This window comes from Pinus tabuliformis, chromosome 7 (genome assembly GCF_031772625.1).
Source record: "Pinus tabuliformis cultivar Carrire ecotype Pingquan chromosome 7, CPIR1, whole genome shotgun sequence".
NCBI classification, from domain to species: domain Eukaryota; kingdom Viridiplantae; phylum Streptophyta; class Pinopsida; order Pinales; family Pinaceae; genus Pinus; species Pinus tabuliformis.
The window spans coordinates 296160316-296304494 of record NC_142293.1 but is presented as its reverse complement, the minus strand read 5'-3'; positions in this window follow the sequence as shown (position 1 = coordinate 296304494).

Here is a 144179-nt window from a genome sequence, read left to right as displayed (position 1 = left end):
ATTTTATGCAGAAGTATCCAGAATTACTCAAGCGTTGAGGACAACAATTTTTTGAAGGAGACGGGCATGTTGGGTCCCTATAATACTAGTGATTACCCCATTACTATTATAGTTATACCCCTTATTTATATTGTTGTGCCCCTATTACCCCCATATTGTTATTTCTGTGCCCCATAGAATCCCTCTATTGTTATTTTTGTGGCTTTATATTATTATTGTTAGGTCGGCTGGATTATATTGTGACTCCTTAGACTCCTATATATAGAAAGGAGGTTTTTTCATTTGAATCATCCAAGAATTGTTCATTTATGTAATGTAAAGGAGGTTTCCCCCTCGAAGAGGCTAAATTCTAAGGCGTTGATCTATCTTTTCTATCTTTTCTTGAGCTGGTTTCATAACAAAGAATCTATAAGATTCTAAGTTGTAACTCTAGATAATATTTGAAAGAGTCAAACTTAACCACTAGTAAGCTATCAGTTGTGTTATAACCAAGCCATTATGACAAAGAGGGGTATTATTCTACTTGAGTGTGTTTTATTACATAGAGGAGAAGAGTAGTCATTGGTGGATAGGGAGAGAGAAAATAAAGAGGATTTTTGTGTTGTATTAGCCCATGGGCCACAATCATCACTTCTTTGTACTTGCATCCATTTTCCATTCAGAGAAGGAGAACAAAGCAATCTCACCTTCTAGTTGGTTTTTATCTCAAAATAGTTTCCTAGGTTTTATCTTCTGTCAATTTTGTTGTTTGATTTTTTTTTCATCATTCTATATTTTATAAATTATTATAATTTTCATGCATATGCAATAAATAGTAATTAACAAATCTAGAAATCTAAGTAGAAATAAACCCTAAGACTGTAGATTCAAATTTTATGAAAAAAATGATCAGAGCTATTATGACAACCTATTTGGTGGAATATCCACAATCAATTATGGATCATATACTAAGGATACCTAGTATTAGGATCATTATATCTTGTATTATACATTGTATTCATTGTCAAAAGGAAGTTTCCCCCTCAAAGTGGATTGTAGTTATTGGTTTCTTATAATTTTATAGGGGAAAGTTTCATAATAGGAAATATCACCCTAAGAAAAATGAATGGGGAATGAACAGAGAGTTAAAAATCATATCAATAATATCTTTATTTAGGCATGGATTGGTAATAACATAATCAATGAACCATCCTAGTGATCATTCTATGAATATAGGAAAAGCACAAAGCAAGAAAGTATCTTACACTTTATGTCCATTTCCATGGGATTTCACATCAAATTAGGTCCTACTCCCTATTATCACACAATAGAATATGCTTGTTAAATAATCTAGGTGAGGACATGAAAGGTTATACAAAGGAAAAATTTCACATTCATCTCAAGGCATTTAAAATTTCATTAGATAAATTTATGATGTTACATCCAGTGACACTACATAAAACACCTTGGAAAAAGTGAAAGTTTTCTCTAACATCTAATGTCCCTAGAGGAGGGTTGTCCATCATCACAAGATTAGGGTAATTCATTTCATTATAAAATAAAATTGACATGTATTGGGTAATGTTTAATTTTGAAAACAAATACGTTGGACTTGATTTCATTGTTAGGGTATGGGATTATATGCAATGATGAGAAAGCAACTAGGACATCACCAATAATTATTCCCAATGGATAGCCATGTCAAATGATGGCATGCTCTGAGCCTATTAATAAATTATACTTATGTTCAAAGATACCCTTTAGGCATTTTTCATGGAATACATTCACTCACTAAAAAATCTTCTTGCTCTTTATGGTTGAATTGTTTCATGTAAACTCTTTTCTAGCAATATAATAAATTTTTTAGTTTGTGGAAGTCATTATATATATTTTGTAATATATTTACTTGAAAATCTCTCAATATCATAATTTTCAAAGGATCAATGTTTTTTGGGGTGTAGCAACACCCAATCTCAAACCACATCCTAATTACAGTTGTTATCTATCCATCAACTATCATAGATCTACTAAAATTGCAATTTAACGTAATCATGGATTGGGTACCTCAATATTCTCATTATAACTATTTTTCTAGGATCATGTAGGAATATTGAATCAATTTTATTACTTTATATTTTTATTCTAATTATTTCTCATACTTAACTTGAATGATTAGGATCCAAACCAAGAGAATAGGTGGTTGGAGTTTAGTGAGGGAAAATTGGTGGGATATTGACCTGGATTTCTATTTATACAATCATTGGATCATGCAAGAAAGTTTGAATAGAATATGGGAGATAGTTAATATGAGGCCCAAGGGCATGCACGCTAACACACAAATGAGCAATTGCCACTTAATAGAGCAAATATTTTCTAGATTTGGTTATTTTTTAGCCATTAAGGTTAGAGACATGCACAATAATTTACTTCCTATCACCAATATATATGTTTCATCAAGCCATCTAGTGTGCAATGCATTCAAGGAGGATTCAATAACAAGTGGGAAACTATTTCTACTATGAAAGACCTAGTGGAAATCGTGTAGAAATCCCATATTCCCATAAGGCCAATTACCTAATTAATTTTGATGTGAACTAATTTGACATGTTTTAAATCCATTATGTGGTAGAGGGAAATCAAATAAAACACCTTCTTATAGAATCTACACTCTTCAAATTTTGATTATTTACAAAGAATTCCATTCCACCCACTGAGTTACCTACAAATGGATCACAATGAATTAGAGATCTATTTTTCTCTTTTTGATTTAAGGATTAATGTTTACTGAATTACATTTCTTGACTCTATTTTAGAATGATGATAAATATATTTGTTGGGAGCATGGTGTTGGCATTGATGTCAACCACTACTGAAGTACTTACATGATGGGATTGTGATCAATGGTTTGTTGACGTTAAGAGGTATTACAGAGGTTGAATAGGTTCTAGAGGTGCTTGAGGATGAGATGATGAAGAATAGAAGCAAGTGGCAGAGTTTTGGTAAGAGGAAGTGAGAATTTTCTTGGTTTAGTGCAATGTTGTTGTATCTTGAAGTTCTCAAAGAGACACTGAGGCAATGCCACTCTCTGCTAATGGTAAGCGACACAATTTTTTTGCGTTGGTAGTTCAATGCTTGTGACACACTCATATAGGAGTAAATACAAAACAATTCAAGGTTAATCATTGTTTTATCCCACTATAATTTACAATGAGTATAAGTCATCTTGTATACTAACAACTTTACGATGGTTTTTGTCCATGGTAAATAAAATGTTGATGAGATTTGGACAAAATTTGTTATGTTTGGGGCTTGATGTGCTACTGATTATAGAGACTCATTGTCTTGCTTGATGTTAGTATCTTATCTCGGAGAATTGTGGCAGATTGGTCATTGATTATGTTCATAAGGGTTTGTTATTTATGAGAGTAGAGATTGGTTTTTTTGTTTACTAAATATAGTGAATTTGGTTTAGAACTAGTTATATATATTATTGATTGTTGATGTATGAGGCTATGGTTTTCCATCGGATGTATAAATTGAAGTTAGAGAGAGTTTTGTTTTTATATGTACATAGAGAGTTACTATGCCAAGAGGCGCTCTACAACCCAATGTTCAAGTGATGTTATAAAAAATTATGTAATGTAATGTAGTGTTATGTTATGTTGTCATAGTCAAATTAAAATAATATGCATAAGAATTGACTATTATGTAACGTAATATTATGTTGATTCAGTCAAATTAACATTAAAATTAAAATTGTTATTTTAATTTGATAATTATGATTATATTGGTCCACATAATTATACTTTATATGTGTCCAAGATGTTAGAGTGGTTTAGTTAAAATTGGCTTGGTTAAGTTACTGATGGTTTTTTAGATCCAAGTTTATGAGAACCCATGGTATTCATGTGGAATATAACCTATTTAAAGGACGAAATATTTAAATTAGGACAAGATTCCATGGTTTTGGTAAGTATATAATATGAGAGGACCAAAAATCATGACATAATTTGAATAAAAAAGAAGAGAATGGATTTAAAGTAGCTACCTATTTTGGTATTAAATTTAGATTATTGGACTATTTTAAATCTGTACAAATTACTAATTGATATATTTCTGAGTTGATATTTAAATTTTCAAGTTGCGATAAAATTGTGTACATTTCTCACAAAAGAGTGTCAATTGCTTTTAATTGTCTGATCAATCAAAGCTCTTTATAATTGTATGATTGAGAGGACAAACAACATCGCTAATGTAAAAACCCCACATCATTTTGCATAGAATTTGAGTCGTATAATTAAGTTGTTGGTGAAGTGATTCCTAGTTTTACCTTTGGATATAGAAGCTTTTTTAGGGTTGGATAACTTTCTTTAGTAAAGTCCTATTGCATTATAGCATGTTGATAGATTTAGAAATAACCCAACAAGTAGCAAGAATATTTTCACTTTTAGTTTATATTGTATTCACACTTGTATTGTAAGATGGAATATAGATAGAATTTCAATAATTCAAATTTTAATAATAATAAAATATTAAAATGAAACATTTGTAATGATAAATTTCACTATAGAATGTGTGGTAAGTTTTTTTTTCATAAATTTACCTTCCAACCACAATGGTGTGAGCTGAGTTTTAACATGAGCATCCATACCATAGAATTTGATCAAAATTATTGAATTTGTATGGCTTTGGTGCAGTGGATTAGACGGGAAAATAATTTACATTTAAATTTTTATTAATGATTGTGACTTAGAATTTGAATAATTCAAATTTTAATAAAAAATGTTAAAATGAAACATTCATAATAATAGATTTGGTTAATAGAATAAGTGGTAAGCTTTTTTAACCAACCTAGAGGAATAATCGGAGTTTTAATTAAAAAATATTAAAATAAAACATTTATAATAATAAATTTGGTTGCTAAAATGCATTGTAAGTTTTTCTAACCTTTCCCTTGAATCGCAATGATGTTGGCCTAGTTTCAACATTCACATCCCTAGCACAATTGTTTATCAAAATTATTGAATTCGTATGGCTTTGGTGCAGTGGTTTGGACGTGAAAATAATTCACTTTTAAACTTTCATTAATGATTATGACATAGAATTTAAATAATTCAAATTTTAACTAAAAATATTAAAATGAAATATTTGTAATAATAAATTCGGGTAACAAAATGCGTAGTAAGTATTTTTAACTTTTCCCTCCAATAACAACAATGTCAACCGAGTTTCAACATGAGCATTATTATCGCCAAAAAATGATCACCTAGCCATTTCTAACTAGGTGGATCGAAATACACCATGTGAATTTAATTTTACCATAGTAAAATCACTTTCACTGTGGAAAATAATTTAGTAAACCACTTTTATTATAAAAAATTTGATTTAAATCAGAAAATCCCATGAGAATAATTAGATAAATCATTATTTATTTAATTTTATCGAGGAATTATTATTAAATCATTATTGAATAATTATTCCTTGTCACATTTGACTAAATCCCTTAGGAATATTTAAATAAATCGTTATTTATTTGAATTTCGTTATTTCTGTTATTAGAATAATTATTAAATCACCATTTAATAATTATTTTGATTTCACACCTTTCTTGTTTCTCGTGAAATAATTAATAAATCATTTTATTTGTTAATTATTTCTAAATAAATAAATTTAACCATTTTAAATTCCTTTTCCCTCTCCAATAAATATGGTAAAGTATTCCAAGTAGTTAGATCTGAATTTGGTCAATAATATTTTATTATTCTTCATTTTCGAGATTAACTCCATACTCTGTTATATAAAGGAGGGTTTTTCATCCATTCTTCACCATGATCATTATCATCGTCAACATTATCGTCATTTTCTTAAGCTCCCAATTGAGTTCTTCACTTTGTTTGGGTTTTTCACACGATTGAGAGGGGAAATTCTATTTTTGAAGCATTAGGTATATCAAATGACTCATCATATGGAGGGGAACTTACAGACCAACCTATAGATCTCCTTCACCAGGTGACTTAAGTGAGGATTTTTGGTACACCTTCAAGCAATTTTCACACTAACAAATGGCGACTCCACTGGTTTAATAACCACATTCTTGGGTGATTGAAGTTTCAGAAATTTTAGGCTTTCTTCAGCCATTTCTCAGGCCTATCAATTTTTATTTCCATTTTTAAACCCTATTTTTTCAAAATTTCAAATTTTAACGGGTTTATGGTCTTTTTCGCAAGTCACATGTACTAGCCGAGCAGGAGACAACAAAATTTGTCTAAGATATACTAACCGAGACTCTCGGGGATAAAGATCACTTCTTTTCCCCTTTAGTGTGCTCTAGAGCGCACTTTTTGGCCCAGGAACTGTGTTGTCACTGAAAACATGTCAGTACCTGTGTTCTGTAACTTTTCTAAAAAAATTTCAATTTTTTTTACAGTTTTGCCGAGAGTGTTGTTTGTAGACTAGTTTATGTTTTTCAAATTTGTTAATCAGTCCCCCTTAGGCCTAGATCCACTTGTTTTATCTCTTTGAAGAAGGAAATAACCCCCTAGGGTTTACAATACTCCTCCACATTATTAGGAAGACATTTGCTGAGTGAGGAGTCTAGGGTTTTCAACATTTGTTTTCCTCAGATCTGATCCATTACTTTTCAGATCCATTGGATAGGTTTATTTTACCTTTTATAAATTTACGATTTGGGTTTTCCTTCCCCCTTAGGATCCCCTTAAGCATCCTAGGTCTTAGAGCTTCATAATTGTCCTTTACAATAGTTTTCACTTTTGAGTTTTGTTGTTTGTCTGCACCATTTTCAGCAACTTAGGACCTTCAGATCCTAGTCCAATGACATCAGATATCTTTGGCCTCTTTATTTGCCTTTGAGTAGTTGTTTTCCTTCTCTTGCTTAGTTGTTTAGTATCCCTTGTGGGTGGGGTTGTGTATTCTTGATTTACTATTTAATTTTCTGTCATTTTAGATTGATTTACAGTATTTCAGTATTTTACTTTCAGCAGCATATGGCATCATGAAACATCCTTAATTAACTCATCCACTTGACACATATGTTTCACACACTCACACCTTAAGCGAACAAGAGCTTGGTTAACACTACCAAGCCAAGAGTGTAAACACTACACCTTAATAAATCAACACACATAGATTAAACCCACTTGGGCATCAGGGCCAAACAATCTTTATAGTGTAGGTGTAGGGTCGGTGGGATAGGCTTCCAATAAAACCCGTCAACCAATTTTCATTGAGACATAGAAGTTGTCATATTAGGGAGCTTAAAATCCTTCACCATCCCACGGTCAAATCCAAAGTGCATTAGAAACCTGATTTACAGGGGGTTAGGTTCAGTCATCATGCGAGAAGTTCTCCTCGGGGTTGCCCAACCTATGGCAGGGAATTCCGTATAGTGCACGACTACCAAGAAGCTCAAGACTCGACCACCCTCATGGGACAAAGGTAGCCGTAGTGACCAATCTTAGGAAAACACCTTATAGGACTCGTCATGGGAAGCAATTGGTCCTCTACCCCACCTTTCTCTGGATAACTCTGCTTGCGAGGATGGGATTCAATCAAGTAAGAAGTTCTTTGGAAGGCCATTTGAAACAATAGATCTAGGATTCTTTGAGGGATTTATATCACCTATAGGCTAGAGGTTTTTATTTTTATTTTTTTTATTTAATAGGACATGTTTTCTTGCATTAGAGTAACATCATTAAAATAGTTAGTTTACACTTGGCACCATTGCACTAGGTGTTTTCTTACTATTTTTCGCTCTTTTCTTCCTATCATTATCACTTAGTCTAGACATCATAGCACCTCCAAGGCATTTGTTGTGCTTAATTCGAGGGCTTCACTCTCAGTTCCCATTAGGCCATTTCACTCCTCCCCATAGGGTGCGAGTTCATCCTCCTAGTCGTCCATCGAGTCATCATTCTGATTCTAATTCTGATTCTAATAATTCACCCCATTCATCCTTTAATTCCATGTCCCCTCATCCTCATATCACCATCATGTCAAGCACCAATGCAGGTGTAGGAACCTAGGGCGGTAATCTAGGAGCCAACTAGGGTACCCCCACTAGTGAAACTTCAACCACTGTGGTCACACCAACTCCCTTAATTCATTTTTTCGTTGGTCTAATTCTACCATATTTTAACCATCTTATCAATGATCGCCTTCTCCATGATTCCACATGGCCAACAATGCCTACAAAAATCCCTTCAGACATCCCAAATTTTGAGGGTAATCTTGGAGAATACCCAACCAATCATGTTCACTCCTTTCATATGTGGTGTTCATCCAATTCTATTACTGATGATTCCATTCATCTTTGGTTGTCCTAGTGCATCCTCACTGGAGCTTTTGTGAAGTGGTATGTAGACCAACATAGGGAAACCCATTCCACTTTAGTGACTCTTGCCACAATATTTCTTTCATACTTCTAGTTACCTCTCCGTTATGATACTGGTCCTGAGCTTTTGACTTCATTCCGTCAAACTTATGCCAATTGCCTTTCTAGCCATGTTCAAGAATGGCGTAGAAGGAGGAGCGTTTGTCTAGCTCTTCATTTTGAAGACCGAGTCTATATGGATTAGTTTCTTAAATAATTTTTGGCTGCCATTGTGAAAGATTTCACTTCTCACTTTCTTCACTCTGAGGAAGAATCTCTCTAGATAGCTCTCAAATTTGATCTGATTTACACCCAATCAGGTTACGTTTACACTTTCATCCCCGATTTGCCTCTCCCTGGTGCTACTAATGCGCAGGGGGAATCTCATGCCACGGATGGAATTGTTGGAAACCTTTCACACCCCTAACCATATGCTCCTCCTCAGATGAGTTATGGTGAGCCTCAGGTAAGGATCACTCCCATGTACAATTATTCCTCCCCCAATCCTTATCAGGGCACTCCTTATCTAGGTTCCAACACACCATATGCATATCCCCGTTTGCATCAATTAATACCAGGGCCAGCCATTGCACCACTTGATTATACCAATGTTTCCCTATCTCCATATTATTTGTACACACAGTCTAGCACTCCATCTCCTTCAGTACCAGCACCCCAGGCCCCCATGCCTTCTCCCCCTCTTCTGCAGGAAGCACCTCCTCCACAAGGATAAGTGTATGCTCAGCAGAGTGGTCCCAATCCCCCGAATCCCAAGAAAAGGAACAAGGGGAAGGGTAATAGGAACCAGCAGCAGTAAGGTAATTAAGGCAACCAGGTTCCTCCACCTAATGACCCTTAGGGTACTCGACCTAATCCTGCAACCCAGAAATAGGGCAGCCAGTGCAAGCAAAACAAAGGTCTTCGTACGAACAAACCTTTGCTTGTTGTGGATTCTATGGTCATTATAATCATGAGTGTTCCATTTTACCTCAGATGCGCCAAACATGGGAAGCTCAAGCAGATTCTCGAGGATCGCAACCCTTTTCTCCTCCCTCCCCTCCTAATTCATCTCAACCCGTTGTGCTCACCAACCCATTTCCCCACCAAGGGTATATAGTTGCCCAAACTTCAAAAGGTCAGACCACTCAACCAACTCCTCCATCTTGTCACCACAATTGTTAGATTATCATGATGAATTCCGATGAGGTAAACACCAAACAAGTCAACCTCCAAACTCGATCACATCAGTATGACAAGCCCTCTACTAATTATGTGACTAAGTCCCCAACCAAAGTGTCCCTCGAGCCTCTATCGTCACTAAACAGTACCTTACAGATCCCTCAACCTAAGGTTGAGGTCACTCCCAAGATCCCCAAATGTCTGTTATATCAAAACGATGCTTCTACCAAATTCGTCCATCCATATAGCATAGTAGATGACTTGGCACAATTTCCTGCTTCCATGTCAATGCTGGAAGTTCTCCAAACATGCCCATCACAACAAAAAACTATACCATCTACTCTTGGTACCGTGGATCCTCAAGATGATCAGATGATTTTCTTTCATGTTGAAAAGTTAGAAAATATTCCCTTACCTTCGTTTGTTTCCTTCTGAATTCCAGTCTCCATTTGAAATGTCACTGACGAGTGGTGTATCATTGACGAAGGTGCATCCATTTGTGTAATGGTCACTAGTGTTTGGAAACAACTTGGTTCCCCTAACCTAACCCCATCCACCATCACTTTGTGTGCATGGGATGGTCACCCCTCACAACCCCTTGGCTTATATCATAATTTCCCAGTCACAATTGCTAGAAAGATTATCTATATTAACATCGGAGTCATTTATTCTCCCCTTGACTATAAAATCCTTTTGGGTTGTAGTTATACTTATTCCATGTCAGTTGTCGCATTTATGGTTCACCGTAAGATGTGCTTTACCCACAATGGAAAGATCACCACCGCCGATGAGTTGGCGTATTACGATCAAAAAGCTCAGACTTTGCCTCAGACCAAAATTTCTTCCATGGCTGACAATAAGATTGTCTCTTCTTATTCTCCAGGAGTCTATAAATATTCCTTTTTACTTTATGCTTACTATGGCCCCCACCCTACTCCTTTTGAGCCTAACACATCGAGTGTTTGCATTCTCCAAGCATTGTGGGCCTCCCACAAATGGAACGCTATGTCATCACAACAGTCTGCACCTTCCCAACCTGTTATGCCTGACTGAACCATGCCTAAGAGTAAAACTAGTCAAGGACCACCTTATTTTTCTGGTGCCTCTCCTAATCTTTTTCTACCCAGATTGGTTCCCCCAGCCCTTAACCATGCGGGAGCTATTCCTCTAGGTCACTAGCCTTTTGGTTAGATACCTATCTTGTTCGCACCTCCCAAAGTTTATTATACACTTGTCACATGTGGCTACATTGATTCTACCTAATATCACCTTAGAGATCCCAATCTGGTACATTGATCCCCCCTTGCAAACACTCCACCTCATCAGTTGAAATCTTACACTTCTTTGACCCCGGTCCAATCGGTTGTTCCTACCGCTGCCTTTGCTTCAGTTCCACAACAACCTCAATAGGAGCCTACTCCTATTGTGAAAGCATTTGGTGAGGAGGGAAAATCTCAAAAGAAGGGATCCCAAGACAAGGCTCCCCCAACAACTCCAACTTCCCCTAAGCCCCCAAAGACTCTTCCTCCTTGCACTTTATGGGATGTCATTGTTCATGCCACCAATAACTGTCCTGAAGTCCCTCACATTAAAGAGGTCTTCACTGATACCTTCCTTGTTCCTAACATCCCTGAGGTCCAAGTAAACTTGATTGAATCAGCTAAGAGAATTTGATCACTAAGCACAAACCACCCTTGTGCTTTATGCGATAACTACGGCCATTATTCCCGTCACTGTCCCCGTCTTGAAGATTTTCGTGATACACTTCAAGTACTTCGCGAAAGAGAGGTTTCTTGTAATGAGTCCACTTCTCCTTTACCTACAAAGTCTCGTCCCACCCCTAATCCAGAATAGGAGTTCTCCCAACCACCCATCATGATCCCTCACCCTGATGTCGAGATGACAGACAGTTCTACTCCCATCCTCTACCTATCATCATTCATGAGATCTCTCCTTGAGAATGTTGTAGCATTTTTTGGTTTTGATGAGATAGAATAAAAAGGTAAAAAAAATAAAAAATATTTTGAAAAAATGTTAAGTTAGGATATGGAAATAACAATATTAAAAAAATGTTTTCGAAATTATCTTGATGATGATGTCCATATCAAAGAAAATTTAGGTTATATGTCCTAAAAAATCAAGACAAAAAGAAAATGTTAGGTTAGAAAGAAAAGAAAACAAATAAACTCTGAAAGTGAGAAAGTCTAAATGCCACTACTATTGTTTCTGCAAAATAATGGTTGTGTGCAGCTTGTCATAAATGCCACAACCCATGACAGTCAAATAGTTTAATCTTGACTGATTCATGCTTTAAATTTGATGTTATAACTAGAGAATAAAGATCTGGTCAAACTATTTAATCTTGGCAGATCAGTAGTTAGGTAGAGAATAATAAGGTGCTCATCAGTTTAATCTGAGCCCTTGGATGTTATAAGGTTAGAATTAGATAGTTTATTTTTTTGAAAAATAAACAGAAAGGAAAATGGTTTGCTAGCTAAATGTACCCATTAAGTGAAGAAAAAAATGATAGGATAAGAAAAGGGTAAGTAGAAGAAAGGTTGCAGAAGTATGATAATTCATTAGACAAAATGTACATTTATCATGTTTTACCATATGTTTCTATGTCCATGAGGCAATTACACAAAGCAAATGAAGGTCTACAAGATCAATTAATTAACTTCTGTCATCCTCATTCATTCCTATATTTACTAATTTCCCCTTCCCACCTTCATACAATGCATATTCATTCATTTTCCATAAAAAACCCCTTTTCCTAAGGTTAAAATCCTTTTTGCCTAGGAAAAGTGAAAACCCCATGTCAAATCCCCTTTTACCCAAAAAAACCCACAAAAAGATGTTTAGCCTAAGTATTGATGTATTTATAAAAAGAAAATAACTCATGAGAAATCATTATACTTAATGTATTTCCCCTTTCTGATCATATTTCATATTAATGCTATCTTAATGTATTAAACACCTAAAAGTCCTTTCCCATATATATTAACTCCCTTTATTAAAATATCCCGAAACCATTAGTTTTATTATAAAACTATGTATTCAATAAAATATTGCATATTGGCAGATCGCAAGCCTTTCAACATGAATGCACTCTCCTCCACATTGCAATATGTGATGTGCGATGGACCTGGACCTTACGCAAATTATTTCATAATTCATTTCCATTTCGCATCTGCCCCTCATCGCAGGTCCCGACTAAAACAATAACCCTCTGTCATTGCGATCTCCGATATGCGATAGGAACCCAGACCTGATCGCATTATTATCCATGACTTATTTCCACGTTGCATCTGGCCCCTATCGCATTCCTTTGCGATGGGCCTTCCTTCGCTAAACTATGATTGCGATAGGTGATGAACCCAGACTCGATGTCATTTATCTACCCAAATTCATATTATTTCAAGTCCACCATACCGTGTTTTGAAAAGGACTTCTTTTTTAAAAGGTTTTTATGATTTAAACGAAAAGTCAACCTAAACTTTGTTTAACCATAAAACCTCGCTAATCTCAGTCTTTAACCCATAATAAAGCCCACACCGCCATAATTGATCGCTGGGCCCCTCCACGCTGCTCTTTCACTCCACCACCATCTGATCACGTGCATTCAAATCCAGCAAGCCTCAACAATTTTAGTTGGCTCTCTATCTGAGCATTACCCGCCTGAAAAGCGGTATTCCACTGACCTCCCCTTGCTACGTGTCAGGCTCAGATTGTATTGGGTGACCCCTCCCAAAAGCACCCACGCCTCATAAGTGGCATGATGAAAACCAAAACCACCTCCCACATAATGATAAAATGACCACTGTTCACTTTGCGCCATATTTCAAGAAGAAAGTTGTTTTTCTGTTTAAACGCAAAAATCACCATTTTGGCTTTTTTTTGCCCATTTACACAGTGAAGCCTCCATAAGCCTCTGCGACCAATAAAAGCATTATTTTACCTTTCGATACACTCTGGACACCTTCCAACATCCTTTTGAGCTCAATAAAGCCATTAAGTCCTTCTCTATCACCTATGTTTTCTTAACAATTTTTGCGTTTTGCAGGTAAAAACTCTTGTTCTAGGCTTACAAAGAAAAAGCCTGCATACAGTTTGAAGAAAAATACAAAGATCTTACTGTTGAAAAACAAAGTAAAAACTTGAAATGCACAATAGAGTTAAAAAGGAACACAATAAAGGTTACTCAGCAGGTTTAAAGGATATTCACAGAGTTTAAAGAGTATCAGATGAAAGATCAAATGGAGGAATCAACCAGCGTAAAGGATATAAACAATCAAGCAGCTTAAAGGGAAAAATATCAAACAAAAAATCCAGCACAACCTGAATAAAAGGGATAGCAAGAAGTTCAATAGCTCCCCCTATCTTCTTGCATGAAGATATTTCCTTTCCTAGAATAAATCTTAATTAGTTTTAGGATATTTTCTTAATTTCATTATTGTATAAATAGCTCTCTTCTCGAGTTGTTAAGGGTTCAATGTTCAAGGTTCATTATTCATTGCTTGTTAAGTTGTGACTGTTCATTCTAGTTTGAACCTGGTTGCATCTTTGAAGGAAGCTTTTTTAGACACTTGGTGTACTCAGTATTTCTGGAAACTTAATACAAAGTAGAGGATTATGAATTTGGTTTTACACAGTTTGTGCTATCCTATAAGTTTTTCCAGTTACCAATCATTATGTTTTTCTTCATATGCTTATGACTTATAGAAATATCTAGGTAGGAATAATTGTGTCTTAGTTTATTCCTATAAGCTCCTGAAGTGATCATCTATTAAGATAATGGATTAATGAACTGACTACTTAGATAATCCCCTCTAATCAATAAATCATCAGCATATTATGTAAGCTTAAGTATATTGCCTTGAATCTTTGGAACATAGTTTAGAAGGCTTTCATACTTATGATTGTTCTGTTTTACAGTCTGGAAACTGTGATAATCATATTATTTTTTGTCTTCTTCTCACCACTATTTGATCTATATCACTGTGTAAAGTTTTATAGCAGCCGTTTGCTGAGATATTAATATTATCCAAAGGATTAAGTATTTCAATTCTAAATCTGTCTTCATTCATTTGTCTTCCAAAACTAAAACCAAAAACCCAAAAACAATTATTTTAGATGCTCTGGCATTAGTAGCTGACCTACTACTATCTTAGAGGTACAACATCAGACTAGCATTGTTGCCGGGGATTTCAATTTCTTTCAAGTTTACGTTTGGACAACGATATTCATTCATTATTTTCCTTTAAGGTGATTAAAGGGTTTAGAAAGGTTAAAATCATTCACCTAGGCGACTCCACACTCCCAAGCTAGCACCTTTTAAACATACCAGATCTTGTTCAGAAGCTGACATAGTTAGTCCTCTGTTAGATCCTAAAAGGCTTCTGAGAAAAGCCAGTTCTAAAAGGGGACAACAACCATCTTCTTCTTCCTCTTCAATCCTACAATCTGAAGAATTAGAATCATTTGACCCCTATAGTAATATCCCATCTGATCCTAATTACTCCCATTTATCACCCAGGGTTGCTAAACTTCTAGATAAAGGAGTTGATTTTAAGTCAACCTACCTTATTCATTCATTAAAATCTCATCCAATACCCACACTACCACCAGGATCACCTAAAACTGAATCTGATTTAGGTGTTAATCTACCAGAGTATAAACCCACAGAGTTCATATCCCCTACCACCTATCATTTTTCTTCCATTTTTGATCAACCTGAAACTTCTTCTTCTGAACAACCTGAGGAGACCTTATCTATATATTCCAATCCTCTCTTTGAAACAAAAGAAGGCATTCCTTTACAAGTCCCAAAGTTAGTTCTTAAGACTCCTTTGAAGTATTTCAGGAGATATACTTCTCCTTCACCTCCAACTAGTTCATCAACCCCTGAATCACCATCTTCTTCCTCTACTTCTTCTTCATCATCTACATCCACACAAACACCTCATACTCCACCTAGACAACCGCATACACCTCAAGCACCTCATACACCACCAGCTGTCATGGCTTTCCGACCTATTGTACAAGTTAGATATGCTGCCTTAGTCTTACCTAATAACCTTGATGCATTCCCAACTGGATACTTAAAATACCTTCCTAAGTAAAATGGAGAAATTGGCCCCTCAACTAAGGACCATCTTCAAGCTTTCCTAGACTTTTTCAAACAACATGAATATTGAACAAGAAAACATTTATATGAGATTGTTTGTACAGTCACTGAAGGAAATGTGAGGATTTGGTTTATACAGTTACCAGTAGCTTCCATTAGAAATTGGGAAGAGATTACAACCATATTTAAAAATCAATGGGGTGTTAAAAAGGATCCTTTTTACTTCCTCACAAAATTTGAAGATCTTAAAAGGAACTTCGGTGAACCAATATCAGATTTTATCAAAAGATTCAATAAACTCTATCACAAAATGCTTGCTGATTGTAAGTCCCCTGTAGCAGCAGTTAAGTCTATATTTTCTAAAGCTTTTGATGATGACTTTGTTGTTACGCTACGAGAGATAACTTCAAGAACTCTTGAAGATATGCAAACAAACACTATAGAAGTAGAAGCAAATAGAGCAGTCTCAACTTCTTTAAAACGTAAGGAATAAAAGGCCCAAAGAAAACTCAAATCTGTTCAAGAACCCTCTAGTTCCTCTAAGACTAAATCAAAAGAATAAAAAATATATGAAATAAAATCTCTTCTTAGAAACCTATCAAATAGGATTTCAAAGATTGAGACCCAACCTAGGACAATACAACAAATAGTTACTAGACCCCAAAACCAAAATCAAGGTCGGTATAAAAGAAATCCACCACAACAAATTCTTTAGAGACCTAGCAATGATCAACAAGATCCTACTCCTCTATTGATAGATGACCAACAACCTAATGATAATACTATGACAATTACTGAAGATATTAATAGTATGGATTCTTGTTCCCATCAAATAATCATCATTCCCCTCTCACAACAAAATCAGGTTCAACAAGATCAGGAAACTTCACAGCTCTCTAAATATCACGCTTTCTCTGAATTATGGGTCAGGTAAATAAATTTGTGGTTATTTATCTTGATGACATAACTGTTTTTTCTAAATTTGATCAGAAACATCTAAAGCACTTGATGAAGGTTTTTGATAGGTGTAGAAAATTTGGAATATCATTGGACCCTAAGAAGTCCTTATTTGCTGTCAAAGAAGGAAAACTGTTGGGCCATCTAATCTCAAAGGAGGGAGTAGTAATTGACCCCAAACGAGTATCTGCCATTGAAACATTGACCTTACCTAGAAACAAGAAGAAGATTCAAGCTTTTCTAGGAAATATTAACTTTCTAAGAAGATTTATTCCAAATTATGCAGAGATTGTAAAAGATATAATTGACATGTTCCAAAAGGACCATGAATTCAAATGAATTGCCTCTTCTAGGCATGCATTTGAACAAATAAAAAGGGTTATCTCTAAAGCTCCCACCTTAGCCAGCCCTGATTATACTAAGCCATTTAGTATTTTCTCTTTTGCCTCTGAAACAACCCTTGTTGTTGTTCTATTACAGAAAAATGAAGATTACCATGACCAACCCATAGCCTTTTTCAGCAAGGTTATGTGAGATGCTAAGCTTAAGTATGACATCATTGAGAAGCAAGCCTATGCCCTTATTCAAGCCCTGAAATCATTCAGAATGCATGTCTTACATTCACGTATTACTGCTTATGTCCCTAATACTGTTGTGAAAATTGTCCTAACCCAACCAAACACTAATGGGAAAAGAGGTACATGGATTACTCAAATTCTAGAGTTTGATCTAACTATCAAGACTACCAAGCTAGTACAAGGTTAAGGATTAGCCAAGCTTCTAGCTGAATTCAATTATAAAGTACTTGGAATCAATTCTGTTTTAGAAATACAAGGGAAGAATACACAAGAACCTTCTGTCCTTGCAGAAGGAGAGAATCCACAAGAACCTTCCCTTCATCTAAAGGGGAGAATCCACAAGAACCTCTACCTTCTGAGCAGATCAGTCCTACACACATTGATGAAAAATTCTTGTTGTCAAACTAGTATCAAGATATTGTAAATTTCTTGATCCATTTTGAGTGTCTAGCATCATTCTCCAAAACCCAGTGCAAAACCATTAAGTTAAAATCAGTCAAGTACTGCATTATAAATCAAAATTTATATTGGAAAGATCCACTGAATATTTTGTTATTATGTTTAACAGAATCAGAAACTGAAGGAATCATTGATCAGTTTCATACAGGATTTTGTGGGGGACATTATGCTTGGAGAGCAACATCGTACAAGATTCTAAAGGGAGTATTTTATTGGCCCACATTTTTCTTACAAGTAGGGGCAAAGGTCAGAGGTTGTGTTCCTTGTTAAATGTTTGTTGGTAAACAAAAATTAGCTGCTCTTCCACTCGTTCCATCAATAGTTTTAGCACCTTTTTCTCAATTTGGAGAGATTCACCCCACTTCAAGTAATCAGCATAGATGGATCCTCACTGCAACAAACTACTTTACTAAATGGGTGGAAGCAATTCCAGTCAGAAATGCTACTGATTCAGTAGTAATTAAGTTTATTGAGGAGAATATCTTATCTATATTTGGTTGCCCAACTCAAATTGTCACTGATAATGCAACAACTTTTTCTAGTGTTAAAATGATTGACTTTTTCCATAAATATTAGATTTTGTTACATCATTCAACTCCATACTACCCTCAAGGCAATGGCCTTGCAGAGTCATCAAACAAAAGTTTGGTAAAGCTAATAAAAAAGACTCTAGCTAATCATAAGAAGAGTTGGGACTCAAATTTGATTTATGCAGTATGGGAAAACATAATTACTCGAAAGAGATCAACTGGAAAATCTCCATTTCAATTAGTCTATGGGAAAGATGCAATTTTCCCTACCAATTTGCCCTTCCCTATTTTAAAATTCCGGTAGGATTCAATAGATCAACCTGATGATTTTTCTAGAATAATAAATCAGATTATTGAACTTCATGAAAACAAAGATGAAGTTCAACACAAATTGAAGAAATATTAGAATAAGATGAAGGCCCTGTTTGACAGAAGAGCCAGGGAAAGGGACTTTTAGGAAGGTGATCTAGTTCTAAGATGGGATGCTAGGAGAGAAGAGAAAGGAAAGCATGGAAAATTTGACAACCTATGGTTTGGACCTTTCATAATTGTTGAAGTGAAGGGTAACAACACTTTTGTGCTGCAGAACCTTGAGGGGTTATAGTCCACTTATCATGTAAATGGAAGGTTTCTCAAACATTACATTCAGTACTAAGAAGTTGAAATAGTTTTCATTGTAAATACTCCGGTTTTCTTTTACTTTTCAAGATGTCAGTGTGATCTTTTTTAGCAAGGAATCCATAGCCCGAGGAGAAGGCACATGGATCTGTAGGTTCTCTACATTCTACAGGAGAAAGCAGTCCCCAGATGGAGCCAATGTTGTAGAATTTTTTGTTTTGATAAGATAGAATAAAAAAGTCAAAAAAAAAAAAATTATTTTGAAAAATGGTTAAGTTAGGATATGGGCATAACAATATTAATTTTTTTTTTTTGAAAATATCTTGATGATGATGTCCATATCAAAGAAAATGTTAGGTTAGATTTCCTAAAAAATCAAGACAAAAAAGAAAATGTCAGGTTATAAAGAAAAGAAAACAAATAAACTCTGAAAGTGAGCAAGTCTAAATGCCACTACTATTGTTTATGCAAAATAATGGTTGTGTGCAGCTTGTCATAAATGCCACAACCCATGACAGTCAAATAGTTTAATATTGACTGCTTCATGCTTTAAATTTGATGCTATAATTAGAGAATAAAGATCTGGCCAAACTCTTTAATCTTGGTAGATCAGTAGTTAGGTAGAGATTAATAAGGTGCTCATCTATTTAATCTAAGCCCTTGGATATTATAAGGTTAGAATTAGATAGTTTGATTTTTTTAAAAATAAATAGAAAGGAAAAGGGTTTGCTAGCTTTAATGCACCCATTAAGTGAAGAAAAAAATGATAGGATAAGCAAAGGGTAAGTAGAAAAATAGTTGCAGAAGTATTATAATTCATTGGACAAAATGTACATTTATCATGTTTTACCATATGTTTCTATGTCCATGAGGCAATTACACAAAGCAAATGAAGGTCTACAAGATCAATTAATTAACTTCCCTCATCCTCATTCATTCCTATATTTACTAATTTCCCCTTCCCACCTTCATACAGTTCATATTCATTCATTTCCATAAAACCCCTTTTCCTAAGGTTAAAATACTTTTTTCCTAGGAAAAGTGAAAACCCCATGTTAAATCCCCTTTCACGCAAAAAACCCACAAAAATATGTTTAACCTAAGTATTGATGTATTTATAAAAAGCAAATAACTCATGAAAAAGCATTATACTTAGTGCATTTCCCCTTTCTGCTCATATTTCATATTAACACTAACTTAACATATTAAACCCCTAAAAGTCCTTTCCTATATATATTAACTCCCTTTATTAAAATATCCCAAAACCATTAGTTTTATTATAAAACTATGTATTTTCCTATATATATTAACTCCCTTTATTAAAATATCACAAAACCATTAGTTTTATTATAAAACTATGTATTCAATAAAATATCGCATATCGGCGAATCGTAAGCCTTTCAACATGAATGCACTCTCCTCCGCATTGCGATATGCAATGCGCGATGGACCCGGACCCAACACAAATTATTTCATAATTCATTGGCATTTCGCATCTGCCCCTCATCGCAAGTCCCGACTGAAACAATAACCCTCTGTCGTTGCGATCTCTGATATGCGATAGGGACCTAGACCCGATTGCATTATTATCCATGATTTATTTCCACATCGCATTCGGCCCCTATTGCATTCCTTTACGATGGGCCTTCTTTGCTAAACTGCGATTGCGATATGTGATGAACCCAGACCAGACATCATTTATCTACCAAAATTCATATTATTTCAAGTCCACCATACCATGTTTTGCAAAGGATTTCTTTGTTAAAAGGTTTTTATGATTTAAAAGAAAATTCAACCTAAACTTTTGTTTAACCTTAAAACCCCAGTAATCTTAGTATTTAACCCATAATAAAGCCCATACCACCATAATTAATTGTTGGGCCCCTCCACATTGCTCCTTCACTCCAACACCGTCTAATCACGTGCATTAAAATCCAACGACCCTCAGCAATTTCAGGTTGGCTCTCTGTCTGAGCATTACCTTCCCAAAAAGTGGTATTCCACTGACCTCCCCTTGCTACGTGTTAAGCTCAGCTTGTATCAAGTGACCCTTCCCAAAACCTCCCGAGCCTCATAGGTGGTGTGATGAAAACCAAAACCACCTCTCGCATAATGAAAAAATGACCACTGTTCACTTTGTGCCATATTTAAAAAAGAAAGTTGTTTTTTTGTTTAAACACAAAAATCACCATTTTGGCTTTATTTTACCCATTTACACAGTGAAGCCTCCATAAGCCTCTATGACTAATAAACCCATTGTTTTTCCTTCCAATACACTCTGGACTCCTTCCAATATCTTTTCGAGCTCAATAAAGCCATTGATGTCCTTCTCTATCACCTATGTTTTCTTAACAATTTGGGTGTGTTGCGGGTAAAAACTCTTGTTCCAGGCTTACAAAGAAAAAGCTTGTATACAGTTTGAACACAAATACGAAGATCTTACTATTGAAAAACATAGTAAAAACCTGAAATGCATAGTAAAAGTAAAAAGGAACACAGTAAAGGTTACTTAGCAGGGTCAAAGTATATTCACAGAGTTTAAAGAGTATCAGATGAAAGATCAAATGGAGGAATCAACCAGTGTAAAGGATACAAATAATCAAGTAGCTTAAAGGGAAAAATATCAAAGAACAAAGCCAGCACAACCTGAATAAAAGGGATAGCAAGAAGAAGTTCAATAGTTTCCCCTATCTTCTTGCATGAAGATCTTTCCCTTCCTAGAATAAATCTTAATAAGTTTTAGGATATTTTCTTAGTTTCATTATTGTATAAATAACTCTCTTCTTGAGTTGTTAAGGGTTCAATGTTCAAGGTTCATTATTCATTGCTTGTTAAGTTTTGACTGTTCATTCTACTTTGAACCTGGTTGCACCTTTGAAGGAAGCTTTTCTAGACACTTGATGTACTCAGTATTTCTGGAACCTTAATACAAAGCAGAGGATTCTGAATTTGGTTTTACACAATTTGTGTTATCTTGTAAGTTTTCCAGTTATCAATCATTATGTTTTTATTCATATGATTATGACTTATAGAGATATCTAGGTAGGAATAATTGTGTCTCAATTTATTCCTATAAGCTCCTGAAGTAATCATCTATTAAGAGAATGGATTAATGAACTGTCTATTTAGCTAATCCCCTCTAATCAATAAATCATCAACATCTTTTGTAAGCTTAAGTATATTTCCTTGAATCTTTGGAATTTAGTTTAGAAGGATTTCATGCTTATGATTGTTTTGTTTTATAGCCTGGAAACTGTGATAATCATATTAATTTTTGTCTTCTTCTCACCATTATTTGATCTATATCACTATGTAAAGTTTTATATCAGCCCTTTGTTGAGATATTAATATGATCCAAAGGATTAAGTATTTCAATTCTAAATCTGTCTTCATTCATTGGTCTTCCAAAACTAAACCCAAAAACTATTATTTTAGTTGCTCTAGCATTGGTATGACCTACTACTATCTCAGAGGTACAACAAAGAACTCCCTAGATATCTCCTCTTGTGATTCTGTTGAACCTCCTTCAACGGACACATCGGTCTAAACATTGGTAGATGTCCCCTATACTGGTCATATGTCTCCCAGTCATGGCGATGTGTATGTGAACCTCATTTCTCATGAAGATACTTTAGGTAGCTCTTCCTCATCATGTGGTTTTTCTTCCTCCAGTCGAACCATCTTCCAATCTAATGAAGACATCATGGAAGCTATTGGCTTAATGGGGTCTAACCCAGGTTCAACGTCATCTACGCCAACCAACAAAACCCTAAGTACTGGCCCTTTTGGCAACAACTTGCATAGCACAAGCTGTAGTCTCACTTGAAGCAGTGTTGGGGGATGACAGAACTAGGTTTCTGCATCCAAAGGTCAATGTGGTAGGTTCGTGTGGTTCCTAGGGCTTAGATCTATCTTCGCGAACACTTAACCGTTCTGAACAGATAATTACCATAAATGTACTTAAATAGCTTCTAGATCTTCGCGAATGATTTTAATCATTCATGACATGCATAAATAGTATTGATCTACTATTTTTGCACACCAGATAAGCATTAATTCATATAACTTATAATTCAGAGTGGAAATACAAAAACTTGCAAAAGTAAGAAAGAAGACACAGATGCATTAGAATTGGCTCAAAACTGTCATTATTAAGTATAATCAATTCAATACAAACTTCTTTTTCCCTGTGCACTCAGCTTGCGAACTTACCAAGGTCTCTGCACACTTAGCTTTAGGAGCCTTCCCCTTTGCCTAAGTATATAAAATAGACCTTTCCTGCCTTAGCTTACTTTCCCTTACACAAATTCTTCTGAATTCATTACTACTCTAGACTCACGATGACTCATCTATATATAGAATTTCGCTTACAATACCATGGTCCGTGGACCATGGGTGGGTCTCAAAACATTCCTATCGCTTACCCACCTAAGGGACTAGAGTACCTTTGACTTTTCCTATATTCATGCTCCGCTTCCATATTTTTTGGAGAATTTACATTTTATACAAAATTTATCCCAAAATTTGACCAAAAATTAACCCCAGGGACCCCATCCCAACATAAGCCATGACCACTCTTGGTTACCCTTGGGATGATATGCACCATTCTGCATATTTCCTTCCATAGTAGACCCATGACCAACATGTTGTTGGCATACCTCTTAGAGGATCTAGAATGAGAAATCCTTCCCAATCCTCGGAATGTGCTCTACCTTAAGAAATTTTATCTATAGCATTTCCCATCGAAGTGTTTGTTGGTTTGTTGGGGCCTGACCCAGGTTCGGAGTTAATTAGCCAAATAAATCCCTTTACTATTGGCCCTTTCTATAATAGTATGTGGAGCACGGACTGAGGTCTCACACAAAGTAGTATGGGATAGTGCTAGAACCAGGTTTCCGCACCCTTGAGATGTATGAGAAGTACGGTGGGTTCTCTGTCTATTCCTCTGTGCAGGTCGCTTTGTGCACTTCCCGTTCCTCGCGACTTGATACACTGCCTTCACGCTTCCCGAACCAGGGCTGTGCTGCGCTCTGCGCTATTTACCGAGATCTTACTTATCTTCCAGTGTTAATTAATTACCTTCGCCTACTTGAATGTCTTAAGTTATAATTAGCAATACAAATCTTTCATACTCGATCATGCAGTAAATAAATAGTATACTTGCAAATTATATCCAATCATGCATTAAACCAAGAAAATATACAAAGAATTATAGCAAAAATTCTCTTTATTGATTCTCCCAATGGTTATAAACTTGACTTGCCCTGCACGCTTAGTTGCAGGGGTCCACGCACTCAATTGCGGAATACTAGGCCTCTGTGCACTCAGCTGCAGAGCCTTCTCCTACTCTACGACCCACATACACACTTTACACTCTAACTCAATCACTTAGACTTCTCATGCTTCTCTTCTATTCCTCTATTTGTTCTCTTTTACACTTAGAGCCTCACTCTATTTATACAATCCCATGGTCCGCGGACCATGGGTAGGTCTATCCAGCTGACATTACATTACAAAAACCAAGGTGGACAACCCTGTGACTCTATTATACTTTCACGCCCCGCGCCCGCAATTCACAGAGCTTTTACAAAAAGATTTGGTAAAAACTTTGGCTTTAAGCCCCAAAACATGCCTTGGGGGGATTCCATGCCCAACAAGCCCCCAACACAAACATTGTGACTCACCCTCGAGTCACTCTGTCAGTGTGGAGATCTATGCATGGAGTCCCTCCAACTGTTCTCGAACTGCGGCAAGGTCAACAACGTACTAAGTTGCTGCTTGCTGGATCTGCTACATATGTTGTTTTGAGACATCTGTGTCAGAAGTGCTTCTCTACATCAGTGCGTGCATCCCCTACATGTGTGCGAGCTTGCCTTCAATTTCTGCTATGATGGTGAAGGCCTCATAAATCCAAGGCTGAACGTGCGCTTTCAGGATTGCTTCCTTGTGTTGTGTCACGTCCACTTACTCTTTCAGCACTTTAGCCTATTGCATCCACGTGAACCTTTGAGTGAGGGCCACCATCTATGCAGTTCCTTTGATGTTGTCATACTGCTGTTGGAGTTCTCATGCCTCTGTCTCTAAGCACTGGATGTGGGAGTCCTTGTGCAGATTTGTGAGGACCTCAAATGATGCTTCCAACATGCTGGTGTAGTCTCGCATTGCACTGCCAATTTTGTCTAATCCCACTATGATAGTGCTAGCGCATTGTTCTTTGACTTCTATAGGGGTGGACGGCTGCACCTTTAACTGCAGCTTGGTGATTTGAAGGTTCAGCTCCAGCTGAACCTTTGTCATTTCCTCCTGCGCCTCGCGCACCCCTACTACTAACCTATGGATGCGCACCTCTGCTAGTATGTCTGCTAGGATGGCCAACTTTGGGATGCTTTGGAAAGCTTCATCTATTACCTATACTAGTTGTTTATTTTGTGACACCACTTCATCGCGCTGCAAGCTCAATTGTTCCATATTGATTTTCTGCTCACTCAAGACTTGTAGTGCACGGTTCTCCCTAGCTTGCAACTCTGTAGTTATCCCATCCTGCAAAACATATAAGGTATCTCACATGAGTGCAGCAATATTGATACTAAGTGTTAACACCCAGGTTGTTCCCTTTGACTCCCAAGGGAATACGGTCGGGGTAACCACTAACCAAGCTTTGGATTACAGATCCTAGCCAAACTGTAATCAGAGAGGGCTCTCTCTTTAAGGTTTGTCTCTGTTTTGTAAAGATTTTAGGCTAGTTATGAGTTCAGGGTTTTGGTTTTATGTTTTGGTTGAGGGATGTCTCTCTGTACCTATGGTGGAAGTCTTCTGGCAGTATTAGTTCATTGGGCAATGGAGTCTGTGGCTACAGGTTGTCTGGAATATTGAGTTGAGTTGCTAAAACTGCAGGGCCATTTAAATACATCATGAAACAAAATTGAGATTGTGAATATGAAGTGTGTTTAACCCGTGAAAAGCAATTAAGAATTTTCCACTAAGCTGGGGTGTAAGAAAGAGATATATTGCACATGAGCAAACTTGAATTCCTGAAACAACAATCACTGTGAAAGATATATTTTGGAGATGCAACAGTTAAGAATTACACCTTATGACTATAACTGAAGAAAAACATTTATAACAACATAGATTGAGTTCAGGGTATTCTGTGAATAAATCCTGGAACTATTCTTTTTCTTTGCCATTAACTATGAAGCACAGAAACATGAATGAGCTATGAAAAGATAACAAAAACACATTACGAAGAGTTTTTTAGGATAACTTATTGTGCCATGAAGTACGCAGGAATCCTGTTATATTCAGCAAAACACCACAATGCCTCAGATAACTCAGAGCTTTGGAAATTCCATCATCTTTTGTATTAATACTCTGGAAATTTACAGCATAAGAAACTGTAGAAGAGAAATGAACAACCCCCTGCAAGCTTAAGCGAGGGGGAATATATAAAATTGGTCATACAAAATATCTGAACTGTTGAGTCATCTCAGAAATAAATACGTTCACCAACTACTACAGAACAACAGATAAGAAAGTTATTACAGCTTTGAATACAAAATAAATGCTCTTTAATTCTGTCAGAAGACTTTTTGACCTTTGGAGGCCACTGAGTCGGTTGAACGTTCTGTTATAAATGCTGAATGATGTGTCTTTATGTCCCTGTCATCCTGTAGACTTCTCGGCCCTGTCACCTGTGACTGTCCATGCTGCTTTAGTGGCCGAGTAGATTTGCTGAGTTGGCTCAGCCCATTCTTCTCCATACATGCTGAATTCATCAAATTTTTCCTGTGCATGATAACTTATGTATTTTAATGAAAAAACTTGATTACAGGCTCTTGTTTACAGTATTAACTGTATCATTTTAGTCCAAAATTCCTGTGTGGGCAATTGATGTCTCAGAATTGCCTCTAAAGTCTCATCTGCCTCTGTGTATTTGTAGAAGTTTGGAGGCACTTCAAACAAATGTTTAATTTCATTCATAATGAAAAATAAGTTCTCTACCCTGTTATAGAGACTTTGTCCAGATGCTGGCCCTGTTTCTTCTGAAGTACTGGGTCTTTCAGAGATCTGATTAGTAGCAAATGTATTGACCCTTTTGGCATAATTCTCATGTGAAAGTAGTCTCCCTGCGCTGTTTAGTAAGCTAGGAAGACCTTTGCCCTGTAGTACTGTAAACTTGTCCATGAACTTATTTACCTCTGTCTGCATGTCCTGGCTTCTTCTTTCCAGTGTTTGTACCAGGTTTCTTAGTGTAAGGACCCTCTTTATAAGCTGGATGGTTTCAGTTCTGTTTGGAATTCCCATTGCTGCCAGCTGAGCACTTGTTCTGTTATTAAGCACATTAATCATTCTATTGGCAACCTCAGGCATATTGCCTAGAGATGCCCTTGCTCTCTGGATTTCCCTATGTGCTTTCCCTATGAGCTCCATCTACTCATGAATGGTCTCAATGTATTTCCATTTATCAGTGATTGATTGGCCAATGTTGGCCCATAAAACTGTCTTAAGCTCAGCTATCACTTTGTCAAGTGTGAGCTCCTGCTCCAGCTCCTTTATCTTCTCCTTAAGGGCCTTTATTTCCCTTCCTTTTTCTGCTACAGTCTGCTTGGATTTGTCATATCTTTCATTGAGCTTAGCTAGACTCTCCCTGGCCTCATTTAGCTCTGCCATTTGGGCCTCTAAGGCCTGAATTTCATTCTTGAGCTTCTGCATATCCAGGCTTGGAGCCTGCTCTGTTGTTGGTGTTGGTGCTGATGTAGATGGTGCTGCCTGTTCTGTCTATTCAGTGGGAGGAGCAGTAGCTTGAGGAGGTTCCTCAAGGTTAATTATCTCTGGAGGAGGCTGAGATGTTTGGCCCCCTTCCTTCTGTTGTAGGGTTGCTTGCAATGCTGCCTCTAATTCTCCCAATTTTTCTTGTGTCTGGATCAGCTGTTTGTATAATGCTACCAGCATAGCTGCTGCATCTTGGTCATGTCTCAGCTGGGCAACTTCTTCAGTTTGTGGGTGAATGGCTGCTGGGATCTTAATCATTTTCTTCAATGCTGCCATATCTGCATCCCTCAATTTCAACAGTGCTTTTATAGCCTTGATGTCCTTGGGATCATGCCCAAGTTCTATGATTATATCCTCTAAAGCTTTGATTCGGTTGTCCTTTGCTTGAGAGGATGCTCTCTCCAACTCAAGTTGGGTAGTTGTGTTGTTTAGGATATTTTCCAGCCTTTAGTTCACTAATGTTTTGTCTGCCAAGGAGGCATACACCATCTCACCCGTTTGCTTATGCAAGTCAATCTGATCCATCGGGTGGATGTCCTTGGCAAGGACCTCAAGATTGGTCCTTAGGTAGTCTGCAGGTGACTGTGGCTGCAACGCGGTTGGCATAAAGTGGCTCATGATCATTTTGCCCTCCTGGACATCATATGCAGACATTAATCTCTGCTAGTTAGTGGGAGCCATCTTTAACAAATGATTGTACAGCTGTATTCTTATTGGCTCATTCCTCTTCTTTATATCAATGAACTGTTGTTTGATGCCTAGTTCACCTCCCCTTTGCTGGCTTGAGGAGCTGACTTCTCCTCCCACTGTCCTTTCTGGTTCCTGCTGGAAGGAACTTGCCGAGGCTTCCATGCTTGGTGGGCCCATGCCCAAAGATTGCCCTATAGGCATTTCTTCTTCTGAGAGGGGATTCATTCTGTGCCTCTTCTCTCCTTGATTTGTGGATGTTGTGAGGGGAGTCTCTCTATCCCTCTTCCTATTTCTGTCCTCATTTTGTGGAGTTTGGAGGACCGAGGCTTCCACTTTAGTCTCCTGCCTAGGAGGCAGAGTGTCCTGAGCTTGCTGCCCTGTGGATATTGGGGCTTCTAATGTTTGTTCATGCTGCTTTGATTGCTCTTTTTCTTGCTGCCCCTCTTGTTGTTGTTTCTTTTGCTGCACTTCCTGCTGCTGTACTGTTTCTTGCTGTTGTACCTCCTCATGAGGTGGCTGTTCTGGCTCCATCTCTTTCTCTTTGCCTTTGCCAGAAGCTTGATCAGTAGTTTTGGCTGCTTGCTGATGCGCTGTAGACGATGAGGCAACTGCTCCCACTAGAGTGCCTGGAAGAGAAAATACCTGTGAACAAAGATCTAAGTCAGCCAACTTTTGGAGATGTTTTACTGCTCTTTGACTTAGTTCTTCTTGTGTGGCAGCCTCCTCTAAGGTGCCTTTCCTCCACTTTATTTGATTTGCATATTTTTCTATGTGATTCAACCTTAAGTGGTCATAACTGGCCAGCCTATATCTGACCCTTCTTAAACTTATGAAATGATTGGGGTCGTATGGTTTCCAAAGGAAGCTGGTCTGTAAGCCAAGGGCTTCTAGCATGCTATCTGCCTCTTGCCAACCTTCCTCCCTTTTATTGTAAATGAAGTGGCCTAATTGGTTTCTGACTTTGAGCTGTGCTTTCTTGCCTTTGCCTGAAAAATGGAGTACATCAGCATTCCCAAATTGCCTGAAGTATTCAAGGGAAAACAATCTCATAGGCACATATTTGGGTAATCTGTATGGGGGCAACTGACACCCATATATTCTGATAACTGTGTGGTTTTGGTAATAATACCAATCCCCAATGCTGTATACCTTAGACAGCTGAAGAATCCTTTGCATCTCACCAGTTAGTCTAGGAGGATGTGAGCTCAGAAGCAGAGACATGGCTGGGTGGATGAAAAGGTCTATAAACTCACAATAAGTGTATGGAGAACAAGATCTGCAGTGGAAAGCAGAGGACCAATAGACTACTGACCTTGGATTGCCTTGTGCATCCACTCTTTTCACAGCAAAAGGAAATTTCTCATGTTGATAATATAAGATTAAGTGGTAGATATAGGAGGTGTATCTGAACACCCTTTCTCTTGACAAGTTCATCAATTGCTCATGTATTTTATCGGATATGTAAGTGGCATAGTCATAACAGATTGGGGACTTGCCAGGGGAAAACATGAGCATCATCACCAGCACAGTTTCATCAACAAACTCAATTGAATTATAGCCCAATATGGGACTAATCATGTCTACAAGGTCTCTGCCCAATCGGTTGACGTATACATGAGAAATGGGAGGATACTTCACGATGTCAGAGTCAATGTACAATTGATTCAACTTGGTGACCTAAGCATCTGTCAGTTTAGCTCCTTGCTTTATCAGATCTACCAGTGATAAAGGAACTAGTTTCTTATCAGTATTGAAGTGCAGCATTTCTCTGATGGCTTCAGGGGTGATATAAAAGACAACTGAACCTGAAGGGTCCAGCACAGCCCTCTGAGTGGGGTCATAGCAGTCAGCACATCGGTGGATTAGGTCAGGAAACTGGTTGAACTGAGGGAGCTTGAAGATAGGGAGGAAAGAGTCCCAAATTCCCAATACATCCATTCCACTCTCATGCTTAATCTTCAATTCATTTAGCAAGTGGATGTGGTACTTGCTATGCATTAGCATTTCCTTTGATATTTGATAATCTAGGTCTGCTAATGCTTTCCACTCCAACTCTCTTTGAGGGGCATTTAATGGAGCAATATTCAAGGCCACAGGTGCTACCGGTGCATCCATGATTACTTTAGGACTCTGTTTGTATGTGAACTGGTGTTACTGAACAGAGCGACACAGAGGAGTATTTCTTGGACCAGAGAAGTGACTTACTGAGGAACAGAGGGTAGAATGGCAGTGGCAGCAATTGAAACAGTGCCCAAAGCATTGCTAAAGTAAATGCTTGGCCTTAAAAACTCTCTTCACAGTGAATTATAGCAGCTTGGGTTTTAAGTCCACGAATGCGCGGACAGATTGCAGGTTTGGTAAAAACTTGGATAAACAAGGCTCTGCAGGTGAATTTCGATTCAACAGTTGAAAATGGAGGCTAAACACCGGGATTTGCTGGTAAATGCTGTGTTTTTTCACTCTTTTAAACTATCTTTGGAGATTTATGGACAAAACCAGGCGCAGGAGGAATAATTCGGATAAATACCTCGTGAATTGCTGGCAATGGTGACAAATGCAGGTGGATTTGGCACGCCAACGGTCTTCAGGTCGATTCTTGCAGGTTGGCGACAGATTGGTTGTAAAATACATGCAGAGGTGAGCAACAGTCGTTTTTTGCAAAAGTGATAAAAACGACATTTTTGGGCAAAAATATGGACTTTTGGGTTATTTGGCGCTTTTTTTGGATGACGTCAGCATGACGTCATCAGGTGGGGTCAAGGTCGGATGACGTCAGCATGATGTCATTGGCTGGCGTGGCAGCCTGTGAGTGGTCCACGGGGGTGGTGAGGTGGCGGGCAGGTTGGAGCAGTGGCGGACAGGGGCGCTGCCGCGGAGGTGATGTAGCAATGACGTGGGCCTGACGTGGTAGTGACGTTGGCATGGCGAGTTCACACAAAACCAGAAACGGTAAGCGGTATGATATCGCACCGCTCTTTATATGGAAGCGGGATTGTCAGAGGGCGGCTCGATACAATTTGGGGGTGACGCGTGGCAGAGGCCTGACGTCACCCTCTGACAAATTTCGGAAGCTAACTTACGGACGTCGGGCCCGACCCGATATGCATGTGGACCATCCGCTGAAAAGAGCCAGATCTGACGGTCGACGCATCGCCAAGGTGCCAGGACAATACGGAAGGGGGCAGGGAATAAAATAATATTTTCTTTGGAAGACGTGCCCGGCGGGGACTTTTGAATTTTGGCGAATTTGTATGGTTTTCAATGTATTTTAATGCAAATATGTATTGCGCCAATACTTTGGGTAGAACGGGAAAGTGGGTTTTTTTATGTAGTTTTGCAAATAAAGCGGGTTAGGGGTGAAAATGGGTTTTTTACAAGGTTCTTTTGCAAATGAAGGGTTAAATGGTTTAAATGACTTCTGAAGGGGAAAGAGGGGCAGGGTTTGGGTTCTTAAACTGACTAGATGTCACTTTAATCCCTGACTGTGCACATATGGCTATAATGCCAAAGGGGAAGGGATATTTATAGAATGCTTGGGGTTTATACACCATAGTGTTTATAATAGTAGGGAAAAGGGGAACATAGGGGATTTTAGATAATAAGAAGTTAGGGGTTAATATGAGTGGAAAAAGGTGAATGAGGTGTGATATCACTAAGTTTATATGAAAACAACTTAGCTTAGTGAGTAGATCAAAATGAAAAGAATTTTAGACAAGAAATGTGGCTTTTAAAGGAATAAGAACCAACATAATACCTTGAATTCTTTCATGAACACAACTGGTGAAGGGATGTTAGTAATGAATGTGAAGGGGGGGAAACAGGAAGTTAGACATGCTCCTTTGCTTTGCTGCAACATGATGGAGAAGAGAAGCTTCTCTATGCCTTGATGTTTCTTTCATGTTAGACCAGCAAAACTCAGTTTGAAAGGAATGATATTTCTGCAACCCCAACTGCCTACCCATCTACTTGCCTAGCATTTTTTTTTTTTTGTTTCTTCATGGAGGGTGCACTTAGACTTGCAGACCCTTATGTGCCCTTTCTTTCTTTTGGCTTTTTCTTTTGATTTTCTATCTAGAACTACCCTTATTGCTTCCAAGGTCCCAGATTAAGCAGTTGGGAACCTTACTTCTCTACCTAGCTACTGGTCTGCCAAGATTAAACAGTTTGGACAGACTTCTTTCTCTATTCTACAACAGAAAATTGAAACATGGCATGATCCAGATTAGGCTGTTGGACCATCCATCCAAAATTGAGTCAACATCAAGCTTATGTATACACCTTGTCTTCTCATGGAAATATGGGATCTTTGAATCACCAAAGCAGAGCATATTTGGAACTTTTATTTGCCAATCATGAAATATGAAACCTATTGGTATAGGTAGCTAACAGTGGCTCCACATGGGGATGGTTTTTCCATTTGAAAGACAAAGAACAGCAGGTCAGAATGCCTTGGTCCATGAGTTCTCTTACCAAACTTGGAGTACTTCTCTTTGAAATCTCAAAATTGTGCTCTTCCCCTCTTGGTGCATCTCTAAACTTATTTGCCTTTTGCTGATAATTCACAAAACTCGAAAAACTGCATTCTTTTACATGTTAACAGAAAGTAATATATACACCTGAAAGAAAGTAATATATACACCTGAGTATGTACAAGGGAGAATTAGGCTACACTCATGGATTGTAGTCAAAATAGTGCTTCAACATCCTGCCATTCACAGGACCTTCATCCAAATCAGTTTCATCAAGATTCCTAAGGAAGTAAGTATTATTTCCTTGCACTGCTTGAACAACAAATGGTCCTCTCCAAAGGGAATCAAATTTTCCATGTTTTCCTTTATCTTCCCTTCTTGAATCCCACTTGAGGACTTTATCACCAATGTTGAAATCTTCAGCCTTAGTCCTTCTATCAAAAGCTTTCTTTAACTTTTCTTGTAAAACTTGAACTCTGTGATAAACTTGATCTCTAGTTTGCTGCAAACATATAATTTGATTTACCCTTCTTTGCACATCATTTGGTTCAGCCTGGATTTCTTGAAGAAGTTTCATGACAGGGATCCCTAGTGATGAAGGAAATTTGGCTTCTAATCCATAAACTAACTCATATGGGCTAACCCCAATTGATCTCTTGGTTGTTAGTCTATCTGCCCATAGGGCATTGACAAGCTTCTTATGCCAATTCTTCTTATTTTCTTCCAACACCTTCTTTATGATGTTCACAAGGCTTTTATTTGATGATTCAGCTAGGCCATTTCCTTGGGGATAGTATGCAGTAGAATGGCCCAAGGTAATGCGAAATTTGTGGCAGAAATTCACCATCTTCTTAGATCTGAAAGCAGCAGCATTGTCTGTTATTATCTTATCAGGACAACCAAATCTAGAAAGGATATTGGTCTCAAGGAACTGAATGATAGTGGAATCATTTGCTTGTCTACATGGGATGGCCTGAATCCATTTGGTGAAGTAGTCTGTGGCTGTGAGGATCCATCTATGTTGGCCTGAAGATGAGGGATGAATTTCCCCAATGAAATCCAAGCCCCATTGTTGAAAAGGTCTCTCTGTAGCAATAGGCCTCAGGGGAAGTGGCAGTAACTTTCTCTTTCCCTCAAACACTTGGCATTTATGACATGAGGTAGTAAATTTCTTGAAATCAGAGAAAACAGTGGGCCAATAGTAACCAGCCCTCAGTATCTTATCCACAGTGGACTTCCAATACAAGTGTCCACCACAATCACCTGCATGAAATTCCTTCATAACATTGTTAGTCTCATTCTCAATCAAGCAGTTTAACAATATTCCCTCATGGTTTTTCCAAAGTAAATTGCAATCCATGACACAAAATCTTGAAGCTTTCATTTTTAAGAACCTACCTTTATTTCTGGAAAATCCTGGGGGAGCACACAGGTTTTGCAATATATAACAGATGTCGGAATACCAGGGAGATTGTTCAAAGGCTACATTGATCTTTGGAGTCGCCAGCTCCGGTTCACTGTCTAGTTGGTTGATGTCTAAAGCTTGAAAGTTTGCCTCTGTCATTAATTTGGCCAAACCTTGCCCTTTTATCAGTTTTGTAGGTTTTATTTCAATATCAAATTCCAAGATGTTGGCAATCCATTTGCCTCTTCTGCCCTCTAGGTTTTCTTGGGTGAGTATGTCTTTCAAAATGGGACTTGGCACATAAGCTATAACATGGGAGTACAGGATGTAAATCCTAAAGTCTTTAATGGCCTTGACCAAAGCATAAGCTTGTTTCTCCATGATTTGATATTTCAGAGGTGCATCTCTAAGAGCTCTACTAAAGAAAGCAATGGGTTTTTCATTTCCTTGGTCATCTTTCTGTAATAAGACAGCAGCAATGGTATGCTGGGAGGCAAAGGAGAAAATGATAAATTCTCTGTCAAATTGAGGATTTGTTAAGACTGGTGTTTGGGTAAGGGCCAACTTTATGCCTTCAAAAGCTTGATTTGCTTCTACTGTCCATTTCACTTTTGAATCCTTATTTAGCATGTTATTTAGTAATCTGATCAATTCTGCTAAGTTTGGGATAAACCTCCTTAAAAAGTTAATCTTACCTAAGAAGGCTTGCAATTCTTTGATGTTTCTAGGGTGGGGCATTTGTAAGATAGCTTGTATCCTGTCTGGGTCAATTCTAATGCCATCCTTTGAAATGATGTGACCTAACAGCTTACCTTCTTCCAAGCCAAATAGAGACTTTTTGGGATTTAAGGAAATGCCATATTTCCTACAGGTTATGAATATTTGTCTCAATTGCCTCAAGTGTTCTTGGTCAGATTTTGAGAATGGTGTGAGGTCATCTAAATAAATGACAAGGAAGTCATGAATCTCTTTGGCAAAAGCAATATCCATTGCTCTTTGAAATGTAGCCCCTGCATTTTTTAACCCAAAAGGCATTTTGACATATTTGAAGGTTCCCCATGGGGTTGTAAATGCTGTTTTGTCCTGATCATCAGGGTGAACTAGGATCTGGTTGAAACCTGAGAATCCATCAAGTAAAGAAATTCTTGAGGCCCCCACTACTCTTTGCAAGATGTGATCCATCTTGGGTAAGGGGTAATTATCTTTCAAGGACACTTGATTCAAGTTCCTTAGATCAACACAAAGTCTTATCTCACCAGTTTTCTTTCTTGTGGGCACCAAATTTGAAATCCAACCTGAAAACCTGATAGGTGCTATGATACCCGCTTTAAACATTTTTTGCAGCTCTTTTTCGATTGAAGGGAGAAGCATGGGATTGATCCTTCTCAATTTCTGCTTAAATGGCTTTTGATTAGGCTTGAGAGGGATAGTATGTTGGATAACAGAGGTGTCATAGGATTTTAAATCCTCATAACCCCATGCAAAGACATCTTGAAACTCTTTGAAGAGGTCAATGTATTTAGGTTTTTGATCAGGAGGTAAGGATGCAGATAATTTTATTATCTTGGGCTTTTCAACAGTTCCAATGTTGCATTCTGCAATGGCAGCATTAAGGGGCTGCATTTTTGGTTTTCTAGGGATATCATTTGAATCAAAATTGTCCTCTAATGGAGTTAGGCCTGTTGGAAGAAAACTGTCTTTCAGCTCTATGATTTCAGCCTCTGTATCAGCTATTTCTTCACAACTGAGTTGTTGAATTTCTTGTATGTTGTCTTTGTTAAAAATTGTTGGATGTAGCATTTGGTTAGCTGTTTTGGGTGATATTGCCCTGTGGTTCTGTTCACTAAGTATTTGTGATTGACTTGCTCCCTCAGTGTCAATGTTTAGTCCCGCAAATTCTTGTTGCAAGGTTAAGAAATTATTTATTTGTGTATCATCTTCAAACACTTGCCAGTCTTTAACATTGTTTGGGACAGAAGGTCTGTGTTTAATCTCCACTGTAAAGTAGTGCTTGGGTTCAAAAGGTAGTTTGCAGGTGCTTGCAAATGTGGCCAAACTATGAGCATGCAGGTTATGGGTTCTAGGAATTTTGGTAATTTGAAATTCAGTGAAGGACTGTAGTAGTTCAGCAGCAACAGATCTATAAGATCTCAGTCTTTTGTCATTAGTGACAAAATTACCCTTTACTTGTTGGACAACTAGGTCTGAGTCTCCTAGTATTGAAACTTTTATGGCTTGTAAGGATTTTACTAGTTTGAGGCCTAGTAAGAGAGCTTCGTATTCTGCCATATTGTTGGTGCACCTGAAGTTTAACCTATAGGCTCGGCCTTCTGCATGACTGTTTTGTTTATTATGTATCCAAACCCCTGCTCTTGCCCCTAATTTGTTGACTGACCCATCGAATTCAAGAAACCAGAGGACTTCTTGGTTAAGGGAAGAATTGTCAACTGTTGTGGGAGTTAGCATCAACAACTTGGGATCTTGGGTTACATTTGGTTTTCCTTCTTGAACAGTTTTGTTTATTGATTTCTCAATCATTATTTCTTGAACAGCAGCTTCTTCATTCATATGCTGATCTTGTTTGAGTGTCTGGTTTTCTTCATCATTTGTGGGACCTGCATTATCATTGAAGAGAATATAGGAGTCTATGTCAGAATGGACAGCATATATGGGAAAGTTTTGAGGTTTTTCTTCACTGCTGACCATGTATTTCATAAGTGACTCTCTATATAACCTCTTGAGTTGACCAAAGACTGAGATGGTGGCATATGACATGTCTAATTGTAGGGAACCTTGGAGTTTAGCCCCCCATGATCTTGATAACAGCATCCCATATTTGGGTGGGATATCAGCAACTACAACGTCCATTAGAATTGTTTTGTTTGGGTACTGAACAAGGGACACACATAAGTCTTTTATTAAGCCTAAACACTTAACTTGGCTGGATTCAAATGAGAATAGGTCCTTATATGGTCTTGTAATATCTAGATTCAATCTTTCCATGACTGATTTAGGCATCAAGTTGTGAGAGGCACTTGAGTCAAACATTGCATTGTGTAGTATCTTATCATGAACATGCAGGCTGACATAGAAAGGTAAGATCCCTGTAACTGCTGTCTTTCCATCAACCTCTGGACCGAAAAGCAATTCTGGGGTGTCATCCAACACATTGACATTATCTTTATTACGAGTAAGTTGAAGGGACTTCTTGATTTGTTGTCTATAAATGTCATGCTTGGCTAGTTCTGAAAGAGGAATAGCTACCTTCAATTTGCCAATTTCAGCTTCTAAGTCAAAGGGTCTTTCAGATGGGGTCTTGGTGTTGTGGGTGACAACCTTTTCCTTGTTCACTAGGTTTTCTTCTTGATTCTTATCTTGATCTTGAGGCTTGTCCTTCTTACTCATATCTTGAGGAGTGTTACTTGGATTAGGGTGCAAGGGTGATGTAGCCATAGGCTGTTGTTTTGAGGGTAATGGTTCAGTGATTTCTTGAACGGTTACTTCATTTGTAACTGAATCAGTTGTGTCATTTGGCTCTGTGACTATGGCTCTTTTGGGCTGCTGGCTATCCTTTGTTTTTTCAGGCTGTGTTACATTTATAGTTCTGCTTCTTAGCTTGTATTGCTTATGAACTTCATAAACAGTTGTGTCATATCCTTGTTTAAAGTCAAATGACTCACCTGACCTGCTTTGGAATTGCTGAATGTCATCATCCTTATGATCTTCTTGACTCAGAAAAACTTGCTGCTCATCATTCAGGCCCATCAGGTTAATGTGGGTGTCATCTGTTTGCTCATTCGAAGTGGATGCCTCAGTATAGTTTTCCTGGAAAGGAGGTCTTATGTCTGGATCAGAACTGGCCTTGCCAACGTTTGGGTTTTGATTTCTCCTAAAATTGGGATTCCTGATAGGGTTATTTTGTGGTGCTTCCCATGATGACTTTCTCTCAACTGATTCTACTCTATCACCCAATCTCTTCATACCAGTGAGTATTGCATCCAGTTTTTGATCAAAGGCTGAGGGTTCTTCTTTGAAGGTGGTTCTCTTTTCCAATCTTGCCCTGTTTCTTTTGGCAATCAGGTTAGCCTCTACTGTGACAGCAACCTTTTGGGCATCTTCAAGGGTTTTAGGGGCTCTTACCTTCAACTGATATGCCATATCAGGGTCAAAACCATTAGGAAATTTGTACAAGGCTAAATCAGGAGGAGGTCTTAAATTCTGTGGTATTGCGTTATATACGTTGTTGAATCTTGCACAATAACCCAAAATGGTCTCTTGAGGACCTCGTTTGATTGTATCATATTCACCAAGTATGTGCAGGGGATCTTTCTTTTTCTCCCATCTGTTAGTAAAGGCTTGATAAAGCTCATCAGGAGTTGTGATGGTATTTACAGCTAGTGATCTAAACCAAGTTCTTACATCCCCTGTCAGGCTCTAAACAAAGATTCTCATTCTCACACTGTCATCATCTATTTCATAATTCTCAAAATGCTCTTGCATCCTTCTGGCATGCTGAATTGCCGTGAAAAGGCCAGTGGAGTCAAAATATGAAATTTTGGATTGGTAATCCTGAGGTAGAGCTGCAGCATTAGCAGGCAACTGCAGGGGTGCATATCTATTAGCCATATTTGCAGGATTTATAGGATTGACAAGGACAACTGGGATAACATGAACGACTGGTACAACAGGGGTAATGGGAACAGTAGAAACTAGAGTGTTGGTCAAGGGAATATGTGTAGTGGATGGAGGTGTGAAAGGAGGGCTTTGAGATGTGGATGGTGAACTGGGGGAATCAAGGGTAGACCGAAATAGAACCTTGATTGGAGTTGGAACAGGGTTTGGATAAGCTGTCTCAGGACTTAAATCAGCAAGAGTTTCCTGTCCTTGCTGCTTCCTAATGATTTTAGGGATTGTATTAGGATTTTCAAAAACAGTTGGAGGATTGGGGTCAGGATTTGACCTTGTATATCGCGGATTCTTCTTGGGAGCCAGCTTCTGAACTTGTTTTTTGAGTATGTTTTTGGAATATTTTTGTGTCTACAAGGGCCAGACAAGATTTTGGAGTGACTGTGTATATCTTAAAGCTAGCATGAAAATTGACTGAAGCAGCTTTAAGAAATATACAGAAATTAGAAAATCCTGAGGAACTCCCCAGTGGAGTCGCCAATTATGTTAACACCCAGGTTGTTCCCTTTGACTCCCAAGGGAATACGGCCAGGGTAACCACTAACCAAGCTTTGGATTACAAATCCTAGCCAAACTGTAATCAGAGAGGGCTCTCTCTTTAAGGTTTGTCTCTGTTTTGTGAAGATTTTAGGCTAGTTATGAGTTTAGGGATTTGGTTTTATGTTTTGGTTGAGGGATGTCTCTCTGTACCTATGGTGGAAGTCTTCTGGCAGTATTAGTTCATTGGGCAATGGAGTCTGTGGCTATAGGTTGTCTGGAATATTGAGTTGAGTTGCTGAAACTGCAGGGCCATTTAAATACATCATGAAACAAAATTGAGATTGTGAATATGAAGTGTGTTTAACCCGTGAAAAGCAATTAAGAATTTTCCACTAAGATGGGGTGTAAGAAAGAGATATATTGCACAGGAGCAAACTTGAATTCCTGAAACAACAATCACTGTGAAAGATATAGTTTGGAGATGCAACAGTTAAGAATTACACCTTATGACTATAACTGAAGAAAAACATTTATAACAGCATAGATTGAGTTCAGGGTATTCTGTGAATAAATCCTGGAACTATTCTTTTTCTTTGCCATTAACTATGAAGCACAGAAACATGAATGAGCTATGAAAAGATAACAAAAACACATTACGAAGAGTTTTTTAGGATAACTTATTGTGCCATGAAGTACGCAGGAATCCTGTAATATTCAGCAAAACACCACAATGCCTCAGATAACTCAGAGCTTTGGAAATTCCATCATCTTTTGTATTAATACTCTGGAAATTTACAGCATAAGAAACTCTAGAAGAGAAATGAACAACCCCCTGCAAGCTTATGCGAGGGGGAATATATACAATTGGTCATACAAAATATCTGAACTGTTGAGTCATCTCAGAAATAAATACGTTCACCAACTACTACAGAACAACAGATAAGAAAGTTATTACAGCTTTGAATACAAAATAAATGCTCTTTAATTCTGTCAGAAGACTTTTTGACCTTTGGAGGCCACTGAGTCGGTTGAACGTTCTGTTATAAATGCTGAATGATGTGTCTTTATGTCCCTGTCATCCTGTAGACTTCTCGGCCCTGTCACCTGTGACTGTCCATGCTGCTTTAGTGGCCGAGTAGATTTGCTGAGTTGGCTCAGCCCATTCTTCTCCATAGATGCTGAATTCATCAAATTTTTCCTGTGTATGATAACTTATGTATTTTAATGAAAAAACTTGATTACAGGCTCTTGTTTACAGTGTTAACTGTATCATTTTAGTCCAAAATTCCTGTGTGGGCAATTGATGTCTCAGAGTTGCCTCTAAGGTCTCATCTTCCTCTGTGTATTTGTAGAAGTTTGGAGGCACTTCAAACAAATGTTTAATTTCATTCATAATGAAAAATAAGTTCTCTACCCTGTTATAGAGACTTTGTCCAGATGCTGGCCCTGTTTCTTCTGAAGTACTGGGTCTTTCAGAGATCTGATTAGTAGCAAATGTATTGACCCTTTTGGCATAATTCTCATGTGAAAGTAGTCTCCCTGCGTTGTTCAGTAAGCTAGGAAGACCTTTGCCCTGTAGTACTGTAAACTTGTCCATGAACTTATTTACCTCTGTCTGCATGTCCTGGCTTCTTCTTTCCAGTGTTTGTACCAGGTTTCTTAGTGTAAGGACCCTCTTTATAAGCTGGATGGTTTCAGTTCTGTTTGGAACTCCCATTGCTGCCAGCTGAGCACTTGTTCTGTTATTAAGCACATTAATCATTCTATTGGCAACCTCAGGCATATTGCCTAGAGATGCCCTTGCTCTCTGGATTTCCCTATGTGCTTTCCCTATGAGCTCCATCTGCTCATGAATGGTCTCAATGTATTGCCATTGATCAGTGATTGATTGGCCAATGTTGGCCCATAAAACTGTCTTAAGCTCAGCTATCACTTTGTCAAGTGTGAGCTCCTACTCCAGCTCCTTTATCTTCTCCTTAAGGGCCTTTATTTCCCTTCCTTTTTCTGCTACAGTCTGCTTGGATTTGTCATATCTTTCATTGAGTTTAGCTAGAATCTCCCTGGCCTCATTTAGCTCTGCCATTTGGGCCTCTAAGGCCTGAATTTCATTCTTGAGCTTCTGCATATCCAGGCTTGGAGCCTGCTCTGTTGTTGGTGCTGGTGCTGATGTAGATGGTGTTGCCTGTTCTGTCTGTTCAATGTGAGGAGCAGTAGTTTGAGGAGGTTCCTCAAGGTTAATTATCTCTGGAGGAGGCTGAGATGTTTGGCCCCCTTCCTTCTGTTGTAGGGCTGCTTGCAATGCTGCCTCTGATTCTCCCAATTTTTCTTGTGTCTGGATCAGCTGTTTGTATAATGCTACCATCATAGCTGCTGCATCTTGGTCATGTCTCAGCTGGGAAACTTCTTCAGTTTGTGGGTGAATGGTTGCTGGGATCTTAATCATTTTCTTGAATGCTGCCATATCTGCATCCCTCAATTTCAACAGTGCTTGTACAGCCTTGATGTCCTTGGGATCATGCCCAAGTTCTATGATTATATCCTCTAAAGCTTTGATTCGGCTGTCCTTTGCTTGAGAGGATGCTCTCTCCAACTCAAGTTGGGCAGTTGTGTTGTTTAGGCTATTTTCCAGCATGTAGTTCACTAATGTTTTGTCTGCCAAGGAGGCATACACCATCTCACCCATTTGCTTATGCAATTCAATCTGATCCATCGGGTGGATGTCCTTGGCAAGGACCTCAAGATTGGTCCTTAGGTAGTCTGCAGGTGACTGTGGCTGCAACGCGGTTGGCATAAAGTGGCTCATGATCATTTTGCCCTCCTGGACATCATATGCAGACATTAATCTCTACTAGTTAGTGGGAGCCATCTTTAACAAATGATTGTACAGCTGTATTCTTATTGGCTCATTCCTCTTCTTTATATCAATGAACTGTTGTTTGACACCTAGTTCACCTCCCCTTTGCTCACTTGAGGAGCTAACTTCTTCTCCCACTGTCCTTTCTGGTTCCTGCTGGAAGGAACTTGCCGAGGCTTCCATGCTTGGTGGGCCCATGCCCAAAGATTTCCCTATAGGCATTTCTTCTTCTGAGAGGGGATTCATTCTGTGCCTCTTCTCTCCTTGATTTGTGGATGTTGTGAGGGGAGTCTCTCTATCCCTCTTCCTATTTCTGTCCTCATTTTGTGGAGTTTGGAGGACCGAGGCTTCCACTGTAGTCTCCTGCCTAGGAGGCAGAGTGTCCTGAGCTTGCTGCCCTGTGGATATTGGGGCTTCTAATGTTTGTTCCTGCTGCTCTGATTGCTCTTTTTCTTGCTGCCCCTCTTGTTGCTGTTCCTTTTGCTGCACTTCCTGCTGCTGTACTGTTTCTTGCTGTTGTACCTCCTCATGAGGTGGCTGTTCTGGCTCCATCTCTTTCTCTTTGCCTTTGCCGGAAGCTTGATCAGTAGTTTTGGCTGCTTGCTGATGCGCTGTAGACGATGAGGCAGCTGCTCCCACTTGAGTGCCTGGAAGAGCAAATACCTGTGAACAAAGCTCTAAGTCAGCCAACTTTTGGAGATTTTTTACTGCTCTTTGACTTAGTTCTTCTTGTGTGGCAGCCTCCTCTAAGGTGCCTTTCCTCCACTTTATTTGATTTGCATATTTTTCTATGTGAGGCAACCTTAAGTGGTCATGATTGGCCAGCCTATATCTGACCCTTCTTAAACTTATGAAATGATTGGGGTCGTATGGTTTCCAAAGGAAGCTGGTCTGTAAGCCAAGGGCTTCTAGCATGCTATCTGCCTCTTGCCAACCTTCCTCCCTTTTATTGTAAATGAAGTGGCCTAATTGGTTTCTGACTTTGAGCTGTGCTTTCTTGCCTTTGCCTGAAAAATGGAGTACATCAGCATTCCCAAATTGCCTGAAGTATTCAAGGGAAAACAATCTCATAGGCACATATTTGGGTAATCTGTATGGGGGAAACTCACACCCATATATTCTGATAACTGTGTGGTTTTGGTAATAATACCAATCCCTAATGCTGTATACCTTAGACAACTGAAGAATCCTCTGCATCTCATCAGTTAGTCTAGGAGGAGGTGAGCTCAGAAGCAGAGACATGGCTGGGTGGATGAAAAGGTCTATAAACTCACAATAAGTGTATGGAGAACAAGATCTGCAGTGGAAAGCAGAGGACCAATAGACTACTGACCTTGGATTGCCTTGTGCATCCACTCTTTTCACAGCAAAAGGAAATTTCTCATGTTGATAATATAAGATTAAGTGGTAGATATAGGAGGTGTATCTGAACACCCTTTCTCTTGACAAGTTCATCAATTGCTCATGTATTTTATCGGATATGTAAGTGGCATAGTCATAACAGATTGGGGACTTGCAAGGGGAAAACATGAGCATCATCACCAGCACAGTTTCATCAACAAACTCAATTGAATTATAGCCCAATATGGGACTAATCATGTCTACAAGGTCTCTGCCCAATTGGTTGAGGTATACATGAGAAATGGGAGGATACTTCACGGTGTCAGAGTCAATGCACAATTGATTCAACTTGGTGACCTGAGCATCTGTCAGTTTAGCTCCTTGCTTTATCAGATCTACCAGTGATAAAGGAACTAGTTTCTTATCAGTATTGAAGTGCAGCATTTCTCTTATGGCTTCAGGGGTGATATAAAAGACAACTGAACCTGAAGGGTCCAGCACAGCCCTCTAAGTGGGGTCATAGCAGTCAGCACATCGGTGGATTAGGTCAGGAAACTGGTTGACCTGAGGGAGCTTGAAGATAGGGAGGAAAGAGTCCCAAATGCCCAATACATCCATTCCACTCTCATGCTTAATCTTCAATTCATTTAGCAAGTGGATGTGGTACTTGCTATGCATTAGCATTTCCTCTGATATTTGATAATCTAGGTCTGCTAATGCTTTCCACTCCAACTCTCTCTGAGGGGCATTTAATGGAGCAATATTCAAGGCCACAGGTGCTACCGGTGCATCCATGATTACTTTAGGACTCTGTTTGTATGTGAACTGGTGTTACTGAACAGAGCGACACAGAGGAGTATTTCTTGGACCAGAGAAGTGACTTACTGAGGAACAGAGGGTAGAATGGCAGTGGCAGCAATTGAAACAGTGCCCAAAGCACTGCTAAAGTAAATGCTTTGCCTTAAAAACTCTCTTCACGGTGAATTATAGCGGCTTGGGTTTTAAGTCCACGAATGCGCGGACAGATTGCAGGTTTGGTAAAAACTTGGATAAACAAGGCTCTGCAGGTGAATTTCGATTCAACAGTTGAAAATGGAGGCTAAACACCGGGATTTGCTGGTAAATGCTGTGTTTCTTCACTCTTTTAAACTATCTTTGGAGATTTATGGACAAAACTAGGCGCAGGAGGAATAATTCGGATAAATACCTCGTGAATTGCCGGCAATGGTGACAAATGCAGGTGGATTTGGCGCGCCAATGGTCTTCAGGTCGATTCTTACAGGTTGGCGACAGATTGGTCGTAAAATACATGCAGAGGTGAGCAACAATCGTTTTTTGCAAAAGTGATAAAAACGACATTTTTGGGCAAAAATATGGACTTTTGGGTTATTTGGCGCTTTTTTTGGATGACGTCAGCATGACGTCATCAGGTGGGGTCAAGGTCGGATGACATCAGCATGACATCATTGGCTGGCGTGGTGGCCTGTGAGTGGTCCACGGGGGTGGTGAGGTGGCGGGCAGGTTGGAACAGTGGCGGACAGGGGCACTGCCGCGGAGGTGATGTAGCAATGACGTGGGCCTGACGTGGTAGTGACGTTGGCATGGCAGGTTCACACAAAACCAGAAACGGTAAGCGGTATGATATCGCACCGCTCTTTATACAGAAGCGGGATTGTCAGAGGGCAGCCCGATATAATTTGGGGGTGACGCGTGGCAGAGGCCTGACGTCACCCTCTGACAAATTTCGAAAGCTAACTTACGGACGTCGGGCCCGACCCGATATGCATGTGGACCGTCCGATGAAAAGAGCCAGATCTGACGGTCGACGGATCGCCAAGGTGCCAGGACAATACGGAAGGGGGCGGGGAATAAAATAATATTTTCTTTGGAAGACGCGCCCGGCGGGGACTTTTGAATTTTGGCGAATTTGTATGGTTTTCAATGTATTTTTAATGCAAATATGTATTGCGCCAATACTTTGGGTAGAACGGGAAAGTGGGTTTTTTATGTATTTTTGCAAATAAAGCGGGTTAGGGGTGAAAATGGGTTTTTTACAAGGTTCTTTTGCAAATGAAGGGTTAAATGGTTTAAATGACTTCTGAAGGGGAAAGAGGGGTAGGGTTTGGGTTCTTAAACTGACCAGATGTCACTTTAATCCCTGACTGTGCACATATGGCTATAATGCCAAAGGGGAAGGGATATTTATAGAATGCTTGGGGTTTATACACCATAGTGTTTATAATAGTAGGGAAAAGGGGAACATAGGGGATTTAGATAATAAGAAGTTAGGGGTTAATATGAGTGGAAAAAGGTGAATGAGGTGTGATACCACTAAGTTTATATGAAAACAACTTAGCTTAGGGAGTAGATCAAAATGAAAAGAATTTTAGACAAGAAATGTGGCTTTTAAAGGAATAAGAACCAACATAATACCTTGAATTCTTTCATGAACACAACTGGTGAAGGGATGTTAGTAATGAATGTGAAGGGGGGGAAACAGAAAATTAGACATGCTCCTTTGCTTTGCTGCAGCATGATGGAGAAGAGAAGCTTCTCTATGCCTTGATGTTTCTTTCATGTTAGACCAGCAAAACTCAGTTTGAAAGGAATGATATTTCTGCAACCCCAACTGCCTACCCATCTACTTGCCTAGCATTTTTTTTTTTTTTTGTTTCTTTATGGAGGGTGCACTTAGAATTGCAGACCCTTATGTGCCCTTTCTTTCTTTTGGCTTTTTCTTTTGATTTTCTATCTAGAACTACCCTTATTGCTTCCAAGGTCCCAGATTAAGCAGTTGGGAACCTTACTTCTCTACCTAGCTACTGGTCTGCCAAGATTAAACAGTTTGGACAAACTTCTTTCTCTATTCTACAACAGAAAATTGAAACATGGCATGATCCAAATTAGGCTGTTGGACCATCCATCCAAAATTGAGTCAACATCAAGCTTATGTATACACCTTGTCTTCTCATGGAAATATGGGATCTTTGAATCATCAAAGCAGAGCATATTTGGAACTTTTATTTACTAATCATGAAATATGAAACCTATTGGTATAGGTAGCTAACACTAAGAACCTTCAACATGCTAACCGTATTCCTGTCAGCCTCATTTGTTATCACTAGTGCCCCTTCCGACAACACTATGGTATTCATCATCCGCGTGCGCAACATCTATTCTACTGTTATTGTTCTGACTGTGAGGTTGGTTGAAAGGGTACCAGCCTGAGGAGGGCACACATGTAACTTTAGCTGTGCTTTGAGGGCCCCTAACACAATCTGGTTCTCGTACATGAAATTTTGGAGGGCCTTAGCAGTGACATCATGCACTATCTCGCCAATGTCGTGCAGATCACCCTCGGTTACGGTGATCGGGTCAATAGACAACTTCGATGCCTTAACCTTCTTGCGTGGCCATCTCTGCTTGGCTGGGTGCTGGCACTTCAATTGTGTGGACACGGTTTGTGGGTCTACACCTCCCTCTTCTTCCTCTGCCGCCTGTCTATACGAAGGTGACGTTTGGCCCTCGCTCACCTTCGTGGCTGCCTCTTGTGCTACTACTGCGCCTTTTCCTGCTTAGTCGTTGTCTGCGTAGCATCCCGCATTGCCCACACTTTTGTTGTCGCTGCCTCCTTCCTTCTCCTTTCTACCAACTATGTGATGTGCAGCTTGGCCTTGTCTTTCTTCATTTGTGCCGCTGAGTTCTCTATCTTCGCGATGTCTGGAATGTGCCACTCCGATGGTCTCCAGGATGTTGAAGGTGGTATCGTCTGGGGCTACAAAGGGTAGTTGCCTCCATTGTTTTGCCGGGTCCTTGCACGCTCTAATGTAAATGCTATGGATGTCTGCTTTAAATTCCAAAAAACTTTGAAGACTATTGTAGACAGTGGGCGACAACCACAACTTGCAGTTGATCCCCATTCTGAGGTTCATCTCCATGAACACCCCGAATATTTTATTGTTGCGGATCCTAGTGGCATCCTTTGTGGCCCAAAGTGAAGTGTACTTTGCAGCCTTTGGCAGATACCTGTCAATTGTGGGGAATTGACTATCCTCCGGTAATTCCCCTGCCATGAGCACTATGGATAACAGAAGCCATGCACAGTGGAATGTTTTTCCCTATTCCTCAGCTTCATGAAAATTATCTAAAAACTCCTTGCATAGGAACTCAGACCAGTTAAATTGGACCCCCTCTGCACACAGCTCAGCCAGTGATACCATAGGCACGGGTACCTCGTCTACATGGAACTTGCGCATAACCTTACCAGCTAGTATTTGGGTTTCCACTTTCACTGCTTTATCACTGATGTTGGATATGGTGTAGCCCCTTTTCTTCTTTGCTAGCTTGTATTTTTTCTTCATGGCCTCTGTGATGGCAAAGTCACTGCTCTTCCCATCTAAGATGTCCGTGGGGTCCTCTCCCTTGCATGGAAGACAAGAATGTGGTGAATCAAGTGTACCGTGATGGGGATGGGCTCCTCCAGCCACAAAAAACCATCATGCACCAGGCAGAGCAGCTGCTTGATGACGAAAATGGGTATTGGGGCACGGTGGAAATGCGACACCCAGAGCAGGTTTAGTAGCTCAGCCTTTTCCACTCTGCAGAACCACTTTCATGGCTCTAATTCTATTACCCCTGCCACAGTGTTCTTCTTGGGCTTCATGAGGTGTGAGGTCTCGACGTGAGGGAAGTTCTCGTGGTCAGTGAGGTCCCAATATTCGAATTTTAGGCTCAGCACCCATCCCAGGTGCTCGCCTTCAAAAATAATGTTGTCTGGGAGGAGCGGGGTCTCGAGCGAGCTCTTGGTCTCGTCAAGGTCCCTGGGCACTCTAGCCTTTCCTTTCCGCTGGGGGACATAGGCGAGTAGCTCCGTCAAGGGGTGTGCAGGCTCAGTTTCCTCCTCCATGTCTTCATCCTCGTCTTTTGCAATGATTAGGTCCTCGAGGTCTTCTTCTTCTTGATCAGTCTCTATGGTGACGGTTTTCCCCTTCTCCTCCATTGACATCTTGGTGCGCAGCGGGTTCCACGGGGACACACATATGGGAACCATCGCTTGTTTGTCCTTCTTGGGTCTTGGCATGCGCGGTGATTTCGAGATTTCTGCCACAATCCCAGCACCTTCTAGAGCATCCCCCTCAGTCAGGGTCTGTGCAGGTTCTTCAGTGGTCAGTTCTGTTATCTCCAGAACGTCCTCAGTTGTAGCCATCGTGTCCGTCCAGAAATCTAGCACTCACAAACTTAGGGGCTCAATCAACTCTCGACACACAACAATTAAGGCTCTGCTCAATAGCTCAATTCATGAATGACCAAATGTTGTTTGCTGGGAAACCCTTTTAATTTATAGTTCTTTTTGAATTTGAATTTGACTGTTCCCCCAAAATCCGATTCATTAATGCTCCCTTGGCGGTAGATTTTCCCAAATCTTTCCCAAAAATCGCGTCTTAAATGCCTGTCGCCTGCTTCATTTGGTCTTAAGTCGAGCATCCCATCATGAATAATGACTTTAATGGTCACTTTCTGGCCAACCCTCATGGCAGCGCATCCCCCTATGCACAGTTGCGGACCTTGTGACTCTTTGCTTCTACACACAGCTCCTAGGAAGAATAGTTTATAGTCCCAATCTCCCTTTCAACTGCCTGGGGTGCTAAGACTTTTCTTCCTTTGGCTAGTTAGGTGGTCACACCACCCATGTAAAGTTTCATCCTGTCATTCATCCTGTTTTCTAGAGAATACCCACCTTTTATTGTTACTATCAGCATCGCGCACTTTACCATCTGCAACGCACTACCATGGTCAATACACTTAGAAATGTGCGGTCCATGTCAAGGCATCAGACTAATCAATTCATGGCGATAGGCCTTAAAATTATCATCACGATTGTACATATCCTGCCTTATCACCTTAATCTTTTTTCCGAGAAAATATTCCTTTATCTCATCTTCCAGCTTCTTAACTTCCTCATCCACAAGAGCACTTTTCTTCCTTAATCATACCCTTTCTTCTTCAAGTTCTTGGAGTCTAAAATTTCCTTGTTGGATTTCTGCTTCCAAGGTTCTGCAAACCGTCATATCTACTGTTGCTGTCACACACAGTCTAAGCTCTCCAACTACTATAGGGCTACTACGGTTGCTTCATACTCCAGCCTTGACAGTGCCTATGTGGTCAGGTTTTTACACATGATCCTATAATTCTAGAGAACCGCTGGTACACACAGGTCCCAGTCAGTCTGTTTCACATTGTGGACCTTGTTCAGCACTTTGCGTACTTTGTTAAAAGCTTCTGCATGGATATTCTTCTACGTACTTCGTGGTTCCAGCCGAAGGGGTCATTCGCGCCATTGCCTTCCCTGCACCTACTTACTGATCATGTCTCCTACCGCGAGGATGGTGGGTAGTCATACAGGTTTCGCACCATATGCCTGTATCCACCTAAATAGGTGGGTGCACAAGCCGGTTTGTTCGACAACTTTGTCTGTTAATCGCATCAGAGGCTTCCCAAACTACATGCGCATCATCCTTCTGCATTCGTGGTAGTACTCAATACTTCGTTGGTGCGTACCCCACCATATTGCGGGCATAGCTCGCAGTACCCATTTTAGAGGGTCAAAACACTGCTATTTTGGTACTTCTCTTTCAAATTTGTTTAGGAAGTCATCCACCTCGCTTAACCCATCATACTTAGGAAAATATCTTACCTCTGTTTCTACACAGCGCAGCGACCTTTTCATCATGTTACAGTTGAGCGTGGTTACCTCATGTAACCGGTTCTGCCATCGTTCTATCTCCTCGGCAGAATCTGAGGTGTAGGAGCTTTCGCGCTCCCATGAGATTCAACCATCCGCGGTTGGATTTACCTAGTCTTGCTCCCGTGAAGTTATCTTGTAGACGCAGTCCAGATCATCGTCGTTGTTGTAGTCGCGCACTAGCTCCATGTAGCACGGTCCTTCTGCAGGGTATAAAGGTACCAATATGCGCAAAGACTTCTTCTCAAAGATCATCTTGCACTTCTTTAGATTTATCACTCCATTCATGTTAGTGGCCCAATCTATCCCCAATAGTGCGGGGTAGTGATTGTTGTCATCAACAATATCTATCAATTAGAAATCTACTAGCGTGCTTGCTCCTTCGATATCTACTGTGATTCCCTGCAATGTCCCCATAGGTAGGATCTTTTGTTGGTTCACCATCTGCAGTTGGATAGGAGACCATTGCAATGCAGGCCTACCCATGTGCTCCCATGTCTGCTTTGGCAAGACATTCACGTCCAATCCTAGATCCAAAATCACTTGGTCCATCTCATATTCCCCGATCTGCGTGGTCAATCTCATCTCCCTTCCCATTTGCGTCATGTGTTTCCTGGGCTTCCAGACCATGCACGGTTCTCCTGATGTGGTCCCAATGCATCTAGTTATGAGTTCTTGTAGCCCCTTTACAGCCTTGCTGTCGTGCAGCAGCTTCATGCATGTCTCCAAGAATGTAGTGAGCATCGATGGGTCCATTTCCAGCTCCAGTCTGTCTTTACTTCCTAAAGTGGAGGCATCAGCGAAGCTCCTCTTCACTTCCATGAAGGTTTCCTTAGCGCACTCCAAATCAAATTTTGGTTCCTTCGTTGGAGCCTTGTGAAGCCAGGTGCTTTCTTCAGATTGCTTGCCTTTGTAATCCCCTGTTGTAATACCACTTCGGAGCACAATATTTACATTAGGGTCTTCCTCACATGGCTCAGACCTCATCATTTTTAGGTTTTGAGTTGGAGGAGGCTGGAGTGCTCCTTTATCACACAACCTCACTATCAGTGTGGGACAGTCCTCCGTCTCATGGTCAAACAACATAAAAAACAAGCATGATGGTCGCATTAGATTCGTACAATCACGGGTATAATGCCTTGGCCTTCCGCAATTGTAACATATCTATTGTCCACGACCTCTTCCTAGTCCCCCTACACCTTGGCCTTGTCCGCACCCCTAAAATCCGGTCCACGGAATCCTTGTGTTCTGGTCAAGGGGCCGCATTTGGGCCTGAACTCTGTAGGTAGGAGTTTTATCCGTTATCAGTTCATAACTTCGGTAGGTGCACTCATCATAGCATACTTATCTACATAAATTATATAACAACTGCTCTGAATTCTTCATACTTTTGCAATAAATGGCATTTATCTGTAGCATGCTTTCCTCCTATCTGACAAATCACGCACCATAGTGTAGGTGTCGCGCTTGGTCCTGCTTGTGCCTTCGGTCTTAGTGGAATTGGCCCTCCTCCTGCAAGGTAATTCATGAACACCAGGTAGTGATCTTTATCATGCCCTTGGCCCTTGCATTTTATGCACCATACCTCATCACGCATCTTTGGTTAGGCTATCCTGTCTTGTTTCAAACTTTGCATCTCCAAGCAAAATTTTTTCAACTGCATGTGAATTTGATAAACTCCTAGGTTAGGAACTTGTATCAGTGTTGGCTTGTTGGGGCCTGACCTAGGTTCAGAGTTAATTAGCCAAAAAAATCTCGGTACTACTGGCCCTTTCGGAAACAGTCTGTGGAGCATGGACTGAGGTCTCACCCAAAGTAGTATGGGAGGGTGCTAGAACCAGGTTTCTGCACCCTGGAGGTGTCTAATGAGTTCGACTAGTCTGCGGTTTGTCCCTGGGTGCAGGTTGCTTCACGTACTTTCCCATTCCTCGCGGCCTGAAAGACTGCCTTCACGCAGCCCTACCCAAGGGTTGAGCACCACGCTTTGCGTTATTACCCAAGACCTTTCTTATATTCCAATGTTAGTTAATTATCTTTTCCTACTAGAGTGCTTTAAGTTATACTTAACAACATAAACCATTCATACAAGTGTGCACAGTAAATAAAAAATATATTTGCAAATGATATCAATCATGCACTAGCCCAAGAACAGATACACATAATTATAACCAAACTTCTCTTTATTGATTCTTTCCATGGTTATAGACTCGACTCACCCTGCGCACTCAGCTGCAGGGGTCTGCGCACTCAGCTGCGGACTACTAGGCCTATGTGCACTCAGCTGTAGAGCCTTCTCCTACTCTATGACCCAAAGACACACTTCACATTGTGACTCAATCACCCAAACTTCTCATGCTTCTATTCTATTTCTATTGTCTCTCTCCTTTTTTACACTTAGAGCCTCGCTCTATTTATACAATCCCATGGTCCTCAGACCATGGGTCGGTCTATCCAGTTGACATTTCATTACAAAACTAGGGTGGACAACCCTATGACTCTATCATACTTTCATTCCCCACGCTCGCAATTCGCAGAGCTTTACAACAAGATTTGGTCAAAACTTGGGCTTTGAGCCCCAAAAAATGCCTTAGGGGGATTCCATGCCCAACAGGCCCCCAACACAAACAACGTGACTCGCCCTCGAGTCACTCTGTTAGCGCAACGATCTTTTCGCAGAGTCCCTCCAACTGTTCTTGAATTGCGTAGAGGTCAACAGCGCACTGAGCCACTGCTTGCTAGATCTACTGCATACGCTATTCCGAGACCTCTGTGTCGGGAGTGCTTCTCTACATCAATGTGTGCATCCCTTGCATGCGTGTGAGCTTGCCTTAGATTTCTGTGTGATGGTGATGGGCTCCTCCAGCCACAAACACCCACCATGTACCAGGCAGAGCAGCTACTTAATGACGAAAATGGTTATTGGTGCAAAATGGAAGTGCAACACCCAAAGCAGATTTAGTAGCCCAAATTTTTCCACTTCGTACAACCACTTACGTGGCTCTAGTTCTGTAACCCCCATCACGGTGTTCTGTTTGGGGTTCATAAGGTTCCCGGTCTCAAGCTGAGGGAACTTCTGGTGGTTAGCAAGGTCCCAATCTTCGAATTTTAGGCTCGACACGTGTGCCAGGTGCATGCCTTCAAACATAATGTTGTCCAGGAGGAGCGGGGTCTGGAGCGAGCTCTTGGTGTCGTCCAGGTCCTTGGGCACTTGCACCTTCCCTTTTCGTGGGGGGACATAGGTGGGCAATTTTGTCGTGTGGTGCATAGGCTAAGTGTCCTCCTCCATGCCTTCATCCCCGTCCTCCGTGATGATAAGATCCTCCATATCTTCTTCTTCTTCATCCATCTCTATGGTGAAGGATCTCCCCTTCTCCTCCACTGATAGTTTTCTGCGCAATGGGTTCCACGGCAACACATGTATGAGAACCACTGCTTGTTTGTCCTTCTTAGTTCTTCGCGTGCACGGTGATTTTGGGATTTCTGCCACAATCCCAGTTCCTTCCAAAGCATCTCCCACAGCCAGGGCCTACACGGCCTCTCTAGTGGTTATTTCGGCTATTTCTATAATGTCTTGAGTAGTTTCCATCGTATTCGTTCGGAAATCAAGCACTCGCGAACTCAGGGGCTCAATCAACGCTTGGCACTCAGCAATAAGGGCTCTTCTCAATAGCTCAATTTGCAAATGACCAAGTGTTATTTGTTGGGCATCCCTTTGTAATTTATAGCGCTTTTTGAATTTAAATTCAACCACTCCCACCAAATCTAGTACATTAATGCTCCCTTGGTGGCAGATTTTCCCAAATCTTGCCCATATATCGCATCTTAAATGCCTATCACCTGCTCCATTTGGCCTCAAGTCGAGCATCCCATCGTGAATAGTGACTTCAATAGTCACTTTCTAGTCAACCTCCGTGGCAGCGCAGGCCCTCGTGCGCGGTCATGAACCTTGTGATTCTCTGCTTTTGCACGCATCTCCAATATCGCGCAACTCTTAGGCAAAATAGTTTATAGTCCCACGCTCCCTTTCAACTACCTTGAGCACTAAGACTGTTCCTTCCTTGGCTATTTAGGTGGTTGCGCCACATGTGCAGTTTCCTCCGATCATCCAGCATTCTTTCTGGGAAATACCTACCTTTTTCCATTATTGGTTGCATCGCATACTTTATCCTCTGCAGCACATCACCCTGGTTAATTCTCTGAGTAATATGCGATCCAAGCCAAGGCATCAAACTGATCAATTCGTGACGATAGTCCTCAAGCTCGTCAGCATGATCGTGCACACCCTGTTTTATCACCGTGGTCTTCTTATAGAGAAAATCATTCATTATCTCGTCTTCCAGCTTCTTGACTTCCGCTTCTACCAAAGTGCTTTTCCTCCTTAATCACACCCTTTCTTTTTCAAGTTCTTGGAGCCTAAAATTTTCCTGTTGGATTTCTACTTCCAAGGTTTTGCGAACCGTCACATCTATTGGTGTGATCATGCATGACCTAAGTTTTCCAAGTATTATAGGGCTTACTTTAGTTTCTTCATACTCTAGCCTGGGCGATGGCAATGCAGTTAGGGTTTTTCACACAGTCCTATATGCCCAGAGAACCGCTGGTACGCGCAGGTCCCGGTCAACCTGCTTCCTATGGTGGACTGTGTTCAGTGCTTCACGTACTTTGTCAAAAGATTCTATGTGAATATGATTCTACATGCTTGGCCTTACCATACTTCCTAGTCCCAAATGGAGGGGTTGTTCATGCCATTGTCTTACCTGCCCCTACTTACTGATCGTGTTTCCTACCACGAGGACGGTGTACCTTCATGCAGGTTGCACACCATATCACTGTATCCATCTAGAAAGGTGGGCACTCGAACCGTTTCACCCGTCAAACTTGGCTTTTATCTTCATTTGAGGCTTCCCAAATCATAAGCACATCATCCTTCTAAATTCGCGCCAGTCCTCAAAACCCTTCTGGTGCGTACACCACCACCTTGCAGGCATAGCATGCAGTACCCATTTCAGAGCATCCAAACGCTATTGTTCTGGAACTTCTTTTTCAAATTTGTTCAGGAACTCCTCCACTTCACCTAACCCATCATGCGTAGGTAGATCACTTACCTCTATTGCTACGTAGCGCATTGACCTTGTCATCATGTTACAGTTGAGTGTGGTTACCTTGTGTAACCAGTTCTACCATCGTTCTATCTCTTTGTCAAAATCTGATGTGTAGGAGCTTTCATGCTCCCAAGATATTCGATGATACGCGGTTTCATTTACCCAATCTTTCTCCCGTGCGGTTATCTTGTAGATGTAGTCTAGATCATCGTCGTTGTCATAGTCACGCACTGGATCTATGTAGCACGATCCATCCGTAGGGTCAAAAGGTACCACTGCAAGTAGTGACTTTTTCTCAAAAATCATCTTACACTTCTTTAGATTTATCACTCTATTCATGTTAGTGACCCAATCTATTCCTAGTAACATGGGCTAGGGATTGTTGTCATCAACAATCTCTATTACTTCAAAATCTGCTATCACGTTGGCACCTTCGATATCTACTGTGATTCCCTACAATCTTCCCATAGGTAGGATCTTTTGCTGGTTCGCCATTCGTAGTTGGCTAGGAGACCATTGTAGTGCAGTCCTACCCATGCACTCCCATGTTTGCTTTGGTAGGATGTTCGCATCTGATCCTAGATCCAAAATCACTTGATCCATTTCATATTCCCCAAGCTGCGCGGTCAATCTCATCTCCCTTCCTGTTCACGTCGTGTGCTTACCGAGCTTCTGGACTATGCACATTTCTCTTGGCACAGTCCCAGCTCATTTAGTGATGAGTTCTTGCAGCCCCTTCATAGATTTTCTATCATGTAGCAGCTTCATGCATGTCTCCAAGAATTTAGTGAGCATCGATGGGTCCATTTCCGGCTCGAGTTTGTATTTACTTCCTAAAGTGGAGGCGTTCATGAAACTCCTCTTAGCTTCCATGAATGTACTCTCTTTGGGCTACTTGCCTTTGTCATCCCATGTCGTGATACCAGTCCGGAGCACGATATTTACATTCATTTCTTCCTCGCGTAGCTCAAACCTCATCATTTGCAAGTTCTAAGTCAGGGGAGGTTGGAGTGCTCCTTTATCACGCAACCTTGCTATCAGTGTGGGACAGTCCTCCATCTCATGATCAAACTGCATACAATATAAGCATGATGGTCTTGTTGGATTTGTACAATCGCAGGCATAATGCCCCAATCCTCCACAATTGTAACATATCAACTGTCCTCGACCTCTTCCTGGTCCCATTCCACCTCGACTTCATCCGCGCCCCTAAAATCCAGTTCGCGCCATCCCTGCGTTTTGGTCAAGGGGTCGTGTTTCGGCCTGAACACTGTAGGTAGCAGTCTGATCCATCATCAGTTCATAACTTCTACAGGTGTGCTCATCATGGCCTACTAACCTATAGAAATTATAGAACAATTGCTAGGAATTCTACATATACTTCTATAATAGATGGAAATTATCTGTAGCATGCTTCCCTCCTATCTGAGAAATTTCACACCACACTTGGTCCTACTTGTGCCTCCAGTCTCAATGGCATTGGTCCTCCTACCACGAGGTAATTCATGAACACAGGGTAGTGGTCCTTGTCATGCCCCTGGCCCTTACACTTTACACACCATACCTCATCGTGCACTTCTGGATGAGCCGTCCTGTCTTATTTCAAACTATGCATCTCAAGGCACAAGTTCTTCAATTGCACATGAATCTGCTGGACTCCTAGGTTAGGATCGTGTATCGGAGTCTCGTGCAATCTTATTGCGACCTCCAAAGCTTCAGCCTGAGTGTTTAGCCTTTGTTGCGATAGTGCGTTCCATAGATGCGGCGTTAGCGAGGCTACAAACCATTTTCAGTGTTGCCCATCTATTAAGGTCATGTTCGCTTCATGAATTGTGCACTACAGTCTTTGATCCAGCTCCCACGGGGTTTCGCCTGGTAGGACTATGATTTCCTTGAATCCAATGATTGATTGTGCCTCCAATTTTGGTCTGCTAAATTCCTTGTTTAGCGCAGCTTGGATATCCACTATCCCCATATTCCGATTGTCACTGGAATGCTTAATGTACTAGGTCAACGCGCAATCCTGCAGAGCGCTGACCAACGTTGCCTTCTTTATATTGTCTTCCATGACACCCTGTGCTACCCATACAGCTTTTATCACGAACCAAAATTGGTCCGGATTTTCATTCCCTACTCCCTTGAACACTGGTAGCTTTATCGCGCTAGCCATACTACTTCACACTAGTGGTGGAGGTGGTATGGTTGAAGTCGGGGGTGAAGATGGTGAAACTAGTGGTGGTGAGGGTGGGGGTGGTATGCACAGAATTCTCTACTTTATCATATTGATTGCACTTCTTGGTTAAACCTTTGCAAGCTCTTCTTAGCTTCCCCGTGGAGGTGAAATCAAGGGGCTAGTTTCTAGTTCTGTGCTGCCTTCATTTCTATATATCCTTCCACTTCGTGTAGCCACAAACATCAATTTATTCGCATAACCCGCTTTTCACACAGTAGCATTTTAATCCAAGTGTTCAAATATTTAACGTACTTACCTCGTGGTCCCTTGAGGAATCGTCATTCTGCCTCGCTATAGCTAACTGAAGTATCTACTATGAAATTAGTGATGAATCCTCCTATGATTCGATCCAGCCAGTGATCGACAGTGCGTGCGATCTTATATTCCAATGATTCCAGTCTGTGCACCAATTCTGGAGTCCACACAATAGGTTTGGCGAGTTTACACCTTCCTTGGCTATCTACTAGCCTTGCGATCCACTCGTACAACTCAGTTGGAAAGGATGCAAAGAAAATTTCATGAATTTTTGTATATAAGTAGCAATATAACCACTCTTCCTTTTACAGTTGCGGATTCCTATTTTCCTGCGCCGTGAACTCATGAATTCTTATATCCAACCACTCTTCAATTTCTTTCTTTATTGAATTCTAGTGATACGACATCAGATATCTCTATGCAGATCCCGGTACCAGCAATGGAACCATTTGTTGGCTTGTTGGGGCCCGACCGAGGTTCGGAGTTAATTAGCCAAACAAATCCTGGTACTACTGGCCCTTTTGGCAACAGTTCATGGAGCGCGGACTGAGGTCTCACCCGAAGTAGTATGGGAGGGTGCTAGAACCAGGTTTCCACACCTTGGAGATGTCCGATGAGTTCGAATGGTCTGCAGTTTGTCCCTGTGCAGGTTGCTTCGTGCATGTTCCTGCTCCTTGCAGCCTGATAGACTGCCTTTGTGCAGCCCTACCTAGGGGCTGAGCACCACGCTCTGTGTTACTACCCAAGAACTTGCTTATATTCCAATGTTAGTTAATTATCTTTGCCTACTGGAGTGCTTTAAGTTATACTTAGCAACATAAAACATTCATACAGGTGCACACAGTAAATAAACAATATATTTGCAAATATCAATCATGCACTAGCCCAAGAACAGATACACAGAATTGTAACCAAACTTCTCTTTATTAATTCTTTCCACAATTATAGACTCGACTCGCACTACACACTCAGCTGCAGGGGTCTGTGCACTCAGCTGTGGACTACTAGGCCTCTACGCACTCAACTGTAGAGCCTTCTCCTACTCTACGACCCAAAGGCACACTTCACACTGTGACTCAATCACTTAAACTTCTCATGCTTCTATTCTATTTCTATTGTCTCTCTCCTTTTTTACACTTAGAGCCTTGCTCTACTTATACGATCCCATGGTCTGCGGACCATGGGTAGGTCTATCCAGCCGACATTACATTACAAAACTAAGGTGGACAACCCTGTGACTCTATCATACTTTTGCACCCTGTTCCCAGAATTCGCAGATCTTTACAACAAGATTCGGTCAAAACTTGGGCTTTGAGCCCCAAAACATTCCATGGGGGGATTCCATGCCCAACAATCAGAGTCTCATGCAATCTCATCGCGGCCTCCAAAGCCTCAGCCTGAGTGGTTAACCTTTGTTGTGACAATGCATTTCATAGATGTGGTGTTAACAATGCCACAAACCATTCGTGGTGTTGCCCATCTGTTAACATCATGTTCACTTCACAAATTGTGCACTTCAGTCTTTGATCTAATTCCCACGGGGTTTCGCCTAGCAGCATTATGATTTCGTTAAACCCAATGATTGACTACACCCCTGACTTTGGCCTACTAAATTCTTTGTTTAGCACAACTTGGATATCTTTAATCCTTGCATTCAGATTGCCATTGGAATGCTTAATGTACCAGGTTAGTGTGCGATCTTGCAGAGCACTGAAAAACCTTTCCTTCTTTATATTATCGTCTGTGACACCCTGTGCTTCCCATACAACTTTTATTAGGAACCAAAACTAGTCCGAATCTCCATTCCCTACTTCCTTGAGCATTGTTAGCTTTATCGTGCTTGCCATACTACTTTGCAGTGGTGGCGGTGGTGGTATGGGTGAAGACAGGGGTGAAGAGGGTGAAACTAGTGGTGGTGTGGGTGGGGGTGGTATGCGTGGAATTCTCTGTCTTATCAGATTGATTGTACTTCTTAGCAAGACCTTCACAAGCTCTTCCTCGCCCCCTCATTGATGTGAAATCAAGGGGCTAGTCTCTAGTTCTGTGCTACCTTCATTTCTGTAGATTTTCCCACTTTGCATAGCCCTAAACATCAATTTATTCACATAACCCACTTTTCACACAGTAGCATTTTAATCCAAGTGTTCAAAGATTTAATGTACTTACCTTGTGGTCCTTTGAGGAAGCATCGTTCTACCTTGCTATAGCTGACTGAAGTATCTACCATGAATTCGGTGATGAATCCTCCTATGACTCAATCGAGCCAGTGATAGAAAATGCGCATGATCTTATCTTCCAATGCTTCCAATCTATGCACCAATTCTGGAGTCCACACAATAGGTTTGTCGTGTTTACACCTTCCTTGGCTATCTGCTAGCTTTGTGATCCACTCGTACAACTCAATGGGGAAGGATGCAAAGAAAATTTCATGGATTTCCATATATAAGTAGCAGTCTAACCACTCTTCCTTTGATAGGCACGGATTCCTATTTTCCTGTGTCATGAACTCATGACTCTTTTTGTCCAACCAATCTTCAATTCCTTTCTCTGTCAGATTCAAGTGATATGACACCAGACATCGCTATGCAAATCCCGGTCCCAGTAACAGAACCATTTGTTGGCTTGTTGGGGTCTAACCCAGGTTCAGAGTTAATTAGCCAAACAAATCCCTGTACTACTAGCCCTTTTGGCAATAGTTTACGAAGCGTGGACTGAGGTCTCACCCAAAGTAGTATGGGAGGGTGCTAGAACCAGGTTTGCACACCCTTGAGATGTCTGAAGAGTACGACTTGTTCTTTGTCTATTCTTGCGTGCACTTCACGTTTCTCGCAGCTTGATACACTACCTTCACACTACCCTAACCAAGGGATGTGTTGCGATCTACACTATTTCCTGAGATCTTACTTATCTTCCAGTGTTAATTAATTACCTTTGCCTACTTGAGTGTCTTAAGTTATAATTAGCAATACAAAGCATTCATACACGATCGCGCAATAAATAAAAGGTATACTTGCAAAGTATATCCAATCATGCATTAAACCAGGAAAATATACACAGAATTAGATCAAAACTTCTCTTTATTGATTTTCCCAATGGTTACAGACTCGACCTACCCTGCGCACTCAGTTGTAGAGCCTTCTCCTACTCTACAACCCACAAACACACTTTACACTCTGACTCAATCACTTAGAATTCTTGTGCTTCTCTTCTATTCCTCTATTTTTTATATTTTACACTTAGAGCCTCACTCTATTTATATAATCTCATGGTTCGCAGACCATGGGTAGGTCTATCCAATCGACATTACATTACAAAAACTAGGGTGGACAAACTTGTGACTCTATTATACTTTCGTGCCCTTCACCCGTAATTCGTGGAGATTTTACAAAAAGATTCGGTCAAAACTTGGGCTTTAAGACCCAAAACATGCCTTGGGGCGATTCCATGCCCAACAATGTGGGTATCTCTGTCTTTCTTCTTGCATTTAGGTAGTTTGCATGCCCCACTTTCTTACACATTGTCTTCTTGCATCTTTCAGATGGATCCATCATCCACACCTTATATCGGTTTTGCCGATGGTACGAGTCACTTCACCAGGAATCTTGCCTTGGCCGCTTCGACCATTTTCACCCCCATGTATTCGTTAGTCCACTCCAACGGAATTCGCAATAGACCTGCCACCAATAACCAAACCAAATATGATGTAGTGATAGGTTTATTAGTCGATGCCCTTGATCATTCACATCCATCACCTTTATGTTTGTCTAGATTCCTTTCTACTTGTCATGCAATTGAATGGTGTTTATAGTGTGCATAATCCCATCCTATTTAGAAAATATCTACAAGTTAAGCTTCAGATGCTTGAATTTGAATCCATTTCATTCAATCATGTACCTAGAGCCCAAAATCACTATGTAGATACCATTTCTAATAACATTCTAAATTGCCATTTATCACATGCAAGAAGACATCCATAAAATAAATGGCGACCACAATCGTCACAAAAAGATGCATAATCATATATATATATATATATATATATATATATATATATATATATATATATATATATATATATATATATATATATATATATATATATATATATATATCTGTATATATGTATATATGTATGTATGTATGTATGTATCCTCATACAATTTTTTGAATCCACTACTCTAAATACATCCAACATGCCCACTCGCATGTTATCAAAAAGCAAAAATGGGGACCCACATGTCCCTATGCACCGCATGATCCCTCACCATTCCAAGGGTAGACCCGTACACTCATCTGTGTAGCAATCTTCGAGCTCATGCCATCTGTGATTTTTCAACCCGGATAGTATTACATCAAATCTACAATGGATATCCTCCAGTAGAGCCCTATCATCTAGTCTCTGTCATGATGAGGTTTCACCCTGATCTATAGCCCAAGGCACTACAACTCGTCCTACATATCTTGCCAAACTCACTGGTGCTATATCTGCATACCACAAAGTTTAGAAATTAGTACCACATACATATATTTCTTAAACTATAAATGCATCAAACATATAGCAAATTTCACTTACCATCTAGGCCCCATGCTCTTCCTGGTGGAAGTGGTAAGTTAGGATCCCCCTGATAATTCATGCCGACGTATGGATAGTCGTCTATATATAGATGCATCAGGTCCCAATGAGCAAGGTTTGAACACACGTCATACTCCCCTGCTACCTCCTCGTCTTAGTAGTTTCCCCCAGTGGCGCATCGATGGCTCCTGCGGGCCCCCATCCCAGATCTGTACATGAGGTCATATGGGGATCTTCTCAAAGAAGAACAAATACAAAACTATCCCAAATGAATAGTTATCATTGGTTCTCCATCTACAAAATGTCAACTATTGTTTCAATGATGAGAGCATCATCTGGGTCTACCCATAGTAGGTCCCTCGCAAAACACTCTCCACCCGCATCATCTGCCCTCGAGTGATATGGTGGAAGGCATGTATACCAGAAATTTGCAAGACCGTTGTAGCTATAGCTTTTGTCTCTAATCTCTTAAAGTCATCAATTTAGATAGTTTTTCCCATCGCATTACTACCCCATATACAATGACACTTATAAAACTCCTCAATATGCCTCCCAGGAGGCAGCATTGGATGTATCTCCCCCACCACCCCCAAAGGGGGAAGTCTTGTCAAAAAGTATATTTCCTAGATTGTGAGCTCGATCTAGTGCTCTTGCACTACAAAGGCCTCATGATACGGAGCCAAATAGGTCACTATCCTCAATAGCAAGGGATCACCAACCCTCATCAGTGTGTTCTCCAAGAACTTTAGTGTTGACACCTAATCATCAAGATTGGGTGAATAAGTGAAATTAATGTAAATAAATAATAGAGAATAGGAATAGTCACTAGGAGATGAAATGAATAGTCTCTCCGTCATGTATATAGTAAATACCAACCTGAATGAATATCAACGAATTGTTTTTGAGGAGTTACTACTTGGTCTGACATGGTACCAGAGCCAGCGCCATTTTTGGTTTCTAACTTCCATTATAACTCCCTTCTGCCATTTTTCAATAATCTGGGTCTTCCCTTTGCTTGGTAATCAGGGTCTGACCTCTACCTGATAATCTCAGTAATGCTTGAGATTTTTCTGCTCTCTCCACGCTGGTGTAATAGCGCTCCATTGCCAGACCTTCTCCATCTGCGATTTACCATTATTTTCTGACATGGTATTATTCTTTGCTCCATTGAGTTTGTTTTTACATAACGCTCACCAAAAGATGGTTAGGTTTGGGTAATCGTATTCATTCTTTGTTCACTCGAATAGTCACTTTGGGTGAAAGCTTACCAAAACGGTGAAACCCTTCATCTTCCTGAGCCTTGGCATGCATGACTGAAACTGTATATTCATGCTATGTCTGTCATTCAAACCTTGGTTCTCTAGGTTCTACGTTTCTTGCGCTATTGAATACACCCTAAGCGCTGTCTCACCATCTCAGTCTCCACGCAAATGCTGATGGCCAGCGTTCCATTGATATACAGTTCTGCTCCATTGATATACAGTTCTGGTATATATATGCGTTCCATTGATATATTAGTTCTACTCCATGATATACAGTTCTGGTATATATATGTGTTCCATTAATATATTAGTTATGCTCCATTAATACTACTCTAGGCATGCAGTTCTGCTAACTGTGCTTAATTCCACGTTGCTCGGTGTGCTAATAAACTAAGAGTGATGGCTCATTATGTTCAATACTATGTTGACTGGTATGTTGCAGCCTAACGATGCTCCCTTATGACCGTGTGCCCCTGCTCTACTGCCCATATACTACCATCCTCTAGCAACATCACACCTATCCACTACGATGTCCCAAAATACTATGTTGTTGGAATACTACGTTGTCTCATTCCAAAAAAAAGAACACCAATGTATTAAAATGGATGTGGACAGAGGATAGCGTTGTTGGTCTCATAACAGCTGTGGAGATGAACTCATATGGCCTACAATGTTGAAATGGTGTGCCACTCTGAACTCTGTCTACTCACGTGAAGCAGCAGAATTTTTTGAAGGGATTCATTTGGTAAACTCAAATACGTTGGATATTTTTAATGATTGGTCTAGAATATTACTAGGCTACGAATGATTTTTTAATATAACTGTGGTGTAATATTACACATACCACCAGTTACCTGTCATGGTTTTTATGGCAACGTTTTTATGACATGGTATGACAGTACTATATTGAAATAGAATATTATAATGAAACGCAATGGGTATTCAAACACACTTTGATATCCACTCTAATACCTCTATCAGAATCTTTTTTTTTAGCAGCATAAGTTTTTTTACAGTATGCATTCAATCATATATGTTGTGGGAATAGTTCTCATTGGAAAGGAGAACTATCTTGAGTGGTCCCAGATGATAAGACACACCCTCATTTTCAATGAGTTGTGGAAAGGAGTTTGTATTGGAGACGGAGACAGAGCCAGAACAGCCTACCTTAGACAAAGAGCTCACCATTTGGGAAAATAAGAACAACAAAGCCTATGCATTAATTGCAGCATCTGTAAGTGAAGAGGTGAGCTGCCATATTTCGCCATTTTCAACTACTTTCGAAGCCTTACAAAAGCTGAAAGAGATCTATGAATCACATTCTACACTTGAAGTTGTTCAACTCATGATTAAAATCTTTACTCTTGAATTGCAAAATAATGATCCTCTTGCTCTTGCATCTGAAATACAATCTATAATGCATGATATCAAAGCCACTAAGGTTGAATTGGATATTCCTCTTATCACTTTTCTCAAGGAACGTTATCCTACTTACTCCAATTATCTTGAGTCATTGCAAGCAAATGGAAATCTCAAAGATATTACCTTTGACTCTCTTGTGAAAAAATTTGTTGAAAGAGAGAAAGATTTTGGAAAGAAGACAACCCCTGAATCTTCTGAAGAGGTTGTGTGCCTTGTTCATAAAGAAAATAATCCTGCTCAAGATTCTTCCAGAGGAAGAGGTGGTCGAGGAGGAAGAGGAAGATATTTCAGAGGCAGGGGGGGCAAACAATCTTAAGGAGAAAAGTTAGATTTTCACTGCATATGCTGCAAAAGAAATGGATCACATAATGCCTCGACATGCAAGTTACCTTGGGACAAAATTGAGCAGCAAAGAAATCAACCCAAAGGTAAAACTAATGATACAGAAAAAGGTAAAGCACCTGAATCCGCTCATTATGTTGTGGCACAATGTAATATCGGAGTAAATGAAGATTTATTTAATGCTTCACTTGCTTCTTGGAAAAATGATTGGTTTCTTGATTTAGGAGAAACTTGCCACATGACTCATTGAAAAGATTTTTTTGAAGAATTTATGGACAATGTTGATGGAGCAGTATACTTTGCAGAACAATAAAAAATCAAGCCATCAGGGCTTGGCACAATCAGGCTTGAATTTCCTGGTCTTCCAGACATCCTTCTGCATCATGTTCTATATCTCCCACAGCGGAAGAGAAACTTGTTGTACTTGGTCCACATCCACTAGCAAGGTCACTCCATTCATATGTTTGATGGCAAGCTTGAGGTGAGAAAAGCATCTGACCACTCACTTGTCATGAGGGGAATAGAAGAAGAAAGGCTTCTCAAGCTGTAAGGTACCTCTGATCGTGCACAACATTTCTCATACAATTCTCATTATGAAGAAGGTACACTTCCATCAAGTTTATTATGGCATGCTACATTTGGACATTTGAACTATGACAACCTCCGCTTGTTGAAGAAAAATGGTGTTGCTGGTTTGCCTACAATTCCTAGGAAACTTAAGCAATGTGATGCCTGCATTCTAGGAAAGCATAGAAAATAGTCTTTTCATGATTCACATTCAAGAGCTCATAGAAAACTTGAACTCATTCATTCAGATTTATATGGTCCAAAGCCTATTCCTTCTGCAAATGGAAATAAATATATGATGACTACACCAGAATGTGTTGGGTTTATTTATTGAAGAACAAATCTGATGCTTTTCAAACATTCAAGAACTTTCATACATGGATTGAAAATGATGCACAATCTCATATTGGCTCTATTCACACTGATAATGGAAAAGAATACACTTCAAATGAATTTGAAAACTATCTTCGCCAACATGGGATCAAACATCAAACAATTGTGCCTTATAATCATCAACAGAATGGTGTAGCTGAAAGAATGAATACAACAATCTTAAATATGGTACGCTGAATGATGTTTTTAAAAAATGTAAAGCTGATGTTTTAGGCTGATGCAGTTCTATGTGCTGTATATATAAAGAATAGATGTCCATCTAATTCTATTAGAAAGAAGACTCCATATGAAATGTGGTATGGGCACATTCCTTTGGTAAAGAATCTCAGGGTCTTTGGTTCCACCTATTATGCCTTGATACCAAAAGTACATAGAAAAAAACTTGGTGCAAGAAGTCGTAAGTGTATCTTCCTGGGGTATTCAAACACCTCCAAAGCATATCGTGTCTATGATGAAGTCAATAAAAAGTTTGTTGTGTCTATAGATGTAATCTTTCTTGAATCATCCAAAACTGACAATTTTGTTGAGTGGAAACTTGATCTCTTGGATATATTCGCAAATGCAAAATCATTTCAAGAATTTGATAATCAGATTCCACATCTTGAAGGGGGGATTCCTATACTAGATCAACATTTGGAATCTTCTTTTGAAGAACTCTCTCCCCCGCATGAAATTCCAACAACGGATGATGCTTTAAGTGATGTGATTGATAGAATTGGGAGACTCAATCTTGATTCAGTCCCAACTCAATCAACGGAGCAACCTGGACCATCTGAGAAAGGTCCCCCAAAGTGGCTGATAAAGACACTTGAAAGTGTTCATCCTGATGAGGTTGGAAAGACAGGAACTAGAAATTCAAACCAGCAAAATGGAGGTGATGTAGATGACTCTAATTCACCTGTTGATATGGATGTTTCTTATGATTGTGAATTGAATTTGTCTATAGATTTTGAACCAACTTCCTTCAAAGAAGCTGCTTCTGATGATGAATGGAAAGAAGCGATGCAAAAGGAGTATGATGCCCTGATAAATAATGGCACTTGGAAGCTTGTTGATCCTCCATTAGGAACTAAACCAATTGGCTACAAGTGGCTCTACAAGAACAAGTATAAAGCAGATGGCTCACTTGAAAAGCACAAAGCCAGGCTTGTGGCAAAAGGTTTTGCATAGAAGGAAGGGGTCAATTATGAGGAGACTTTTTCCCCACAGCAAGATGGGCTACCATCCAGACACTCTTTGCCCTAGCAGCTCAGAACAGTTGGAAAGTCCATCAAATGGATGTAAAAACTGCTTTCTTGAATGGAGATCTAAAAGAGAATGTTTTTATGTCCTAGCCAAAAGGATTTGTTGTGAAAGGACATGAACATAAAGTATGCAAACTTGTGAAATCCTTGTATGGCCTCAAAAAATCACCTCGAGCCTGGTATGAAAAACTAACTGAGCATCTTCTGAAACTCAATTTCAAACATTATGATCTTGATGATGCAACTTTATTTGTCAAGAAAGTTGGCAAAACATCTGCATATCTTGTGGTATATGTAGATGATCTTTTGATGACAGGGAACAATGAAAGCTACATTGCATCCATAAAGAAGGAATTGAGGAAAGGTTTTGAAATGACTAATTTGGGCTATGTTCATTACTATCTTGGTATTGAAGTAACTCAACATCTGAAGTCCATATTTCTTTCTCAAAAGAAGTTCATTTGAGATCTGTTGAACAGGTTTGACATGACAGAATGCAATCCTCTTACTACTCCAATGGAACAAAACTTAAAGCTCACATCCATTAAAGGAAAAGAATTTGAGGATGCAAAAAAGTATAGACAGCTTGTAGGAAGTCTCAACTACCTAACTACTATCAGGCCAGACATTTTGTTTGCTGTTGGAATCCTCTCCAAGTTTATGCAAAAGCCTTGTGAGGGACATTGGTCTGCTGCAAAAATAGTTCTAAGGTACTTGAAGGGAACTCAAGGCTTTGGAATAAAATATACACAGGTGGACGACTTCAGCTTGATTGGATACTCTAATTCAAACTTCAATGGAGACAAAGACACTAGGTTATCTACTTCAGGTTATGTTATGAGTCTTAGATTAGGATCTTTCTCCTAGAGATCACGCAAACAATCAGTTCCAGCAGATTCCACAATAGAAGCAGAATACGTGGCAGCAGCTGAGGAAACAAAAGAAATTGTGTGATTCAGAAAATTCTTAAAGATTTGCAGGTAAAACAAGTACAACCAACTCCACTCATGATTAAAAATACCTCGACAATAAAATTGGCCAAGAATCCAAAGTTCCATGATCGAACGAAGCACATCAATACTAAATATCATCTGATTCGACATCATGTTGAGGCAAAAACAATCCATCTCCGCCATTGTTCCACTAATGATAAAATAGCAGGCATCTTCACCAAAGCACTTGGAAGAGAAAAGCTTGAAAGATTCAGAATGATGCTTGGACTTACCATCATCCCTTCAGATTAAGGGGGGAGTGTTGACACCTAATCATCAGGATTGGGTGAATAAGTGAAATTAATGTAAATAAATAATAGAGAATAGGAATAGTCACTGGGAGATGAAATGAATAGTCTCTCCCTCATGTATATAATAAAGACCAACCTTAATGAATATCAACGAATTGTTTTTGAGGAGTTACTACCTGGTCTGACATTTAGCATGTCACATCGTGCTGGTATCTCTCTCACTACTTGATTCCCCTAAATCTCAACATGGAGGGTATCGAACTCTCGTTCTTGCCATGATATCTTTAACTACTCCATACCTACAAGACAACACTAAGTTTTGTCAGTTTAGAGTATAAAAGACAGTCATTGATGCACTTAACCTTAGTTACCAACAGACCATAGTCCTGCCCACCCCCTTAGTTCAAAGTGCATTTTTTTCCTCAAAATATGACCTAAACACACTTGTGAGCCCCATTTCTATGCTCTAGAGCACAGATCTAGCCCCAAATAGTGCGTTATGACTGTAAGGGAAGGTGGGGGTCTCCCAGCAAAAATTCAGGACCTAATCTGAAAATCTAAACCACTAAAATTGATGAGTATGGTTAGGCCACCTACCTCGAACTCATAGATCCTCATTCCGACAGTCAGTTTGCTCGCTACAATCTCCACAACATTGAGGGCCTTCTCCTCCTCTCCTAATTCTCTACAACTCACTATGCAAATGAATTGGATTTGGAGGCAAAAATCCCTTTTATAGGAAAAACCCTAGTTTTTTCCATTGCCCATTGCGACCAAATGGTAGCTCCGCTTGACGAACTATCAACATCATTAGAAAGCTCTCACTGAGTTCTATAATGGGTCTCTCTTTATTTTTTGTAATTTGACACTTCACCTAGACACCATTTTTTCTATGAAGTTTCCCTTTGCCACCCTTTAAAATCAAATCTCTTCATTTGAGCCACTTGTTCTCTGGTACCATTTTACCTTTTCACTAGTTGACTCTCATGTCAATTTTTATTATGAGTAACCATCATTTACTCATGTTTTCATGGTCCCCACCGGGCCTCTCCCGTATGGAAGCATCCTCATGTCACCCTTATTCAGAGCATATGATATGTTTCACTCTTGTACTTATGGAGTCTATTATGAGTCCACATTGTATCTTGTTATATTGTTTCATTCATTGTCATGCCACATTTCTTCCATCATACTTATATTTTGACTCCAGTCCTTCTGCTCCATCTTTTCCAAACCCTAGTTTGAGTCATTGACTATCCCCTGTTTATTTGAGTCAGTGGTTGCGAGGTCAACCATTTCTATTATGCTCTTACAAGGGAAGTCATCATTCCACCATCCATCATGTTTTCTTCCATCATCGTCCCTGGTGGCAATCCATCAGTTACTCTATTATATTCCCTTGTTCCTTTGCTAAGGATTCCTCATTGCCTTAACTCTGATGGGCTCTCTTCTATAGACCTCAGTACATTTATCCCAGAGAGTAGTCTAGAGGGAGGTGTACCTTGGTTCTAGCTTCCATCTTTGTTCGGTGCCTCAGATTAGGAAAAGGGACTCATTATTTCCCTTTGACTTGGCTATTTCTCACATGGTCGACATCAACTCCTTATCGCATGATTGAGATTCATACACTTGACGATTTGGTGATCCAGGCAATTTTCCCAGTGATTCCCGGGTGTGTCTGATATGTTTCAGACCTCATGAGGGGGTGGCGCTTCAAGTAGCCCCCTACATGCCTGGATGACCACAGATGTTGATCTAGCCTCTGATGCAGTTTCGTAGATTTGATGGGTTTAGTGTCCGCTACTTGCAGTGCCCATATCATACATGTCTCCTCCAGATGATCCATTCAGATTTTCTGAGCACTTTCCTATTCAACAGGGTTTACTTGGTTGTGATCCCCCCCTCCCCATGTCAGTTTGAGGGGAATTATATCTCATGTACTCAGATATTATTGTATTCAATCCTGACCTATGTTTTTTCTAGGTGCATTACGTATATGGGATTTGTTGTATTATTTTCTAGCCCATTGATGCCACTGTATCATGTACTTTATAGTTTAGTCCCACGTTGTTTGGCTTACCATTATTTTTTGTACTCAGTTATCTTAGTGTGTATGGGTATGCCTCCCCTACATCATTTGAGATCATGTACTACCACATAAGAGACTTCTATCAGTATTGTAGGTCTCGGCCCCTCTATTATTTGTCCATCCTTGACTTGCTTCAAATCTCTCTCTCTCCCTCTCTCTCTCTCTGAATCCCCTTTTAGTGTCTTATGGAAGTGTAATCTAAAATGTCTTTTGGTCATACGATTTGCTTCTAACACTCATATGTGTGGGGCCAATCTGTTATCACCAAAAAATGATCACCTGTCCATTTCTAAGTAGGTGGATTGAAATATACCATGTGGATTTAATTTTACGATAGTAAAATCACTTTCAGTGTGAAAAATAATTTAGTAAACCACTTTTATTAAATTATTTTCTGATTTAAATAAAAAAACCCCATGAGAATGATTAGATAAATCATTATTTGTTTAATTTTCTCTCGGAATTATTATTAAATCATTATTCAATAATTATTCCTTTTCACATTTGACTAAATCCCTTAGGATTATTTAAATAATTCATTATTTATCTAAATTTCCTTATTTATGTTATTAGAATAATTATTAAATCACTATTTAATAATTATTTTGATTTCACACCTTTTTTGTTTCTCGCGAAATAATTAATAAATCATTTTACTTGTTAATTATTTATAGATAAATGAATTTAACCATTTTAAATTCCTTTCCCCTCTCCAATAAATATAATAAAGTATTCCATTTAGTTAGATCTGAATTTGGTCAATAATATTTTATTATTCCCTATTTTCTAGATTAACTCTATACTTTGTTATATAGATGAGGGTTTTTCATCCACTCTTCACCATGATCATTATGATTGTCAACATTATCATCATTTCTTGAGCTCCCATTTGAGTTCTTCACTTTGTTTTATTTTTTCAGACAATTGAGAGGGGGAATTCTCTTTCTGAAGCGTTGATGACATCAAAGGACCCATTCCACGAAGGGGCACTTACAAACTAATCTGTAGATCTCCTTCGCCAAGCATTATCAATAAATATTTATTCATTTAAAATTGTCCTTCCAATTGGGTTATTATTTTGGATACATTATTTTACTGCTATTTGTTTTAGATTTTGTTTTCTTTTACTGCATATTTTCCATTTGTATTGCAGATCTAGAACGACAACAACCATCAAATTGTTGTTAGGGTCACTTATCACCTAGTGACGTAAGTGAGGATTTTTGGAAAACCTTCCAGGAATTTTCACACTAACAAATGGGGACATTTGTTAGTGTGAAAATTCTTGGAAGGTATACCAAAAATCCTCACTTAATTCATTAGGTGACAAGTGACCCTAACAACAATTTGATGGTTGTTGTCATTCTTGATCTGCAATACGAATGGAAAATCTATAGTAAAAGAAAACAAGATCTAAAACAAACAACAGAAAAATAATGTATCCATAATAATAACCCAATTGGAAAGACCATTTTAAATGACTAAATCTTCATTGATAACACCTGGTGAAAGAGATTTACAGATTAGTCTGTAAGTCCCCCTCCATGGGATGGGTCCTTTGATATCCTTGATACTTCAGAAATAGAGTTCCCCCTCTCAATCATGTGAAAAACCCAAACAAAGTTAAAAACTCAAATGGGAGCTCAAGAAAATGATGATAATGTTGACAATGATAATGATCATGGTGAAGAATGAATGAAAACCCCTCCTTTATATAGAAAAGTATGGATTTAATCTTGAAAATGGAGAATAATAAAATATTATTGATCAAATTTAGATCTAACTACTTGGAATACTTTATTATATTTATAAGAGAGGCAAAATGATTTAAGATGTTTAAATTCCTTTATTTAGAAGTAATTAAAAAATAAAATGATTTATTAATTATTTCGCAAGAAAAGAGAAACGTGTGGAATCAAAATAATTATTAAATAGTGATTTAATAATTATTCTAATAACAAAAATAAGGAAATTCAAATAAATAATGAATTACTTAAATATTCCTAAGGGATTTAGTCAAATGTAACAAGGAATAATTATTAAATAATGATTTAATAATAATTCCTAGAGAAAATTAAACAAATAATGATTTATCTAATTATTCTCATGGTGTTTTTTATTTAAATCACAAAATAATTTAATAGAATTGGTTTACTAAATTATTTTCCATAGTGAAAGTGATTTTACTATGGTAAAATTAAATCCACATGGTGTATTTCGATCCACCTACTTAGAAATGAATAGGTGATCATTTTTTGGTGATAACAAGCATCCGTGACATAATTTTTTTATCTAAATTATCCAATTTGTATGCCTCTGGTGTAGTGGTTTGGATGGGAAAACAATTTACATTTAAATTTTCATTAACGATTGTGTCATAGAATTTGAATACTTCAAATTTTAATAAAAAAATATTAAAACAAAACATCTGCAATAATATTTGGTAAACATAAAGAGTGGTAAGTCTTTTTAAATTTTCTCTCTAATCACAACATGTCAACCTAATGTCAAAATGAGCATCCCTAGCATAATTTTTTAACATTTTTTTTGAATTTGTATGGATTTAGTGCAGTGGTTTGGATGGGCAAACAATTTACATTTAAATTGTCATTAATGCTTATGACATAGAATTTGAATAATTTTAATTTTCATCAAAAAATATTAAAAGCCAATAAATCCATATTGACTCCAAATCTATCAAGCATAGAGAGGGATTAAATCTTTCAAGGTGAAAACTCATTTTTTCAGAGAAAAACTTGAGGAAACATTTGCACCTTGAAAGTTTTGATCCCTCTTTGATCCGAACTTAAACAAGAATTGTTAGGTCCCTATACTACTAGTGTAACCCATTATTGTTATTATTGCAACCCCCTTATTATATTTTTGTGCCCATGTAGTCCCCATATTGTTATTATTGTGCCCCATAGAAGCCTACTTTGTTACTGGTGTGCCCTTACATTATTATTGTTATGTCGTCTCTAATTATATTATGACCCCTTAGACTCCTATATATAGAAAGGAGTTCTTGTAATTTGTATCATCCAAGAATTGTTCATTTGTGTAATGTAAAGGAGGTTTCCCCCTCGAAGAGGCTTATTTCTCAGGCATTGATCTATCTTCTCTATCTTTTTGTGAGCTGGTTTCATAATATTTGGTATCAAAGCTTTGGATTCTAGGGTTTCACTGCTCCAAACAGGTCATCATGGAATTTTCGCTATAACATTTGTTTTGAAATGTTTTAGAAGCCAAAAAATCAACCCATTTGAGATGACGTCTCGCTGAACCTCGGCTCTAAATTTCAGATGCTGTCTCGCTATATTTTCGGAGATATAATCTGAGGAAATTAGGGTTTTTGCAAACTCCATAATTCCATCTCAAACAGGTCATCGTGTCATTTTCTCTATAATTGTGTTTCTAAAAATTTTCCGACTCTGAAGTTAAAACCCATTGGGTTGAAAACGTGGTGAAGCTCGAGCCCAAATTTCAGATCTTGTTTTGTTATATTTTTGGAGATACAGCTCAAGACATTTAGGGTTTCTACAGGCTCCCAAATTACATCCCAAATACGTGACATTAGAAAAATCATCATCACTTTCTCTTTGAACATCATATTGAAATGTCATAAGAAGTTACAAGAATAGGACAGACTGCATTTTTTTATGTACCGTTTCAGGTACTAAGGTTGAAACAGTGACATGGGGCACTTCATAGAAGTTCACTCTATTGAACTCGTCTATAATCAGGTAATCGTGGGAGATTTGACATAACTCTTCCTTGAAGAATCCCATCTTGATTACACTTGTGGGGTTAGAAATAGAACTCAGAGGGCTATTGCAGAACATAATTTCAAAACTTGGAGGTCTGAAATTACAAAGTTACAGTCGTTTCAAGATCGACCTCCTAAAATCAAGAAAAGGTGATATGAGGAAGTTTGATGGCAAGGATCTGTTAAATTGGATACTAAATATGGAGCAATGTTTTGATCTACATGAGGTGAAACTATTACAAAAGGTATGTATTGCATCTTTATATTTAGAACAAAATCAATTTTTATGGTATGAAGGGCTTTGTTGTCTAAACCAATTGTCACATGGTCAATTTTCACGGAGGAAACGATAGCACATTATGAGGATACAAAGAGACAAACCTTCTTTAGCCAATTGATAAATCTCAAACAAAAGGGTTCAATGGCAAAGCCAATTGAGGACTTTCAAAAACTAAATATAAGGGTAAATGATATTCCAAAGAAGCAAAGGATTGATGTCTTCATAGGGACTTTAAAGGATAACATTCAACATGGGGTTTGTCTTTGGGAACCTGATTCATTAGAGAAGACATTCAGGTTGGCAAGAAAAATTGAAAGAAAAATTATTGAAACAAGGAATCCCACTACTCATGACTAAAATTATAGAATGTTTTTTCTCCTAGCCTTCAATAACCTACAAGGTTTACACCACAAAAATTGGAAGAAAAAAGAGAAAAAGGTCTTTGTTAAAATTGTGATAGCAAATACACTAAAGGTCATAAGTGTGCTAAGAAGAAATTATTTTACATAGATTATGAATAGGAGGAAGAAAAGGATCAAGAAACATCAAAAGAAGAGGATATACACTAGGAACCAACCCCAGAGAAAGAAGAAATGAATCTAACCATATCTTGTAAAGCGTTGGAAAGAATTACCACTACTCAAACTATTAAGATAGAAGGACATGTCAAGAAGAAAAATGTTCAAGAAGTGAAAGATCAAATCGAGAATCAAGGAATGAATCTAACCATATCTTGTAATTCATTGGGAAAAATTACCACTCAAACTCTCAAGATAGAAGGACATATCAAGAAAAAAAATATTCAAGCAGTGAAAGATCACATCGAGCATCAACAACAAGTTCTCCAACTTTTAAAGGATAACACCACTTTGGTGCAGAATCGAATGAAACAACGGGCAGATCAATATCGCAGTGAAAGAAGTTTTGATGTAGGTGATTGGGTATTTTTACAGCTACAACTCAAAGCAAGATATTTATGAGAAGGAAATGTTAGCAATACTACATGCACTTAAGAAATGGAGACCTTACCTAATGGGAAGACACTTCAAGGTAAAAATGGATCATGATAGTCTTAAATACTTTTTAGAACAAAGATTATCTTTAGAAGAATAGAAAAAATGGGTCACAAATATGTTGGGTTATGACTTTGAAATCATCTACAAAAAAGGGAAGGAAAATGTTGTTGCAGATGCACTCTCATGAAAGGATGAGGATGTGGAAGCATTGTTTTGTGCTATTTCTATTATCCAACCAGGTTGGATAAATGAAGCAAGGGATGAATGGAAGAATGACGAAAAAGTGTGGCCAGTCATTCAAAAGTTGCAGAAGATCCCAGTTCAAATAATATTTCCAGAACTTGATGAGGAAGGAAAAATCATATTGGAACCTTAAGCAGTCATAGAAATAAGAATTTGACAGCTACGAAATTGATCAATTTCAGAGTATCTCATCAAATAGAAGAACTTACCTACTGAATATTCCACATGGGAGGATGACAATTTTATACGGAAGCATCCAGAACTACTCAAGCATTGAGGACAACACTTTCTGAAGGAGAGGGGCATGTTAGGTCACTATACTACTAGTGTAACCCGTTATTGTTATTAGTGCAACCCCCTTAGTATACTGTTGTGCCCATGTAGTCCCCATATTGTTATTATTGTGGCCCACAAAAGCCCACTATTATTATTGGTGTGCCCTTACATTATTAGTGTTATGTCGGCTCTGATTATATTATGAACCCTTAGACCCCTATATATAGAAAGGAGGTCTTGTCATTTGTATCATCCAAGAATTGTTCATTTGTGTAATGTAAAGGAGGTTGCCCCCTCGAAGAGGCTTATTTCTCAGGTGTTGATCTATCTTCTCTATCTTTTTATGAGCTGGTTTCATAATAGGAATGCAACAAATTATAGATATAATAATAAATACAGAGATGCATGAGAAATACCACTTCATTTCATTAATATCATAATACTGAAATATGCTTACAAATAGAATGGGAATAAACTAGCTTGGGCGATGGTAGCTTATCTTTGAGAAGAGATGTGGCGGTTACATGCCTCTAAACCATGTTAAAATTAGGCTCAAGGACCCTTTTATTATTGAAAAGCAAGGGAAAACCATAAAAAATCAAAACCATAACCCGAGGAGATGGAATTCCAAGATTTTGTGGGACTTGTTGGGGTTAGTTGGGCAGCTAACTTCCCAGGGTTGTAACTTAGTAATATTATCTCCATTTGGCGCGTATGATACCTTGTTTGAAAGCTATGTTTGAGTACTATAGTATTTGTGGCAGACCCTTTCCAATGGAAACGAGCCTGTTACGGACCTCAAAAAAACGTCGTTTAGGAGGTCAAAATTGCTCCGAAAGTTCGAGACCCGAAAAACTACTAAAAATAGTAAATATTGAAATAAGCAAGGAAATAGATGAAACTGACTGGAGGTATAGGTGGAATAGGTGGGCTTCCACCAATATCCACCTGGATCAGTCCTCCCTCCTTAGGAAGAAATGGTCCCCATTGCGTGCAGAGCCTCCATGAGGTCAGGAAATTTCTGTTGAACCTGGTCCTTGTGAACCACTTGCCCTGGTGAAGGAGTGGGCCTGCTTTGACAACTCGATATAGATGCCTCCTCTATTGGCGAGTGTTCTTGATTAGCGTGTCCATGAGCTGATCAATTGTGGCATGTCTCTGTTGGTGTGAGTTGTTTTGTAATGTCAGATGTATTCCAAGAATGGTGGAAAGTATGGCTGAAGGTGGTCTACATTATACACTCGGTGCAGACCAAGGAATGGTGGGATGTTGAGCTCGAAGGAATTGTCCCCTACAACCTTGGTGATGGTGTATGAGCCATATCAGAGCAGGAAAAGATTGCAGTGGGATCCAGCGAGGCAATCTTTCTGCAAATGTAGCCAAACTTTGTCACCCACCTAGAACTTGTGCAACACTCGATGCTAATCATGGCACTTCTTGCACTTAGCATTGGATTTTTCCAATATATCATGGACCTGCTGGAAAATGTGTTCAATGCATTCAATGAAGTTGTCAGCCCTAGCGGCTTTGGAATAGACATGAGTCAAATCTTATGGAGTAGCTACAAATGGTATGGCAACATCAATGGGACATAATGACTGAAATCCCATCCTTACCTGAAAGGGGCTATGGCCCATTGAGCTATGGAGAGCTCTGTTGTAGCTTTTCTAGACAAAGGGGAGGCTTTCATTCCATGTGTGTGGATGCTTTGAGTTGTACATGCATAGAATGTGTATAATCATCTTATTGATGAGCTTTTTTTGGCCATCAATTTGGGGGTGGAACGTCATGGACTTAGTGAGTTTGGTATCCAACATCGACCAAAGACTTGACAAAAATGCACTTAGAAATATGTTGTCCCGATCTGAGATAATGGAATTTGGGATCCTAAAGTGTACCCACACTCACTCAAAGAAGATCTTAGCAGTGACCTCTGCTATGATACTCTTCTTGTAAGCCACCATGATGTCCATCTTAGAGAATCTGTCAATGACCAAGAAACTGCAGTCATTGTCATGCTTAGTAGAAGGAAGGACTAACATGTAATCCATGGAGAAGGATTCCCAAGGTCAAATAGGATTAGGTAGAGGAGTATATAGGCCTTGTTTCTTAATGTTTGGTTTGGCAATGACATAGGTGGTGCAATATCTAATGTACTTCCCAACACCTTGGCAAAGTTTTTGACAATAAAAATACTTTTGTGTTACTGCCACTATTTTCTCTACTCTGAAATGTCCAACGAACTGACTGTAGGACGACTCCCAAATCATCTTGGCATGCTCACTTAAAGGAACACATATGTGTCCCAAGTGGCATAATAGTGCATTCTGGAGGTGAAAATTTGGTACTTTCTTCCCTTGTAGGACCGTCTGGTATGTGCTACTGAATTGTAGATCACTCTTTTAAAGATGTCGCTTCCTCGAAGTCTCATGCCCACCCGAGTCGAGCATAGTTATCAGTGCCATGACTGGTGGTCAGCTTAGGCAGTCTGCAACATTATTGGTGTTTCCCTTCTTATACTTAATGTTCAAATGGAACCATTGTAGGTATGTGGACCATTTCTGATGGAAAGTGTTCTGCAACTTCCCTTGTGTCTGTATGAAATGCATGAGTTTGTGCTCTATGTCGATGACCATTTCCTTCCCCACAATTTAATGCTTCCACTAATGGCAAGCCTACATAATGAAATACATTTCTTTGTCATAAATGTGATACTCTAAGACTATGTTTGAAAGTGTCTCACTATGGTAAGCCCTTGGATGCCCTTGCTGAGTAAGAACTATACCAATAGCATAGTCAGAGGCCTCTATCTCAATCTAAAATGGATGTTGCAGGTCTGGTAATGTGAGCACTGGTGCAGAGAAGAAGCGATGCTTCAACTCGAAAAATGCATTTTTTTGGGTTTCAGACCAAAAAAAAATTATTTCGCTCCACCCTTGGTGAATTCACTTAAAGGCCAAGTGATATGAGAGAACCCCAACATGAACCTGTAGTAGAAATTGGCAAGACCCAAAAAGAGGTGGAGTTCTTTTAGAGTGATTAGGGTTGGCTAATCCCGTATGACTTGTATCTTGTCTAGGTCCACATGCACACCCTTATCATCAATGATGCACCCTGATATTGAATCCGGGTCATGTCAAAAGTGCATTTCTCCAAATTGTCCAAATATGGTGGAGGTGCTCTTCCCAACTCTGGCTGAAGATCAAGATTTCAACTAAATACACTACCATGAATGCATTGCTAAAGGGTTGCAAGATGTCATCCATTAATCTCATGAAGGTTGTGGGCACATTCGTCAACCTGAAAGGCATGGCCAACCATTCAAAAAGGCCCTCCTTGGATTTGAAGGCGGTCTTCCACACATCAGAGGGTTCAATAGGCACCTAGTTATAGTTGGATGTCAAGTCAATCTTACTGAAATATTATCCCCCCTTGAGCTAGTCTAGAAGGTTATCAATCCATGGGATTGGGTACCTATTCTGAAAAATGAACTTATTCAGCATCTGATAGTCAATACTGAGTCTCTAGGTTCAATCCTTCTACCGTACCAATACAATTGGGCTCCCTATTCAAATAATGAAATTGCCCCCAACAAAGATTGGATTCCCTTCTTACAGAAAAAGATTGGATTCCTCATCTATAGGTTTATGGATGTCAAGCTCCTGCTCATGCACTTCCCACGTATGTTCTTAATAAGCTAATCCTCGAGGAAATTTCCTATCATACAGTTGGCACATGAAATACTAAATATTTATCATCCAGTTCTAAGAAGTTATGGCCTTCATTACTAATAAAACTAAGAATCTATGCTTTAGATAACCCTAAACATGCTAAGGTAGAAGCAACAACATTGGAATATATAAAGTTGTCTATATAGATTTCAAAAAGCATGATTCAGATAACATTGTCTAGGAGCATTACAAACTCAAAAAGGTTTCAAAGTATATGTACATGAAGGTTTAACTTTTGATAACGTTTTTTAAGGGCCCAAAATATATCAAGAATTTCTTGAAATAATTCAAGAGATCCTAGAAGGACCTGTTGGAATTGATTTTTTAGCATTTCAAAGAAGTATACAAATTTCCTTGGGTGGTAATTTCATGTTAGAGGTCCAATCCTCATAAACTCAAGTTCAACCAATATCTCATGTAAACGAAGTTCAAACAAAAAGATTGTAGATAGAATAGGTTTAGAAAGAGAAATTTCAATTATAGACAAAATCTCAATTAGATTTCCAATCAAAGAATGTATTTTCTCAACAATCTCAAATAAAGAAAATGTATATAGAGGAAATTCAGTCTCAATAGACTCCAATAGAGGAAGCCCAACCATAGTTTTTATACAAAGAAATGCAAATTGAATTAGAGTTGCAATAGAGTCAAGATCATGTGATAAAGAACCCTATATCAAAAAATGTTCAACATGATCAACCAAAAGAAAGAGCATGAATCATTACATTTATAATTTCTAAAACACCTTTATCTTCCTATTTAGGAACATTCTGCGAGGGTTATGTATGTAGATTCTATTGAGCCAACTAAAGAAGAATAATTTCCCCTTAGTAAAAACTTCTTCAGTAGTGGTAAAAAGGCTATCATTAAAGGAAGACCAAATAGGAAAAAATAAAACAAAAAGAAGCATCCCAACAAAGTGGGTAATAATTTGGGATGCTTTAAAGCTTAATAAAGAAGTACTTTCTAATGTGGTTCCTCATTTTATCGGTGCACTTAATCATGCAAATAAATGAATAAATGGTCTCTAATGGAAGTTGAATATCAAAAGAAAATGTTTTTCTTTTATAATAACATCAAGATCAATTAAAAAACTATTGAATAACAAATAAAACAATAATTTAAATAGTTATAAAGAACTTCTACAAATTCAGTGCTATCAACTAGTTGCATAGATTAAAGGCTTAAAGGACAAACAATTTAAGAATCGAAATCAAATCTAAACTTACCATAAAGAATTGAATAAATTCTCTAATCCTAATAAAGGAAAATTTTATGAACAGAATCATGCATGAAATGTATTCAGTAAATGGATGGATTGGAAAACAAAGTACAATATGGAACCATAAAATATTTCAAGGACCTATGAGGTAGAGAAACAAAAAGCTCATATTTCCCTAGAAAATTGGGCTCAAAACCTCAATGCTTGTCTAAATCAAGCTTTTGATGTAAGAAAATATTGTTCCACTCTCATTGATAACACATTCAATATCCTTATGGGCTTCAACATGCAAAATGTCCAATTCTCATAGGAGACCATTATAGTGGGTCCCTGCATCACAAATATCCAACACCAAAGAAGGGAAATAGAAAATTCAATTCAAAATTTAGGCACATAGTTCATGTAGTCCATCAATCAGTTATTGGTAAACCCTCTTATCACTTACACAAAAGTGGCCAATAATGCATGCTCTAAACTCATATGGGAATATTTATTATTTTACTATGTGACATTAATTTGGACAATTCAACTCCAGTATTAATTTCATAAGAGTATTTTTTTTTTTTTAATTTGGAAAATGTATTTATGGGACTTGGAAATAAGAGTAAAGGGTTTGCAATTATGAGGAAAATTACTTGTACACGATTGTCAAACCAATGTTGAAGAATCAAGAGCCTTGAAGTGATTTGGTTGCTTGTTGAAATTTTGTATGATATTGTTATTCATACATTTTTTACAAGTTTATTGAAATATATTTATTTATGTTTCATCCCTTTTTTGAATGCATATAAGAAAATCTAAAATATGAACTATTGTTAGATATTAAACTCTGTTGTATTGTGAATGCATATAAACAAATCTAAAATATGAACTATTGTCAGATATTAAACTCTGTTGTATTGGGTTGATCATTGCTCAATAGATTTATGACTTTTGAAGTATGAAATATTTGGTAAATTTGTTATTCATTTAAATATTTATTTAAAGGATAAATTGAATATTGTTTCCTTGATTAATGTTTGAACCTAATGAATTATTTCTTGGTGTAAGGAGTATATTCTTCATATTTCATACTTTATTAAATTATGCCCATGGAATAGTTAGATTTATAATAAATTGGCATAGAATAGAATAGCCAATTAATTTTATTTTGCAAATAAATTAGAATTGCATTTAGGATTTAGATAAACCTTAACAAATTCTCCTCTCAAGGAGTAATCCCTTTAGTGACCCCACATACTAGTGAGAATTGATATCTTAAATAAGTATAGGTTGGGTGATTTCTCCAATTGTTTTTTAGGATATTTTTATGCATCAACACCCACCTAAAGGTTCTAGGAATTACCTTGGGTACCATTCTCAAAGTCAAGAGAAGTACTTGGGTTTTCCCTTAGTGTATGTATCTTATAAAAAAGTATTAATCACCTAATTTTAATGAAAAGTGAGTTACAACTCAAAAGCTTTTAACATTTCATAATTTTTTAAATAAAAAATATAGTCACATTATGGTAAACTTCCATGGGTCAAATCTCCACCAATTTGATTCTCAACTTACAACATGTCTTAAATGATATCCACACAACTTGGTGTGTATAATTAGATTGTTCCAAAGTAAAAACAAACTTTCACATTAAAGAAAAATGAATTACAAACAATATTGTGTAATATTTATTTGTTATTTATCAAATACAATACCTTAGTTTTTCAAATTTAAATTGAAACATGAGAAAAAAAATTAATAAATTTTTATTGATCCACTAATTTTTGGTTTTTTTGAATTAAGTTAAAAATATTATGTTTTTCTACATTAAATTAAAAAGATTATACACTTTTGAAAAAATAATTATATAATAACAAAAATAATTATATAATAACAAAACTCTTCATGTAACAAAATTTTGATATATTAATGTTTACTCAATTTAAATCAAAATAATTTAAAATTTAAAATTAATAAAAAAAAATAATACAAATACATATTACCCTATTTTTAAATATTATAATAATGAAAACCATATAAATATTAAAAGTATGTCTTATTAATAAGAAAATCTCATGTATTAAAATATTATCCCTATACATTACATCCAATCATATAGTTAATTTCCTTAACATCCAAGTTATGCTCTCCTTGGAAGGCTTCAAACCATAATTTTGTAGAAAAGGAAAGGAATTAATGACATCCACATGGCTGCGTTAAAGACTTTTAGTTGGGAAATAAATGCCCCAACTTTTCTAATGGATTTGACAATGAATTAAATTAATTTGTCAATAGAATTATGGTTTTTGAAAGTCCATGAAGAGTGACCCACAAGCATTTGGTCTGTTCTTCTGTGTTGAAAAAGTGAGAAAAGTTAACTTGTACCAGCTTAATTTTAGGGATATGTAGTGTTGACATGATGCAATACTACACTTCCAACCCTCTATATATATATATTTTATATATATATATATATATCTTTCTTTATTTATGGATTGGGATGTTGTTTATTTATTTAATTTACATTATTCAAAATGGTATTATGTTTATAATGAAATTACAAAATATTCAAAATGGTTGAAGTACCTTGGTTGACTGGTATATATATATATATTTATTTTATAATATATATATATATATATATATATAATTTTTTAATTAAGATTTTTAATAATTATTTTTCCCGTGATAATCACATAAATGATAAGAGAATGATATATACATATATTGTTTTCTAATGAACATATATTTTAAAATGATTTTAAAATAATTCAAGATTAAAATATAATTATTAATTATTAATATTTGTCTTTTGCTTTGTGAGCACGTTTGTGTTTTGCAAGATTATTTTGTGGTTTAAGAAATTATAATTTATATTGTTATTTTATTTAGATTATACCAATCTTTAACTTAATTGAATTTTAGGTGTTTTAGATGATAATTATACATAATGAAGCTCTTAGAAACCAATCACACCAATGAGATTATACTTTGACCAAGGAATAGGGTTTCATTTATTTATAGGAATCATATGTTATAATTTTTTAAGTGTAAATATACATTCAACCATTACTTTAAAATCAAACATGATTCTAATTTAAATTTTCATAAAAATAAATTTTTATCTAATATTAAAAACTTCTCATTTTACACAATTAAATTCAACCATAAAATTCATTTAATTAAATTAATTTATATTTATAAATGAATCAGTAATTCTACAATAACATTAATTAATTAATTAATTAATTATATATTTATATATATAGATAAAACCATTCACTTGACATAACTATCAGACCTAAGTTGTTATCCCAAATGATTTCTCATGTGTTAATTTTTATTGACTATGATTCCAACCCTACTTCGTAATCCAAAAAAAAAATAATACAATTTTTACAATCAAATAAATTCTTTAAATAATTTCCACTGGGCAATGATTCAAACCAAGTCCAAGGAATCTTTTCTCATATAAATAATATTTCATTTAAAGCGTTAGCAAATTAGATAAATCAAGCTCCGGGAATCTCATAAGTAAACTCGGTGTTATTATTATATGTTGTCTATTCTATGGTTATGTGGAACTTAAGAAACTATGATGCCAAAAAAGCATGAAAACTTTACGTAAAAGAAATGGATATAAAGATTACGGGAATTATTTTAATATAGTGAAAGGGAATTTATTTATTTTATTTTATTTGTTGTTAGTGGAAATAATGTATTATTTTTTATTATTTTTTTACTAAAAAAATTAAATCTATCCAAAGTTTAATATTATGAATTTAAATTTATTATTTATAAATAAAATTTATTTCTATTTATCTCTAATATGATTGGTTGAAATGTATTCTATCATTAATTACTATGTACAATAAATATAAATAATTTGAAAAATAACATTATATATTAATTACTATGTACCATAAACACAAATGGTTTGTAATCACTTTACACTCAAACTTTTTGTTTTATAAAAATATTTCAAAAGTTTTATAAAGTTTCTAAAAAAAAATCATATTAAATTGATTTTTCCCAAAATTAAAATTATAGAATTTTTTAAATTCAAAAATTATATTTTCTCATTGGTGTAAAGTATTGAATAGACAATTTTTATGGGGTTTATTTTTTAATTGTCAAACAAACAAATAATTTAAAAAATATAAATTTGAAAAAAATATGTAAAAATGACATGTATACAATTTGTACAACTCTCATTATATCAATAATCTAATGACATGACATGTACTATACTTATTATAATGTACCACCATTATTTACAAAATATTTGTATTTATTTACTTGTTTTTTATTTAATATTATTTCAGTATTATTTTATTTTAATATTAATAAAAGATTAAAAAAAAAAAATTGATAAAACCAATGCACTTATCCTCAAGGTCTATAGTAAATACCTTGATCATATCACTTAGTGTCAACTCATAAGAACCATAGCTCACATTATCAAACACAATTGTATTACTTAATATTATTAATAGTTGTCAAAAAAAACTTGGATAGATCTTTCTAATACAACCATACAATTAAATAAAAATAACTCAGAGTTGTATATATACATGGGTGGTAGTTATTCCAAAAACCAAAGAGAAACTTGGTAGATTTTTTTTTGAATTGTTTTTAGTAAGAACAGAACACTAAGACATAAATTTTTATCTTTTACTTGATATAATATTTTCATTATTCTTACATAAAAAAGTGTCAACTTAATATAACCAATTTCTAATAATGTTTTAAATTTTTTATAATTTCTTCAAGTTAATTTCTTTGGTGTACATGTTGCTTGTCAATTTAATATAACCAATTTTTAGTAATGTCTTAACATTTTCGAGTTAATGTCTTTGGTGTACGTGTACTAAGTACGATGAGATGAATAATGATAATTTAGTAATACAAATTTAAATAATGCAATTTTATATAAAATAAATTTGATTTTAATGATAAGTATGAGTTAAATAATAATAAAAATATACAATTAATAGAAATATACAATTTTATATGTGAATTAGGGATGGATTTATATTTTTATATCTCCTTACAATTTTAATATATACAATTCTATATGTGAATTAGGGATAAATTTATATTTTTATATCTGCTTATAGTTTATTTTAGTTAGGCAAAGTAAGGGTAGTATAAAAAATTTTAAATATATAAAAGTTTATTATAGTTATAAATAAATAATTTTGAATTAAATAGGTATAAAAGTATTTTCCAATTTAGAAACTTTACGACTTTGGTAATAAAAATGACATCTTTTGCTAAAGGTAGGAGTTATTATCCCTATGGCGGTAGTGGATATACACATTCGAAAAATGCGTTGACATCCAATTAGTTCTAGCGCTGACCATAAATTAAACCCCATGTTATAATGTTAACATTATAGAAAAAAATATATATTTTTTTTATTATTTTAATTTTTGTTTTTTAAATTTTTGATTGGTTAATTGGGTTGAAGCATTATTCTGTAATCATAGTTCCACCGCAGATTGGGGTTGACAGACCTGCAATTCAATGCGATTTGTCACATCTCCATTCAATGCGATTTGTCACATCTCCTCAAACCTGCAATTCAATGCAATTTGTCACATCTCCTCGCCCTTGTTGCTCACATATTGTGCACACAAACCGAAAAATCCTTGTTGATTGCATATTGCGCAAAAAAACAAAAAATCAAAATGTTTTTAAAATATGCTTCAATATAACTGCTCCTGCATATGATGACTTCAACTGGAAGCTGCCGATTGTTTGCGTGTCTCCATTGGTCTCTTCCCTTCTACACATTCAGAATCATCAACATGTTGACATTTCAAATTTCTACTTTCAACTAAACGTGGGTTGTATGTTATTATATTCCAACTCCCTTTGTACGCTCTCTGGATTCAGTGAAATATGTAACGTATGTATCTTCCAAAGTAACGTATGAATTGAGGGGAATATCAGAGGAAAATTCCTTAGCGTGTTTAGTTGGTCATCATTTTATATTTAATAAGTTAAAAAAAAATGATTTGATTATTCTTTTCATTTCTTAATTATGCATTAAATTTATAAAATTCTAAAATTTTAATACATTTACATTAACCATTTTGAGTAAATCATGAAATTACGAGAAAGAAAATTTTTGTCCGTGAGATTTGTGAAGCTCGAAAGGTATTCTAAATATATTGTGCAAAATATTTGCTATAGGGAAAAGGGGTATTTTAAATATTATGTGCAAAGGCATACTTAACAAAAATGCCAATCAAATTAAACCCCGATGTTATAATGTATAAGGTCGACTTTGTTCCTCCATTCATATATGTCTTCATTGTTTTTTTACTCTAACTTAATTATAATTAAACCAAGCAAGAGTATCTAGAATGCAACCTTTGTTTAAATGTGGCAATTAGTTCATACTTTTCAAAATTCAATAATTAAATTAAGCCGCAGGGAATGCTATCTGCCTTGTTATATTAAAATATAAAAAGATCAATGGGTGAGATTTAATTAGATATATAAAATGTTTTCATTCAAAATTTTATTTTCATTGTATTAAATAATTAATTTAGATTTTTTTAACTCTAGATCTATTGAACTAATAGGGAACAAATTTTTTAAGTTGTAAATTTTTTTAATTTTATTTTAATTTTATTTTTATTTATTTATTTATTATTATTTTTTTTTTCTTTCAGAATGAAAAAAGAATTGTTCTCTTTGGAGAGTGGATAAATTCGAAGTTAAGATAGATTTAGGCTAGTATTATATAAATTTCACATTTCTATATACTAGATACATCTTAGCTCTGAATTTACAAAGTGCAAAAAGGAATCAAATATCTTTTCACTCTAAAAGAGGTTCACATCTAAAGAGATTTGATGTCTCTCAGAGCTTAGTAGATCTGAGTTGAAATATTTTATTAATAATTCACGTTCTCACACTACATTTTTTTTATTATCATTATTAATATTTTCTAAATATTACATATCAAATCCATATCAAGCAATGAAAGAATTACAAATATCCCTCATACATTGAATTAGAAAGCAACTATTAATGGAATAATAATTCTCTCAATCTTTCTCTCTGGTTTCATCTTAAAATCTTTTACTCAACATAGGTATTGAAATATTTTAATTATAATCTACATTAAACTTTTCTTTATTATTGATGTTTTTAAAATCTTATATATCAATTCCATATTATAAATAAATAAAATTACGCATCTTCCTAGCTATAGAAAGTGAAAATATAAGAAATTTTGTCATTTAAATTAATTTATTTTTTCTATATAAAGTAGATATAAAATTATGTTATTTAATATTGACATTGAAATATTTTACAAAATATTTTTATTATTATATTTTTGTTTCAAATATGACATGTAAAGTACACATCATGTAATATTAATAATACTATTTAGTATCATCTCCATATTAATATTTTTACTCATCTCCATATTAAATGGTGTTTTTCTTCATACTAAAAGTAAATTATTATTTTTTTACTTTCCCTTATTTTATATCTCTATATACAGTTATGTAAAATTAAGGTGCAAATTGATGTATTTTAATTATGGCCAACATTAATCCCTCTTGTTATTACTATTTTTAAATTTGTTAATTTAAATTATATTTTTAAAATTTTTAATTATATCTATGGTAAATTAGAGGTGAATATCCATGGTTAAGAATCTTGTTATATTGTAAGTTTATCATAAGTATTAAGTTTTCATGTGCTTATCAAATGTGGTTGCAAAATCATTATTAGTCTAGCAATATTAGTTTAGCATTGACCAATAACTTATAATGTTTAAATTTAAATAAAAAAAATTATTTTTCAATATTATTAAAAAAACTAATTTTCAAACATGTGATTGCACCATAACTTGAAGGTCTTACTGTAGTCTTTTGTTTTTTTAATAAAAAAATAAAATCCTTAAGGTTATATTCAAGTAAATAACATATTTACCATTACTTCCTAAAACAATTCTTTACATAAAAAAATAGATAGAAATAACATGTAAATAAATAAAAATTAAGCAAGTCTTTATATAAAAAATAGATAGAAATAACATGTAAATAAATATAAATTCAACATATTGAGCCGACATAAAAAGTGTTGACATACTATCTTTCTTACATTACATATACCAGCAACACATCTCCCCTTATACTAGGCTATTAGCTTCTCGGTGCAATAGATATTTGTTGAGCATAATGTTGGCATTGATGTCAAATAGGCAAGGATGGGAGATGTTTGGGGTGTCAAGTTCAGGGGGAGTCCTATGGTTGTTGTAGTCTTTAGTAGAGAACCATCATGGTAGGAAGTCAGTTAAAATAGCTATAAAATCTTATAACTATGGTGGTTGGGAGTCCCAAAATTTGAATGTAATTTTGCCTTAGGAGATCAACTTAGATGCTCTTTGGAATAGTTTAGTTTGACAATGTTCACAAAGAGGTTTAAAACAATATCTTGAAGTCTAAAAAGGGCCTTCTTGATCAAAAGTTATGGTTAATCAAAGTTATGAAGGTCAAAAGCCAAACTCACTGATTTGGCTATGGATCCCACAATCGAGTCAGCATACAATGAAATAGGAGGTACAAGTGGCAGAGTGACATTGGTGATATTGAAGCTTAGGAGGTATAGCGCAAGGTCTCGCCCAGCACATGTAATCCCAAGACATCGACCCCAGATATTTTAAAGGATGGAGCAAAGGAAAAGAGTGAGGTTGATGAGGATTTGGGCTTTGCTACCGACAAAATGGAAAAAGGAACCAATTAGAGAAAGGTGTAGTGGAAGCGAAGAGACCCCACAGAAAACTCCTCCCAAGAGGCCTTTCTTAGAAGAACCAAAGTTGTGCGCAAAGGTAAGAGTCGAGATGATGTATACCTGAGAGGGCATGACAAAGATTGAAGTGCAGAAGACCCTACATATATCTCACCTTGTGAAGATTATGATTGGTACGAGTGCATGGCACAGGTCCCACCGCGACACATCATCCCAGAGGAGCCACCTCGAAAGAAAATAAAAGGTGCATGGGAGGTAGATTCAGGATGGCTTGACGTCGAGCTAACGTGGCACAAATAGTGACCCAAGTGCACAAACGCTCAGAGGATTTGTAGCAGGCCCCTATGTTACATGTTGTCCTGATTGTCTTGTAATTGGTCCATGTGAGCGACTAGCGATCCCACATGACAAATCATCCCAGAGAATTGTCCTCAGATGAATCTTAAAAGAGGCATCTTATGAACAATTCTAGGTAAATAGATCTAGAGGACAACTTTTTTGTTGACATTTGATGGTTTTGTCAATAAAAAAGGCACACCCAAGTCCTGACTATGTGATGCTTTTGTATGTTTTGTGACCGAGGGACTTCGAGCTTATTATAATGAAAAATTTCATGGAGAGTGTATAAAGGGGCTTAATGCTCGTGAACATGGATGAGTCGAAAAATTTGCTAAGGGTCCCCCTATATTTGGAAATCATGTCAAATTTGGCTATTCGCCATAATTAGATCAATCAAAATTAAACAGGTTGAAAACATTTAATGAGTTCACTAGGTGTATCAATGCAACAAAGACATTACCAAAGTTAGTAGTAGATAAAGAGAACACTTTTATAAGAAAAAATTTCGGTGATAATCACATCAAAATTCATTTGTCGACGCATTTCGAACGAGCAAGTGTGGTTCATCGTGAGGACAAGATCAACAACAATCTCAATAGGGATGATGGCTAGAAGATTAGCAGCTATTGGATCCCTGCCCTCTCGTCCTAGCCCCCGCCTCGCCACCCTCCCCCCTCGCCCCCCTCTCCCTTTTTGTCCCTTCTTCGTTCTTGTTGTTTCCTTTCTTGTTCTATTCCCTCAGGTGATGTATTATTTGAATTCCCCTTTGTTCCCTTCTCTTTTGATTTATTATCTCTTTTTTCTTAGGTTAGGTTCTTTATAAATATTTCTTTTTAATTCAAAATATTTTTATTAAAATTAATAAGTTTATTTATAAACATAAAGAGTTATAAAGAGGTATATTTAAACTATATAAACTTATTAAAAATATTAACTATTTAATTGATTTCTGTATTCAAGGTTCTGTGATCCATAATGAATTAAACAAAGTCTTTCGGTAGAAAACACATGAGAGAATTTTTTGGCTGACGCGTTTCGAACCAACAAGTGTGGTTCATCATCAGGACCAGATGAAGAGGCAAACCATGGCAAAGGCTTAAATAGACAGCAATGTAGAGACATAATTTCAAGTAACGGCTATATTTGAACAATAATGTTTAAATTATAATATTAATTTATTAATATATTAAAAATAAATATTATTAAGTAATGGCTATATTAAACGGCTAGTTTTTGAAGAAAATATTTAAATAATGATATTATTTCATTAATTTATTAAAAATATTAATAGGCAACGGCTATATTAAACTGCTAGTTTTTGAAAAATAATATTCAAATTAATTTATTAAAACCAAATATTACTAGTTCTTGAAAAATAATATTTAAATAATGATATTAGTTTATTAGTTTATTAAAATATTAATATGTAATGGCTATATTAAACAACTAGTTTTTGAAAAAATATTTAAATAATGATACTATTTCATTAATTTATTAAAAATATTAATAGGTAATGGCTATATTAAACGGCTAGTTTTTGAAAAATAATATTTAAATTAATTTATTAAAACCCATTATTACTAGTTCTTGAAACATAATATTTAAATTAATTTATTAATACCAAATATTACTAGTTTTTGAAAAATAATATTTAAACTGTGATATTAATTTATTAATTTATTAAAAACAAATATTAATAAATCACTGCTATATTAAACAACTAATTTTTAAAATAAATAAATAAATAATCAAAGTCAAACTTTAAAGGAGGGGAGTCAAAAATTATAAAAACGAGTGAAGACCCTAATCGAGACAAGATCATTTGATAAATAAAATAACTAATGGAAATAAAATAAAATAAAACAAAATATACACAAGCCAAAATAAATATATAAATAAATAAATAAAAACAGATATATGTATATATATATATATATATATATATATATATATATATATCCAATGAAAAATAATCAATAAATAAAACGGGGTCAACAATAAAATATGGGGCTCAGCCCATTAAACAAATAACAAAAATACTAAAAGGAGTTAAGAACGAATAGGATGATAAAATACATAAAAAACACGAACGATCAAGAAAATAAACTCTAATGAGGAATAAATCAACAATACTATAAAAAGGATGCCAATACCTACATAGATGAAAAAAAAAACTAGGAGGATAAGACATGGACCCAACTTCTACTAATATTCCAACCATTATCTCTATTCAAATTATTGGGTCTTTTTTCAATTTTTAGGGCCTCCCTCAATTTACGACCATGAAAATGACTAACCTTAGCAATGACTTGGACCTCCTCAATGCAGATGTGATGCTTAGATTTATCTGCATGCTCCGCCAAAGCAAAGGAGCAGGTCCTGCCATGCTTTATGTCAGCATCATGCTCATGAATCCTTTGATTAATCGAGCGATCACTTTCACCAATGTAGGGAGTCCCACAAGAGCATGGGATAACGTAAACACCCTTCATATTTTTGGGGTCCACGGGTCTTTTACAGATCTAAGGGAGCTCCATATGGTATTTAATTGATTGTTTGATACACATTTAATCTATAATAGTTTTGGTAACTCATTCATTTAAATAAAATCAAAATATAATTAATAAACAAATAATCTATTTAATTAGTCATTTAATAAACATTTATATATGTTTTCATAACTTATCCCATAATCCTTCATTTATGTGAATTAAAAGATGACAATGCATATCAATTTAAATAAATATACATGGGAAACAAGTTAACCATTAAATTAAACTAACTAATTATTTAATCTATAAACTTCAATTTTACCTCAATTTATCCCATAACAAAAGTTTTCACATATAATTATTTTAGTTTGAAATTGAAAAGAGAAAAAAAAAAAAATTAGTAACATATATATTGAGTTACATATAAAATTAAATCTAACAAATTAACTAATTAATTAATTAACTAAATAATTATTAAACTTCCCCAACCATTGATAAGAAGATAATGCATATTAATTTAAATTAATATACATGGGAAACAAGTTAATCAATTAAATTAAACTAACTAATTGTATAATTAATCAATATACTTTGATTTTACCTTAATTTATCCCATAACAAAAGTTTTCACATATAATTTATTTAGTTTGAAATTGTTTTTTTTTTAATAACTATTAACACATATATTGAGTTACATATGAAATTTAATCAAAATAATTAAATCTACCAAATTAACTAATTATATAATTAACAAACTAATTAATAAACTTCACCAACCCTTGATCCAGTCAAATTTAGCTATAGTACAGTCAATTATAGTCGCTTCCTGTGCTCAAAATTAGTTGCTTCTTTCTAGCCATTCGAATGAGGGGTCTCTCTATTTAATTTGTTGCTATGATGTGGTTATTTATCTTGTCCTGATGATGAACCACACTTGCTCGTTCGAAACGTGTCAACAAATGAATTTTGATGTGATTATCACCAAAATATTTTCTTATAAACTTGTTATGGATCACATAAGCCTCAATTCAATAAAAAGAACACTTTTTCAAGGAAACAAGGACCACAAAACTCAAAGTGTTAATGGATCTCTTTGAAATTGGTTTGTGCAAGTAATAAACGGGTGATGGTTGCTTGATGTGCATAATGTGAATGCACAAGTTTATGTTATTAGTGGAGATAAGACCAAGAGATATGTATCCCATATAGAAGTACATATTGAGTATTGGAGAGAAATTTGATTTAAACAAGAAAAAATTAATGGTGGAGAACTCTCATAGTGTAGGAGGATTGAGAATTAATTCTAAGCATGGAAAAACCTCTAGAAAATGTTCTCAAATCTATTATGGCTACAACTACTGAGTAATTAAGTCTCTGATAACATGTAATCAGATTTTTAATGCCTTACATAACTGCAATGGAGACCATACCATTGTGAGTTGGTTGAGTAAACTGAGTTCATACATACATTCTTAATTTAAGACTAGTGTGCCATATTGTATGTTGAATGTGGCAGTTAATGAGTTGATTGATTATTCTCTATGTTGATGGTTAACAAAAATATAAGGAAACACTCATTCAAGTGGGGAAGCATTCTTGTATGTTGAGTGTGAGAGTGTGTGGAGCTACAAGAGACTAGGTGTGCATAAGGAGAATTGTGGTTGAGAGTTGATATTTGTTCAGACTAATTGAGGGTTGATAGTAGAGCGAATGGAGCAGTGAAGTGTGCAGTCCAGGCTATAAGGAAGAGAGGAAGGAGTTGTGTGTGATAGCAGATTAGGTTCTTTATATTTTCTATGTAATTGTAGTAGGTCTCTATACTGAGTTTGAAAATTGTATGAAAAGTAGAACAGCTGGTTGAAGCAGTTTGTGGCCTATATTTATAAAAGGTTGGTGCCTCTTGGCAAGATGTGGCTTTCTAATTCTTTAAAGGGGGTTAGGGCCTCTTATTAGTGGGTTCTTACAAATAACAATAAAAAACAGATTGGTGGCTTTCCCACTTGGGTTTCCATATTAAATTCTTGTGCCCATGTGTGTATGCTTCTCATGAGGTGTGGTCATATGACTTTCTTACTCTATTTCTTATGTAATTAATGGTGAATTTTCTAATCATATTAAAAAAAATATTGTTTCAGCCCAGAGCCCCCCTTCAATAATTCCTTATTCCAACACCATTTATTTTATTTTTCAATATTATTAAAAAATTATTTTTCAAACATTTGATTGGACCATAACTTGAAGGTCATCTCATATTCACATAAGTAATAGGTCATATTCACATAAATAATATATTTACCATGAGTTACTTCCTACCATAATTTAAGAAAGTTTTTAGATAAAAAATGGATGGAAATAACATTTAAATAAATATAAATTCAACATATTGAGCTCACATAAAACAAATGTTGACATTCTATCTTTCTTACATTATATCTAATGCCTACATATCTCCCGTGAGTTGTAGAGTGCCTTTTTCTCCAATAATAGTGCAATAATTATACTAAGTAATCTATTTTAGTAAAAACAATAAGATTCACTTATCAACTTATTCTCATGCATCATGAATATACAACCCACATATAATAACATTACATTAAGTAATCTCTTTTAGTAATAACACTAATGTTGGATTGTCAACTTATTCTCATGTCTGATGCATATACAACCCACATATAATATTTGAGTATATGATTGTATTTTTAATTAACATGAAAGTGATGCCACAATTAGGTCAGCTTTGGACAATGGGGCAAATGTTGATTTAGAACTTCTTCAACCATTATATTAATTTAGGAGATCTATTGTTTTAAGGTGTGTAGCTATTGCCCAATGCTTCTATTTTGAACACTCATTGGTAATGCTTCGATTTTGAAGGTGAGGAGGTTGCAAATATTGTGAATGTTTGTTCTCAATTTTGGTAGGTATTAGAGTTCATATATTGAAAATTGATGCAGATAATGGGAGGGAAATAATGTAATAATTATATGTGTTTATTTAATAAAATGTTAATTCTATTTCATTTAAATTAATTTTTCCATTAATGAGTAAAGTTGTTTAGGAGTTTGAATGGTAAGAATGATTATTGGAAAATTTCACTTAATTTTTTTTGCTTACCTTTTGATTGATTGAATATACTAGTGAGCAAGTTCAATGTATGTCATAATCTAAGAGAATGACCATAGAAAATGCTCTTGAAGTATATGATCATGAAATCTTTTATATGGTTCACCAGTTATAGAATGCTTAAGATCAAAACTTCAACTATAGACATATGCAACCATTCATTGTAACATTGTGATAGACTGGACCTCAAAATGCAAAATATGATTCATATTACTCGTGGAACATGCGATGTTTATGAGTATGGGCATACCGTACTCATAAACATGACAAGGTGTTGCACAAATAGTTGAGTGGGTACCAAACCAATGAAAGGTCATGAAAGTGTGTGCAAGTGAATGTGAAAGAGGAACCTTCAAAATTGAGAAAACACCATCTTCTTAAGGATGAGCGTGACCTACTAACTCAACAATGAATTTCCTAGTAATTACTCCTTAGGCATCTTCTACATACAACTTGTTAGTGAGAAGAGTGTAATCTTTCAATGATAAATTGATTTGGAACATAGATATATGTTTATATTTTTTGTCCTAACACTAAAGACATTATTTCCCTGATTGAAGAGTAAAAAGAGAATCTAATGAAGTGTCAACAACAATGATTTTGGCTAAGTTACCACTATGACATTACATCCATACCCATTTGCTACTAAAAAAGGTGTGAGGTTAACAAAAGAAAGTCTTAGGGTGATAAATATAATAAATAGATTTATCAATTAGCACACCTAATTACAATAACATAAGTTCTAATGGATGCAGAGCCAATGAAACTATGGTTTAACTTACTTTATTACATAAATTTATATGACAATATCATCACTATTATAAAATTATACACGAAAACTTGTAACTACTTACCATAATAGTTATTATTGTGAAATATTATAATTAATTCCTCCAAATCAGTTTAAGTGTGACTTTATAGTGGTAAGTTAAATCCAACCCTCAATAGACAAACACACCTAGTTGACTTCAATTGGCTCATGGTGAAGTAGGTGCTTAAGAGATCAAGGCTCTTGTCAAGATTTTGAACTGTTAAGAAATTACCATAATAAATAGTGTTGTGGAAGATCATAACAAAATTCACTCACAAATCACTTTAAAAGTGGCTCTATGATGACAATCTAAGTCCCAAATGTAAAAGGCATAGGCTCCTTTTGGGCTAATGCTATATATGACACTTAGGAGGTGAAAGTTCTTGCCATAGTTTTGAAATTGTAACCAATTACCATAACTCTTGGCTAAGTTTGAAATTTATACCTCTCACACAAACTATACTAGCTATTCTAAGTAATGTACCATGTACGTAAAGATAAAACACATCCCGTTAGACAAGAGATTAAATTGCAAACCAGGGTGGTATTTGGTCTCATGTATGGTACTAAGACTAAATGCTACTTAAAAATTACATGACTTTAGTGAAGTTCAACCAAGGAGACTAGATTTTTTGCAAATACTATATGGGTAGCTTGCTTCTACTTTTTGGTAGTGGAATAAGAGCTAAACTTACTTCTAAAATTGGTTAATAACCCCTCCAAGTGAAACCTTGCCTCTTGACTAACTATCAATAAAGTGGTGTAGATTTTCTTAAATAATAGTGATAAGTCACTCACATTTTTGGGCTATGGAAGAGATGTGTAGGTGCTAGGTGTAAGATAAGAAAGATTGTATGTCAACATATTTTAAATATTTTATAAATGTTTTATTTTAATTTAATTTTATAACATTTTAAAACTTAAATCTAATATCAAAAAGGTATGGGGAGATGTAATGGTGTAAAATAATAATTTTGTAACCATGTTTGAATTTAGTTAATAAACATATAAAAACTTAATACTTATAATAAATTTAATATTAATCCCCACTTTAAAAGTGCAAAACCTAGGGCTCTAACAAAACCATGGGCAAAAACTAATAGATTAAATAAATATAAAGTACAAAACCATAGGCTATAACCAAACCATGGGTGATAACACTTTTCTCAAAAGCTATTTTAACACAATTAAATCCAACGACTAAAAATGAATGGTTAAGTAACTTATAGAATCAAGTGATATTTGAATATGATATTTAATTTAATAGAAATTAAAAAAATCATAATTTAATAATATTTTTAAAATCAATTAATATTAATAAAAAATAACTAATATTAATGTAGGGTAGTTAAATTTGACCATCAAAATTTACATAATAATAAATTTACTATACAAAATATGTGTCTCCTTCATTAAACTAATTAATGTAATTATATATATATATATATATATATAAGAAAGAAGGCAAGTTACTTGTTTTTTCTAGTACATAATCTATTTATGTATTCAAAAGTGTATTTGACACTATCAGAAATCACAATGTTGTTAGAGCCAAAAAGCAATTCCAGCCATTAATAATTTAAAATATAATAAATAAATATTGACTAATCGAAATGTCTTTTTCAGAACATGTTTTCAGGTTAATTTTAATCAAAATCGGCTATAAATTTTTAAAAAATTGAGTTTAAGTTGTTTAATTTTAGAATTCTAGTGCCCTATAGATTTTTAGGTGGCTGAAATCATTTATGTATTCAAAAATACATTCTAAACAACAAAAATCATGTTCTTATTGAAATTGTTTTGAAAAAATCTATTTCCTTAAAATGAGCCATAAATATTTATTAATAGATTCTAATTTATAAAATTAATATTTAGCCAACAAAACGCTAATGCTTAACTATATTTCAAACCTGAAACAAAAATTAAAATTAAAATGGATTTAGATTAATATAGATAATATAAATTACGATAAAACTTAAAAAATAAACATGAAATAAAAATTAAAGAATTAAAATAGATATAAAAAAATTATAAGTTACCATAAAACTTAAAGAATAAAATACGTAACTTCAGATATTTAATTAGAAATTTCAGAGAGCTCTTTCAGGCCGAGCATGAAAAGATAAAACACTGCCGCATGAAAGCTACTCAAGTCAGAAAATTCAGATGGTCGACTGAGACAACAGATTAACACCATTCACCGATCCCCAGCTTTTTATCAGACCACCCAGAGTCGATAATGAGGGGAGAAATCTAGTATAATATCTACCTCCAGAGATTCATTTTCTCTCTGTTACAAAACTGCAGATTCGTGTTCAGTCATTTATCAACTCTCTGTCAATAAATTACAGTAAATGGACTGTTGTTTAATTTTCATTCATCTTCATTTAAAGCCAAGGCCACTCTCGGGCCTTGGCTTTAAATTTCAACATCGTACCATGTACAGAATTATATATATATATTCCGAAACTTGAGAACATACGATACACATATGATAAATTTAAGAATATCAATTATACAGCCATGGTTGTCACTCGTAGTATTGAAATTGTTTTGAGAATGGGTGAATGGCATGTGCATGCCATCCACATATTATAAGAGAGGACCCACTTTATAATTGAGAAAAAAGATAGCAGGTCGTACTTTAAAGTGGTGGGGGAAAGAGTATGTCATGTCTGTTGGAGGAGAGGAATACTGTATGTCATATGATTGCAGGTGGTATTGTTTTCTGTACAAGTTGAATTGTTATTTATAATGTTGTCTGCACAAGTTGAGTTGTACAAATAGGGTTTATTAACAGTAACAAGTATGAATTATTAATAATTATTAAAAATTAGTCAGATGATTATAGTGTGATTTAAAACAGTAATGTGATTTAAAACAGTAGTTTAGGTTTTAGTTTTAATATATTTTTTTATTAGTTTTTTATTGATTTTGTTTTAAATTTAATAAGAAATTGTTATTTGACCAATGAACTGTTATAAATATCATTGTTTTACTATCTAAAATATAATGAATTGTTATTCATATCTTTGCCCCAACATCTTAATATATGGTAAATATCTGTCATGTTTATTGTATTTAAAATTTCTAACACCCTATAGCAACAATTTCTTAAAAACAATATTTATGTTAAGTTATATAATCATTGTCTTACTATGAATATATGGTGCCCACATAGATTTATATATCTTCAACATATATCAAATGTCTTTTCTCCTAGTTACCAATTTATTGGTGAAAAAGTAGTTTACAAAGTTTGAGGTCTCACTCTAATCACAACCTTTGCCTTAGCATCCAAGATATGGTACACTAAATGTTTTTTATCTTTGTCACAAACATTTCTCCTCATTACCAAATTATTGGTGAAGAAATAGTTTATAAAGTTTGAAGTCTCATTCTGGTCACAATCTTTACCTTGGCATCCAAGATATGGTACACTACTCTTCATGTCCTTGCCTTATCATTCAAGATATAGTACACTGCCCTTCATGCTTTTGCCTTACAATCCAAAATATGGTAAGCTGCAAATCCTTATAATAACCTCCTTTTTAAAAGCAACTTTTATCTTAATAGAGTTATGGTATCATTGTCCTAATGTGGGTCAAGTGTGACCCACATAGATTTATAGTTATCATTATCTTACTATGGATCTATATGGTGACTCAATTATGGAATCTATATGAATATTTTATTTTATATATTTTAAATAGAAAAAAAATAAAAAAATAAAGATTTATTTTTCATGATATATTTTTGTAATATTTAAATCATGTTTTATGGTGTAGATATCTAGAAAGGATTTTGGTTCTTTATTTAAAGTTTCATTCTTGTCAATAAAGTTAATAGGATCATTGTATTACTATAGGTATAGGGTGACTCACATAAATTTATAGCTATGATTGTCTTACTATGGATATATGGTGGCCCACAATGGAATTTTATGTTGATATTTTATTTTGTATTTTTGGTAAAAGAAAGAATTAAAAATAAAGATTTATTTTAATTTATTTTTTTTGCAATATTGAAATTATGTTGTATGGTTTATTAATATTTAGAGAAATTTTTGGTCAGCTAACTAAGGTTTCATTCTTGTGAAGATATTTTAAGATGGACTTGTCCTATGATTTAACCTCGACCCTGAGATGATGTTCACTTTTGGTGAGTCTCCTTTGACTCTTTATCATTAGGAGGTCACTCTCAATTTTTTTCTTTTTGTAATAATTAGTTTACATTTTGAAGAAAAATTTACCACCATTTAAAAAATAAAATTATTATTAAAAGTGCTAGAAGCTCCACCATTGAGTGTAAAGTATAAGTTCCTTTTTATGATGATAATATCCTATGCTTCTGCAAGAAATTGAAACAAAAAGAGTCATCAAGAATCTTTTGTTAAATATAGCTTGAGGGTTGCCATCATGGAAAAACAATTTTGGATACTTTTTCTATTCATAAGTATTTAGAAGACATAAAAAAAATGTTGATAGTAATAATTGACAAAGTATGGAGGTGAGTGACTTATTGTCAAGGTATATAGTCAATGATTTTACAAAGTAGTCTATCTACATGCATTGTAGCTCATAAGTAGATTACACCATTTAGAACTTCATTGCATAGTCAACTTTACATTGATTATAAAATGGTCTCTCTATATACATTGCAAGTCATTGGTGGATTACACCATTTACAACTTGGTTTTACAATCTTGGTTATCTTAATTGTCCACATGGATACTATTATACACCACGAAGGATGAAATTGTGAAAGATAGAGATAAAAAAGCACAACTTCACATTGTGCTTTATGATATTAACCTCACTATGTGTGTGTGGGGAAATACTTGTCATAAGATAACCCAAATTTAACTCTTAATAAAAAATGTCTAATAAAAATAAGTAAACTAAGCCTCTTGGCCATCTACATTGATCATAAGCATGTCATCCATTTTTTCCCCTCTATGGTCATCTCCAATCGTCATGAGCACATATCCTTTTTTGGAAACAATATTTTCCATTCTATATATTTATATGTAAAGAAAAATTGAAACACCTTTATATCAAGCTATGCCCTTACCAAACATCTCATACGAAAAGATACAAATAGGACTTAAAGGACAATAAAAATACCATTTAGATCAAACTCTACGTCTACCAAACAACTTATTGCTTCTATTTAAAGGAAACTGCTTTTGCTATGAACTTGACATCTAACTCATCAAGAAAGGAACTTTATAAAAGGAGATATGGAGAACAAATTACCACTAAAATAAATTTCATAGTGAAGCACATATAAGATGTACAAATTGACAACTTAAATAAATGCTAAGAAGCTCTAAGTTTTAAGGACTAACAGAATCATCACCACCTAGAAAAACAATGTCCCATGAAAATCATACTCTAGAAGAGGTAATGTTAATTACTCCATACAAAGCCCTAGCATTTAGAGGAATACATGCAACTTTAGAAATATGGTCAATGGTTTTAACCTCTGCAATGTGAAAATAATAATCATCCATAAAGAACTTTTAAGATATGCACTGCTTAAGGGAAAAAGTCCAAGTAAATCAATAACCATGCAAATAACCTCAACCTGAAGGAGTAATTGAAGCACGACACAATATGGAGGAAATTCACCCACTCTTTAATATTTGATAGATACCAAAATTTATTTAGTGCAATCAAGGAAGAATGTAGTGTGAGAAGGAGTTGGTACAATTATTTATGTTTTCAAATCAAAATAGGATTATCATGCTACACTTCTAATTCCACAAAATGGACAGTAAATAATAAATATCGATATTATATATCTCCTAAAATGTAATCCTTTTTCCAAGTTACTGAATATAAAAATGATCATATTCTAATATTCCAAACTCTCATGAGAGACTAGATGAAGTATCCTTGTCTTGGTATTCACATCTTAAAGGTTTCTCTAATGAAGAATCCCTTTTCCGCACTATACTCTTAGGAAGACATATTTCGACGTGAGATAAAGAGGAATATTGTGTTCGATAGGACTTAATAGAGTGACATAAAACATTGTCAAATCATCTTCAAAATCCATCACATTAACAGGAAAACGCTAGAGAGTTTTTTTCCACACTTCTCAAAATCTTTACAAAATCAGTGAACCAAATTAAAATACCTAGGGTAGCAATCACATCATTGAGTAGGAAGTGCTTCTTCATCCTCATTTTATAGTATATCATGACCATGTCAGAATGACACGGTTTCTTTGAAAAGGGGCAAGATGGATGCATTGAGTTGTAGTGGACATATGTTGTAAATATGAAATATGTCTTGTACTATTCCTAGCATGAAGTTCAAGGTAAAAACCCAACTAAGGCATGGTTACAAGTCTAAGTGATGGGATATAATTACGGTGTGCATTTATTATGTTATTAAAGTAGCATTTTGTTGAAATAGTACCACAATATAGTTCAATTGTGTAAAAGAATGTAAGAAAAATTCTAATGGTATAATATCCACCAAAAATTTATTGAGGAGAAATGAATTATGATGCCATGAGAGGTGAAGAAAGCAGGAAGATCACTGGAAATAAAATCATTGAGCTCTAGGTTGTTATGTGTCTCATTCCACTTTTCCAACCCTTAGACTTATGTGTCTATATAAAATATATGAGATTCTCCTAGGAAGGCATCCATGCCTCATACAAAGAAAGCTATACTATATGGAAATTGATTTCAAATCATTCATTCCTTACACATCATCACAGTATAATTTTTCTTTGCCTAGTAAGGATTTAACATATATGCATCCATGGGTGTCATGCCTACAACTTGCATAAGAATCCCATGAGAATGAAGTTACTGAAATCTTGTCATAGGTTAGGGGATTTGTTGTTGTTAGGGGTTTTGAAGGGAATAATTCCACAAAGATTAGTGAGAAATATACAAACCCAAAAACCTAAAAACAATTCAACAATGGACCAGGTTTTTGCTCTTAGGATAATTGCAAAGGAATGTAACAATAATAAAACTCATATTTTCCATTCATTTTTTATTTTAGAAAATATTTTGACACCTTTCCTAGAACAAAGCTATGGAAGAGGCTAGAAGAGATAATGGTTCATGTCGAGTTGAAATTTGTTTAAAAATGGCTATTATTTTCAAGCTTAAGACCACTTAGGGTTTGTCAAAGGAATTTAAATGCAATATTGGAGTCAATCAAGGGTGTCCCTTATCCCCTACCCTTTTTGGCATATACATTGATAACCAAGAATATTTTTTGGAGGACGCAAGTTGTGCTGACCCCCCACTCATTGGTATGATCATAATTCTTCTCCTTTATGCTGATGTTATTGTTCTTTTGTCAAGGAACCATTACGATCTTGGCAATAAACTCATAATCCTCTAAGATTTCTCCTCCAAAATGGATATGGTTGTAGATACTTTCAAAATTAAATTCATGATAATTAAATCCATAAAGATCACCTATGATACTTTCATTTATGACAAAAACTCATTGGGCAAAGTTTATTCATACAAATATTTTGGAATTCACATCCATCATAAGCTCAATTATAATTACTATATTGAGAAAATGATAAATGGAGGTTGAAAATCTTATTGTGGGATTGAAAACAATTGTAAGCCTGAATATATTTAGATTTGGGATAAAAAGAAGCTCCTCTTTGAAATTCTTGTCACTCCTATTATTTGATATGGGTGTAGGGTTTGGGGTTGCAATATATCCAAAGATTCATTGAGGATGGTTGAAAAAATCCAAAAATGTTTTATAACCTACAACCTCAAGATTAAAGGAAATACTCCTTACCCTATCCCCCTTATTCAAGGAAGTGTTTCTCCCATTGAAAGCATGGATATGAATAGGTATCTTGAATATAAGAATAAGTTATTGTGTTAGTTAGATAAATTCCTCTTGCTAACAAGAAAAATCTCTCTACATCCTAAAACGAAACTAGAAACAAACATACAATCAAGATAATTCCTTCCCTAAATCTATCTTTCCTTGAACCATAAGCTAACAAGGTGACAAATGGAAATTCATACCTTATTATGACATGCTTGATGAATATCCCTCTTTGTGATTCAGTGCAGCTTCTCCATGCTTGAATCTAGACTTGCACACCTAGAATCAATAAAGGATCAAAGGCATATGCAGCACAAATGATTTAATAATTCAAACTAGTGATCAAGGAAACTAGTAACAAGCATCATTCCAATGGACAAACATAAATAACATCATTCCAAGGGACAAATATTAATAACATAAACCACCCATGAAATTGATCAATTAATCCATTAAACAATGAAGTGAGAAGAAATGCTTTCTTGTATTAATTTCATAAACATAAAGGAGCTACAAAACCTGTGCCTTGATGTTGTGAAGCTCCTCCCATTGATCTCAATCCTCTCCAAGAATGTTAAGCTCTCCAACTTAATTACTCCAGCATAAACTTACTCTCACCAGCCTCCCTCAATCCTCCACCTATGGCTTGATTAATAGGCCAAAAGGAAGTAGTTTGAGATCCTTAGTCCAAGGATGAGATCCATTGAAAGAGGGATGAGGGCTCCTTGAAGAATGGGAATTAGTTCCATAAAAAATGAGGTTAGGCTTGAATAAACACGAGTTCGAGGCTTTCTGTTGGGAATGACTCGCTCAACAATGCTTCTAGATCTCACTTTTGATTTTCATCTTTTATTGATTGACCTGCGCAATTTTTTTTCAGAAACAAAGCACAGATCTACAGAGTTTTACAGTGCAAGAAACTGCACATGTGTAGTTTTTGTTTAGAGAAACCACATAGATTCTCAAAAGCAAGGATTTGTACCAAGAGATCAAGGAATTCCACTTTATTCAAGGTATATAAGTTGTTGACTTGCAAGGGAGTTCTTAATGACACTTGGATGGATGGTGAGAGATCTAATTTTGATGATTGTTTGTCATGGTGACAAAATGAAGTGTAACAGATTGCCCCCTAAAGTGCGAAGTCACAAAGGTTTGAGGACTGAAGTACTTTACCATATCAAAGATTGGATGAGAGATCATGATTGGAAACCTGCAACAATCAATCAAGGATTACAATGCAATATAATAATCATCATTGAGGTAGGCATTCCCATACTCAGAACATAAAAGTCTTAAAGCATAGTATGGGTAGATATAGGATGGACATAGCCATCAAACATAAAAATTTCTATATAATTATGAGCATAAAACTCCTCACAACTTGGATGGATGAAACTAGATCCATGGTCTTGATATCCATCTCTCGATCCATAGTATAAATATAACCATGTGAGTAAATGTCTTGAAGTCGAACATGGCATAAACCACTTGATTACCGTTCAATGATGTGAACTTTAACAAGTGCGAGAGAAACCACCAATAATGACAATGGCTCTCGAGGTACTCCCAAGACAACCTATGAAGTGTGAATAAGTGTTCTGAAGTTGAACACTCATAGAATCGTTTGATCAAAGGCCAATGACAAGAACCTGTCGTCGAATGCGAGAAACCTGCCATTAAGGCATGCAAGTCTCAAGGTACTGAAGGTTTCTAGATCAACTTACTAGATAATGAGCTAAAGTCGATAGGAAGCGACCCGTTGTAGGAAAGCCTATGACACAAAACACAACGTTAATTTTGAAAATAGTTTGCAAGGATTGACTCAAGGATGGTCAATGTGATTGAAGGCTACAAATTGTAAGGTAATTTGAACTGAGGTTTAGACTTCTCTTGAACATATTGGCTACACGAAAAAATTACTTGGCAACATTTGACTCAACAATAATACCAAAAACCAACTCAAGACTTTCAATAAGGTTCAATTAACTGCGAGACAAATGGATTCCCCAACCTGAACATATATGTGATGAATTGTCATATTAAAGAGCGACATATTGCCTAAAATACAAGAAATGAACTTTTCTTCTCAAATTTTCCCCACCATTACTGGCAAGTACATCTTTATTTTTTACAATCTTGAGGAGGATAACATATGCTTGGACTGTAAACTCATCCTTTGGATGAGTCCATCTTAGTATTTTTAATGAACGTTAAGAATGAATGGTTTGGTCTCGTTATGCTTGACGATTCCTATACTTTTTTTCTTATAAGTAGAACTTCGGCGTAAATCACATAAAGGGAGACATTTGTCAACGCATTTCGAACCAACCAGTGATTTACGCCGAAGTTCTACTTATAAATAATATGGATCACAGAAGCCTCAATTCAACAATTGATTCCTATACTGTTTAGTTTTTACGAGTCCATCAAAGGGGTAACTTGATGTCATTTTATTTTAAATATTTTGAAAAGGACACAAAAGGGAAACTCATTCAGTTCTTTTACCGTAAAATTTTAGAGAGTTCGAAGAAAGTAAAGCTCGACATTTTTCACTTTTACGGAGTCAAAATAAGAACATAAGTAAACTCCATCAGGTTCTTTTTCGTAAGTTTTAGTCCCTCAAGTCAGAAAAAGGATAAAATATACAAGGGAGAACTCTATTGACCATGTTTGACCAACATATACCTTTTTTGTAAACAGTCCTGACTCAGTTCATAGAAGGGATAAACTTATAGTGAGTGGACGGTTGTTCATTTACTTTGACGAGTTCGAACAAACAAGTACTCGACAATATTTTCATGTTTTAAGAGACTGAAAAGGGCTTAAAAGAAGACTACGATTTTTATTTTTTTGTAAGTTTTAACGAGTTCGAAAAAGTCATAAAAATATACTCATCTTACTGACTTTCAATTTAATTAACTAGCAGGAAATGACAAAAAGAACTCGACATTTTCATATATGTTTCACGAGCATGAAAAGATAGCAAAAGGAGCTCGATATTTTCAAGAGTTTAACAAGTCTTGAAATTAATAACCGAAATGGACTCGAGATAGGTTTTACTTTTACACAAGCTTGAAACATAGGAAAATTTTTCTTGAGACTTGTTTCATTTTTACACAAGCTTGAAACATAGCTAAAATTGTGCTTGAGATAGGTTTTCATGCCCCCAACATAATGAATGCAAGGGAACATGTCCCCCAAACTTCATTTAATTCACCTGAGTAGACTGCAAGTTACTAATAGGCAGGTGAAACGAAGTCTTGTTTACAAGATCAGAAAGACTCGACTTAACATTTATGACATCTAGTTAAAGACTCAACTCAAATAGGGGAGGATTTGTTTTATTTTTTGACGAGATTGACACATAAAAAGAACTATTTTCATATAACATGTTTTGTTTTTTAATGAGGTTGACACGCGAAAACACCCATCTTTAATGAAGAGTTGTTTCATTTTTTAACGAGGTTGGCATAGTAAGAGAACTATCCTCATGAAAGTTTGTTTCATTTTTTAACGAGGTTGACACAATAAAAGAACTATCCTCATAAGGATATATTTCATTTTTTACTGAGGTTGACACAGTAAAAGAACCATCCTCATATGGATCTGTTTCATTTTCTATCGAGGTTGACACAGTGGAACCATTCTCATGAGACCCTATTTCATTTTTTAACAAGGTAAACACAATAAAATAACTATCCTCAAGAGACCCTGTTTCATCTTTTAACGAGGTTGACATAGTAAAAGGATTGTCCTCAAGAGACCTTGTTTCATTTTTTAACAAGATTGACACAGTAAAAGAATTGTCCTCAATATCTTTGATCATGGCTTCCATATGGAAGGAACACATGCCAAGGGACACACCTTAATCATGGATTCCAAGAGATCTTCATAATATGGAAGAATAGTTCTGTGGAAGGAACACATGTCAAGGGGATCAATAGGGATAAGAAAATCATATTCAAATTCCTCCATTGATGCTTTGACCATGCCAGTTACTGGATCTAGGTCAAAAGAAGTCGAGAAGACAATGAGAGGCTCGCTGGCATCGGTAACTGAAAACATGGGACAAGATGCCACATAATTAACCCATGGCAGGGTAGGTACCACTTCCATATAAGGAAAATTCAGGGGTGTCAGATGACTGGTAGTCAAAGCAAGATCAATGTATGAAATGTGATCAACCGTCACAATGTTTCCATTGTGAGGGAAGGACATCACATGAAGGATTGTTGATACGACAACTTTCATGTCATAGACATAGTCTCACCCAAGGAGAAAAATAAAATCTAAGGGGCCCTGGACTACCATAAGATAAATACAAATAGTTTTACCTTCTAGAGTAATAGGTAGCTTAGGAAGGATCCCTAAAGGTTCACTAACGGTTCTGTTAAAATCTGACAGATTATGTGTAACAAGCACAAGCTGAGGGGAGCCCAAAGCTTGCCAAGAAGACAAGGATAAAATACTAACAGAAGCACCTTCATCTACATTGGTGCATCGCACATTCTTACCATAAGCCTTCACAATGATTTGGAAAGGGGTGGAAGAAGGAAGACGAGGTTCTGTCAGATGACTCCAATCAAAATAAATAGCATCATTACTTGGATGGGGTTCAAAAGGAACATATGAAATGCCCCCATGTGTATAATAATCTGAGGTAACATGAAGAACATGAGCAGTATGAAGTTCACTCTCTAAAGGGAGAATGGGATCAACCGAAGATGGAATCGATTTGACCACTTGATCAACAAATAGTCCATCAACCTAAGTGACACATGTTTCACCCTCTAATGGAAGAGTGAGATTGATTGTACTTGGATTTAGATCAATCATTTCGTCAACTGACGGTATATGGGGAGAAATTTTATAGTAATTAGTTGGAAGTTGTTGCTGTGAAATAGTAATTTTTTCTCGCAATTATGAGGCTTCATCCATGTGAGGGCAAAGGTGACTATGATGAGTCCCTTTACATAACCTACAGGGAAACTTAAGTTTAACCTTTTTCCTTGAAATTTGAGAATCATGAGTTGATGGATTAACAATAAGCTGATAGTAATATTCGACCATACTTCCAAAACCTTAGGAATACCAGGACAAATGATAAGGAAGTGATCACCCTTGCAAAGCCTACAAGGGTATTTTGGATTATGATGCATTGTAGAAGTTCCCTCAACATTACCAATACTTACGACCATGGTTGGTTGGTTGACTACTTTCTTATCTTGCTTCTTATTCTTCTTCCCTTTCTTCTTCTTCTTAGTCACTTGGTTACTAGCATCAAGCATTTTATGAAGCGAAGAAGAAGAAAGGGAGGAGGACATGTTGGATGAAGAAGGTAAGGGGTCAAGAGTAGGTTGGTGATGTTGAGATGGAGAACTCGGTTGAGGTGAAAAACTTGGCTGAGATGGTACAATTGGAGTATTTTGAATTAAAGAAGTTGAGAACATCCATATAGGTAAACCTATCATGAATACAGGAAGTGATAATGTAGCCATATAAGGAGGACTGACATTTCCAATATTGGGAAAAGGACTAGGATTCTTGTTAATGGAATTTCCTTGGTTAGTAACTTATGGATGGGTAGCCATTAGATTCAATACAAATAAGTTTTTATTATTAAAATTAAATAATATTCACAATCCACACCTTAGGTCTTGTAAAATGTAAAAACAAACAAAGTGATGCACGCTAAAAAATATAGGGATTCAAACCATAAAAACTCACCTTTCACAGAGATCAATATTTACTAGTTGGTGATAAAATCCAACGTCGCAGAGATAAAAGTGAATTTTTGTATAGATATGAGCATTTGGAACCAGTTACCTTGAAAACCTGCTTAATGAAATAGTCTGGTGCAAGTAACTTTTCTTATGCCATCTTGAGAAAAGATTACCAACTAAAACAATTTTACCTGGGGGGATAGTCGTAGATCGGATTACACGCAAGGGAAGAGTAACAAGATCAATCCCCTTGAAGGCTCCTCCACATGATCAATTTGAGTTTTACTTTTCAGTGACCCCAAGTACCTTTTGGTACCGTTGTAATACGTGCCAATAACTATATCTAGGCTGATGAAGTGGGTACGATCACTTCACCATATTCGACACAATCTCAAGCTTAACTCATGTACAAGAAGAGCTTGCAAGAGCAAAACTGAAATAATTGGATTTTCTCTCCCTAACTCAAGATTCTATTGTTTGTCTATAGCTTTGGAAACTTTACTTCCTTTCCTATTCCAAAACCCTACAACCTAATCCATTATAGGTGGAAAGAGCCCTCAAAACAATAAAAATTCTAGATGAATTGTATTTAATATTGTGCTATTAAGGTGTTATTTACTTAAAGGGTAAATGGACGTGAAACTGATGGTATTATGACTCGAGTCAAAACTCTAATGCATCAAATATGAAATTTGTAATCTCTTCATTTCAATGAAATCTAGCTAGAGTAATCAAAGAGGTTCTTCTTTAAAATATTAACTCCAAAATGTACCACTTCTAAATTTTAATGCAATTCAAATCCCTAAGTTGCAAACCACACAATGTAATCTATGCATAATTTGCCTGAAAACTATTTAAATGTAATCTATGCACAATTTCCATGAACACTATGCAAATGTGATCTATGTGCAATTCCTTTGAACACTATGCAAATGTAATCTATGCACAATTTTCGTGAACACTATGCAAATGTAATCTATGCACAATTCTCATTCATGAAATGAGAATTCTAACCATGCAAATGTAATCTATGCAAGATAATTCTTTGAAACAAACACAAGATGATTCCAAAGTAGCGAAAAAACAACAAGGCTACTTCTCTTCACTAATGCAACTAAAGAACCAATCGAGTGCATGTAAAGGAAATCAGGTGAAAATTCCAAAGATAAAACATAATAACACTCAAAGGCAATTAACATTCAAACACAAATGTTTTTACAAAAATGAAAGAAAAAACATGCAAACATTGTCAAGAAACTAAGACAAATATTTGAGAAATGACCAAAGGAAATTAAATTCAAAACACCCAAAGAAATCATTAAAATGAAAATGCTTGAATGAATGTTATGAAATCAATGCTTAAAGTGTAATTTTGATTAAACTTCAATACTGGAATAAAAATGACTTGTTTTTTCAATGCATCACAAGAAGCACATCTCATCAAAACACTAATTCTTGGGAAACCCCACCTTTCAATCCTTGAAAATAGACAAGTCTCAAGAAAACTCCTTCACAACACTCGATCAAACACAAGGAGACTGACTCGAGTCATAGACAAATGTAATGAAATCGTAGAAAACAAAAAAATAGATTTTAGTGAGAGGAAAAACTATTTTTTCAAAAAATTCTCAGAGTATGCACAGGTAGACATTATAGTACAGTGTGCATGCGTACTGTTACTAAAGGCAATCTATGCAAATATGCACTCTATTTCTAAACAGAAACCACTCTGGTAGACAAACATAAAGAAAAGATAAAAAAGTAACTAAACAAATCACAAAATCTGAAAGATCATTAACTTTTCAAGACTCAGATAAATCTATCAAAACAAATTCAAGGATAAAAAACAAGGAGGTGGAAAAGAACAGGACGTTCCCTAGCGGAGTTGCCAATTTGTTGGTTGGATAAATTCCTCTTTCTGACAAGGGCAATCTCCCTATATCCTAAAAGAAAACTAGAAACAAACAAACAATCAAGCTAATTCCTTCCTGAATCTATCTTTCCTTGAATCATAAGCTAACAAGGTCAGAAATGGAAATTCATACCTTATTACGACATGCTTGATGAAGATCCATATTTTTGCTTTAGTGCAGCTTCTCCATGCTTGAATCTAGACCTGCACACATGGAAACAACAAAGGATCAAAGGAATATGTAGCACACATGATTCAATAATTCAAACCAGTGATCAAGGAGACTAGTAACAAGCATCATTCCAATGGAAAAACATAAATAACATCATTCCAATGGACAAATATTAATAACATAATCCATCCATGAAATTGATCAATTAATCCATTAAACAATGGAGTGAGAAGAAATGCTTGTTTGTATTAATTTCAAAAACATAAAGGAGCTACAAAACCTGTGCCTTGATGTTGTCAAGCTCTTCCCATTGATCTCAATCCTCTCTAAGAATGATAAGCTCTCCCACCTGATTACTCCATCATAAACTTACTCTCAGCAGCCTCCCTCAATCCCCCCACCTATGGCTTGATTAATAGGCCAAAAGGAAGTAGTTTGAGATCCTTAGTCTAAGGATGAGATCCACTAAAAGAGGGATGAGGGATCCTTGAAGAATGAGAAATAGTTCCATCAAAAATGAGGTTAAGCTCAAATAAACATGAGTTTGAGGCTTTCTGTTGGGAATGATTCACCCAACAATGCTTCTAGATCTCACTTTTTATTTTTACTTTTTATTGATTGATCTGCGCAACTTTTTTTTCAAAAATAGAGTGTAGATATGCGCATTTTTACAATGGTAGAAAATTCACAAGTGCAATTTTTGTTCAGAAAAACTACGCAGATGCTCAAAAGTAGGGTTTTGTACCAAGAGATCCATAAATTCCACTTTATTCAAGGTATATTAGTTGTTGACTTGCGAAGGAATGCTTCATGACACTTGGATGGATGCTGAGAGATCCAATTTTGATGATTATGTGTCATGGTGACAAAATGAAGTGTAACATATACAACATCAATGTGAATAGGCTTCCTAAAATCTCCTCTAACTATAGCAAAAACCCCCACTTTTGAATTAAGCAAGGGTGGCATAAGAATGCCCGATCTTGGCTAGACCATTATGGAATAAAGGAGGAGATCATCTTACGGAATTCAGATAATATTTAAAATATTATTACTTCCAAATTTAACGAGAAATTGTGGAGAAATAAGGAGTTGGAGGGAAAAAGGAAACTATGATATTATAAGGAGGTGATAAACCCCAATCTTGAAAACCAAATCTATCTTTATGCCTTGACTAGTGTTAAGAATAAAAGGAATGTTTCTAAGATTATAATTAATTCTCATGAGCTTCATAGTGAAACTGGGCATTGGTCGGAGGCGAGAAGAGAGCGGAAGAGAGGAAAACCAGGGTTGAGGGTTTATGCGCGGGATTTTCTCCATGGACAAGTGCAGAGGAGGGAGCTCCACTCCCTCCTATAGTGAGGTAGTGGTTAACAAGAGCAAGACACCTCTAGATTCAGGAAAAGGTAACACGATGGAAGGAGGAAAAAATTGGGAAGAGGAAACAGTAAGTAACAAGGAGAAGGAGAAGGATGGAACAAAGGACAAAGAGGAAAATGACAAAAAATAGGGAACAAAAGACAGGAAACAACAGGGACCATGCAAGCCCAAAGATGAAGTCACTCCCAGAATAATCTTAAATAACCCTGAGCTGCAGGCCCACAGGGAGCACATGCAGACTTATGCAATCATATGAAAATTCATGTGACTATGGCCCACCGAAAAGGCTTTACAAACATGGATCAGATACCACTGGAAACCTAAAGGAAGCATTGATCTTCATCTAGGATCCAAGGGCTTTTTCACTATGGTGTTTTCGAACATTGAGGACAAAGACAGAGTGTTTGAAGGTGGGCCCTACTTCTATGCAGTAGCAGGGCTCTACATGTGGCTATGGATGATGAACTTCATGCCGGAGCAGGAAACCTTTACCTCAATCCCGGTTTGGGTAAGACTCTATTCGCTACCTCTGGATTATTGGCAAATAGAATCACTAACAGCCATAGGAAATAAATTAGGGAGGTATGTCAAAACTTCTAAAGCCACAAGAAGGGGAAAATATACCTCCTTTGCCAGGATTTGTGTAGAGATGGACCTATCTGGAGCACTTCCAGACAAGGTCATATTGGAGGTTTATGATGAGGAATGGGTGCAGACGGTTGACTACGAGCATATTCCATTTAGATGTTGAAAATGTCATGAACACGGGCACCTTCTTAGAGATTGTCCTCTCAGTAAGGCAGATAACAAAAGAAAAAATAACACAATGAAAGAAACAGATGGCTTTCGCAAAGTAGCTCACAAAGGTAAAAATGGAAAAAAAGGGCCAAAACATCACCAAAGTGGAGACCAAAAAGTGAGGCCAAATCAGTTCCATGTTCTTGAAGGGGAGGAAGATGCAGTAGTTGAAAATAAAGTTATGAAGGATGGAGATGATAAGCAGGAAAAGGAAGAAGAACAAGATCAGGAACAGGTAAATGAAAAATAGAAAGGGATCATGATGAGTGAATCATAGATGGATATGGATCACGAAATGACCCAATGTGAGATGGAAATGGAAGACAATGAGTTACAAGAGATTCTCGACAGAGAAGACCTAGATCTAGAATTGTTCTTGAGTAAGGGATCAACAGGTGGAGTAGAATCTCTACCACAAGAGGAATGCAATCGAATAAAGCAGTTATTCTTATGAAAAACTTAGAAAAAGGGCTTGGGAGAAGATAACAACATTGAAAGGCAGGAAACGCACGGAATGAAAGTGGTAAAATCAACTCTAGAATTGGCTCCAAGAAACCCAGGGAAAAAAAGGGGCAGAAAAAAGCAAAATGAGCTATTAATGGAATGCGGAAAGCTCATGATAGACTCATGTAAGATGAAAGACCTAACCAGTTACTCCTTTACCAGTTAGTAATTATGAAGTTTATAACTTAGAACATCAGAGGTCTAGGAAGCAAAAGAAAATAGAGAATGTTGAATAATAGAATGAAGCAAGTAGCCCTGGATATAATTTTTGTCCAAGAAACAAAATGCTTTGTTGAAAAGATAATAAAAATCCATAGTAAGTGGCTCAGCGGATATGAGTTTATAGAAGTCAAAGCAGAAAATACAGCAGGGGGTATCCTCATCCTTTGGAATCCCCTAAAAAATAGGTATTATTGATGCAGAGGCATCAAGGAATTATTTATCAATTGTTATACACCCAGTAGGAGACAAGGACACTTATCTTGTAATAAATGTTTATGGCCCTCAAAGGTTAGATGACAAAATCAAGTTTATTGAGTCCTTAGTGGACCTTCAAAACAAATTTGTAGGGCTACCGTGGGTTATAGGAGGAGATTTCAACATGATTAGATCTCTCTCGGAGAAAAAAGGGGGCACAAGAGCACTAAACAAATATTCCTCAACTTTCCAATGTTTTTCAGAAACCATGAAGCTGGTAGACATTGAGACAAATAATGGTCTTTGCACTTGGAACAATAAAAGAGGAGGGGATTCCCAGGTAGCTTCCAAGCTAGACAGATTCATGATCTTTGAAGAGCTCATGCTTCTAGACAAGGAAATAATAGTAGATATTCTTCCTTTTGGAGGCTCAGATCACTGGCCGATTCAAATGGAGATCAAGGGCATTGGCACCCCAAGAAACAAACTGTTTAGGTTTGAAAATATTTGGCTTTCACACCCAAATTTCATCAGCAACATTGGAAAATGGTGGGCTAAAGACCTATAGATTCAAGGATCATCCATGTTCCTACTACATAAGAGATTAAAACACATCAAGCAAAAGCTAAAGGAATGGAACCAGAAGGAATTTGGCAATATTTTCACAAGTAAAAAAATTGTGGAAAACAAAATCCTAGAGCTCAACCAAGCTCTGATCAAGAATGGCTTTGATAAAGACAAAAATGATCAAGCAAAGAAATATCACCAAGAATGGGAAATGCTATGTAAACAAGAAGAAATTTTTTGGAAACAAAAATCCAGGGTTCTATGGCTAAAAGAAGGAGAACGAAATACTAATTTTTTCCACAGATCTACCATTGCAAACAAAACTCACAACAGAATCTCTTCGATCAAGGACCAGAATGGCCGAATTCTTCAATCCCATGAGGAGATAGGTGCAGTGTTAGTAAAGCATTTTCGGGACATTGACAAGGAAACTTTTCAGGAAGAGAACCTTTCATTAAGAACTTAATTAAACATATACCTAAACTGGTATCCAGAGAGGATAATTGTAATCTCAACAGACTTGTGACTAAACAGGAGATTAGTGAGGTCCTCAAGGAAATGCAAAATGGCAAGGCACCAGGTCCGGATGGATTTAATGTGGATTTCTTCAAAGCCTGCTGGAATATTGTTAAAAGGGATATTGTCGAGATTGTCGAAGACTCCAGGCGGAACAAGACCATTTTGAAAGCTCTCAACACCTCCTTTATTGCCCTCATTAAAAAATAGGAGAATGCTCAAACACCAGAGAGATATAGGCCCATCGCCTTATGCAATGTTGTCTACAAGATAATTTTCAAGGTTGTGGCTAATATACTCAAACCCCTGCTACCCATGCTCATCTCTGGGGAACAAACAGGGTACGTAGAAGGAAGACAAATTCTGGACAACATAATTCAAGCTCACGAGGTGGTTCACTCGTTAACTTGCAACAAGAGAGTGGGCATGATCATGCAACTGGACATAGCCAAAGCATATGACAAAGTAAATTGGATGTACATCAAAAAAGTGCTCACAACGTTTGGTTTCGATCATAATTGGGTCAGATGGGTCATGGCCCTTGTGACTTCTTCCAGCTTTTCAATTTTAGTGAATGGCTCTCCTTCTGAACTTTTTCTCCCTTCCAGGGGTCTTAGACAGGGAGATCCACTTTCTCCTTTTCTCTTCATCCTCATGATGGAAGGGCTGGGGCAGTCCATCAAGCATGCAAGAGTAATGGGAAAAATTCAAGGACTCCAACTTTTGGAGAATGGGCAAGTTCTAACTCATCAACAGTTTGTAGATGATACCATGTTACAGGGAATTCCCACAGTTAAAGAAGCACCTACTTACAAACAAATTTTGAATGACTTCATGAAGGCTACATGTATGGAAGTAAACCTTTCCAAATCAAAAGTCTTTTTATTTAACACTCATATTGCCTTCCAGAGAAATGTCTCTAGAATTTTAGGCTTTCAAAGATAATCCCTTCCCTCTAAGTATTTGGGAGTTCCTCTTATAGCTAAACCCCAACACAAGAGTATATTGGATCCTCTAGTAACTAAAATGCAAGACAAAATCAGGAAATGGACAAATAGATCTTTAAATTTAGCTGGTAGATTGGTTCTTACTAAAGCAGTTCTCCAAGCGATCCCAATCTTTATGCTATCAGCCCTCCCAGCTCCAATAGGAGTTTTACAGCAATTTCTGAATATTCAACGATATTTTCTTTGGGGCAAAGAGGAAACAAGGAAAAAATGGGCTTTAGTCTCGTGGGAAAAGATCTGCAAACCCAAGAACCAAGGTGGCCTGGGTTTGGACAATCCTGAGATTCTCAACAAGGCTCTTGGAGCCAAACTTTGGTGGAGGTAGGTTAAGGATCCTAAAGCTCAATGGGAAAGCATCTGGAAGGAAAAATATGCCAATGCCTGGCTGGCTTCTGAAATCATACATATGACTGGAATAGTCAAAGGCTCCCCCATATGGAACAAGGCCTGGGAGAATAGAGAAGTGGTTCAAAAAAATAGTTTCTAGGAAATCAGAGAGGGAGATCTGGCACTTTTCTGTGAGGGAAAATGGCATCAAGAACATATTCTACTGAAGGAAGAATTTTTAGGCCTCAAGCATGAGACTGACAATCAAGGTTTAGTAAAGGTGAAAGACTTTTGGGAGAATCCACATAATGTTGGAAAATGGAGAGAATCAGAGAATAATTTTAGTAATGGAAGGGCAGGACCAACTGAGATGGGGTAACAACAAAGAGGGCAATTTTAATATTAAGGAAGCTAAAGGTTTTCTCCTTGATCACGAACCCCGAGCTCCAAATAAAACTTGGTAGAAGCTTTGGAGACACAAAGGTTGGATGAAAATCAAACTTTTCATGTGGTTAGTTCACCACAGGAAAATTTTAACCTGGGACAACCTTAAAAAAAGGGGCATGCTGGGACCCTCCAGATTTCATCTCTGTGAGACCCATGAGGAGACTATCGAGCATCTTCTCCACAGCTGTATCTTCACTGACAGGATATGAGATTTTTTTACCAACATCTTCAAACAATCTGATAGAGACAAAGAAAGTATTGCTAACACTCTTAACAGTTGGAGGAATAATTTTTCTGATAGTGATGTACTCAATACAGCCTGGGATCTCTTGCCGAGATTCATTATTTGGAATGTTTGGAAGAAAGGAACAAAAGAATATTCAAAGAGGTAAAGACTGACTCACTTAGCCTGGTGAAACTAATCGTAAAACAACTTAAGGAGATAGTTGGCACCACGGTTAGGAATCTCCCCAAAAATCCTCCCTCAGTAGAAGATTTAGGAATCCTCTAGCTGTTAGACATGCAAGGGCTTATTCCTCAAGGTCTAGAAAAGAAAGAAAGCATGAGAGATAAGGTGGAGGAATTCTGGCATCCTCCCCCTGAAGGTTTTTTAAAGTACAACATTGATTGAGCTCCTAAAGGAAACCCAGGGGTGGCTAGCTTTGGTGGAGTTCTAAGGGATGATACAGGTAGCATAATCTCCCTCTTCCATGGAAACTTAGGAAAAGCCACTAACAACATGGCAGAACTAATGGCCTTGGAACAATGCTTAGAATTTTTGATACAGAACAATTGTGAAAATGTCATAATAGAAGTGGATTTAGAGTTAGTCATAAATGCAGCCCAGAGAATTAGTAATGGAACAGGGCCGGACAAGGTCACAAAACATTGGAGGTTAACTCAGGTTCTACATAGGATTCAAGTACATCTACAGGAACTTCATACTCTCAGATTTATTCATGTGACGAGAAAGGCCAATAAATTGGCAGACATTCTAGCTAATCAAGGTGTCAGCTGCAAGGACAACACAATTTTAAGGAAGTGGAGCACAATGGTGCAGAGCAATCTAAAAAAACTTTGTCATAACCAGGTGGAGGAGTACAAAGAAGAGTATAGAAGAAAAAATATAGAATCCAACTAGTTTTGGACAGCGGTTAGAGGGCGTCACAAGGTTGGACTGAAAGGTACAGGATGGGAGGTAAGACAAAGTTGGTGACATTGTTGACCATGATCAGGAATATTCTCCGCAACTATCAACAAAGTTTCCCTGAACGAATAAAGCAGCATCTAAACTTCTGAATCACCCAATTTTTTCATTGGCTAATGTCAATATTGCCCAGGGAGCGGTTTTGTAGCAATTGCACCGCTTTTATGTCAAACGTGGTTTTAATTTTTTGGCAGCGATGCCATAGAGAGCAGGACACGCGGTGGAGGGCCTGATCTAAAAACCACTCTCCCCACTCCCTAAAGGGCGATGACTTTGGGCGGCAATTTTCAGCTCAGCTATCCAATGGAGTGAGGGAATCAACAGGCGGGATCGAAAGAGCAGTTTGGTGGGGCCCCATCGCACGCTAATGTTCGGCATTCTTGGTGGGTGTGATATGTCCCTTGACCATTAGATCCAATTTTAAAAATCAACAATGGTGATAGGTCGAGAAGGTTGGAGGCGATGCCAGTTAAGTGGCATGCTTCTCTCCTTTGCAATTTTGTTTAGAGCCGTTGGATAGGGCCCGATGGTTCTTCACTGTAGATTCTAATGAAAGATTTGTTTTTTGGCAGGTTTAGCATGGGCCCCTCTTCGTTGTAAGGTTTCTGTGGGGCTCGATTCTCTCTAGGTCTTGGAAGGTCTGTGGGGCCCTTTTTTCTTTCGCTCTGGTCTGTCCTCTACTTAGGTTCATTTTTGGCTTTTTCCTGTTTAGCTTTAATATGTTGAAAGGTAAGTTTTTTGTGCCGAGTCTTCTGCCTAGGCCCGTTCTCAGTTCCTTTGGGAGGTTGATCTCCTTCGCCACTTTTCAGAGTGGCTTTTTGTAAAGTTTTTATATTATTAATGGTAAAGAAGTTCCTACTCTTGCTTCAAAAAAAAAAGAAACTAGGCATGGGTCAATTCCTAAAATGGCATAGGATGAAAGAGTTTGTCATCGATGCAATCCTAGGTGGGTTGCAGAAAGAATTTTCTCTTAGTTTTTCTATTGTACGCTCACATTTGATCTAATTTTCTAAATATCTATCACATTACCAACCTTATTGACCTTTTAACTCAACAAAACTATGGTGATCTGTGAGTGCTTCACTCACTTCTTTTTAGCATAAAAATAAAAAGTTAAAGAATTGTATTTAATTTCTTACCTTCTTAAGAACCAATACACCATATAGGTCTTGGCGGACATTAATCATCATGATCATGATCATCATCCTCATCACTAAGAATTATATTGGATTCGAAATTTTTTATACCACTCTAGGTTCCAAGAGGACAATGAGTGGATCAAAGTTTTCCTACCTTCATTACAGCACCAAGGGAAAGATTTTTTGAGGGATTGTATAGAAGAGAACATAAAATCATGACCTTGTATTCTATTCTTCTAAGAGAAAGAAGATCCAAGATGATTGAGGAATGAGTGAAATTCCCACAAGAGTTTAATTTTGTAAACAACATGTGGTACTTAGCCTGAAACTTTAATTACAATATTCTCCACGTAGAACTCCAAAAACTCTTCAACATATGGTTAGTTTCAAGTTGTATTCGAAATATTTAGCACCATCTAAGTGAAGTAAGAAAATATTTTTTTGAAGTCTTTCTTCATTTTGGTGATAACATATTCTAACTTAGAAGAGGAATCTACAACAAATTCTTACAATTTGGTAATGAATTTCTACTTGATAACCAATTTGGTGCAAACGTTCATAAGAAAGATACATGTTTGTGCTTATATATGTATGGAATAACTCTTATTTATTTTCTTTTTACATTTCCTTGAATTCTATTAAGGGAATTTTTATATCATTGAATTTTTTTTTAATACATTGTTTGATTATTAAAAGAATGACTTTTTATTTATTTCTATATATGTGTCATCAATTCCTTGTTGATGGGAAATTTATTAATGTAAGGGGTGAGTAATATCAATTCCTTTAACAAGTACGTTTTTGAATTTGATTGGAATTTCATTTTGTGATTTATGTTTATATCATGTTAACTTTACATTTATGTGAAACTCATTATGTTGTTTTTATAGATAGAAGTGATTCCTAAGTTGAACAAGCTTTTATTTTAAATGTAGTGATGGGAAATGATAATATGACATGAATTAGATCATCACATGGTGAAACTTTAAATAGAGTTAGCGACATAATTTAGTACAATAATACAATATTATGTTATGAAAATACTTTAAAATTTACAATGGGATTAATTTATCTTATATAGATCTTGAGAGATGATAGTTGTCCAATAATACAATATTATATCATGAAAATACTTCAAAAATTACAAAGGGATTAATTTATCTTATATAGAGCTTGAGAGATGATATTTGTCCAAAGCCTTATGTGTTAATCCTGAATGCAAACCCCATTTTTTTACCCTAAATCACTCAAGTGAGTTTGTTAATATGTAATCCTTATAGTTTAACACTTTCTCGTAAAATTTACAATACTAGAAATAGAAATCATTGAAGGTAAACAAACTCTTACTATAAATACATTTACTCAAAACTAGAAACAATAGAATCCTAGTTGTGATCCTACCACCCAACATCTTTAGATATATTTACACATGAAATGTTTCATAACCCTCATAAAGTTATAATACGAAACATCCAAATCTAGAATCCCACATTAACTATAGAACAACATTTTCCACACATTTGTCTCATAATCTCAATGAGATATAGATCTTTGTTCCATGAGCATCCTAAACCATGAATAATTATCTATCATCCCCGCCATTATTTCCTATCCTCATAGTGTGGACCTTTTAACAACAAATAGTGCTAGTTCTTCAACAAGTTTAACATTGTTGTTAGTGTTCAATGGATCTTCAATAATGACTAGATTTATTATTTCTTTAAGCTTTCTTTTGAAAATATCACATGCATGGATTCCATAATTAATTGCTATATGATTTCTTTTTCTTTTCATTTCCATGGGTTTCATAATTAATCCTTATATAACCTATTTTTCCATAGCAATAGCACATAATCTCACTCTTACTATTGTTCTCTTTCGTATCCTTTTCTTTGATTATAAACTAAGATTTTCCTTTTAAATCTTTTACAATTGCTCTTATGTCTTAAGACAAGAGAGATAAATTCATGTCTTTTAGAGTTTGTGAAGACATATGGGGGAGAACAAAATTGACTATTGTATTTAGAAGGTAGACTATCTAACAAAATGGATTTGACCTCTTCATCTACATTAGCTTTGAATTTGGCTAGCTTTCTAATGAAAGATCTCATATTTCTTATGTCGCTAGGCAGTGTGACTTTGTTAGACATCTTGAATTTGAACAAATGTGTATAAATTATCACTATAGGTCACCTGATAATGCAATGTAACTAAAGCAAAATACTTGATCTACTTCTACTATCAAACTTGTGGAGGCTTAATCGATTTTGAGAAAGATCAAACAAAACACATATAACAGAGAAGAAGAATCGATCACACATGAAACACAGAAAATACTCAGGGGAAAGCCTCAGCTAAAAACCCCAATACAAGGTGGAAATACATCAGAATTATACAAAGCCTTAGCTCTCACAGCTAGCCAGCTCTCAGTACAATCCTCCTGGATGCTCACAAGCAATCAAAACTTCTCACAAGCCTTCTCCTCTACCCTCCAAGCCTCCTATTTCCTTGCACAGTTTCTCCTGGGTGATCCTACTGTTACCAAGTGTAACATTGATCACTCACACTGATCTCACACCCCGTAAAATTGCCCAATCCTCAAGGAACCTTATTCCTTCTGCATGGATGAGTTTCCTTTATAGGAAAATTCCTCCAACTTATAGTACAATGTCCCTTCCTTAAATCTCAACTGAGTCTTTCTCTGAACTAACATGCATGAGTTATTTATGAGAGAATATTCAGTTATCTAGAGAACACTAGTTGCATGCATGCATGCATTAACTGACTGAACTCACAATTAGTTCCTCCAACTATTTGGAACTAATTTAACTGGACTTAACTCAATTAACTGAGCTAACTAATTACAACTCAAATACAGCTCATCCTTATCTCCTTAATTAAGGGATAATCTACTTAATTTAAGGGATAACTGTTGCATGACTTCAAAAAGACTTCTAGCTTGAATTTATCCAACTAGTTAATTCATAATGAATTAATTAATTATTTTTCAAGTAGCTGGTGAGACTAAATTCGAATTTTAATTCAAGGACAAATTTAAATTGGAATATTCTGAATGCTATTTTTAGCATTTCTTGTTGCTATTTTCAACACTCACTCTCAACAAGAAATGAATTCAACTCGATCCTGATCTTGAACCTTTGGAATGTTCTACATGCAACTATTCTCTCTAGTGTTGTTGCTCCAACAACTCCAGAAACAAAAGAATATCCAACCTGAATCAGAATGATGCCTCGGTCATCAAGGTCTCTGACTGCTATTTCCTCTATCGACTAAAAACTCTGCACCTCTATGCTCTTCCATATCTGACTGCTCTAGCCTCTGTCACTTTGATCTCTGACTACATCAACCACACTGATTCCTCCTACTGCATCCGTGCTACTATTGGTCCTATCTCCTAGCACTGCATCCGCACTGCACCTCCTCTCATCATGTTGCATCGTGTTGCCCACTGTTGCACTGTAACTCAGTTACTGAGAAGTAAGTAACTGATCTCCCAACTCACCTCCATGTTGGGATAGAAGCACACTCTGATGTTGAAGCTCCCTCTGCCACTCCATCTGCATCTGTCTCTACCCACTCAGCCAGTCCTGCTACTCCTCGTCGGGGCTCCCATAGCAAGGTATAATCAAAGAGGCTGGGTACCTCAAGGATCCTACCCCTATTTCAGCCTTCTTGGGACTATCACTCCACATCGCCCCACCTCCCACCTAGAGGTATTGATGCATGTGATCCCTCTGCCCACTTGGCTCGAAATTTCCCCCTACTGGAGGTCTTTGCATGAGTGGATGCCTCCACTTGATCTCCTCTCGGTTTCTCTAGATGTGGCTACTCCACAACCTCCTGAAGCTGCTTCACCAATTGTTTCTCCTCCACAATTGTCTGAGACTTCTTCTAGCACTGCATGTTGAGAGGTAATGTACACTCCCTCTCAACCACCAAGTCTCCAACAGTTTCCTTGCTCCTCAAAGCTTTGCACGCATCTTGAACCTCAAGAGCATACAGGTTCTCGACTTGTGAACAGATCCGCTTCACCTGTCTTGTGGTGATGTGTCTAAGGAAAACATTTCCCTTACTGAAGACTACATCATAGCCTTTGTCCTCCAGCATCACGAGTGATACCAAATTCTTCTTCAATCCTGGCACATACTTCACATATGTCAAGGTAATGTGAGCTCCATGCTCCCTCTAAAAAGAAATCATGCCCACACCTGAAACACTATACTTTTCATCATTACCCATCGCTATGAGTATCTGAAGGTCTTTCTCCTCCAAGGTACTGAACAAACTCTTATCGTCGGTCATGTGGAATGAGGCTCCACTGTCAAGAAACCAACAACAACCCATCATTGATGAAACCATGCATGTGATGAGGGTAAAATCTAATTCGAACTGAGAGGCCAGTGCCTCACCTCAGACCCTTCCCTGGATCCCTTCTTGGATTTCTTCAATGGACAATTAGTTGAATAATGGCTCACCTCATGACAATTAAAGCATCACACTTTAGATTTGTCAATCTTCTTCCCACCATGAGAAGAACTTGATTTGGGATGAGAATCCTTCTCCTCCCATTTCTTTGCCTTACTCGCTAAGGCGCAATTTTCTTCATCCTCCTTGGATGAAGAACCATCTCTATGTTAGAAAATTATATGTTATCTAGCAAACTAAAGAGATAAAACCTACAGTAGATCCGTTGTAACACCCTCTTCGCTCTCAATCTCCTCTCTCTTCCTCACTCAGAATACAGATATACATAGATGCAATACAATTCCCTCATATATAGTGAGGGGTTGCCTTCTAGGGAAAAAATCCCTAAATTAAACATAAATTCTACCATCAGATCATCCACCTAATGAACGGCCTAGATTGACTAGAAATTACTAGACTTTTACAAGGTAATTTTACATCTATTTTTAGCTTCAGGGGCATTGCCTCCGAACCCCTGCCGGGGCGCGCTGGCCCCCAGACCCCCGCGGGGGGGTCAAGTCCCCCCCGCGTGGAGGGGTGTACAGTATTCCTGGGGTATACATCCAGCTGAAACCTTTGAATATAGAAGATAAGCAGGCTCCACACCCAACACTCTGGTGCTTCTCCTGATCTCCTCTTGCATCAGATCTGACCACAGTCGTTCCCAATCTGGCAGTTTCTCTCTTCCATTTACTAAGTCTTGGTAGCTATGCCAGCTCTTAGGAAGATCAAGGAGAGCAAGAATCACCATGTCATCATCGGCTCTCGTGATTCCTACACTTCCAAGCTCATCCTTGTAGGTGGTGATCTTGTTCAGATATGTAAAGATTGTGTCTCCCTTTTCACACTTGATTTTCTGAAGCTTGTCTTTCTGTTGGGTAGCAGATCCCCCCACCGCATGTTTTTGGGGCTTAAAGCTTGAGTTTTGGTCAATGTAATGTAAAGACTCCACGAACTATAGGTGCGAAGCACAAAAGTCTAGGATGAGTCATAGGGTTGTCCGCCCTAAGAATTGTAAAATAATGTAAAGATGTGTCGGCCTACGCATGGTCCGCGGACCATGGGATTGTATAAATAGAGTGAGGCTCTAAGTGTAAAGGTATTTTTTGGAAAAAAGAAATTAATAGATAGATGCGAAGGCATGGTTAGAGGATAGAAGTGGATCTGAGGTGTATTGGGTCATAGTAGTAGGAAGAGGCTCTGCAGCTGAGTGCGCAGAGGCCTGGTAGAGTCTACAATTGAGTGCGTGGAACCCTACAACTCAGTGCGTAGGGTGGAGTCGGGTCTGTAATTGAATTGAACTTGAAAAGGGTTATTAATAAAGATAAGTTTGATTCGAAATACTGTGCATATATGGTTCTGTTTATCTTTATGCATTTATATTGTTTTTGATTGCGCACACTTACTTGAAAGTTGAATAAGTAATAAGAACATTGGGCCTACACAAGCTAAGTCAAAGCAATAATATAATAGTGCAGTAAGGATCGAGACCTAGATAGTAGTGTATTCACGCCCCTTACAGTGGTATGCACAGGCTGTTGCACAGAGCAGCGCAAGCATGCAGGTTCAGACCGTGAACCTCTAGGACCTTCATCAAGACATCCCTAGGGTGCAGAAACCTAGTTCTAGCACCCTCCCTTACTACTTTGGGTGAGACCTCAGACCGCGCTCTGCGGACTGTTGCCGAAAGGGACCAAGATCTACCTAAGGGATGCCTGATGTTGTGCCACTGGAACCGAACAAAGAAGAAAATTCAAGAGTGGTTGGACAAGAATATTCACGAGTTTGCAACACAAGAAAACAGAACTCTACAAGTATCTGAGAAAAAGTGGTTGGATCACTACATGTATACAGAAATCCATGAGATTTTCTTTGCATCAATTCCTTCTGATTTTTATAAGTGGATCGAAAGGTTAGCTGATAAGCAGGGAAGGTGTAGGCTTGACCAACCGATAGTGTGGACTCTGGAATTAGTACGCAGACTAGAGGCATCAGAAGATAAGATCGCACGAGCTGTGGACCATTGGCTTGACTGGATAATAGGGGGATTTATCACTGAGTTTGCGGTAGACACAATTGTGAGTTACAATGTAGTAGAATGACGCTTCCTAAAAGGACCGCTAGGTAAGTATATTAAGTCTTTAAATACTAGGATTAAGATGCTATTGTGTGAAAAGAGGGTCATGCGAATACATTAATGTTTGGGACAATGCAGAGTAGAAATATCTACAAAAGCACCGAAGAATTAGGAAACAATCCATTAATTTCACCTTCACGAGAGAGCAAAGAAGCGCTTGCTAAGGACTCTCCTAGAAGCGTGGCCAGTTTGATAAGGCAGCGTATTCTGCAATTACCACCTCCACCCATGCCACAACTTGCTTCACCTCCCTCACCTCCATCTCCACCCACTCCACTTCCACCACCTCCATAGTTTAGTATGGCGAGCGCGATCAAACTACCAGTATTCATAGGGGTAGGGAATGAAGATCTGGATCAATTTTGGTTTGTGGTAAGAGCAGTATGGGAAGCGCAAGGTGTCACGGATGAAAATATTAAGAAGGCTACATTGGTGAGAGTGTGTTTCTGGGAAAACTAGTGTCTTTTTGATCGACTAGCCCTCTAGGATTGGCAACTACCCTAGAAACAAACAATTTAAAGCAATTTGTGATTTCCTCTATGTATAATAGATAAGAGAGAGGCAAAAGAACCAACCTAGATCTTCCGATTAACTCCTTTCTTGATCTCTCTCTCCCTTGACAGAGCTTGCACCTCTTCTCCTACTTATCCCACTTATAGAATACCTATAGAAACAATGTAGCAAAACACCATCAAAGCATCTTGATCTATTACATCATAAGCATTGCAGGATCAAAAATACAATGAACATACAATGGCATTCACAAATACACAATTGTATGCAGGAAAACTCAAAGAAATTTATTAAAATAGAAGGGAGAATTACAACCCAGCTCTTTGATCTAGTATCATCCTCCCAGCATAATATCCCTCTTCACCTCATGAAAAGCAAGATCGCCCAACAATACAATGCTCTTTCTCAGATACAAACTATCAGCACTTCCTTACAAATTACAAAATTCCAACGTCTAGATCTCTTAGATGAGGGATCCATTTATAGATGTATGCAAGGGTGTGAGTCATCTCTGGGTTTTTTATTAGTGTCATTCCACTTGTTGCTTTTGGTTCCACTTGGAGATTTCTTGGATCTCTTACTCATCCCTGGGTGAATTCAAAGAAGCAAGTGTCATAGGAGAAGTTTCTAGAAGATTCTATGAGCATCCACTTAGCAAACTGTCTCGGAAATTTGTCCATTCTCACTCATCACACCCCACATAAGGCCTCTTCAGTATGCATTGCACCTGGCTAGTGTAGAAGTCAGTATGCATAGCACCCTGACAGTGGAGCTTTCAGTATGGTCCAATTTAGGCCAGTTCTGGATGGTTTTTCAGGTGGAACTTTTTGGGAATGATGTAATTAGTTGACCATGATCATTTAGGGTATGAAACAACATTTTTAGGGGTTAAAGAGCCCTATTTTATCGACATATAAGATTTGGGTTGAAGTGCCCAAATATGTCTATAACAGTTGCCGCCTAAATCATGAAGTCATAAATCTTTGATGTCGGGTGAAATGCTTTAACATGAGGATCCAAGGTTTCGAAACTGGAAGGTGACCTGTATAAGATACATTAGAATACATTATCATAATATAATTTTTCATGATCTAGCTAAGGCAGGCATTCCCATGCTCAGCTTTATAAATTCATTTCATGTACATAGAACAAATAATCGCCTGCAGTTGCAGACTGTTGATTCTTCATATGTAGGGTCATCGTCCTTGGCTTGGATGACCATCTGTGCAGCTTTTGTGTACATTTGATGTCTTTATATTCTTGAATATATCATAGCCCGGATGGATGAAAGTAGATCTAGGGTCTTCAAGCTCGTTCAATCTTCGCTCGATGTACAAGTCGATCCATGTGAAAAGATGTTCTGAAGTTGAACATGGAAAGACATCGCCTGATTACCAGCCAGTAATGTGAGTTGTTAACAGACACGAGCGGAATCACCGATAATGATAATGACCCTCGAGGTACTACAGTACAATTTATGTGGTGTGAATATATGATCCAATGTCGAACACCATGCAAAATCTTTCAGTCGAAGGCCATTGATGTTGACCTGTCGCCGGAAGTGAGAAACTTGCCATTAAGGCATGCAATCTTCAAAGTATTGAAAGGGTTGTTTCTAAGTCAACTTCTTGGATAATGATCTGATGTCGACAAGAAGTGACCCATCATAGGAGGGCCTTAATGTATCCCACATCTACGACATGAAACGAAGCAAATGATTTTTTGGAGGTAAAAATGATCGCCGACACAAGGTTCAGGAATGGCGGTCATGAAAAATGGAGGTTGAAGGTATTGCAGTGGATGAGGCGTTAACTGGATGGTGAATTATCAACTGATTGACTTCTCTTGAACATATCGGTGACACTGAGAGGATTGGTAGCATTAACCCCAAAAATGGATGTTGTGAAAGACCAATGGTGAAATGACTGGTGAACGAAATAACCCAACCCAACTCAATCATGGTGATGGAGTGAAAGTGTCATGTTCAAGAGCAGCCTGCTACCATAAAATTATTCAGGTTTTCTTCCCTTTTTCCCCGGTCATTGCTGACCAGTACCTCTTTATTTTTGTCAAGCTTGAGGAGGATAACATATGCTTGTTCTATAATTTTCCCTTCGAGCAAACCTGTCACTATGTTCTTAGCGAGTCTAGCGACAGTGAAACTCGTTCTTATCTTGGTGGACAATTTTGTCGCTATTGTTTTAACAAGTTTAACGACAAGGATAACTCAATCCTTTTCATGTTTAGAGAGCTTGAAAAGGGACGAAAAGGAAACTCCAAAAGTTCTTTTTCATAGCATAATCCCTTAGGTCTGAAAAATATTAAAATAATACAAAAGGGATGACTTTTCGATCACTTTAGCGAGCCAAAAAAGACAAGCGCTCGAACTTTTTCCTAATATAATCCCTCAGGTCCGAAAAAGATTAAAATCTACATGAGGGATGGCATTTCCCATCACTTTAATGAGCTGGAAAGGCCAATTTCTCGACAATATTTTCATATTTAACGAGTCTAAAAATGGTTTAAAGAGAGCTCATTTTTTAGGAACGAGTGGTGTCTAGGGTAGAAACTGGTTCCGGGTATGTTTGGAACTTCTCAAAACATGGTGATGTGAAGAGGGTGGCTAATAGAACCACTCGTCGCAACTATTCCTCAAAAAGGTAAACAATCAAGTGGAAGTGTATGATCGCCAAAAGAATGGAGGTGATGGCAGGGACACAACCAAGGTTCAAAAGGCTGATGTAATGGCAATCACGAAGGTTATTTACCAAAGGTAGGTTCATTTTTTAACAATTTTGAACTCTAGGGGAACATATGCTTTGTGTGGGCGCGGGTTCATTTTTTAACGAGCTTGAACTTTGCGGAAACTATGCTCAGGGGTAGGTTTATTTTTTAACGATCTTGAACCACACGACAACATATGCTCAGGGGTAGGTTTATTTTTTTAACGAGCTTGAACCATGTGACAACATATGCTCATTTTTTAGTTTTTCTTTTTACGCAAGATAGAAATGACAAAACTAAAAAGCTAAGGAACTACTGAGGCTAGGTAGGATGGTTTCATCAGCATTTAGACAAAACATTTACTTTGCCTCATACGCAACGCAGACAAAGGTGAATGGTGTGTTGGACCAATCACCTAACCTAAGGAGTTAAAAAGATAAAAAACTAAAAAGCTAAAAAGCTAAGACGCTATCAAAACTAGGAAATGAAATTGGTCATTTTTAGCTTGCATAAAAAGGTTTGCATGCCCCCAGCATGATGAAAAGGAGAGTCTCTAGTAACCATATGGAAATTATTGTGGTTAAGTAGGATTGTTTCGTCTACAAAGCAAACAAAACATTTCCTTGGCTTTGTCCGCCAAATGGACAAAGGTGGATGGTGTGTTAGACCAATCACATAACCTACAGGGAGACCTATTTTTTCAGCTGGGTTCATCCGCCAAATAGACAAGGGTGCATGCCCCCTAAGATTTGTTACATTCATCAGACTACTCCTGGTAATTAGGTGGATGAAATGAAGGTTGAAGATACACCATTGATATACAAAGACCATTTGGGGATGATGATCGACTTGGAGCTATGCTTGAACCAGGAAATGAAAGCTGGTCAAAGGTGACAATTTTGCCTTCATGCGGGAAACACATCACTCGAAAGAGTGTTGAAACCATAGCTTCTATGTTATAAACATAGTCACATCCAAGGAGTAGATTGTAATCTAACCGTCCTGGGACTACCATCACATTCAAGTGAACGGTTTTCCATTCCAAAGTTATCGGTAACTTAGGAAGGATCCTTAATGGTCGACTAGTTCCTTTATTAAAACCTGACGAATTCTATGTAACAAGCATAAGCGATGGCGAACCAAGCGCTTTCCAAGTAGTTGAGGAAAGGATACTCACTGACGCACCATCATGTATGATAGTGCCTGACATGATCATTTTGTAAACTTGTACTATGATTCAGAAAGGTACATAAGAAGGAAGGCGAAATCTTGTTGGTTGATTCCAATCAAAGGAAGTGACTAGACTACTTGGAGGGGGTATGGAATAAATGGTTTAAATAACCTCTTGAGTAGCGGGAATTGGGGTATTCTCTTCCTATTGTGAAGGAACGGGCGAATTTCCCCCAAGTTCATCAGACTCTGAAGTAACAAAAAGAATTTGAACAGTATTGTTCTCACTCTTTTCGGGAAGGATATGATCTTCTGAAGGTAAAACTGGGTCAAATGCCATCTTGACCTGTTGACTTTGGTTTGGTATGGACTCAAAAAATTCACTTTCAATGATAGGTGTTTCGACCAACGGTTCAATTAAGTCAGTCGGATTTTCAACTAGTAAAGGACTTGGGGAGAGTTTCCTGTATCCAGGTTGAAGTCACTGCAATGAAGCAGGACGATTATGCAAGACTCTTTTGGATTCATCCAAAAAAGTGAAACGAGGAGGGGTATGGTCCCCTTCACATAACCTACATGGAATTTTTACCTTTCCTTTCTGTCCATGGACTTCATTATCACTAGTTGATGGTGTGTTTTCAACATGATCACTAGAGGTTGATGACACTGGTTGGTGCGAACGGGGGGGCCATTCTCTCAAGATCCGAGGGATGTATGGACATTCTCGATGAAAATGGTCTCCTCTACAAATTATTCATGGAGATTTGGGTTTAGGAGCTCTAATGTGTGGATTTTCACCATCTGAATTGGTTGCCCCCTTGCTGAATTGGCTTCTTCTTCTTCTCCTTACCTTTCTTCTTCTTCGTAGCCACCTGGTTATTAGAATCACTACTTTCACCAAGTGAAGAGGAAGAAGGGGAGGGAGAAACAAATGAAGAAGATGCTGAAGGGTCAACTTTAGTATCAACTGGATGTTGATTCAATTGCTGAGGAATCATGCTATTTTGAACCACAGAGGTTGAGAACAGCCATACTGGCAGGCCAATAGTAAGTCCCAGAAGGGACAATGTGGCCATATGAGGAGCACCAATATTTCCCCAAGAAGTAAAAGGACTAGGATTCCCCTCCAAAGGGATTCCTTGATTGGTGGACTCCATTATCTCAAACTAAGATCAACTAAGGAATAGGGATGTTATTCCGAATTAAATAAATTTTAATGACGCTTTGACACAACTTTGCTTTTTCAAATTTTAAGAGTCGAGAAGAAGCTAAAGATGACTCTAGTCCCCTTTAATTTTTAATGAGCCTAAAGTGACAAGTGCTCAGATGGACCTTTTCTTTTAAGGAGTCGGAAAGGAACGAAAGTGACTACTTTGGAAATCTAGACAGAGGGATTACCAAACCAATCGCAAAACTACAAAATACACCTTGGTGATAAATTAAAGAGAAATTACCAAGGACTTATGTACGACATTTAATCTTCCCGAATGTTGTGTTCAGTGCATTGCGATCGATAGGGTGGTAGACACGGCTTCCTATGGATAAAGGATATAAGCCTATTGTGGTCTCCCAATATATACTCGACGATATGGGGAGCACAAGTTCGTGCTAGCACTTGTCATATCAAAGAGGAGGAATCACCCAACCTTCGATGAAAACGATAGTTACTAGTTTTTACGATGTTGGAACATGTCTCTAGCCTAGACCTCTAGATGTGTTGCATTAGGTTCCAAAGCATTGTTAAGTTCATTGAAATTTATTTTAGAGTTGATCTTGTTTAAAAGTTTTCCTTTCAATGGTTCACCACGTGATGTAGATTTAAAATTCCTAAATATGCAATCTACAATGATAAACAAACGTTGTTTATTTTGAGCAATGAAAATCCTAGCTACTAAGGAAAGAAGATTACGATTCTTTCAAACAAAGAGAAAAGAGCACACACTAAATGCACTTTTCCTAAATCATTTTTTGAACACATTCTAAATTCAAATGAAAATGCATGTATTTGTTTTTCGTTCCCCTTAATGTGAGAAATTCCAAAAAACGAAAACTAAGTAGAGCAAAGATCTGAAATATTTTTACTCAAAGTGACATTTCGACAATTTATTTTTCAAAATAGAAAGGAAGACTAAACGACACTTTTAGGTTTCGAATAGAAAATGCTTTCGAAACTTCAAATATCAACAAATCAAATCAAGTACATGACAAAAAGTTCAATTGACTATCCAGGGAAGGAAGACTCAACAACACTTCTCTTTTTGACACAAAACGATAGTTGCAACACTTTGTACAACAACGACACTTCGATTTAAGCAAATTTTCGACAAAGGATCGTAAATGATGGAAAAATACATAAATTTTTTTACTAATCCTAATTAGTGGAGGCTGATCTATCTAATGTAAGGAGGCTTCAGTAATGAGGTACTATTCATATGCAGCAAAACAACTAAACAGATCTGAAAACAAGGACAAAAACCCCAAATTTTAAGAAGGGAAATAGGCTCAGTCAGTCATCGCACCTAGGCTTCACAGAAACAAGGATGCATTGCACTTTTCAGACTTGGGAGGTGCGATGCATACTGGTAGACAGTGACAGATAGTGCGATGGGCCAGGGAGTGCAATTGAGATGGGTTTTGGCTCAAATTTGCAGCTGATTTCAGTGAGTTAAGATGACCTATGATGGACAGTAAAGAGAAAAGTACAGAGGTATGATCTTGAGAGGTTACTGAGCTACCAAAAGGGCATCTAGAATGCTTGTAAGTGAAATTTTCAGTTCATAAACTAAACCGGAGATTGACTGAAGCAACATTCATCTACTATGCAATTACAGAGCAAGAGTAGTTTGAAGGCTATCTGAATAACTTCAGGCTCTATCTATAGTTTATAAAACAAACAACAATAACAAACAAACATCTATTCGATCCCTAGTGGATTCGCCATTTTGTTTCTGGGAAAACTAGTGTCTTTTCGATCGACTAGCCCTCTAGGATTGGAAACAACCCTAGAAACAAATAGTTTAACGAAATTTGTGATTTCCTCTATGTATAATAGATAAGAGAGAGGCAAAGGAACCAACTTGGATCTTCCGCTTAACTCCTTGCTTGATCTCTCTCTCCCTTGGCAGAGCTTGCACCTCCTCTCCTACTTATCCCGCTTATAGAATACCTGTAGAAACAAAGTAACAAAACACCATCAAAGCATCTTGATCTATTATATCATAAGAATTGCAGAATCAAAAATACAATGAACATACAATGGTATTCACAAATAACAACATTCAGAAATACACAATTGTATGGAGGAAAACTCAAAGAACTGTATTAAAATAGAAGGGAGAATTACAACCCAGCTATTTGATCCAGCATCATCCTCCCAGCATCAAAGCCCTCTTCACCTCATGAAAAGCAAGATCACCCAACAATACAATGCTCTTTCTCAGATACAAACTATCAGCACTTCCTTACAAATTACAAAATTCCAGTCTCTATATCTCTCAGATGAGGGATCCATTTATAGATGTATGCAAGGGTGTGAGTAATCTCTGGGTTTTTGCTTATTGTCATTCCACTTGTTGTTTTTGGTTCCACTTGGAGATTTCTTGGATCTCTTACTCATCCCTGGGTGAATTCAGAGAAGCAAGTGTCATAGGAGAAGTTTCTAGAAGATTCTATGAGCATCCACTTAGCAAACTCTCGGACATTTTTTCATTCTCGCTCATCGCACCCCATAGAAGGCCTCTTCAGTATACATTGCACCTGGCTAGTGTAGAAGTCAGTATGCATTGCACCCTGATAGTGGAGCTTTCAGTATGGTCCAGTTTAGGCCAATTTTGGATGGTTTTTCAGGTGGAACTTTTGGGGAATGATGTAATCAGTTGACCATGATCTTTTACGGTATGAAACAACACTTTTAGGGGTTAAAGAGCCCTAGTTTATCGACATATAAGATTGGGGTTGAAGTGCCCAAATATGTCTATAACAGTGTGTTGCAGGATCGCGCATTGACATAGTATATTAAGCACTCTAACGAACACCCAAACGCAAGGATATCAGAGATCCAAAATGCGTTGAACAGAGAATTTAGCTGGCCAAAACCAGAGACACGGCCAATCATTGGGTTTAAAGAGATCATGATGCTTCCAGGCGAGACCTCGTGGGATCTAGACCAAATACTGAAGAGTATGATCCGTGAGGCCAATATGACGCTAACGGATGCATAGCATCATGCATGGTTTGTGGAAACTCTGACACCACACTTGAGGATGATGCTGTCACAACAAAAACTTTCCACCTAGGCTGAAGCATTGAAAATGGCAATGAGGTTGCATGAGACCCCAATACAAGACCCTGGGTTGGAAGTTCAATAAATCCACGTGCAACTATAGAATATATGCCTGGAAATGTAATGTTTGAAGCAAGATAGGGCACCGCGGCCAGAGGTGTGCGAGGAAGTATGGTGCATAAAATGCAAAGGCCGGGGCCATGACAAGGATCATTGTCCAGTGTTTGCAAACTACTTGGCAGGAGGGGGGCCAATGTCGTTGAGACCAGAGGCACATGCAGGGCCGAGTGCGACACCCGTGTTATGGTGCGTGATGCAGGAGAATTCAACCCAAGAGAAAATCATTGTAATTAAGTAGACATAGGGGGTCATGTAGCTTTAGAGAAGTAGTTTCCTAAGTCTCAAGTTAATGCAATATTTAGGCCTTTAAGTGATTTAATTAGATAATGGAGGAAGTTGTAAATGCTCTCAAATAAATGAGAACATGAGTGGTGAATAAATGACAAGAGTCATAAGTCAATTAGGACTCTTAGAACAGTTCATGATTTGAGGGACGAGAGAGAGCTTTTAGGAATTAAATAGAGATTGGAAGTGGACATAGAGGATAGAGAGGATTTAGGAGTCAGTTCAATAGATTTAGGAATCGAACCAGGACAAGTTCAACAAAACTTCTTGGCATATATGTAAGCCTGTGGGTAGAACTAGAGGGAGGCCACTGATAGTAGAATATCAGGTCACGAGACAGAGAGTCCCGTTATGTAGTCAACTGTTTATATGTTATATATAGAGGAATTCGATTTTGAGTGTGCAAATGTGTGAATCGATTGTTTTGTGATTTTTTATTGTGTGAATTCGTAGGTTCTGTAACAGAGGTTGCAGGAAGAGTCAAGGCAAAGTGCAGAGGAGAAGACTAATTTGAAGGAGTCGTAATGGATCATTGAATCCACTTGAAGGATGAGGAAATGCTCTGAAGCGGCATTTATCAAGGGAGCATGCAGAGTTAAGATCAAGCGGGAATACATTGAGTAGCTGAAGAGCGTAAGGCAGAACCTTTGAAGAAACCCAGAAACCATAGAAACTTGAAGAAATGGTGTAAAACTTAAGTGAAGAAGAAGAGCGGAGAAGTGAAGTGTTAGCACACAGCAACCGTTGGATCTTATAGATCAACGGTCTAGATCATATCGTATGAGGCAGTGTTGAGATATTGTATCAGTGATCCTTAATGGAGAAAGGCGAGTTTATAACCTAAAGTGGTATTTCAGGTGGCAAAGAAGTGGTAAATATTATCAAAGGATAGCCTTCCGATTCCATTCATAATGCAACACATGCAGAGAAGTGGAGAGGGAAAACTGCTTTATCGGGCGGTTAAACCCCATGTGAGTTGTCTATCCAAAACCATCGTGGACCGTTGGATCTACTAAGTGTAGATCAACAGTGGAGGACCATCAAGTGACTTTTGAATTGGGAAGAGATCTCGACCATTGGATCAAGCACCAGATCAATGGTAAAGAGTTAATCGCAATCACCTTGGATAGAGGTCAAGGGACATGGAATTTTGAAATGCCAACTTGTGATATTGCGATGAAGAAATGTGCCGATAGCCAATAAACAGAGATCAGAGATCAGGCTTATCGGAGTTCGGAGGAGAGTGTTGTGGAAAGGAAAGCGGAAGATGGACCCGACGATAACTATAGACGTGGGCTTATGATATTTGAAGTCTGGCTCTGTGTTCCAGCGGGATTTCCCTTTGTTTCGGTATGTTTCCTTTGTAAACGAGATAGTAAGAATTAAGCACCAATAGTGTATTTTGGGAAGTAATATAATCGCATATCGATAAAGCAGAAGGATGGGTATTAAGGTGAACCACGGAGGAGCCAATTGCGATCAGTGATAAAGGTGGAACCTCAGGAAGTGTGCAGAGACTGTACTAAAGGTGAAAAGGTATGTTTTGTGAGCATTTTCCTTTATAAATGGTTTTATAAGGAAAATGTGGTCAATAAAGGTTTTATGTGTAAATATATATATATATTAACCAATGTTTAAGAGGGAAAGGTTGATATATATGTGGCTTATGGGTTTTATAAAGGACAGAAGAGGGTTTTAATTCCCAATAGAAGGAATTAGAAGGAAGGCTTTAATAAAGTCTTATATGAAGGTTACGAAGGGTTAAATAGTCCCGATAGGAGATTTAAGCCGGGTGATTGAGTTCTGATACAAAGGAACCAATGATAAATAGGCCTTAATCATTTATGGTTTGAAGATTTGACTCCTTTGAGAGTCAAAGACTTGGGACAGATGTATTTGTGCGTTGTTATGCATATTGTGGGTATGTGCGGGGGTAACCCTGCATCATTAGTGGTATCAAAGCATATTTGTAATAAGAGCAGAATTGAAGTTGAAACAATTGGTTAAAACAGAACAAAGAAGTTCTATGAGAAAGAATTGAGAACAGAATATGTGTTAAGGTGTTTATGTAGGCAAGAGGAAGGATCAAATTATAATCTGACAGAAGCAAGGCACACTGAGGTGATGTGTAGCAGAAACTACAGATGCAAGAGACAGAGGAAATCCATTTGAAGTAAAGGTGGAATGGTGAAACAAGATCATGCTGAGATCTTGAAAGTGAGGTAATATGTTCTGTTTTAAAATGAGAATGTGTGTTTTTACACTAATGCACAAGTGACAGCAAGAGAAGCTATGAGAGGAGAACCAGATGTGTTTTTGAAGATAGAGTAAAGAAAACACTCTGATAGAGAAGTGGTAGTGAACCTGAAGAATCCAACAAGAGATTGGATAAAGAGGACAACTGAAGTGTTCTTAAGAGAGAGTGAGAGATTGAAGAAGCCTAGAAGGAGCAAAGGTGTTGCTCAAGAGGAGGTTCCAGATAGAGGACCCGTGCTTACCAAAAGATTGAGTGAGGAGAGCTTAGTGAGGTAAGATTGGAGCGAGGAGGACTAGCTGTTGCAGAGGCTTATTGCAGATGAGTGAGGAGCTCATGAAGAAAGAGGAGAAGAAGATGACTATTGATAGTCATAGCAAAGGTTTAGAGAGAAGCCACAGCAGAGGATATGGGAAGAAGAATTCCAAAGCAGATGGCAAGAGACTGAGTCAAGAGGAAATTGACAAAGAGATTGCAGAGTTAAAAGAACAACTCGGTGCATTAAGGAGAATATTAGAGGAAAGCCAGAGACAAGGTTGGATATTAAGGAAGAATCCAGTAGAGTGGCATGAGATGCAGAGAAGGCTACAAAAAAAGCAAGCAAAGTGGCTGAAGGAAAAACTCAAGGAAGTTAAGTTGGAAATGGAAGAGTCCATTGTGAACCAAAACAGGGAGAAATTCTAGGAGAAAGTGAAGGCTACACTGAAGCTAAAGAATGGAGATCAAGTGAAGATCTCATGGATTGTTAGGATAGTTCAAAATAGCCTGAGGAGATGCTAACTGAAGATGAAGTTTTGACTAAAGATGAAGACTTGAAGACTGAAACTTCAAGTGAGACTAAAGGGTCACATGGTTTTAAATTTGACAATTTGTGTATGTTTGCAGGTGAAACATGTAAAGAAGGAAAATTTGCTGATATTGTCATAAAGGAGAAAGAAGAAAACCAGAATCTAAATTCTATTTTGGAAGAAGATGAGGTAGATAGGTCTCATATGCAGTTGGGGAAATATATCAAGAAACCAAGTGAAGGGCTTGAGGAGATTGAAGAGGAGAGTATCGAAGAATTTTTGAATCATATGAAGGATTTAGAACAGGAAGGAGATATGATGGCTAAACCATCAAGTGGGACCATAGAGTCTTATGTTTTTAAGACTGATAGTTTGTCTGTGGATGCAGAACAAACGCAAGAGAATTTTAATGTAGATGGTGAGACAAAGATAGCTCTTGGAGAAGATAAACAACAAGAGATTAAAGGCAAGACTATATTAGCTGAAAACATAGTAAAGGATCATCAATTCACCATGATGATAGGCACAATGGAAATAGCCATGGAAGCTGTTGAGGAAGAAGGAAATATACTGAAAGATGTTAAGAAGGAAGAAGTATCTGCAAAAGACTTAGCAAAGGGAGAAAGAACACTAATAAACGAGTGTTTTGCAAAGGATAAAAAATATTTTGAAATCGTGAGAATTATGGAGAAGTATCTTTTAGAAGATAACAACTCTGAAGTAAAGGAGGATGAAGAATGTCTCTTAAATGAGAGAAACAATGATTTATTGCAGTAGAAGGAACTTAACAATGCATGGATGTGTGAAGATGTGACAACACAGGAACAAGTTCTTGTGGAAGAAGGAGATGAAGTTCAGTTTGAAGAGCTGATATGTGAAGCAATAGTTGAGACTATTGAACCTTATGATTTTCAAACTAATAATTTGTGTATAAATGCAGGAAACATAAGTGATGATGAAATACTTATGAAGTGTCACAAAGAAATTGCGTTGCTGGAATATTTGCTAAGAAATTCAGAGTATGACAGTGTGAATACAAAGGAAGGAGTTCACTACAGTGAACAAGAGAAGGAAGACATCATTAGGACAGATGGTGTGGAAGAGAGACTAATGGACAGTCTCATGAATTCTTATGAGAGTTCAAATCAGCATACTGATGTGCTAACAAAGGAGGAAGAAACAGACCAACAAACTGAATTGTTGCCAAAGGAAGATAAGGCACAGAAGCCTTATGTTTGTGATTTTAACAAGTGTGTTGTGAATGCAGGTTTAGTTGCAAATGCTGGAGGAGATTTGGAACAGATGAGTAGCCAAATAAATATGAGAGAAGAAAATTCTGTGGAAGAATTCAATCCATGGAACAAAGATGCTGAATTGCTGGAGAGAGTGCTGGACAGTCATGATTCAATACAGAAAGAAGTAATCATGAAAGAGGGTAAGGATGATAGGGAGGTATTCAGCATAGGAGTCACAAAAAAAGTTTCAGTCAGCATAAGAGTCAACATAGAAGCCAGCATAGCAAGCAAAGCAAAAGTTGGAGTAAGTAAAGAAAAAGTTGGAGCAAGAGCAAAAGTAGAAGAAAAAGTAAACTAGCAGCTACAAAGTGAAAGAAACCAACAACATTCTAAGGAATTAGTGGACAACAATAGTAACTTGAAACAAAGAGAATGAGGCAGAAGTAAGAAGCAGAAAATGGACCAGCCCAAAGATGTGCTGGAAAAAGAAATTGAAGAGATGTGGTAGCTGATGATGAAGCAGTCCAAATGGAAGAAAAAGGTAGCAACAGGAAGAAAGATCAACCAAAACTTGAACTTGATTGACAAAGAGAATAAAATGGAGAAGAAGACAACAAAAGTATAGCAGCAATAAAGGAACAAGGCATTTGGGCAATTACAGAACAAAGTGTGGGATCGAGGAAGACCAAGATCAAAGACACATGATTAGGAGATCATGAATATTTTCTACTTTGGGAGTCTGATGCAGGAGCATTCAACCCAAGAGAAAATCATTGTAACTAAGTAGACATATGGGGTCATGTAGCTTTAGAGAAGTAGTTTCCTAAGTCTCAAGTTAATGCAATATTTAGGCCTTTAAGTGATTTAATTAGATAATGAAGGAAGTTGTAAATGCTCTCAAATAAATGATAACATGAGTGGTGAATAAATGACAAGATTCGTAAGTTAATTAGGACTCTTAGAATAGTTCATGATTCGAGGGACGAGAGAGAGATTTTAGGAATTAAATAGAGATTGGAAGTGGACATAGTGGAAAAAGATGATTTAGGAGTCAGTTCAATAGATTTAGGAGTCGAACCAGGACGAGTTCAACAAAACTTCCTGGCATATATGTAAGCCTATGGGAAGAGCTAAAGGGAGGCCACTAATAGCAGAAGATCAGGCCATGAGACAAAGAGTCTCGTTATGTAATCAACTGTTTATATGTTATATATAGAGGAATTCGATTTTGAGTATGCAAATGTGTGAATCGAGTGTTTTGTGATTGATTATTGTGTGAATTCATAGGTTCAGTAACAAAGGTTGCAGGCAAAGTCAAGGCGGAGTGCAGACGAGAAAAGTGATTCGAAGGAGTCGTAATGGATCATTGAATCCACTTGAAGGATGAGGAAATGCTCTGAAGTGGCATTGATCAAGGGAGCATGCAGAGTTAAGCTCAAGCGGGAATAAATTGAGTAGCTGAAGAGCGTAAGGCAGAACCTTTGAAGAAACCCGGAAACCATAGAAACTTGAAGAAATGGCGTAAAACTTAAGTGAAGAAGAAGAGCGGAGAAGTGAAGTGTTAGCACACAGCAACCGTTGGATCTTATAGATCAACGGTCCAGATCATATCGTATGAGGCAGTGTTGAAATATTGCATCAGCGATCCTTAATGGAGAAAGGCGGGTTTATAACCTAAAGTGGTATTTCGGGTGGCAAAGAAGTGGTAAATGGTATCAAAGGATAGCCTTCTGATTCCATTCATAATGCAACACATGCAGAGAAGTGGAGAGGGAAAACTGCTTTATCGGGCGGTTAAACCCATGTGAGTTGTCTATCCAAAACCATCGTGGACCGTTGGATCTACTAAGTGTAGATCAATGGTGGAGGACCATCAAGTGACTTTTGAATTGGGGAGAGATCTCGACCGTTGGATCAAGCGCCAGATCAACGGTCAAGAGTTAATCGCAAATCACCTTGGATAGAGGTCAAGGGACGTGGAATGTTGAAACGCCGACTTGTGATATTGCGATGAAGAAATGCGCCGATAGCCGATAAGCAGAGATCAGAGATCAGGCTTATCGGAGTTCGGAGGAGAGTGTTGTGGAAAGGAAAGCGGAAGATGGACCCGACGATAACTATAGATGTGGGCTTATGATATTTGAAGTCTGGCTCTGTGTTCCGGCGGGCTTTCCCTTTGTTTGGGTATGTTTCCTTTGTAAACGGGATAGTAAGAATTAAGCACCGATAGTGTATTCTGGGAAGTAATATAATCGCATATCGGTAAAGCAGAAGGATGGGTATTAAGGTGAACCGCGGAGGAGCCGATTGCGATCAGCGATAAAGGTGGAACCTCAGGAAGTGTGTAGAGACCGTACTAAAGGTGGAAAGGTATGTTTTGTGAGCATTTTCCTTTGTAAATGGTTTTATAAGGAAAAAGTGCTGAATAAAGGTTTTATGTGTAAATATATATATTAACCAATGTTTAAGAGGGAAAGGTTGATATATATGTGGCTTATGGGTTTTATAAAGGACTGAAGAGGGTTTTAATTCCCGATAGAAGGAATTAGAAGGAAGGCTTTAATAAAGTCTTATATGAAGGTTACGAAGGGTTAAATAGTCCGATAGGAGATTTAAGCGGGGTGATTGAGTTCTGATACAAAGGAACCGATGATAAAGAGGCCTTAATCATTTATGGTTTGAAGATTTGACTCCTTTGAGAGTCAAATACCTGGGACAGATGTATTTATGCATTTTTATGCATATTGTGGGTATGTGCGGGGGTAACCCTGCATCATTAGTGGTATCAAAGCAGATTTGTAATCAGAGCAGAATTGAAGTTGAAACAATTGGTTAAAACAGAACAAAGAAATTCTATGAGAAAGAATTGAGAACAGAATATGTGTTAAGGTGTTTATGCAGGCAAGAGGAAGGATCAAATTCTAATCTGACAGAAGGAAGGCACACTGAGGTGATGTGTAGCAGAAAACTACAGATGCAAGAGACAGAGGAAATCCATTTAAAGTATAGGTGGAATGGTGAAACAAGATCATGCTGAGATCTTGAAAGTGAGGTAATATGTTCTGTTTTAAATTGAGAATGTGTGTTTTTACACTAATGCACAAGTGACAGCAAGAGAAGCTATGAGAGGAGAACCAGATGTGTTCTTGAAGATAGAGTAAGGAAAACACCTGATAGAGAAGTGGTAGTGAACCTGAA